This window comes from Liolophura sinensis, chromosome 7 (genome assembly GCF_032854445.1).
Source record: "Liolophura sinensis isolate JHLJ2023 chromosome 7, CUHK_Ljap_v2, whole genome shotgun sequence".
NCBI classification, from domain to species: Eukaryota; Metazoa; Mollusca; class Polyplacophora; order Chitonida; family Chitonidae; genus Liolophura; species Liolophura sinensis.
The window spans coordinates 7,852,884-7,997,062 of record NC_088301.1 but is presented as its reverse complement, the minus strand read 5'-3'; the positions used below and the strand labels follow the sequence as shown (position 1 = coordinate 7,997,062).

General features: G+C 38.0%; 8 protein-coding genes across 9 annotated transcripts in view; 4 read left to right on the top strand and 4 right to left on the bottom strand.

Moving 5' to 3' along the window:
• Nucleotides 1-933: 933 nt before the first annotated feature.
• Nucleotides 934-7,000, bottom strand: LOC135471501 (uncharacterized). The gene is made up of 5 exons (XM_064750761.1): nt 6,780-7,000; nt 3,866-3,963; nt 2,699-2,886; nt 1,506-1,623; nt 934-1,181 (listed from the first exon to the last, which is right to left on the bottom strand). The coding sequence occupies exons 1-5, from the start codon at nt 6,892-6,894 to the stop codon at nt 1,047-1,049; spliced, it is 654 nt and encodes a 217-aa protein (XP_064606831.1). The 5' UTR covers nt 6,895-7,000; the 3' UTR covers nt 934-1,046.
• An 8,174-nt stretch (nt 7,001-15,174) lies between these two features.
• LOC135470604 (uncharacterized) lies at nt 15,175-39,863 on the top strand. Its single transcript, XM_064749641.1, has 10 exons — nt 15,175-15,249; nt 16,066-16,336; nt 22,492-22,680; nt 25,043-25,213; nt 29,855-29,964; nt 30,945-31,048; nt 32,126-32,294; nt 37,364-37,500; nt 38,461-38,919; nt 39,667-39,863. The coding sequence occupies exons 1-10, from the start codon at nt 15,175-15,177 to the stop codon at nt 39,728-39,730; spliced, it is 1,749 nt and encodes a 582-aa protein (XP_064605711.1). The 3' UTR covers nt 39,731-39,863.
• Nucleotides 39,864-49,157: 9,294 nt separating this feature from the next.
• On the bottom strand, nt 49,158-58,342 carry LOC135470105 (uncharacterized). Of its 2 annotated transcripts, none has more exons than XM_064748860.1 (9): nt 58,309-58,342; nt 55,810-56,089; nt 54,598-54,757; nt 53,937-54,049; nt 53,272-53,400; nt 51,471-51,675; nt 50,941-51,085; nt 50,360-50,474; nt 49,158-49,575 (listed from the first exon to the last, which is right to left on the bottom strand). In XM_064748860.1, exons 2-9 carry the CDS (start codon nt 55,981-55,983, stop codon nt 49,420-49,422), a joined length of 1,197 nt encoding a protein of 398 aa, XP_064604930.1. In that variant the 5' UTR covers nt 55,984-56,089; nt 58,309-58,342; the 3' UTR covers nt 49,158-49,419. The 2 variants fall into 2 exon arrangements, with proteins under 2 accessions (XP_064604930.1, XP_064604931.1); XM_064748861.1 differs by lacking the exon at nt 58,309-58,342 and adding an exon at nt 58,207-58,228.
• Nucleotides 58,343-58,631: 289 nt separating this feature from the next.
• Nucleotides 58,632-89,160, top strand: LOC135470363 (nardilysin-like). The gene is made up of 32 exons (XM_064749253.1): nt 58,632-58,950; nt 59,288-59,480; nt 60,974-61,055; nt 62,273-62,373; nt 62,886-63,012; nt 63,444-63,539; nt 64,610-64,717; nt 65,170-65,227; nt 66,292-66,325; nt 66,625-66,664; nt 67,213-67,282; nt 67,410-67,487; nt 69,095-69,215; nt 69,482-69,595; nt 70,535-70,639; nt 71,899-72,028; nt 73,083-73,115; nt 73,620-73,670; nt 74,164-74,213; nt 74,790-74,865; nt 75,094-75,145; nt 76,408-76,491; nt 77,013-77,079; nt 77,283-77,410; nt 78,758-78,917; nt 79,845-79,919; nt 80,863-81,009; nt 81,718-81,854; nt 82,449-82,539; nt 83,526-83,642; nt 84,711-84,806; nt 86,430-89,160. The coding sequence occupies exons 1-32, from the start codon at nt 58,643-58,645 to the stop codon at nt 86,712-86,714; spliced, it is 3,414 nt and encodes a 1,137-aa protein (XP_064605323.1). The 5' UTR covers nt 58,632-58,642; the 3' UTR covers nt 86,715-89,160.
• A 2,728-nt stretch (nt 89,161-91,888) lies between these two features.
• Nucleotides 91,889-112,175, bottom strand: LOC135470603 (glycine dehydrogenase (decarboxylating), mitochondrial-like). The gene is made up of 24 exons (XM_064749639.1): nt 112,160-112,175; nt 111,447-111,582; nt 109,978-110,142; nt 108,813-108,890; nt 108,284-108,428; nt 107,527-107,723; nt 106,950-107,046; nt 104,996-105,101; nt 103,821-103,960; nt 103,217-103,297; nt 102,430-102,530; nt 101,205-101,331; nt 100,221-100,363; nt 99,906-99,981; nt 99,327-99,452; nt 98,826-98,905; nt 98,362-98,431; nt 97,370-97,470; nt 96,405-96,655; nt 95,763-95,858; nt 93,539-93,646; nt 92,821-92,885; nt 92,314-92,394; nt 91,889-92,041 (listed from the first exon to the last, which is right to left on the bottom strand). Exons 1-24 carry the CDS (start codon nt 112,173-112,175, stop codon nt 91,889-91,891), a joined length of 2,739 nt encoding a protein of 912 aa, XP_064605709.1.
• An 8,378-nt stretch (nt 112,176-120,553) lies between these two features.
• Nucleotides 120,554-135,833, top strand: LOC135469604 (histone deacetylase 3-like). Its single transcript, XM_064748102.1, has 14 exons — nt 120,554-120,676; nt 122,417-122,499; nt 123,222-123,364; nt 123,775-123,856; nt 124,292-124,348; nt 125,218-125,273; nt 125,965-126,098; nt 126,907-126,987; nt 127,373-127,446; nt 128,129-128,193; nt 129,020-129,168; nt 129,719-129,798; nt 130,148-130,308; nt 131,641-135,833. The coding sequence occupies exons 1-14, from the start codon at nt 120,613-120,615 to the stop codon at nt 131,711-131,713; spliced, it is 1,302 nt and encodes a 433-aa protein (XP_064604172.1). The 5' UTR covers nt 120,554-120,612; the 3' UTR covers nt 131,714-135,833.
• A 75-nt stretch (nt 135,834-135,908) lies between these two features.
• On the bottom strand, nt 135,909-141,775 carry LOC135471281 (DNA excision repair protein ERCC-8-like). Its single transcript, XM_064750449.1, has 5 exons — nt 141,530-141,775; nt 140,830-141,055; nt 139,987-140,204; nt 138,480-138,580; nt 135,909-137,830 (listed from the first exon to the last, which is right to left on the bottom strand). The coding sequence occupies exons 1-5, from the start codon at nt 141,700-141,702 to the stop codon at nt 137,343-137,345; spliced, it is 1,206 nt and encodes a 401-aa protein (XP_064606519.1). The 5' UTR covers nt 141,703-141,775; the 3' UTR covers nt 135,909-137,342.
• A 136-nt stretch (nt 141,776-141,911) lies between these two features.
• The window catches only part of LOC135471146 (RNA 3'-terminal phosphate cyclase-like protein), an 8,696-nt gene continuing 6,428 nt past the window's right edge, over nt 141,912-144,179 (top strand). The window contains exons 1-2 of the mRNA XM_064750235.1: nt 141,912-142,093; nt 143,117-143,188. Coding sequence (XP_064606305.1) covers nt 141,964-142,093; nt 143,117-143,188 — 202 coding nt within the window. The 5' untranslated portion in view covers nt 141,912-141,963. The remainder of the gene's footprint in view (nt 142,094-143,116; nt 143,189-144,179) is intronic.

The window sequence follows — 144,179 nt, the reverse complement described above, 5'->3', positions numbered from 1 at the left end:
AGAAAAAGCTATATCATGAATCGCATTCCTGAATACCGCACGTTCTTACCGCAGATTCTTCAAACACAAAATAGTGGCCCAAAAAATCAGATAACCCAGATGTAAACATTCACAGATCAATTACCTCCCCTGAACCACTGCGCGTCCTGGCACAGTATAAGGTTTGTATCCTGTAGCACGAAAATCCAACACAGGGTGTGCCAGTATTTATTAAAATACACATTTAACTCAAGAATATTTCACTTATACGACGGCGTAGCATTACAATGAGAAGAAACCGGACAGAACGTGGTGACAATATGCCACTATTTGAAGTTGATTATTTTCAACTAGTCATTTTTCTGAAGAACAGTGAAAATAAAGCTAATGAGAGTTGTATACAAACAAACGACCGAGGTGGTAATGCATGAGTAATTCGCCTATGGTGAAGAAGAAACCAACTAAATCTGGTGTTCAGATAAATGGTCTCGATCATGACATAGCCTTACCTCTCCAGCAGAGTCCAACTGAAGCCGGATTCAAACAGGTTACAGCAGTGATGAATTATGGATAATTCATTGCAACACATTATTCAAACAAACGACTTCAACCATCAGACATCGTATTGTATTTACTGAGGTTAACAGCGTAACATAACTAAAATGACTCTTCGTTATACAGACAGCTTAATCATAGTGATGGAGATTATAGTGGAGATGCTCATGGCGTTATTAATCTAACACGTCTTATAAAACTGTCCGACGTGTATAGTTCCCTCTGGATTTTTTTAACAGTTTTCAGACGAATTACACTTGCTGTATGTGTTATCATTCGTGGAAGTTCAAAAGATTATTCGTAAATTTAGCGACCTTTCTTTGCGTTGCCTAGTAGACGTCCAGATTGGAACTTTCATCTGTAAGTCATGTTCAGTAGAAACACGATAAAACAAAAATCTTACTATTCCAAATGACTTTATTATTAAATCAAAGCAACACTGTACAAAATAAACCACGTGGGCGTCGTCGATCCTCTACATCAGTCTTCTTCCAGACTTCTCAGTAACGTTCTTAAATAGTTGATCCGCGCCATGATTGGCCGTTAGAGTGACCAATCACACAACAAGCTACTCTCCCACCGGAACTTCCGGTCACGCGACTGGATGGGTTGCCACCGAGTCCTAGATCATCCTCCCGAGCTTTTAACTGGATAAGAAAAACAGATAATAAGTGATATGTAAAACAATAACCGATCTAACAGTTCAGTCATCTGTAATGCATGTATATGTGAATTATCTTCCCTGATTGCTACCCCGGCATGACAAGTCATTGGAAAGAAATCACTTGACAAACGGGACCCTCTTATAAATAAGGCTGCTTGTTTCAATCCACTAAAATGGCTGTTGGTTGTAGTTAATGATAAGTGTGGTGGTGTGAGGTGGTTTCCTACATCTACCAGTCTGACCAGCCATTATCTAACCGAAGTATTCATGAGTCAGAAATGTAATAAATGAATAAAAGTCAACTTACAACAATCGATCGGCCGACGATTGAGTAGGGTCCCGTGAGAGAAGCAACACGGTCTAGGAAATATTTAGAAACGCCTCCAGCTCGATTCTTTACCACGTTCCCGAAATCTCCAGCGTGCCTGGAACGAGAAGAAAGCGTTAAATGAGAAGGAAACATAAAAATGATACCAAAATCAGATAAAAGAGCATCAAAACTTAATTGCAAATTTGTTCTTTAATATTTTTTTCAGGAAAAAATGGTATTTGAAAATATTTTTCAAATATTTGGGACCAACTTTTGGTATATATCGTATTTGCATAATAATGTTCTAAATAAGGATGTAATGCGTGCTTAATCAATTTATTTGAATGTAAATTTTTGTTTATATACAGACACATATGTTTAATCTGAATTATGATAATATTTATGAATATATTAAAAATATAAATATGATCGAAATCGAGGTTTAACACGTTTTTCAGCTGAAAAGACCAAATTCTAGTGCAAATATGTGAATCAAATAAGTTTTACATCATCATTTATCACACTATTACAGAAAGACTATGTATACCAAATGGTGGTCCCAAATATCCACCATACAAAAATTATTTTTAAGTGCTTTTTACTTTTTAAAGAAAAATTTAAAAAAATATTGAAGACCACATTTACAAATAACTTTTTGGACTCTTTCATCTAAACTTTATGTAGTTAATGCGTTTTCTCCACCTTTAAATGAAGAATCAAGTGAAAAATGATGTGACTGCTTCTTTCTTGCATGTTACCAGCATTACTTATAATTATATTAAATCTTACATATTCCTTTGGAAACCGTTTTCGGTTGTTTTAGTAATGGATCTTGAGACTATCGACAAGGGATGCCTCTGCATGTTCTACCAGCGTTAAACCAATGTATGATTTGACGCTTTCAGTAGCTTGGTGAGGTTACTTGAAATGTGCGATGCATTCAGTATAACAATACTTGTAGACTCACTTAGCGTTGTGGACTCAGCAATTTTTTAAATTGCAATAGAGCAATAGAGCTGGGATTAAGAGACGTCTGTCTTAATCCCAGAATGTGATTTATTGGAGATAAGTTCTAAGTGTTCTGGTTTGGACTTAAACCGTGTTTGTAATGTACTTTCTTCAATATTGTTTCTTATCAACTACGAATTAAGTTTTGCGTCGTGACCACTCCTGTAAAGCATCTTCTTTACCTGTTTTCAACTGTAGGTCCGCCATGTTCGTTGCCGTACGGATTGTAATGACCCCCTGTGCTCTCGCATCCGTCTCTGAGGTCACCGAACTCGTGCACGTGCAGACCGTAGTTAAGGATGCCGTCATCCAATGGCAACCCCTCAATGTGAACTCTGACCTCCAGCCAGCCCCGGGTGAAGACAGCCAACTGAAAATGGCAAAATTATTCGTGCTGTTCTTGCTGGTAGTAATTACATATTAGCAGGAAATGCATTATCTCAAGAACACTTAAGATTATATAATATGCGAGGAGCAAGTTTCAATTCAGCCATGTCGTCCAAGCGCTTCTTGTCAGTTAACATCCTGAGTAAGTAGGAACTTTAGGAAACACAGAACACAGTTCTTAAGCCTTACGAGAGTTATAATGTCACAAACTATATATGTCACACATAGCATTATTAACATGTTTCAATTGTGTTTCATTTACATCAGTTTATTTATTTATTTGATTATTATTTTACGTCGTACTCAAGAAAACTTCACTTATACGACGGCGGCCAGCATTATGGTGGGAGGAACCTGGACAGATCCTAAAGGAAACACACGACCATCCGCAGGCTGCTGGCAGACCTGTTTCAAGAATTTGACGGCAGTGTTGTGCATTCATGGAAGAAGATGGATTGTGGTACATTTCCCTGCCTAATGTAATTCGGGCCTAAGCTATGCCATGATTTTTTCCGGGATTGATTAATCGATAGGCTGGTGTTTAGCTTTGGAAATCATAACCATGTGAGCCAACGAGGTATCCGTTTTGTGGGAAAATGGTTTTGTAGATGTAAGAGAACAATAGTCAGTTTATCACTGGGGCCTCCTTACCCGATGTGGTTAGCATGCCAAAGCAGCGCAGTGACACAGAGGCCTCTCACCAATGCGGTCGCTGTGAGCTCAAGTCCAGCTCATGCTGGCTTCTTCTCTGGCCGCACATGAGAACATCTGCTAGAAACCTGTGAGTGGTCGTGGGTTGTCCTTGGGCTCTGCCCGGTTTTCTCTCACCATAATGCTGACCGCCGCCATATAAGTGAAATATTCTTGAGTACGTCGTAAAACAACAATTAAACAAAGCAGTTAACCATTTGCCCGTGTCACCATTGCAAGAGAAAGGCTTTCTAGAGAAAAATCTGACTCACCGGCTGTCTGAATTCTATCCTGCCCGTGATCTGTTCAGCCCTGTGATCCACCACCTCTGTCGTGGGCTGCAGTTCACAGTGGGCATACGTGAACGTAGCTGTAACAAAAAAAATCACACGAATGAAATCAAAGACATGAACCATATATTTTTGCAGAAATCGTGTCTTGGTCGAATCATTCAGACGATTGTCCTCTAATCCCTTGGGCACACAAGGTGCGGGTTTTCTTATAACGGCAACAATGCGGATATATTTATTATTCTTATCAACTGCTTATAGCCAACACGTCAGGGTATAACACGTTATCATATGCACTATACGACGCCCGTTACATATTTATTTATTTATTTATTTATTTATTTGATTGGTGTTTTACGCCATACTCAAGAAATATTTCGCGTGTTTTACAGCAGCCAGGATTAGGGCTGGAGGAAAGCGGGCGGAGCCCAGGAGGAACTCACAGCCATGCGCAGGCTGCAGGCCTCCAGATTACATTTAAATGTGAGCTCACTGAGCCATGTGTCATTTTCTCGTTCCGCGTGCAAAGTCTCGTATTCTTTCGCGTTAACCGGCGTCCAGCAGATAGCCCTATAAAGGAGACAGCTTCGGTGACCTTTTTTTTTCAAAGAGGCCGCCTCGAAGTCGGGAGGCCTGGGGACAAACCCGGGTCCAGTCATACCAAGGACTTTAAAAATGGTACTTGTTGCTGTTTCGCTTGACGCTTACACATGCATACATATATAAATACATTCCTATAAAGAAGCAAATTTCTACATACAACACATAACGCCACTAGCTTTTGACTCAACTGATCGGCTCGGCCGCTTCACTGCGCTACGACTTCCTATATTCGAATGTAAACAATCACTCGTGGACAAAATTGTCTCACTGGAAGAATGTGCGTGTGCGCTAGTCATGTTGAGGAAAGTCATGTAATCAGAGCTCAATGGCATCCAGTACGTGCAGGCTCTACTATAGTAGTACTTGGAACTGTGTATCTGTTCCGCTACATGCCAGACCACCGGAGGCCATGCTAATAATGCGAAACAAGCGAGATTCTAAGAGACAAGTTATGTCATGAAACTTCTTAAGTTTATTGTTTAAGTATATAGACCTTTCATGTTAAAAATCTATAATGTGTCACCATTTAGGGGAAAAAAATCCGTATGAAGTTTAGCGAAAGGAAACAGAAGTTCTTTAAAATATAGCAAACTGCAGACAGTAAAACTTTTGTCACAAAATTATTTGAGGGACGAAATAGCGCTACATGGATATATGTATTTCTGCTGCCTGAACCGGTTAAAACCGATTTAGAAACACAACTTGTTTACCAACCAGAGAAAAAAATGAAACCTCTTCTCGATGCCAAAAAATACGTTACGCAGTAACTATGGCCTGCAGAGATCTCATCTAAGACCGTATCTAATTACACGCCTACACCTTCGCAGCCACACTGTGCAAATGTTTGGGGCTACGGTTGATGCCATCAGACGTCATGCGGCGAATGAATGCTGTTAGTGATAGGCTGAATTACGCAGGCAGATTCCATCCTAGGGCTCATCCACTTATCACTTGAAATAAATCTACAAAAAAAAAACAGTCAGAGGTGGATTTGAACTGCTCACTTCATTGGTAGAACTTTTCGTAGATGTATACGTCGTCTATATAAATAGTTTATACATTTTATTTATTTATTTATTTGATTGGTGTTTTTCACCATACTCCAAAATATTTTACTTATACGACGGCGGCCAGCATTATGGTGGGAGAAAACCGGGCAAACCGGTTGGAAACCCAGCACCATCCGCAGGTTTTTATATATTTTCTTTCTTTTTTTTTCGGGGAAGTGGGGCGGGAGTTACCACTACATGGAGCCATTTTCCCCAACTACGGAGTATTATAGTTTCCTTTGCCGATGTAGAAACCATTAATCTCAACAATAGAAGTCGTCAATACAAAAGACCGTGTATACTAATATCGTCGCCGTAGAAGCCATTAGCCCAAACACCAAAGCAATACAACTTCGCCTTGGTAGACATTATATGTTACAACAAGAAAGCAATAAGAAATTATTTGTCCCAGAACCATACAAAGTAATACAACTTCGTCTCACCAGTGTAAAAGACGTTAACCCCATCCACCGAGTAATACAGTCTCGCCTCGCATTGTTAAAACCAATTTGCCCTAACAACAGATTTATACAACTTCATACGAAGAAACCGTTGGGAGCCCAGGGGAAAACCACGACCATCCAAAACTTGCTGCCAGCATTAGCTGGAGTTGAACTCATAGTGATCGCATTTGAAGACCCCATGACGCTAACCATGGGCTATGGTGGCTCCGTTTTGTTTAATAGTATTAATTATTGTTTTTAATAATATAGCCTGTACGGAAACTGCAACAAGAAATCATGACTTAAGAATAAAAATATACTTTAAGTTTCCTCAGCACTATGGTAGGATTATATTTGGAGCAAAAATATTTTGTCATTTTATACTGTTACTTTCTACCAATAAAGATATGTTTGGAAATTTTATCATGTTTTCACATGAATTCCAGTACGTGCATGTCAAGACACGACGTCCCCATGTCATTTCATTTACATCCGAACAAATTATCCTTTCGGAATAGATTAAATTGGTTTTTATTTTCTCCAGAAAGCATAACAAATGTAATACAAGTTATATTTTTCGTAAAAATACAGTTTAGGACTTTAATAAGATAAACTTCATTTCTTCCAAGCACCCGTTAACAAAATACATGTAGGTAAGTGCCATTACTGTAAGTGCCATTACACGACATATGGCAACATCTGTGAAAGAACCACTAACCCTTCACAGTAGCTACCGTACTGAGACATATATAGCTGAACATATAGTTCGGTGCAAGCTGTACGAAGTCAAAGAACACTTACGATCGGTTCTTCCTAGAGACGCGAATCCTCCTCGCCAGTCCCTCGCATTACTTGATGTTGCATAAAGAAAACACAGGAAAACTGGAATGAATTCTGACATAGGACTGGACAGCATATTTTTGAAGCTTATGTCGACACGTCTTTAGATTGCGGACTGACGTGGTTCTTTATGCCCACCGTTCAAGAGAGCTGTGGCTTCTCCAGCTACATTTACTGTATATGCGTAGTTTGGGGCAAAGAAAATTCTGCGGGAGTCAAATTTATATATAGATATTTTAATCAGATTCTTTCATCTAGCGATAAACGTGCACCTGAATCCATAAATATTAAAAGAGTGACAGTCTCAGCTGTGCACCTTATCTGTTGAGTGCCTCCGCTGATACAAGCATCGTCAATCAACTGGCCTAACACCATTAAGCTGCATGGCACACTGACTCCAGAGCGACTAAATATCAAGCGCATAAACTTCATCTCAACATCGAGAAAGAGATAAAGACTTCCGGCATCTTTGATGATTACATTTCATAACTCTTGTTAATTCCGTTTTACTATAAGCTATAGGGATATAGATGTACATTGCCGGTGTGAAGATATTTTATAAGCTGACCTATAAAACAAATATCATACATGTGAGTGTATGAAGAAAGAAAAGCTGAAAAACTCATCCAAGTAACATTTTCATCCAACTAATTTCGCAGTTTACAAAACTGAACTTTATTAAACGTCATATGTCAGACGTTTACATATTAAAACAGGGGTAGAACAGATTTACACATAAATCAGAAACATGGTTAGTCCATGGTTACGTTTGCGCAGATAATATGTACACATGTATACATGCATAAGAAAATATGTGAATGATGCGCAATTACAAGTAACTGATATTAACTTAAATAGAATCTGTAATACATTAATACAGGTACGTGTAGCACTATACGGACCTCTTAATGACAAGAGAACGGTTTACTGTATTCCGCTTTATCGTCAGGACTGAGTTATTATTTTATATCTGGTGCATGCATTGGTAAAAAGTGAAAGGCGGTAGTCTACCTTCCAGTTGAGCGTTTAAGGGTAAACTGAAGTCTTCAACTTGGGGTGGGGGCTGGGGTCGAGTGAGACCAACAGGAGTGCCTTTTCAATTTTTCTGGTGCTTTTTAAAACCTATATATATACTCTATATATATATATATATATATATACGGTCTTAAGTTAGGCACAGAATCATAAAAAACCTATATTTGTTTGTCCCTTTTTGATCATTCTTGCAAACAATATTTTGTCTTTTAAGCATAGACCCCACAATTTCATTGAGCCCTGCTACGCCCATATAAAACCACGTTAAAATACATACAGAAGGATTTTTTCAATGGGTGAAAATGTCCTGCATCGATGTCCTTCATAACAGACACACAAATATGGCACAGACGTTTGTCGGCGTGTTTGGAATTTTTCGAGCTGATGTTGAAGGCGTTGGTTCCCTAAACCCCTAGAGGCTGGCATATTTAACACCGTACGTGGAACGTATACTACTCAAGTTACTTTCATGTTACTTGTCCATATATTGCGCCGCAATACACATCCTTCTATGTGACTGATTTAAGTTCTAACCGCACTATTTGTGCGTTTAACGTATCCTGTGTAATTCCGCTGGGTAACCTCGAGAACGATGACTTATGTGGGCGGTTACCTCCCCTGACCAGATGCAGACCGCAGATCAACATTGAGAACACGTTCTTTCTTCAATACATGTCCTACTGGCGATCGTGTCTGACCACACCCATAAGATAACGCTGTGTTCGGCAATGTAAAACTGCCCAGGATGACTGTCGAAGGACACAATTTAATGGATGTGGCCATTCCCCCCCTCCCCCCCAAGCATTTTGTGGGAAAAGCTCTGTACACACCCAGTCGTAAATTTATTTAAAATGCCGTTGTATAAATGTGAATGAATGAAGAACACAGTCTATTCATGCAAACGATAATTGCCAAAGCATACCAACAGGCTCAACTGGGCTGAATATGCGCTATTTCTAATTAAAGTATAATATATAGGCCTTGCATTTCCCTAGTAACTAGTAAATTAATGGCAAATGTCTGACTCCTCACTCACTCATTCACTCACACACTCCCTCATTTGATCAATTGCCCAATCCTCCAACATTCATTGGCTTGCTCATTTTGTGTATTGTATTGCGCCTAATCGTTAAACCAAAATAGCCATGCAACTCTGATTTATTTAGTAATTTATTTGATTGTTATTTAACAGCAACTTTAGATATGTGATACAGGTACATGTTGTTGGTTATGGACAGCATATAAACAACTAGCATGATACAGGATTTGTAAAGCTTTCACAGTTTCCCGTACAGCACCGCACGGTTTTTGAACTTATTTATACTTCACGACAGCCGCACGGTACCGCACGACAACCGTTCAGTGCTGAGTAACTGCCGCATATTACCTTGTGCCTAATGCAAACTACAGTACAGTTGCTGTATACAGTACGACGACGTCGATGATGACACTGAGCCGCGCGTTCATTTACTATCTCATATCGACCTGAAATAGCCACACAGCACTAAGCATCTGACACACAGTATTGTCCTTATTTTTATCCTTTCTGGACATTGCCGCACTGTTAAGAATTGTTCATACCGTGAGTTCAAGATGCGATAAGTTCCATTTCCCCGAAAACACCTGTTATTACCGCAATCGGAAATGCACCGTGTCCTGACGTCATCGTTATTTTGATTCGTGCTCACAAGTTGTCAAGAGACAATCCTGATAGCAAACGGTGTTCGGCAAACATACCGAACACAACCTGCTCACGGCGTGGATTTTAGCGTGTGCGTGTTGTTGTCTTGTCAAACTCTATATCAAAGGTTTCCTTTGAGCTCTCTGTCCTCTCCCTCCAGAGAAAATAGGACGCATTTGTTAGCCAGTTATGTCATGTCCAACACGTGGCATGTGTAAGATCTAGGGCGTTTTCGTTAAACCATTTGGTTGATGCTCATTATGTCTGCATGGAAAGCAGTACAATGACTCAGGAATCTCTCACCAAAGCGGTTGAGGTGAGTTCAAGTCTAGCTCATGCTCATATCGTTTATTTATTTATTTGATTAGTGTTTTACGCCGTGCTCAAGACTATTTCACTTATACGACGGGATTATGGTGAGTGGAAACCGGGCAGAGCCTGGGGCAAACCCACGACCATCCGCAGGTGGCTGGAAGACCTTCCCACATACGACCGAAGAATAAGCCAGCATGAACTGGACTTGAACTCACAGCGACCGCATTGGTGAGAGACTGCTGGGTCATTACGCTGCGCTAAAGCGCTAACCAACTGAGCCCTGGAGGTCCCATGCTCATTTCGTCTCCGCCCAATTGCAAGCCTGGCAGCAAAATAGAGATATTCGTGGGTTTCTCCCGTGCCATACCCAGTTTCAACCTTATCATAATGCTGGCAGGTGTCGTAAAGTTAATAAAAGAATAAAACTTAACAGGTTTAGTGCGAATCTGTTTTGTCACATTATACACTCTGCTTTTTTCCATCGTGTTTTCTGTTTTGCTTTTGGTAGTTGGCGGCTATTCGATAAGTGTTCGTGAAAACGGAGCGCCAGTCCTGCTTTTAAAATACATGTAGCATATAATCTTCACATATTAAACGAGAAAGGATTGATGTTCCTCCATGGACCAAACCTTGGCCAAGGTTCAGTTCTTTGGCTAGAACATACCTTGCGTCTTCACATTATCATTGAAAACTACTGACCGCTTCTCTTTGCATGATTCCGTCCTAATTTCGTACTTTAAATACTTTCTTCAGTCTTTGATGATTTGTGTTAAACGTTGTTTTAGGAATTGGCCTTGCAATTATTGTCCCGGATCGTCCATTTTGTGTCGGCTGGTATGCGAATGTCTAATTCGAGGCATATAGATGTAGTCGGTTGCAAACGGCTAGAAGACGGTTTACATAAAATGTCCCGATCAACAACTCTCCTCAAAATGAATATAAAAAATGAGGAAAACAAACAGAGCCAACAATCATATTAAGTATCTCATTTGTATGAGCTAGAGTGATATAGAGAAAATCCAATGCAGCCAATGATTCTGATCTGGCTTATATTATTTATACCACTTGCATGTAGGATAAGGGTTAGTCAAAACTTTCATGAGTTCCAGTATTTAGGGAAACTAGGAGGCTGTTATTTAGTCTTTTTCAGCTGGGGAGTTTCGAGTTGGAACTCTTTTGCGGTCAATGCAGTTCTACTGTGTCATGTGACTTGTGAAAACTGTTAGGCAACTTTTGTTGACATTAACTTACTGATCACGTGTCTCACCCTTTTCCAGAGGCACAAATGACACCTCTTTCCTTTAGGAACTTCTCAAGATCATAACTGTTCAGATTCTCAATTTTCTGTATCATTCGTGTCCTCAAAATTACTTTTTATGACACTTTTTCAGATGCCCTTGAATAGTAAATAGCAAAAATAGTTGCCTGGCACTTTTGACCGGTCACACGATACAGTTGGTCTTTTTCTACCCTCATCGATGAAAGAGTTCGATCTCGAAACATTCCTATTGGAAATTCGTATACAAACTCACAGCAAAGTGTCGTTTTTCCTCCATTTCATCTTCAGCCTATACCTCAAATTATCTCCAGTATGTGAAGAAAAATGAATTGGTCATAAAGGACACCGGGACCCGAGGACCACCAGGTTTAAGTAAATGTGTATCTGATGACGTGACATCAGCGCTGTTGACTTTACCTTGTTCTCATAGTTTACTTTAATGGCACACGTATCTCTCATATCAGAAGCAAACAAGTACGTCTCTTGTCCAAGGTCGAGCTACACCACACCATGTCTCGTGGTCCTAAGGAAAAGCCCTGTTACTGCAATGGACACGGCTTACTAATTAACCAAGGTATTGATGATAATTGAACGGTGGTACAGCTGGACCGTGTTTTCTTTTGGTCCCGCCCCTAAATAAGATGAACCAGTTAGCCTAATCCCATGTCACACATAGCGCGAGTTACGGGAACGGGGTTCTCAGCTATCCATCCCCGAACCAGACATACAGTTTGGCCAAGATCCTCGGGAAGTTTCAGGCTTGAGTCAGCACGAAGGGAATCTCTCGGATGTCTATGTTTGCGATTCGAGCAACGATGGATTTATGAAGATCTTCCCGAGATGGCAGTCACTTGCGTTGTGCTCAAAGATAACGTGTAAGGTTCGGAGGTGCTCAGAACATCTCGTCAGGCAGTGATACCTACAACGCTGTGATTCAACCAGTCTTAACCAGTCACGCAATAGTTTACCTTCCTCGTTCTTTGGAGGATTTCTTCGGTTTTCTGTTTTATCATATCTGTATCGCCGACAGTCAGGAAAGATGATGTTTTACAGATTTCCAGTTTGCGTTTTTCTTCTGGCTATAATTGACTTCTCAGGTAAGGCGATTACGGCTATGCGCCAACATTTTGCAAATATTGCCCACAGCAAGGTTTGTACACTGGCAATATTGTAATATTGGCAATCAATTATGTTTCGGTGATAGTCGCTTTAGTTTTTGAATCGCTACTAATTCGATTGTACCTGCTTTTAGAAACACTGTTCAAATATAGGATAAATTTTTAGTTCGGGAAAAATGCTTCACTGGTGTTTATACCATGAAACATGGAATGTCATAAACGGCGCGTGACGCTATGTCCACGTTACTGAACTGCACGAATTGAATCTGGTGCAAACCGTTCATGTGTTTATTAAAAATATATCTACTTACATTTTACGAATTCTTAGATTTCGGCTTTTAGTCAAAATAGATGGAAGAGCTAAATGTAATCAACTTTAAATATAGCAGACAGATTTGTGAAGTTAGATTATTAAGTCATTCAGGCACCCCCTGGTTCAGCTGCGGCTACCTAGCGGGAGGTTTGTGAAATACTTTACTTTCTTAGGTACATGGTTAGCACACACATCAAATGAGATCCAAATAACCGTAAGATATAGTGACAATAGATTTCTTAACTTTATTTGAAGCTGAGAGTTCTGGTTTTAGTATCAATCGCTGGGAAGCTAAATACACGATAAAGACCTAAAGATAAAGGTCTGTCATTTTGTTTGATAAGAGATGGGTAAACACATTGATACTTTGATATGGGATTTACATGGAGAACAGTATGGAGTCGGAAATGTCCTGATGGTAGGGTTTGCTCATTTTGATCTAAATGAGCTTGTTATAGTCTGGTTGTGATGCCAACGATGCACTTATCAAACAGCTTATGAGTACCTATAAGTTCAGACGACCCACGTTCCAAAAATGCAACTCATCATTTCATGAAGATTTGGATGCATCACGTCTTGATAATATTGATGGTTCGATAATAGGGGAGTTCGGATTCCGAACTCTTTGGTCGTTAAAGGTAAAAACAGTCCTTCAGTATCATGTGACTGGTTCAAAATGTTAGGCAACCATTTTGGCATTAATTTGCCGACTACCTGTCTTACCGTGTTCCAGAAGCATAAATGACACCTCTTTACTTTAGGAACTTCTCTGGTTCATAAACGCTCCGCTCGATTTTCTCCGTCGTTCGTCTAGTCTAATTTACTTTTTGTAAAACTATTTTAGACGCCCATGTTATATTTAAATGTGATCAAAAGTAGTTGCCTAATATCTCTGACAGGTCGCATGATACAGTAGGACTCAAAACTATCCTATTAGACTTCGTGTCTTCTTGCATGTGGTTAATTTTTACACAAGAATGCTAGAATTTTGGTTATTTAAAAATGCTTTTAATAAGATATGGAGTACAATCGTTATGTAGCAACATACTAGGGTTTAGAATGTTGCCATCACTGTCGCGAGACAGGCGTCATCATTTAATTTTATCAAGTTTTGCAAACTCGCCACACATTTTCCCACATTGTATCACCTGTGACAGACATGCTGCAGGGCAAATAACAAATATTTAACTTGTGTAAATCTGAAATACACAGAATATATGCCCTGCTAACAGGATGCGCAGTAGACAATGCTTTACATACACACATATATCTAGAAAAAAACTTTTATTCCAGAAATCACATACATATGACGCATATAGGAAAGGTTCGGATGTGTATATAGCCATTCTTTAACCGCCTTGGAGGTATTTCTCAAAACCTATACAGGAAATGGTGTGCCGGAATTCCTCGATGCTTTTCTCTGATGCATCCAACGACAGGTATAGATGTTTCAATGATGGCTGTTAAGCCCATGAAGCTTTGTTGAAGTATCAAAGAAGAAAACGAGAGACTTTGCGATCGAGACGAAACATCCTTTTGGATATCGGCGTCGTCACTGACGTGCAGATCTCTTAGCGATGCGAAACACATCCAAGTTGAGACCGATGCAAAGGAGTTCGGGATTAGCAAGACCTTTCTCAGAAACGAGTATAACTCGAAAGAGAAGGGTCTGTGGGAAAAGCTTTAAGCCCCGGAATTCCGTGGGTAGAGAGCTCTATTAACTTCCGGGATGAAGATGACGAAAAGACACTTGCCCGATTCCAATCACTCGTCAACAAAGATTAAGGAGCCGGAGACAATAATTCTCCTGGGTTAGAACCGTGCCCTCCCATCAAAAATCCTCTCCATGTAGGTTATATGAACTGTAAACGTGGCCAATTTTATTAAAGATCACATGGAAGTTTTTGTCTATGTAGATACACGTAGCCCTATATATTACTTTAAAAAGTACCGGAACTGTCTATAGAAATTGACCCACAGCTATTGGTATTCAGTATATCTTTAAGAAGAAAATCAGTTAATGAAAAACACTAACATACGAATCTGATGATGAAACTATAACAGGGCGAGTCTCCATTAATCCACCGTGAAAAGTTTCTAAAATGCACATTAACCACACCTATCAAAACATGTTCTTTCACAAAATGAAGTAAGTTATAATTACGGTGGAAAATTTCGATATGATATTTGATGAATTCAAATCCTGAATTATCATTGATATTTGTGAACTGGTTCGAAGTTAGGAATAGAATGATTAACTATTGTTTTACGGTATTTTTAGACTTAATATGCACTTCTTATAGCCGGGTTTGTAATAGCAGCTACCGTGAAACCACGCCTTTTAGCCGCGTCAGTTTGAGAGCGCATCCATCTAATCTGGTCTAAACCTGCGTGATCTCGCGAGTTTTATGAATTGCCGATTCTGCTTATTATGTTGAAGTATTGTTTACTTCTATGATTATTTTATAATTTCAGAAATAGACTGGCCATACATGTAAGATACAATGTAGAGAAAACCACGCAAAAATATGTTACATATATATTATGCTTCATGAAATGTTTTCTTTCATCCGTTTACAGTGACGTCAGCACAATCTGACGTGTGCATATTTAACATGACCGAGGCCACTGGCAGAGTGTTCATACCGGAGTCTAATGACGTTATTTTGATGACAGACGACAACGTCACAGTAAGTTGACCTATCTTTGCTTATGTGTTTCACAGCGAACTCAACAAAGATACGATCCTTTTTTGACAGCTACCAAATGGCCTTGTATATATTCAAGCCTGTACTGAACTGGTGACGGTGACTTGGTTGCTGTCTTCCAAATCATTACTTTACTAATGTATCTGTTATACATCTTTCGGACAGCAGAGTTTTAACAGCAAATGTACCAACATTTTCAAGCCTATGCTTGGCTGGTGGCGGTACCTTGACGAACGGTTTTTATTGCCTTCATTACTAATATATCTGCTATGCTCCTTTCTTGTCGAAAAGCACCATTTTGACAGCAAATGCATCAATATTTTCAGGCCTGTGGTTGGCAAGAAATGGTAGCTCGAGATTTTGGTTACTTAACAATATATCCGCTGTATACACCTTATTCTACATTTTCAGGCCTGGGTAACCGCTTGCTTTCTATCATCGGTTCTTGACTATAATATATCCGTATCTGTATATATCTCTGGTCAGGCAGCACCGCTTTAACAGCAAATGCACTCCCTTTTTTCACTCTTTTGTTTGGATGGGTACTTGAGACCTGTTATATGTTTTTGGTCAGGCAGCACCGCTTTAACAGCAAATGCACTCCCTTGTGTCACGCGTGTATTTGGTTGGTTACTTGAGACTTGCTATACACTTTTGGTCAGACAGCACCGCTTTAACAGCAAATGCACCCAAATATTTTCAGATGTGTGCTAGGTTGGTTACTTGAGATCCCCTTTAGGCCTACTTTTTTCGTCGGACAGCCCCGTTTTAACAACAAATGCACTTCTATACTTTCAGGCGTGCTCTTGGCTGGTGACGGGTCCTGCCGACTCGGTCATAGAGTTCGATCTGGAGACGGTCTCCCTCCCAGGTAATGCCAGCCAGCTGGTGTTCGGGGTCGGTGATGAGCCGGGTAATTCCAGCACGAAATACGGCACGGTTCGCCCTGATCACCGACAACCTCTCCCCAAGGTTGTCGTGCCGCACAGTACGGCCTGGATTCAGCTCCAGGGAGTTTTCGACGCGGCCAATATCACGGTCGTCTTCACCTACAAAATCGTACCCCGAGGTAAAGTGATGTATCTGCTCCGGTCACGTTTGAATCCACGCTGTGAATTTTAAAGGTCTACTGTTACCGCATGGCGTCTGGTCCAGCACTGGCAGTTTAGCAAGAGTTACTTCAAGGCTCATAGGTCAAATCCTTGAGCAGTACATTTGAGAGTTCGAATCCTGGTAATGTTTTACTCATGATATGAATGATTTTTCCACCCGCAAGAGTTCGAATATAGCACTTTATGTTTTCCTTCATGTGAAAATTCTGCACGCTCCCGGTAACTTTACACTTAGAGCTCTAAATTGAGATATATAGGGGGTTTTGCTGTAGAAAAAGTAATGTAGTCATATTTTTAATCTCTTGTATTTGAGAGTTAACGAGGGACAGCAAGGGAGGTCATTTGGCTTAGGTGCAAACTGGAAGTTTCATTCAGAATATCTTCCAGACCTGGTTTTTATGAAGCACATTCACATAAAAACGTTTTCAGAATAGATTTAAAATATCGTTTACATTCGGTGTTAGAAAAAAATAGATTTGACGAATTAGATGAAGGGTAACATCGTCTACCCCTGAACTACCCCTAAAATCCATGATAATCTGTCAGTCATACAGCAGATAGATCGACCCTGTTGACCTTATTCCGGATAATTCTCTATACCTGTTCTTAAGTTCAAAGTTAAATCTTGCGACAAATTGCGGATATACACTCGTGTCGTTTCCGTGTAACACGGGCACCTGATTACCCAACTTGTCCTCTTTACCTGCAGCTTGACAAGGACAGAAAACATAAAGAGGTGTGTGTGTGTGTGCGGTATAGCCACAGTCCGCACGTTATGGCAAATCTCTCCCAGCTTAGCAGTTCACGTTGGCTGATGATACGGGCTGTACACAAAGATTAGGCCAAGAGCTGTGCCTCACTCGGCAGGTGATGTGGGTATACACAGCTAAAAATGCCCATGTGCTGATACCGGGACGTGATCCTCGTCGACAAATACATACACAGCCCCCTTCCCACTCACCACCACCCCACGAGTAAGGTTTATAGTACACCTGATCGAGTGCGCTAGGGCCGGGCGCAATCCCTTACACTTTCGCCGGGCAAATCCCCCGTCTTTTGAAGCGATCTAAACCGATCAGCCGATCCAAAAACGTGTGAGATTCCGGGCTCACTGGCAGATTTAACTTCACATTTCTAGCTATAAAGCCTGTATTGTGCGCTTACATATGATGTTATGCTGTCCTAACTTCGAAGCCGATTTCTCGACCTTGTGGTCCGTTGATATTCCCAGATGTAACCCCCAGAACTGAAGAGTAGCTTCATAACACATGGATAATCGCAAAGATTGGTACATATAACCCCCAAAATACAAGACAACCTCAAAACACACGGCTAACACTAAAACACCCGGGTAGTTATTTCAAAGACAGTTGCAGATTCAAAACATGTGGATTATCTACAAAACATACGGATAGCCCCCGAAAATATGGGTAACCCCAAAACACAGGGTAGTTATCTCAAACAAAGTGGTTCAAAATACGTTGGTTATCCCCAAAATACACGAGAAGCCTCTAAACACATGGGTAACCCTAAAAGACCCGGATAGTTATCTCAAGCACAGTGTCAGATTCAAAACACGAGGGTTGTCCGCAAAACACACGAAACACAAAACAACTTCCAAACATATGGGTAACCCTAAAACACCCAAGTAGTTATCTCAAACCGTCTAAGTTAGTAGATTCAAACCACTCAAGTGACCCTAAAACACACAGGTGACCCCAAGACACACGGGTAGCCCCCAAACACATGGGTAGCCCTAAAACACACGGATAATTATCTCAGAATATACACATGACCTCAAGACACACGAGTGACCTTAAAACACACAGGTGAACACCCGGCTAACTTCAAGACACACGGGGAACTCAAGCACACACGGAAAACTCCAAAGCTCCCGAAGGACCTCAAAACACATATGTATAGCCTTAAAAGACATACGAATAACCCAAAAGAGCACTAGTAGCATGGTGATACAAAAAGTAATCGCAAAACAAAAGTGGAACCTTAATAGAAAAGAGAATAGTCACACGAATGTGTATGCAGCTAACCTCGGTGCTTGTCCAAGTACACTGACTAGTAGGCCTAGGAGTATTTGGACACGCCATAATCATGGCTGCTCAACCTTTAGCCACAGACCCCGCCGCTCGCAGAAGAGATGAATAACTTCTTCACGGGAAGCGAATACTTTATTGTATTATTAATACAGGACTGTATGTGGTGACTGGAAGGGGAGATGTTAGGATGTGGATTTGACCAGCTAGTGGTAAATGGAGTGATTGTTCGAACCGCAGTCTATTCCTCAGCATTAGGACGGCGGGATCTCTGACTAGAAGTTCAGCAGTAGGGATTATGGCATATCCAAATATTTCTCTTCATATTAGACAGTGTATTCGGACACCGTCGTATAAAGAGGCTACACGGAGGATTTTTTTTAGCAAAAACCCCTCTTTGCTGATCAAATCACATTTTTTGTATTTATCTAGAATATATTAAATTATTGCCTTTCAGTAAATATCATAATAATTCTAAAGTTTAAAAAAGTTATAATGCAGTCCGCTTTATAATTTTGGGGGCCTTTATTACTCATTTTGAATGGTAAAACATGCACAGACGAGGCTGATATTTTGTTATTTTGTAACAGATGAGTATTTGGTCTGTTTTAAAATTAAAGGAAAATTCTATAGGATTTGCGATGATTGATTTTTTTTTCAAAAAATTCTGGTATAATGAATTATTCTTGAATACGGAACAAACCCCCAACAAAATAAATATATAAATTCTTCATGTTAAACTATAATAAATATCCAAATGATATCGCACAAAGCCACTCTTACAGACACTTACCACGGTACTCAGTAAAAGAAATCTGGCTCTGCACAGTTTAGTGGCATCCTGGTCTGAGTCGACCGTTGGTGCTGACATACTGACCGAGAAAATCGACGTGAGCACGCGAAATGGCCGGTGTCTGCCTGTCCCTAACACCTCGATTTGCAAATACGTTTATTTATCATTGGCTTTTCCAATAATCCATGCACAGGCAATAAAACCTTATTATCAAATGTTGAATCGGAGCTGTGAACTTCCTGATTAACTTGATCACGTAAAATCTCGCGCGGATAGGCGATGAGGTTATGAAATTTGACGGGCTGTTGAGGCACATGCAGGTTACCGTCGACACAGTGCTTTGTTACTGATTGCAAATATTTACCTCCTTATCCCAAAAGGTGTGACTTCCTCTAATCAGGCAGATATCAGTATATAGCACGTGGCGGATTTTAAATGTAGCCAGCAGGGTCGACGTTTAACACAGGCTCATACCTTGTGTTTACAACGCCCTTATTTGCCAGTTGTCAACGTCAGTCAGTTTAACCTTTTTCATACGTATCGGTAATTTAATTTCACAGGATAATTAGCATTTAAATATTCAATTATATAACGCGTCTATATATACATAAATGCCTTTAGCAGTTTATGGAAGTATTCAGTAATCTTGTGAAATTGATAAAAATGATTACATGCAGGTGTACGTTGATGAAGGCGGGAAAAGCCCAATTAAAAGTTGTATTTCGTACTGTCTAGTACGCATGACAAATGGCTGAGCTCTTGGGAGAAAGGTTTAGGTATGTGTACGTCTATAGCGAGTGAGATTTAGGCATAGCTTGGTTGGCGTTGTTTTGATGGTGTTTTCGGTGAGATATTCCACAAGTTATTGGTGCTAGAAATATTTCAGTATTATTCAAACAGTGCCTCAGCACTCTTCAGTTCAAAGGCCCTTTTGTACGAATTGCGCATCCACAACCTGAGAGATTGAGGTTTTTATATTGGGGAATAAGACGACAGTGGGAAATGTTTATTTTATAATCTCAACTGAGAGTCAAAATGACCTCTGACAGTTTCGATCTTCATATTAACAGCTTATACCATTTTTAGAAATAAAGGTAAAATGCACATTCCCCTAAGACTTTCATCCTGTATTTAAACTGCTCAAAAATCTCATTATTCCTGTGTGACTTTGCTCTTGTACGGTACAATCAATTCCTTCAGCTGTTAAAAAAAGACAAGTATCATTCAACTGGCTTGATGAATCCATTAAATGATTACGTAAGCCAGTTTGTTCAATGTTCCCGTGTATTCAGTGCAGTGTGTACATGTATCTTGCTTTCTGTACCTACATTTTGTGTCAACACACAAAGGAAAAACCACTGGGAATTTTGCACAGGAATTTACAAAAATGGAGAAAATAACGCAATGTTTTTGCGATCGATTCGGTTTTTCTGTAAGGTCACTTCGACATTGAGATATCCTATAAAGAAAAAGCAAAAAATGCACTTTGGGCATTTTATTTTTCATTGTTCTGAAAAATGAAAACATTTTTACAAAGACAATATTTGATAGGAATTCTGGACATAGCCAAATTACATCCCCCAAATGTGTGTCTTGGGATATGAGGGAGACAATTCTGAAACAGCGCTGCTGTTTGTCTTGTGGACGTTAAAACAATCACGGCTTCTGTATCTTTATATGCTGTCAGATCGTCATTTGATATGAAAGACCACAGACATCCATCTCTCTAAGCCAAACAAATCCTAGCGGCGTTTAACACAATGATCAAGACGCACGTGATTTTGGTTATAACACGTGGTCAAAACAAAGGCGTCGCGCGCACTTGACCGTTTAACACAAAGTTGTCTCTCTATTTCCATGGATTACACAAGTCATTTTTACAGTCTTGAGAGTCATTGCCACGTGGTCTATTATAATGCAACGCCAAAATTTTGCAAACGTTTGCAGTTCATTTAATAGCACTTGCCACGCGCTGCAAATATGTTACATGAAAAGCATTAGCCTTGTGCATATTTATTTATCTATTTACATACCTCCCATGATAATGTTCGCCCGCGTCGCAAAAGTGAAATATTTTTAATACGGCGTGAAAGTCGAATGAAATAAATGAATTTATTTATTCACATGTTTACTCATTTATATATATTTATGCATTGATTTCCGTATTTGGAAACATATATGCGCCCTATCTACAAGACAATTTCACATATAGAGAACAATTGATGGAAACTAGGCTGTACCCTTTTAGACAACATTGATGAAACTGGAGTTTTGGTCAGCGACTGCTATCAGTGATGTAGACAGTGTTTTGTACAAGCATATATGAGTGCGTGGGCTTGACAAAAGAGTGCATCGCTGTGGTGGCTCTTGGCCAAGGAGGTCGCGGGATCAAATCCACCTTTGCTGTATGGTTTTGTTCAGGATGTTTGTCGGGTGCATCTACATCTATTAACCTGACAGCCCTCATATAAGTTAAATATAGGTGTTATTTAGTTATCATTTTCAAACTGAACGGTAAAAATGAAAGCTTATACGATGACACTATTTTAGCGTAGTCTCCCGCCGTACGTGGGACGGTCTGTCTATGAAATGGTGGGACTTGCCTATCGTAGTGGGTTTCCCCCGGGCTCTGTCCGGTTTCCCACCATTATTCAGGCCACCGTCGTATGATTGAAATATTCTTGAGTACGGTGTAAAACACTAATCAGGTAAATAAATAAATAGATGTAAAACACCAATCAAACATGTTAATAATGTAATGTGTGAAATATATAGTTTGTGACATTACAACTCTCGAAAGGCTGAAGAACTGTGTTCTGTGTTTACTAAAGTTGACAAGAAGCGTTTGTACGGTATGACTGACTCTATTGTAGCACAGATATACAGAAAAAACCTAACTGCCAAAATTTCCCAATATCATTCATCAGACATGAACCAGCATACGTGTGAGTTTCTTGCTGAAGGGGAGACAATCCTGCAAAGCACCTGAAACTGACAATAGGATTTTGGTTTTGTAATGTTTAAGTACTCAGTGTTATGGACTACTTCACGTTATCTGGTTTTTGTTTCTGTAAAACACCCCCAGATGGTTTCAATATTTTGTTTAGACGTAAGCGAAAAAGGCAAACATCAGTTCCGATGTATACGAATTCTCTACGTTCAAGTGGAATATACACGCACTTTTCAAAAAATGTAGAGATATTTTATTTAAATGATCTACTGGTCAATCGACCTGAGCAATATTTGTCATGTCTATTTCTTCTTGCAGTGGTATGCGAGACGCCGGTTTTGCAAACAGCCCTGACCGGAGAACTGACATCGATAAACTACCCTGGAGAATACCCAATAAACGGAGAGTGCACCTGGAAGTTCGACATACCGGAAGGATATCTGATTCAACTGATCTTTCACGATTTCGATCTGCAAGACGACAGCGACTTTCTTCTCATTGGAGACGGTACGTTTGTCCCATTAACTCTTAGTCTGATTGCTACAAAGCCTTTATAATAAAGTTTTGCTATTTAGACTGTACCTCATTACTAGATCTATGGTCACAGATGTTTAAATTCTGTTGGATTTGTACTAATGTACAACACTTTCAAGATTCTGACTTATAGTATCTAAACATAAGAGATTAAATCACATCCAAAGTTTCTTTAAAAATTCTTAACTTTATTGAGTCCCTCTAAACGCGTGGTACTATTTATATTCATGTTAGGGGTGATCCACTCATGGGTTCTACTGTCAAAAAAATAATCCGTTAAATTTAACAGAAAGTATGTTAACAATGAAGTCAAGGCATAACCACGTAAATGTGTAGAGGGTATTACGCAGTGACGGTTGAATACAATAAATATTGATTGAGTGAGAAGTGGAAATAAAAACCCACGAGACGCTTATCATTTTTACCTTTCACGAGAACAATATTTATGGTATTCAACCTTCACTGTGCAATATTCTATTTATTATTTATATTCTGACATTTTCTCTACATGTACATAAGTGCGTATCAGTTTATCTGTTGCATCCGTGAAAAAAATAAGCAACGGGCCATCTTCGTCGTATTTCTGATTCTATTCATACGCGCTGTAATTTCTTTCACGTCCGCGCACACAAAACCTCTTTACAGTTTCTGTCAGAAAGTAATTATACATTGTACCAAGGTGCTTATTGCTAATGCAATAGAGGTATTTAAATTAAGCACAGGAAGAATTTCTACCTCTTTTTCTTTTTTTTCTTTTTTTTTTTTTTGACGAGCTATATATTGCGCGGAAGTGCACGGCCTTGTGATGCGGTCCACAAAGTTCAAGGTCTCCAGCAGTGTAATAGCAGAATGTAATAACAAAAGTGATATCTAACTAGTGAAGATATCATTTTTATCAGTGAAGGAAATACAGGGATTTCACTGATGTATAAATAATAAAAAGGGTTTCACAAGCTTTCGGTCAACATGACGGGGTCATTATCAAGTGACTAACCACTTTATTTTTAAAAATATGAATGGTGTATGGTGGAATGTTTATAAATACAAGAGCAAATCATTGGCTGTGTTTACCCGTATAACCACGCCATTACCTCACATTATAATTAGAACGTCATAAACCGTTATGGAGAAAATTAGAGTGAGTGAGGACTGTAAGTAGGGTGGGGTTTAACGTTGTACTTAAAAAAAATTTCAGTCATATGACGACGAAGGAGCCCTTAGATTGCCTATCCACCCCTCTTTTATTTAGTGCTGAGACGACTCACGAAGGCAAGTAAGCTGCCCCACCGGGACCATTATACTGATACGGGTCAACCAGTCGTTGCACTGCCCTCTTAATGCTGAAGGCCAAGCGAGGAAGGTAGTTCCTCTTTTAAGGCCTTGTATGTGACCCGACCCATGTTTGACTCTGGATCTACCGCTTCCGAAGCGGACTTTCTATCTGGACCGGTAAAAAAATGAGATATGCATGAAGTCTATCATAACGTCACAATGCACTGTATTGTGGGACAACGTCACGCGGTTTACAATACGTCTAACATATGTGGAAAACATCAATACCAAATTATCAGTATGCAGAATGTTTTATAAGCGTAAATATTCTATAAAATAATACTTAACCATATCATATACCTTTAAAGACTATAATCTGCTGTGATCGTGAGATTATGCAACAACTATTACAAACAGATTGTAGTTGTCAAATGTAAAATTATTATAAGGTCAGGAAATACGTCTGAAATGGAGTTAGATCTTTGTAATAAACTTTTCCCATACATTGTTGATTTATACGGTCTTGATTTGTATGAAAAAAACAATATAAGGGATAAGTTTTTTTAACATTTATAATGCCGAACCTAACACCGAAAATTGTCGATTTGACGTAAAATAGTGTTAGATTACAACAATTTCTATGCATTTTGTACAAAGTATTAAAATTTTTAACACTTTAGAAAGCTATCAGTATAAATTGATATTTCAATATCACGGTAAAAAGGGTAAATAAAATTTATATTTATGGCTGTATCTCTTTTGATGTGGTCGCGTATATAGGCCTATATACCAAAATTTATCGAATAAGTATACCTCTCCTAATATTTCTATTTTCCACTATATTCACGAAGTAGGGTAGTGTGGCAACATCAATAAACGACTATTTTTTGTTTTTCTTGGTTTGTTTTTGGGGGGGGGGGGTTTGTTTTGGGGTTTTTTTTTCAATAAAAACATTTTCAGTGAAAGAAAAATACTGAATCATGTGTTTAATTGCGTCATTTGTTGGAGTTGTTACATTAGTATACATGTCCTACTTAATTACATTAGCTAATTCTGTCCTCAGGCACACAAGTCCTTCAAGGCGTGTTCACCCCGTATACTGGTCGCTTGCAGACTTCCCCCTACATCGTTACATTCGGTTACCGTCACGTCTGGCTGCTGTTTATATCCAACCACCTGCGCGATGACGGCGGCCATAAGGGCTTCAATGTCACCTATGCGATTTTACCTAAACGTAAGTACATGACCTGGAAAGTGGGTCAAACATGCTATTTTCACATGGCTATGTTGGTGTGAATATTTTAGGGGCCTGAGTCGGTAGAAAAAGCGTTACTGTTAGCCAGCGTATGTCTTCAATTAGAGAGTGCCTTATTGACAACTGGAGTTAGCACTTAAGTGTATGAGAGTTGTAACTTTGTCCAAAATATTGAACCTTCTGTGGTAGTATGCACGATAGCTAAAGCCACCCTCCTTATACCTACAGAGTTTCAGGATCAGTTCCATTTAAATCCACAATGAAAATTTCACTGACCTTTACAACTCGTCCATATATTTTGATATACCCAAAGTCATCCAAAGTGTAAACATATCCAAGTCTGGGTCGTTTAACCATGTGTTAAAACTTTTGAATCGAACATGTCAAACTAACGAACGCCATATTTTGAAATCTAACCGTCGGCAAAATGAGAGCAAACAGTTTGAAAGATACACAATATTCAATGAGCAGAATGCCCTTATATTGGAAGGCAAAAAAAATATATATTTATTAAACAAATTTTCATTGGGAAGTCCCATAGGAAGAAACTCTTTAACCACCAACACGTACCTCACGTGCCGGAACTTGGCGGTTGTGCAGATTCAAAACACGGTGCACGTTGATACTTTATAGTTTATTGGGTCTTACTGTCAATCAGTTGTCTACGATGCTCGTGTGGCTGTTTGTGCACTAACACATTTGTTGAAGACCAATATTTCATCACCATTATAGCTTACAAGTGTACAGAAACACTTGGGAATGGTCGTCATTAATGTGCTATGCTGTGGTTTATGCTGGCGGCTTCGTACGAGTGAACAATTCTTGGGTATGAAGTTAAACAACAATGAAATAAACAAAATGAACACAGCGAAAGTATGATTGAACGATGTACGTTTAATCCTACGTCCTAAGGGACACTCGGGCGGTATATTCATCTTGCTGAATTAGATTGCCACGCTGGATTTATGAACAGTTGCAATCAAAGCCCAAGTGAGATACATATTTTGTCATCGACAATTTATATTCTAGCATGGTACACGATTTGAATACTGATTTCACTCAGCCGCCTAGAACATAACTTGCGCCCTTCCAACATCACTGAAAACTGTTGACTGCTTCTCTTTGATTCTGTCCTATTTCGTACTTTATATACCATCTTAATTCTTTGATGGTTTGTGCCATACGTCGTTTTGGGAACTGGCCTTGCGATTATTGACCTGGAACGTCCTTATTGGTTGACGGCTGGTATACGAATGTCTGTTTCGACGCGTAGATTCTCCATGCTGATATGTTTTGTATTGTTTACCCGCGTAAACCAGGATTTTGTTGGTAGGCTAAATCTCCGAGACCTGGCAACTTTGCATTGTATTCTTGTAAACTTTATTAAATATAATCCCGAAGATTCGCCAGTAACTTTTTAAAAAAACTGCAGTTAACCCATTACTGGATGTTCTTCGTTCTACTTAATTCTTCTTAAGCCATGGTGCCTGGGATGGAGTGGGGGATGTAAGCTACTTTTTAATCATTTACATGAATATTTGGGTAAGACCCTAGACCTTGTAACTCAAGAAATAGGATTTTGAGGAATCAGGATAAAAACTGAATTTTCCTTCTTAATATCAGCCTACATGTGTCTTAGAGTAAAATCCTAACTAAGGTCAATGGACAAGATATGATAAAAGACTTACAGCATAGACAGCAAAACCAGAACAGCGACGACCGTGTGATAATTGGATCATTGTCACACGTAACCACTGAAATATGTCTTATCAGTTTACCTCACTTAGCGTTTTATTCTAACTGTTTATGTAAATGCTTATATACCAGCAAATTACACGCCACTAGCATTACGGCTTAAGCAGACCTAGATCAAAAAAGCAGTGATGTAAGTGACAATTTATTAGACTTTACTAGCATATATATCATTACTAGAAGTGCTGTGTTGTCAACACATTTAATATACAATAACGTTAAAACAAAGCAAAGGGACCCGGCCTCGGGGATGCTTTGTCCACGAAAAGAATCCCGAGGCCGTATTCCACGGGTTACGTGTTACCATTCGCCAATTATTGTCCTCGCTGCTCTGGTTTTCATCTTTATACTGTAAGCTTTTTATTATATTGCGTTTATTGTAGTTATGAAGGGATCTTATGATTGAAATCGCGCATTGTAAAGTTAATGCGTATTCTAAAGCACAAACATGACAAAAAATTAATTAACAAATGGTCATCTGGAGGATTGCCGTGAATCTGTAAATATTTCTGACATATTATCATGTCAAGCTGAGTTGAAAAAGGTGTTTAAAATTCTAGTTACGAATATTTGAGAACGAAGAATTTCTTTTATTTTGGGGGATGCATTACTGTTATTGTATGTATACTACCACGTCATGTTTATGTCTTTGGTAAAAAAATTACTAATTGCCTACATATACGCTTCTGGAAATAGAGAATGTTTGTTTGATCCCGGAAATCGTCTGCTTAGTGACGTCACGGATGTCTGAGTCATGTGATGAGATCAGAATTACCGTTGAGCTGGAAGATACTGAGTACATATTCAAGGAATTACGAAACGAGCTGGGAAGATGCAGAATGGCTTTTTCTCATGCAGACCAAACCGTTACATTCTGGAAAGACGTTTAGCATCTGGTATCTTAGATAATGTGCCCCTGTGTCTTAGTGTGCTGAAAAATAGGCTTTGTAGACAGTTGATATTGTCATTTGCAATATGAACTGTTATGTATAACAAAGTTTATTTATTTATTTGATTGGTGTTTTACGCCGTACTCAAGAATATTTCACTAATACGACGGCGGCCAGCATTATGGTGGGAGGAAACCGGGCACAGCTCGGAGGAAACCCACGACCATCCGCAGGTTGCTGGCAGACCTTCCCACTTACGGCCGGAGGGGAAGCCAGCATGAGCTGGACTTGAACTCACAGCGACCGCATTGGTGACAGGCATGTATAACAAAGATAGTGGTTACAGGCACTTCCCTTTCAACCGTTATATAGGACACACGAGGTGCAGTTTCAAACCCGGCCCTGGGATTCCCTTCCTCTTACCATTTATAGGGCTTTAAGCTGTCTATGACGCCTTTTCCCCAGTCTAACGATCGTTGAAGATCACTTATCATCCACTAATATGGTGTGCATATCTATACTTCACGTGTGGTATTGAGGTCTGTGGTTTACTCATCGCACTCCGTTTCCCTCCACCCATAAAACTGATGACCATCGTATAAATGAAGAATTCTTGAGTGTGGCGTCAAGTAACAATTGAATAAATATATTTATATAAATATATTTATTGTAATTTATTTCGTCTTCCTCGGAGCATTCTAAGTGAAATTTTAACAATGGATACAACAAGAGTTCTTACCTAACCCCTCGGGTTTAACATTGTTAAAGAGTTTGTTGAACCGATGGGTTTATGTTTAACTGTATCAATACATCACCTGTTTCACTGCAAACTGTTCAAAATCAACTAGAGACCTTTGCCAAAAGAGAATTCCGTCTTCAACTATGCAGCGTGTGAGAGAAAAAATCTCAAAACAAATGAATCCGTGTTGCGCTGACATTCACGGACGGAGATGTAATTCAAACTGCAATCTACAGACAGTGACAATCCAGTGACTAAGCCTTAATTTTTTATTCAAACAACTACACTTGTTGCTAACAAGGCTCAGCATGATCATGAAATGTATATTTTTTTCCTTTCGTTTTGCGAATGCCAAGAATGCTTTAAACGGACTAGGATATAGGGTTTAGTGGCATCACAGCCAATAATTGATGCAATGTTAAATAATAAAAGAGCCTAAGCATACTTCGTTGACGTGACTTAATCTACAATTAGCAGTTCTCTGCAAATTGCCGAAAAGGTTCGAATTCCCCTTTCTGTACTGCCTGGAATACTCCGAGCAGGGATCCTCTGTTTGCTTTTCTTAACCCCTCAAGGCTTAATCGATGGCATCTGAGCTCTAACGGTTTATTTGGATATCCATCCAGCAGAATGTATTGAACATTCCCGTCATGATGAGTTGTGCTGAAAAGGATTTTTGGCATTCTTCGTTTTTTATCAGGGGAATATTTGATATCGTCTTCTGAAGGCTGTCTACCACCGCGTGCACTAAGTTGCTACCCACGAAAGAAATTATGCACTCAAATGCTTTAAAGGACGTCGTGATTCGAATCTGTTGTGATACACTGTTGTGATACACTGTTGTGCAATTACTTGTGTAAAAATGCTATAAAGTTCTAGGGGACCAGTCGTTCAAAACTGTATCTTGATTTGTTGCATTTCTTTGATTATAGGAATCAAGAGTTTTCCCTTAGATAATGTTGGTCATTGTAATCTGTACTACGAGTTCCGCAAGGTTTATGATCCCAGTGTTCGTCCTACTGAGACTTATGGCAGACACAAAAAAACCAAAATAACCTGCACTTACAATTTTTACCCAGTGCACATTTAGATTCCATTTTGTCTCATCCCTGATGATTCCGCAAAAACGTGGGTTACGCCTAACATTTCTCGTCTAACTTGGTTTTCATTCTGGATCACCAAACGACGTTTGCACTTTATGTTCTTTAGTCCAAGGTTTGTTTATATTTGAATTGACAGACACGGAGAATGACCTTCCTCCAATCCAGACGATAGCTATCCCCAAACCTACCGGTCAACCCTGGCTAGAGAAGATACAATTGACCATATCCGGCCTGAGCGAAGACGAGGTAGGGCATCTGCTACCAATTTCTACAATACTGGCTTTGACTTATGTCTGAAATATTATTCCAAAAATGAATTTTGAAATTTATGATTTAAAATTGCAAATGCCTGCAAGTGAAATGTGTAGACGAGGATCTCAAATTTATAACTTCTGGAGCAGTAATCTAAAACGAAATATTGAGGTTTTAAATTCTCTCTTCAAAAGTCAAAAATAGCTGTGTTTTATCAACTCAGAATAATAATAAACATTTCTTCGTTTGTGCATTTATAGTAATTAACATGCGAAAAACACTTAGGAAACGAACGCGAACAGCATAAAACCTCCACCAAAATGATTTGTTCATGTTAGCTGGAGCAGTCTCGCTTTTACGCTAAAGCTTGCATAATTGTTCCATAGCTCTGTCGTACAAGTGCGTTGGTTTTATTAGAGCCCTGAAAATATATGTAAACTGAACCTAAGTGAAATATTTTAAATATTCTAACAATCGATTAATGTTGCACTGGTTTTTTACGTTGTGATAAGTATTCAGGAATTTGCCAGAAGAATGGTTTGCTGTGTTTATAGTTCATAATGTTGTGAACTCTGACAGATTTTAGACAAATTGCAAATTTTGTACATATGCCATGCCAGTTTTGAGACTTTTCAGAAGAATGCTGTGTTATGTTTGTATATTTTTTTTCGTAGAATGTGTTGTTCTGGTGGTTTCAGTTCGCACGTGTAGTAAATAGTTTCTTAGACAAACAAGCAAAGCGCGGATTCTTTGTCCGGATGGGTTTGGACCATTATCTGTTGGTCATCGTCCTCAGACACGGGTTTACCCTGTCCCCCCACCCTCAGCCCTCCTTGTGGTTAAGACAATTGATAAACATCACTTTATGACAGTATCAGATCAATGAATGACATGCTGACTCTTCCAATCCAGAAGGCAACCCAGCGAGACTTAAGACTTCAGTCTCCTTATTCTCCCGCATTCTCTGTTTGCAGATAGAAGGTGACATTGAGCTGTTTAAGGCGACCATAGCCGGTTTCGTCAGGGTTTACTGTAAGCACGCCAAGTCCGCCTGTGGCACGCAGTCCAAACACATCAGGTAAGTTGTGTGTGTGAGACGGACGACCTGGACGGTCAATCGATGGCAGGGTTCAGAAGCACGGCATACCTGGACGCCTTTAGATCTGCCCTCCCTCCAGCTGCGACCCTTGCCGATTACATCACGTTCTGCTCCTCTTGTGTTTAGCCAGACTACTGGAGTTTTTTTTTTGGCTAAGTAGTTCACTAAATCAAGACGAGAAGACATTTATCCCTCTGTTGTGGATCAGAATAGGTCTGTCCGTAGGGTTGTCTACGTAAGTTGCCATCGTGCCCCAGGTTGCAATCATCAAACCGAGCTCCCAGGTATCACAAGTCCGGGTCACATAGCTTAAAGGCGAGCGAAGAGAATGCCGTGTCCAAGTAGGTGACGTATAGAAGGAACAAATCCTTAATGATACGGTTATGTAGGACAGGCTATCGGCCAAAATATTTGAGTGAGTATTGCATCAATAGGGAGGTTTTCACGCTTTGGCCGGATTTGATTTGAGGCCCGTGGCCCGGTGCGGGAAACGTTTTAAGCTGTGTCAAAACAAATGGCTGGCGCTGACCCCATGACATTTTTGTCATTTCTTCACCACATGGAAGCTTCGTTGAAGTTTTGCCTTCGAGCCGTCTTTTGCAATCCTTTAAAGCATCTAGCATGGCTTTTCTATCTTCCTCTATAGCCAAGTAAAACAAACCGTAGCCTCAATTCGCTTTTAAGATAGCCAGTCATCGCAATGATGGATAGTGGACCTAAGATTTATCCCTGGTTCTCAGATTCGCTCATTACATCAACAGGTTTAACGTCTTAAAGCTAGCGAATTGAGACCAGACAATGCCAGGTCTGGCAAACGGTATTTAGCGCGTTTTGGGGTATAAACTGTGCCATTTTACATCAAACTCTTATAATGCCTTACCCGTCTCTCGCAAGGAAGTTCTGTGTGGTGTTTAATTGTCGTTTCACAGCTAACTAGACAGGAAGGGTGTTTACCGGTCCAAAACGGAAACAGTTAGCAGATTAACGATTTCTATCGATCATTTTCTTTCTCCTACCTTGAAACTGAGATGGTGTAACCCGCGTGTTCTCTTCCAGCTCGGACGACGTTAAGATATCGGAGGTAAAGGACGGCAGCAGGAGTGTGGAGGTTGAACTCGCTTTGGGCCCTGATTTCCCGGCGAACATGGCCGCAATGTCATCGTTACATCTCGACGAACTGACGGATGCTGAAACTTTGAGTCAAGACTCCGATCCCGTCAAACCGGTAAGTCGCGTAAATATGACGGAGACTTAGACAATAAAACCACAGTAACGACGACAATCAGTCAGGGTTTTATTCTAACTGTTCATGCATATGCCCAAAATGCAACTTATACCCCCTCTAGCATGATGGTTTAAGAATAAGTTTAAAAAATGCGGTGATGTTACTTGTCATTTACTTGACGTCACTGGTCTATAATTGTTCAGAATGCAAAGGACCAGGTATCAGAGATGTTTAGTCTATCAGTACAATCCTGGTTTAGACAGAAATAAAGTATAAACTTTATAGTAAGTATAGACTTACACCATAGTAAAACCAGAGCAGCGACGACAATGTGATAATTGTAACCAACATGCAGTGTCCGCACAGTTCAAAGCACGGACTCAAAGGACACTTGAAAGTAGAAAAAAAATTAAATTTTATATTGATATTACTTCTCGTTTGACGACCACAAACTGGGCAATAGCAAAGGGCAATGTTTTGAATAAATTTTACTGGTTTTGAATCCAGTCGTGAAGCATTTTACGGGCAACGATATGTGTAGCATCAATAACTTTTGATGAAGAACATTTATATTTAATCATAAAATGATGACGATGGAAACGGTGAGGTATCAGTGGTAGCTTTGTGTCCGCTTAAACTCGCTTATATCACGGATGAAAAGACAGCTATTAATCCAAGCTCCCGAATCAAGTGGTAGGATAACGTTTGGCTTAAGTTCTCAAGACCGAAGAAGATATACACTGGAGTTTTCCCGTGCCTTTAGCGTTGATATTTGTGATTGATGCTCTCTGGTGGGGTTTAGTTTCATGTTTCATAGGTAGTCTTCAAGAAAATTGACGTAGGCTTTTGGCTATTGTTTTCACCGTTCACGTTACTGAATAATGACATTTGCAACGTTTAACTCAAGGTTTAAATAGGCACATGGGCGAAGAAGATTTACTTTGGATTTTTGCAGTACCTTAACCAATGACATTATTGACCAATTTTCTAAAAACACGTTTAACTTAAGGTTTGGTCAGGTTTTCTTTACTTGAACAAATAAAACTTTGGTTTGAATTTTTCTGCCTTGACATTTCCAAACTGACAACTGACATTTTCAAATAATTCTGTCCGCAAAGGCTTAGCTTAAGGTTTCGTCGGACATTCACTAGACTAGAACCAAGAGGATTTGTGTTGGATTAGTTCAGTGCCCTCAGGAACTTCTGATATTTCTAATCATGTAGTAGTATAGACTACAACCACATAGACTTATGATTCTTTTTCTTAGGATTCAGAAAACATTGTTTCTAGTTACCTTTGACTTGACCAAGTTTCACTTTTGTTCTCAGTGCCTTTACTTTATACTCACATGATTAAATTGAGTGGAGCAAATCTTCGTGATAGGATTAACTAATTGCACGTTAAACTCTGAAAGTCTCTATAAACCTTTGTGTTTTGGAATTCAGGAAATAACTTTGTTAACACCTGTAACATGCTGAAGTAACAAGAAAACTCTTCTAACCCTTACCTGAAGTTTTTTTTTAAATGAATTGAACACATGATATCTAATATTTATTAATATGTAAAACGAGAGAAACTGGCTGATATTACAGGTCTTCTTTTAGAGTTAAGGAAATTAACGATTTGCGGGGGTTTCACTGAACATTTGGGACTATTCCTCCTTTAATATGGTGAAGTAGATCAACGAGTAAATAAATATGCATAATACTGACAAAGTTCAAATTTCTTTGCCGCTTAGTTCTTCTGCACTTTGTTTCTATGAGGTTAACCGCGGAGTAATTTCCTTCATTCGTTACCGTTACACTTTAGTAAGGACATTCGTCGTACTTCCCGCCAGAGACCAGGCTAGCGTTCCGAACAGCATTTTCACATTTCACCTCGACAAACGTGTTGCGGTCGACTGCTAAGTCGTTTTCAACCTCCCAGCGTCAGTGGGAGGAAGCAGAGCCGAGTAAACTATGTCTAACACGCCTGGGACGCAAGTTTCTTCCCCCTATGTGATAAGTTATATGTAAATGTCACATGCCCCAGGACACCCTATTTAAGGGATTTCACCGTCTTCTGTTATACCCTGGATGCTTGCTAAAGACTTGCCCAACATTCTCGTGGTCAAAAGGAGTTACCCAAAGAAGAAAAAAAGTCACTTTTAATGTCGCTCGCTTTTATCAAACGTTTAAGTCCCTCCCCCACCCTCCACCCGCGAGAAAGCTAGAGAACTGCTGTTTACTTATGCTACATTTGCTACAGGAACAAATCTGCGTCATATAATTACCTTAGTTGTCAGTGAGGGGCCTCCGTGGCCGAGGTCGTTAACGTATCAGCGCCGCGCAATGACCCAGAAGCCTCTCACCAATGTGGTCGCTGTGAGTTCAAATCCAGCTCATGCTGGCTTCCTCTCCGGCCATACATGGGAAGGTCTGTCAGCAACCTGCGGATGGTTGTGAGTTTAGCACAGGGCTCAGTCCGGTTTCCTACAACCACAATGCTGACCGACGTCGTTTAAGTGAAACATTCTTTCGGAGTTTGGCGTAAAACTCCAATCAAATAAATAAATAAATAAATATTTATCACTGTAAGTTGTTGTTCTCCAGATATAGGCCTGGACGTCGTTGAACGCAATTAGACATTCGGATACGATAAACAGATTAAAATAAACATAGACCTAACCACAGAGGCTTGACTTCAAACACTGGCATGTAAAGAATGGATGCATCTATTGTAACCAAATGATTGGCACGTGACGTTTCAAGATATTTATACTGCGCAGAAAATAGTTTGTAATATGTGGAAACTACCTCGTGAAAAACTTGCATGATAAAAACATATATATACATACAAGAAAGGAAACGAAATAAAATCTGGATCAGCACCACCTTGTAATGTTTTTATTACACTACCTTTGCATCATCGCAGTAGAATGCAACCTTTCAAAAGGCAAAATGCCAAGTTTTAACAACAGCTGATTTGAAAGAATCATTATAGTTTGAGCAAAACCAATATAAAGACAAAGAAACAAATGTACTAAACAAACTTGATTTGCTTGATTTTTGCTGACACCGGAAAGGTCTACAGTTTTCCTCCTTACATAGCTACAAGGTGTTAGCCTATTTGGGTTTGCATGAAGAGTCAACTTTTTAACACAGGCTTTAACAATCGCCATTGATGACATAAATCACTGACTGAGTATGGCTGTAAACAACGTCATCGATCTGTATGCAGCAAAGCGAAGGGATTATAATAACAGACAATATTGGTTTAGCCACATAATTAGTATTTCCAAAAACGTAAACCCGTAAATAAAAAAGATGTTAGCTATTGGCAATGTATTTGTTGTGGGAAATATCCCTCTGTTTTTGTAGACATTATATAACGCTAAATGTATTTGTTGTAGGAAATATCCATCTGTTTGTATAGACATTATATAACGCTAAATGTATTTGTCTGCATGGCATGTTGAGAAACAAATGTATGCCATGTCTCAACGTTTGAGCTATGAACGATTTCACATGTTCTGGGAACCACTTGTATATACATATAGGCCTGTTCTTCGAACATAACATATGTCGTAACTCCTTAAGTAAAATGGCATCTGCATGTATTCGGATTATAACTTTTGTTGATGGATTTTTTGAACAGATGTAGTTTACATGCATCGAACATGGTAAAGATTCTCTCCCGGTCTCAGGCAACACTTTAAGTGTTCAAACCCGCATCCGAGAGAGTAGAACAAAAGGGAAGTCAGTCAAAGGCGTGGCTATTCACAAGCCGGCACTGTAACGTAACATCATTCTATCGTTTCCTGTTTCCGTGCGGGTGACCAGGTGTTACAAGACTATTTATACATTCCGGAGTCTGCCTAGTGTATAAATCCATTCACACGTGCTTGCGTACGATTGCCACACGCTTGGCCTGCAGGCTTGCTGAGCAAATCCCACATATTGATTTTGTCCAGTGAGAGCAGACGTAGAAATTTGTCGCGGAGATACTGTCTAACGGGAAATACACATATTTCGAATTCCAGAGAAAGCGAATCATGCCCTCAAGTCAATAATGTGTGAATATATGGACACTGTCAACAAGATATCCTGGTATATGGGCATGAACATGTAGCGTTTTAAAACGTCCGTTGACCGTACTTTGTGTAAACTAAAATGCACAACAAAAATTTTGGGGTGTTTTACGCCGTACTCACGAATATTTCACTTATACGACGGCGGTCAGCATTGTGGTGAGAAGAAACCGGGTCATCAGCAGGTTACTGTCACACCTTCCAACGTACTCCGGAGAGGAAACCAGCATGAGCTAGACTTGAACTCACAGCGACCGCATTGGTGAGAAACTCTTGAGTCATGTCTGGTATTTAATTATAGAGAACTGTAACTACGTCGTTGTATATTGTAGTACGTGACCATGATTTTTTATTTATTTACACGTTTGGTTGTTGACTGAGAGCATTATGGAATGTGAAACAAAGAAGAATAGCGCTTGTAACGTCATTGGTTCCCATCACTATAAGAATATTGTCTATAAATCCCACCTCAAAATTTAAATATTTCAATGCATTTGTTTTCAGTTCAGTATAGTATGGAGGGTAACTATAGAATATAGCATGGAGGGTAAAACCGGATCAGCGGGATGGCGATGTTCGCGGTTTAATTATAACCTCGCGGCACTCGTGCCCCCCGGAACACGCAGAACCGCGCCCTCCGCGACATTCGTGCCTTAGCGATGAGCACGTGAGGCGCGGAGAACGCAGATCCACGCTCTTCGCGACCTGTTGACCTGCTCACAAGCACAGGTAGATTTCACATGTATGTAAACCGCTGTGCAATGTTGTGCAGCTTTCCTCAGCAAATCAGAAACTCAAACGATAGCACGGACAAAACTATGATAATGGCGACACTGAATGCAAACCGATGCGCAGCGATCTTATACTGCAGAAAATACAGTGTCCACTTAGGTTCGCTAACGCGAGGGAATGTGAGATTTTGCATGGCATCTGTTATTCAGTCCTATAAAAAAAAACAATATGTAAGGCAATCTGTTTTTCATTTTTTTTTTTATTCCAGATGCATTCAACGTCAGACGGGTCCACTGAAGGGATTCCCCTTCCCAAATGGCTCATTGGTGTCATTGCAGTCGTTGCCTTCTTAGTTGTCGTCTTTTTCGTTTTAATCGTCTACTCGTTATTGAAGGATCGAAAAAGGTAAGTCTAATAATGTCCACAAAAGCCGGTTTGCTTTGTTGAATAGTTGTTGCATATAAAAACCATCTGCCTTGACTTTACAACAAGAGGGGTAGTTTCAACTTTGATATTGCAAATTATCCTTGCTTAGACAGCAATATACTGAACGGTTCCGCATACGGCGTGTACATATCTCGTCTTGTAGTTTTGTTAGATCATGCGTGTTGTGTGACGATTTCAATCAACGTCACAAGTTGTTACTGCAAAACTAGTTTGTCAAGATTATTTCATCAAATTCCTTCACTCCAAGTTTCTTAAGTTTTACAATGAGTATAATTCTCTGATAAATGTATATGGACAGAGCGTCCAGAATCTCCGGCGCTCTGCTTCATGATTGTGTCTAATTCCGCTTAATCTGGGGCGAGGGGCTGTATATTTATCGTGTTGAATTAGAGCGCCACGTTGGATATGTGAACAGTTACAATCAAAATGCAACTGAGATACACATTTTGTTATCGACAACGTATATTCTAGCATGGTACACAATTTGAATACTGATATCACTCAGTCGCTTAGAACAGACTTTGCGTCTTTCCAGTATCACTGAAAACTGTTGGCAGCTTCTCTTTGCAGTTTGTGTTTGAGTTCAATGTCAAGAGATTTGACTGACATTGTGATGGCCGCAGTTTTAGAATTTCTCAGGGGTCAATTCTTCAAAAGTGTACTAAGCATTAGGGCAGGATTAAATCTTAATACTGGTTTTATCCTGATACAAAATACATGTAAATAGCAACTTTCGTTTGGACCAAAGTTAATACCAGGCTTAAGAGCAATACCCTTTAGGACAACTGAACTCCGTTAAATATTTGGAAGATGTCCTTGGATGTGTCAGTTGTTACAGGAAATTCTGTCGTGATAGCAATAGCTCTTCTATAAGGACACACGTGGAAAACTTCATGCGAATCTCTTCCCTCTTTCCAGGTCGGAAAAAGCTCAAGAAGATGGCCGATCCGAATCTCCGTCCGACGACACAGAGACTGGCAAAGATGGTCAAAGCGCGGGAAACTCCAACGCTAAAGGAGCCTCCCAAGACAAAGTAGAAACAGTAACAGAAATTGCAACATCAGCTGCCATTCCGAATGGCACCACCCCAACGGTTTCCAAGAAAAGCCCTCAAAACGACGCCAAAAAAACAGAAACCAGCGAAAAAGTGGTCGATGAAACACAGCAGCGAGCGGATCCCGAAGGAAAGTCAGACGTTCACGTGATTGAACCGCTTCAGAGTGCGCCTGCTCAAACGGAGCCGGAAATGAATCCCAGTCCCTCAACATCCACTTCCCATCCAGATCAAGCAACCAGTAAGGCTGCCTGTCCTGAAAACAACCCCGATGCCTCAACTGAGAACAATACCGAGGCTAAGAATCAAGAAGGCGAAGACAGGTACATAATAATGGAATAGTTATAAAATATATAGCTTCTGACATTTGTTTTTCTCCCCCAAGAAATATCCTGAACCAGAGATTTCATTTGTTTAGTCGATAGTTAGCTTACATAGGGCTTGTAGATATATTCTGTTCGATGAAATTAACACGTTGGAATGCATTCAAGTTAAGAGCAACTAAGATACATAGATCCGATTAATGGCACCATGTAAACTAGCATTGTACACGAATTGGATATCAACTATATCTGTGATCCTTGGATGTTACTGGAGTCGTTCAGGCATCATCGGAACCTGGTAAATGCTTTTCTTTGTAAGACTCCAACCTAATTTCTTGCGTTATATACTTTCTTATATAGTCCCTGATGATATGTGTTGAGTGTTGGTTTTGAAATTGGGCTTACGATTTTTGAGCTGGAATAGCCATTATAGCTAAAGATTGGTATACGCATGTCTGTTGTGGCACGTACATTCTATAGTGTAATTATCGATTACATAAGGCTGAGAAAAACAAATCTGCATTTTTAAGGAACAAGTGCCTTTTGGATCAATTTTACAGTTATTATACTGTTTAATAATCACCGATCTAAAAAAAATAAATCCGCTATTTTATACCTCCATAGACAGTGTGTCGGCTATTGTGTTATGTTTATGCATGCTCATCACGTGACGTATAATGTGTAGTCTTCTGAATGGGGCTATTGTTTTGTATTATGTTGTTTTTTATTTTATTTTATTTTTAACAGTGCCACGACGGACTCTGCGGATGACGTCACCACGCCAGAACATGACCTGAGCACAGATTTGTGAAGACAGTACATTTGGGACCTTGTAGCCTATATGCCGGATACTCTACATAATTGTACAAAGCTCACACTATTTGTACATAGGAGCGTACCCATGCGTGACACAGATCAGTGTATCACAAGAATCGTCGAAACGCTGCGGGATTGTTTCGTGATTTAATCGTGGGATTATTTCGTGGGATTATGTTTCTTTTTTTTTTTTTTCGTTTTGGCTGACTTTTTATTTTGCTGTGTCGAATGTGTCTTCCACGATCTTGCGAATTTTTTCACCCAAATTCCTGAATGGAGATAATTATTCTGTCCCATACCATGAAGACTTGATGACACGGATGAATGAGTTTCCAGCTTCGATATACCTATATGCCATTGTGGATGTGGGCTTCAAATCCAGAATCATTAATGTACAGCTGCTACTCTTTGACAACCGACATCATCCCATGATATAAAGTCCATGTGCTTTATCTGTGCGTATGTATGTACATTACTGCTACAAGTCCTCGTATATGCGTTGTTTGTCTCACAAGACATAAACATTCCTATGCAACTATATACATTTTGAAGTTGAACAACATTTGTGTGCATAAAGTTCAAGATGGACGCGCCCGCCTTCTCGTTCTATCGTTGTGATTGGCTAGTTGTCTCCAGTGACATTATTGGGTGAACTTTAAACCATTCCCGTCTCCCGTACGGGTGTATGGCGATCGATTACACATATGAACTAGGTCACTTGACTGGAATAAATTTGTGAGGGACTATTTTCTGGAAGCACATGCACAATGAGTGAAAGGTTTCCGGCCAGTTGAACTCACTATTGAGCGCTTAATCTTATTTTTGTACTTTTCTAGGTACCTACCAATAAGGTATGGCGATTTTGGTGCCATGAGTGGTATTTTGACAGCCTGCGGAAGAAAGAAATCGACATGTTTATATATTTACCAGTATATTGTTATTATCAATACATGTATTATAATTTCTATTAAAATATTAACCAAGCTTTATCCCAAAACAGAACGCACTGTTTGTAGAAAGGATATAAATTGAATTCTGTGAAACATTTTCTATATACACCATTCAATTGTTTACCAAAAACAAACCAAATTGTACGGTTTAAGTCATTAAAAGGTCCGTTCCTTCACAAGAAGCCAGACATGAGCTGGTCCTATACATTGACAAATCAAAAGTTATATTCATCGCTTGAGATTCTTCACTTCTTCACTACTTGTGTTTGTTCTGTAGCCTACAACAGGTGTATAATTTCATCATGAATTTATTAAGAAGGTGAACATCAATATAGCGTTGATATTTTAGGAATGATGGCCTTAATCCACACCCTGGTTTCCTCCAGCTGTAATCCCTGCCGCTGTCCTATATAAGTCAAACAGTGTTCAGTTAAAATATGGAAGTATTGATAAGAACATTCTGCTTTATTCCTATCGAAAAAGATTGTCAGTAAATTAATTAATTAATAGATTAAAGTAATTAATCTTCAAGTTTCAAGTCCATTTTCGTTCACAGAACATCATTACGCATGAGTATCAGTTGTATAAGCTATAGAACAGGAATACATTCACCGAGTAAATAATCTTCAATATTTAATTCAGCAACTAACAGATATATTTTGCTCCACAAAGGATAAATCCTGTAATTTTAAAGTTGAATGCCAATAAAGCAAGAATGACATCTGATGGTACGCACTTTTTCGTATGTTCTTTTCGTTTTCTATCAAAATATCTTGGTCTTATATGCCTTTATTGACAGATGGTGTATATACAAAAGTTTACATGTGCGTTACTTACATACAAGCCACATGAAGCGCTTTCCAATGACTTCATCTTCCATTAACTTGTCTGTTCATCTAGCTTTATGTACCAAACAACATCATTAAACAAATATGATCATTATCTAATAATCAAAATCATTCCATTATCTCGTCCAACAAGTTTTAATCCAAACTTTCAACATTCCGTTCGACAGGTTCTGGGTGTTAATTCTCATGATGTGAGAACTCTTTCTTAAACCCGCATATTCTGGGGAGCACATCTTTTCAACACAGAGAGAAAAACCAGAGCAGTGACGACCGTGTGATATTCGGCAAATGGTCGAAGGTAACCGGTGGAATACAGCCTCTTGTACATTTACCTCAATTAAGGCTTTATTCTAACTGTTCAACACATGCAAAGTCTTAAATAATAACAAATTTCACGCCCCCAGATAGCACCAATGGCTTACACGGAGTTGTCATATATGAAATATGCAATTACATGTAAGACGTCACGTTTCTACAATTACCCACAATTCTGCGCTGCCATCACATTTAGTATATCGACATTTTCTGACCCAACACACCTCCGAAACCAGATTTACCTTAATCTGCATTTCTACAATTACCCACAATTCTGCGCTGCCATCACATTTAGTATATCGACATTTTCTGACCAACACACCTCCGAAACCAGATTTACCTTAATCTGCATTTCTACAATTAGGCTACCCACAATTCTGCGCTGTCATCACATTAGTATATCGACATTTTCTGACCAACACACCTCCGAAACCAGATTTACCTTAATCTGCATTTCTACAATTACCCACAATTCTGCGCTGTCATCACATTTAGTATATCGACATTTTCTGACCAACACACCTCCGAAACCAGATTAACGTTAATCTGCATTTCTACAATTACCCACAATTCTGCGCTGTCATCACATTTAGTACATCGACATTTTCTGACTAACACACCTCCGAAACCAGATTTACCTTACTCTGCATTTCTTCACCAGAGCGTTTACTGGCCAAAATTTCTCGTAAACTTGAGCGACATTTCAATCAAAATCCGCGCAAATAATTCAGCTATATACTTCCTCGGGAGACAGCTTCACAGAAACCCTCCATAAACCCGACCGTCTGTTAACCCTACACATATTTCCTCCAAGCGTGCATTCGGGTTAATCTGGTTGTGGGATTCTGTGTGACATGAAAGTTAGATTTGTGTTGTCAAAGTCTGACAACATTTCTGGTTGAGCAGTTTAGAGCACTATGAATTTCCTAGTTTGTCTGCTGCATTATACCGTACTCAAGGCCACTGGAACCACACCATGTGTCTCTTCTCTTCCAAACCGGGGTTTAGGAACGAAACATTCCAGAAGTTGGCCAATTTAAAAGGCCTGCAAAGATGCACAGCTATGTCCAAAAAGAATAGTTCTTGAGTCCCCATAAGATGATCCGACCACTGAAGAAACGATTGTAGATATACTTAAAATGTTGACCAGCTCCTGAAGCTCCAACAGATGATCAAACCACAGGACAAACAAATGCACAGATATACGCCAAAAGTTGACCAGCTCCTGAAACTTCAAAAGATGATCAGACCACAGGATAAACAAATGCACAGATATACTCCAAAAGTTGATCAGCTCTAAATTAAAGATGATCAGACCATAGGACAAATAAATGCACAGATATACTTCAAAAGTTGACCAGCTCCTGAAGCTCCAAAAGATGATCAAATCACAACAAATAAATGCACAGATATACTCCAAAAGTCGACCAGCTCTTGAAGCTCCAAAGGATGATCAGACCACAGGACAAACAAATACACAGATATACTCCAAAATCGTCAATATACTTGACCACATCATAAAGCCCCAGAAGATGACTAGGATGCATAGATATACTCCACATGGCTTTTAAAGAAGATTGTAAATGGACAAACGAGTGCAGAGATATACTTCAAAGGCTTACCAGTTTTTAAGGCTCTAAAAGATGATCAGACCACTGAACAAACGAATGCGCATTTACCAGTTTTTAAGGCTCCAGAAAAAGATCAGCACTTGACAAACAAATGCACAGATGAATTCCTCATGTTGACCAGATTTTAAGGTTAGATCGGATACACCACGCGGACAGAGAAAAATCCGTCTAGTGTATCCCCTGCTTCAGTTAATTCTGAAGAGGAAGGAAAACAGATGTAAACGGTTACAGGCATTTCAATCTGACGTGCTCGACAACTCTATGAATCAACTCTGTGTATCAACTGATAACTTGGAATTCTTACTGGGATGGGATAAGCCATGTCAGAGAAACCGGAAACACGATGTCACATCACCCGTACCCCACGCTCATATGTTAAAAAGAACAATGAATTGAATAACTGATGGCATTGTCACGATAGACGCCGGACGCCGACGACGTCCAACGACAGCACCAACACAGCATATCTGTTGGATAGTTAGAGGTTTGGCTATATTTTGTTCAGCCAAGCATGGCCCCAAACCAACGTCAGAGAGCGCTCCATTTAAGAACCTCATGCAGTTGCTGTGGTAGTTGGGCAAGGTACTACTTACAGACATCTCGATCAGTGAAAGCAAACTGGAAGCACTAACGCTAAATGCTACAATCGAACAACTTATCATTGGGACCCACTTTAGCAAAACTTCGAAATCAAAAATTCTCGTGTTTTTCATTAATGACGTTGTCTGGGTTACATCGCCGTAAAAAGACATGGTTTGCGAGAAAACTTACAAAACATTGATCTAAAACGTTTATAAAAGTGCATGGGCCCAGACCTCATTTATGTAGAGAATATACTTAGATCGCATTAACAACTTAACAATGCATGTAAGTTGTTGGCATACATATTACGAAGGCATCGAAAGTAAACCCAAGATAGTCTTCAAATTTATATTAAATTTAGTTATTCTTTGTCCGTTGCCACTATACTCCGCAGTGTCTGGTGTCTTCTATGGAAGGCAAACAACGTCAACAATACATCTGCCAAAAATCATCTCCCAAACGGAACAAGCATCTCCAAAAGTGAATAAGCATCCCCCGGATAAAGGTAAGTGAAAGAAGCAAACTGTCGCCAATGAACAGAGGGCGATTTTTGCCAACTAAAACATTGGAGGTAATTAACAGAGCTGGGAAAATAATAATAAATGAAAATTGACAATATTAACCGGGCGGTCATGCAACCTTCTTCAAAAAGCTGGTGGTGTGCTTGGTGGAGGAGTCGCTAGTTTAAAAATAGACATATTAAGAAGGCCTCTCTGTACAGTCTCTGGGCTCGTTGTTACTTCCAAAATTCTTCCACATAACCTTGTTCGGGAGACGCTTATTTGGTTTATGTTTGTTTGCAACACATTTATTCGGTTTGGGAAATGCTTATTCGGTTTGGGAAATGCTTGGTAATGGTGATCGGTATTCAGTTTATGAGATGCTTAAATGTTTGGTTTGGGAAATGCATATTCAAATCAGAATATGCTTGTTTGGTTGGCAATAGATAATTATTCAAATTGTTAAATGTTTGGTTTCGGAGGTGCTTACTTTGGGAGATGTATTTTTGGCGTAAGTGTTCGCTTTCCATATAGCCTTTGGCATGGCAGCACTACATGAGTGGGTATTGAGGCGCACGAACATGAAAAAAAAAAGTTGAAGTGACGCCATCTATGCTCAATAATATATATTTGACTGCATTGCTGCTGTATGCCTTACTAAATATTTCACGACGGCGGTCAGCATTATGGTGGGAACAACCCGGGCAGAGCAAGGCAGAAACCCACGACCATCCGCAGGTTGCTGAAAGACCTCCACACGGCCGGAGAGGAAGACAGCACGAGCTGCACTTGAACTCACAGCTACCGCATTGGTGAGGACTCCTGGGTTATTTGCTCAACATCAGTATTGCCCATCAAGCCCATCTTAGAATTTCAATACATTTAAATGCGTTTAATTCTATTCAAGAAAGTTTACAAGGTAAGTGACAAAAAGTATTCACTGTCGTGTCTGATTGTATGTAATTATTTTTGTTCCAAATACACGTATGCACCATTTAAAACATGCAATAAAATGTGAAAGAGCATCGTCTTAACTTGGCTGTATTTTTATTTATTATACATGTATTTACAGCAACACAACCTACTCCAGGTATATGGATAATCTCGCTTTGGCCTAGTCTTTGTCATCTGTACACAGAATCAGCTTGCTAGTTAAGTACAATTCAAATATAATCGAAATCGTCCATTCACACGTCTTTGTCTCAATCAAAGGGGAATAATTTTGACTAGATCACAGCATAAGTGGCAATGCTTGATCTCGAGTTCTTGAGTTTTTTTTTTTTCGAACTTCCCTGATTTCCGTGTCTTCCTCACGGCAAACTACATAAAAGAATGCCATTTCACACCAAAAACTGGAACGATCAAACACAGAGGCACGTGAATTTCCACCCTGAACTGATGGAATGAGTGATATTTGTAAAAAAATGAAATAAATTCTACTTAATCATTTCATTTTACCAACCTGCAAACAATTGCAAACCTGCATGTTGGTACCATGGAAAAAAACAAGCATCATATAGGTACCATACCCTTTCATTCTACTATATACATGCAGATCAAAGTCTTGACTGATTGATTCGCTGATTAAACATGTAAGAGATGTGTCACTCTTAGTTCTGATGAATTTGTCAGGTGCAGCACAAAAAATACTGCAGCCATTTTAAAAGAAAACAAACAAATGAAACAAGCGTCAGTAGAAAAACTATCAGAGAACTATATCTAAAACTACATTTTCTTGTTCTTTGCTCAATTTTTTTTTTTCATTCAAAGAAATGTTGGAATTCTAACGTGATGGATTATTTATGTTGACAATGGCATCAGAAACTATACTTTGTTTTTCCCTCTTACAGTGAGCAAAATTCTGGGGGAAAAAATACTTAAAAATAGTTTCCAATGCTCAGTTCATCTATCATTTTCTTTCACTGTAATAATGATTCTGGAAAAATGGCATACAGTTGACAAACAAAATCACCTGTCTATAGTGAAATATACTTTCAGCCTGCAACAATCAGAGTTGTACTTCAAAAGTATCACAGAATCTTAAGTACAGCTCAAAAAGACATAACACTTAGGTCTTAGGTACAAGGGAAAATAATAGCGTACCAAAACTACTGGAATTCTGGTACATGTATTATACAATACCGCAGAGATTTAAAATCATCATACACATATGCATGGGTAAAGAGACTGGATCATACACACGATTAAAACATTTTATTGATGCATAGTCTATATACCCACGTATATGATCCATCTGACATAATTCAGACATGTCCCAAGTCCCTGTGTACAATACCAATCAAAATTTCAATTTTCAAATATGATGAAAAACAAATGCCAATACTTTATGATCAAGAATAATTTATACAAATATAAAGCACTAAATTTTATACACATACATATAAATGTGACACATTTTTAAGATCTGTGTTAAATAATACTTCAGTGTGTATGACAGCTTCTCCGATAAATTAGAAAAATCATACACGAATTGAGAATTTGACACGAACTTTACAACTAAGCTAATCATACATGGTAGGCTGTATGAAAATCACATTTAAGTTACATTTCAAGAGCAAAAACAAATGAAATTAATGCAAATCATCAAATTGGAAATAATATATGTAGCATTATTTAGGATATATTTAGGGAATTGGCATCAAAATGAAGTTAATTTCAAACAATTAAAATATTGGTGCAAAAGGTTTTAATAATAAAATTCTGAATAACCAAATAATAGAATCAACCATAACACAGTGCAATTCACAATGGATACAGTGTACTTATGCTATGAACTGTTTACATGTTTGCATGGTATGCTTTGATAACTTGTGTGATACACTGATACGCTCAGAGCACTCAACGGCATGGATATACTGGTGTTTTGTACACTTTTAACATGTCTGTACCCTATGTCTTGATACTTTCATTGTTACATATATTCACTCCCAAGAAGAGTACACTCAAAAAAGCTCAGCTTTACTGACAAATGTGATAATAAACTGAATTAAATACTCTTTTTAAAATCTAAAAAAGCCAAAGTAAGAATTAAATATTTCCAGGCATAATTATAAACAATGTCTTACTTCCAATCCTTTTTACTTAGTTGTTTTCCTGCAGATTTTCCGTGTTGTCCACAGTTATAGAGATAACTTTCTGCTATTTCCTATGAAAAGGGGCAAGATCTAGGATATTACAGAAAATTAATTCTTTGAAAATTACTTTTGCTTGAAAACAATCTAGCATTTTAAATTTTGAAACAGTTTCAGACCCCATTTCATCAGCTTGAACGTACTGACAAAGTGCAAACTTAAATGCACCAAATAATAAAATCATTATTACATCTGACCAGTCCACATTCTACATCTTAACAGTATGCAATACATTTGTTCAGCTTCTTTATTACTACCTGTGGTATTCCATATTTTTATAATGCATAGATTACTTCCTTTTCTGAATTAACCTCCCTTGACAGCAAGAACCACTATTTGTCCTTTATTTCAGTACTAAAGCATATGGGACGATGGAAAATATTACCGTTTACTTTGTCAGTTTTTCTACACACAGAAGCAAGCAACTGCAATGATTCAAAAGTACTTAACCTTACAAGACATTTCACAGGTGGATAAGTCAACAATGATCACAGTGGCTGTTTAAATTCCGCCACACCAGCACTTCCAAACAGCACTGGATAGTTGAACTGATACCTGCCGTCAAGGGCGGATAATCCACGAAAAGAGAAGCAATCTATGTATTAAGAAAACATGGAATACTTACATGAATTCCCAATTGTAACTGTACAGTTTAAGTTTTAAAAATACAGAGGGGGACAACATCTTACTACATACAAGAAACAATTCTGAGGTCATATAAAGACAAAATGAGGTAGAGGAAGATCTAAAATCCAAAAGAGTATTGGGAGAATTTGTGAGCAATGAAGAAAAATAGTGATTTGCTGCGACACATGCAATAAACTTATTACTTCGTCACAAAGATTCTTTCTGTATCCAGCAATAGACTCCTCAATAATGTCTTGCTGAAGGATACAAAAGCACTGTTTTAGTACTGTTATATGGGACATTGTCATATTTTTAATGGGGCCTGTGAGAGACAAGTTCTTGGGAGTTCCACGTGGGGGGGAGTGGGCTGGGGCACTCGTGCATATACCAGAAGTTGGGGATTCAACCCAGGCAGTACATGACCTTCGCGCATGAGCATTGGGCGAATGGAGCATTCTCTAACTTCAGCATCCAGTATATGCGCGAGCGCCCCCAAGGAAAACTCCTGAGTACTTGTATCTCTCATAAGCCAAAATGTAGATGACTGTCAAGGTGTTAAACTATAAAAAGGCTAAAGTCTGGAAGTTTATCAGGTTCATGTAGCTGGCAAAGGGCGGTGGGTGACTAAATGATCTCTCCTCGTATCCTCCATACCTAACACCTTAACCCTGTTGCACACATGAAAAACTCTTCAACACATTAAATCCCAATCAAGCAAAATAAATAAATAAATAAAGTTTAAACAGAGTGACCATAATTGTAAAAAAATATCTTCTACAAAGAACTTGAACGTTCCATACTTCTTTTATTGCTGAGCTTTGACCTGAACTCTTTCACACCTGTATATATACATATTCATCAGACCTCAGAAGCTAGATTATTTACAAGTTCACTCAGCCATGGTATTCAAGCCAATTTACATATTCACAATTTATGCCTGAGGACAGTTGCCTTACATTTTTGAAAACACCCCAACATATACAAAATGGCTTTTAACACTTCTTCCAAAGGGGTATTTTTCAAACCTGTAGGGTACTTATTTAGAGGCGTACACATCACCCTAAGATTATTGTACATATTTAAATGACCTGGCTGGCAGCGCTCTGGCTCAGGTAAATGATGGCCCCAACAAAGTTGACCCCAGCGGCGATGATGAACACAGGGAACCACCTGCCATGGGACTGCGTGACCAACTCTGCCGTCAGGGGACCACAGGTAATGCCAGGTATCGTAGCCTGCAAAACAGCAGAATGGTTATTAGAAAAATCACAGTATACATGAATATTAGAACTGGAGAATTGGCCAGCACCGCTAGCGACTAGTATGGTTGAGAATGTAAATCCAGATCTCACTGCTATGACAACCATCCAACTAATTAACAAAGGAAAGTTTATGGCCATTATTTTTCTCCATTTCTTCACACTTTTAGACAGGTAAGATTCACATCCAACATGTTAACGAAGGAATCTTCACTAACCTCCATTTCTTCACACTTTTAGTCAGGTAAGATTCACATCCAACATGTTAACGAAGGAATCTTCACTGACCTCCATTTCTTCACACTTTAACTCAGTAAGATTCACATCCAACATGTTAACGAGGAATCTTCACTGACCTCCATTTCTTCACACTTTTAGTCAGGTAAGATTCACATCCAACATGTTAACAAAGGAATCTTCACTAAATTTCATTTCTTCAAACGCTATGTTTATATCGAAGTAAAGATATTACATGTATTATGCTATCCCTTGAGGAGATGATTTAAGTGCACCATGATCTTGATAATGTATGACACAAAACTGCAAAATATGTCGATACAATTTTCCTCCAATTTCAACATGAAAGATAAAATCATAAATCAAGTCGATCTGAGAGCAACAGAGACCCATTCAAAACATGTGCAAGTTGTAAAGATTTTCACACATAGCATTTCGGTTCTTGTACCCATATAACCAACTGCCATCCATTAAGGATGAATGACGTAACAACAGAACAAATAAATGGAGCATGCCACCTTACCAACGTGTTTGATATGGCAAAGGTGATTCCTGCATGATTGGGGGCGACCTCAGCATGATTGCTCAGGTGACCTGAGGAACTGCAGGCACTCAGTCCCATGGATATTGACACACATCTGGAACGCAATCAGCACAAACCATTACCTGCAAGCTGGATTAAGTATATCTGACTTCCGTCATCAGTTTATGAATGGTGTAAGGTAAACTGCAATGGTTTCCACATTCGCAAAAAACATCTGTCAGCAGGCTGTTTCTGTTACTGTACATTTCAGTTTCAGTTATAAAAATGTTGCAGTTCACATTTAAAATGTGGATGTTAAATTCTAAAGCTATATATTGAGCATCTGAGCCTCTATAACAGCTAATGGCAGACTATGAACACCTGCGCCAATAGATAGATCATGAACACATTAACTTCTAAACACATTAGCTACTAAAGACAGATTAACAACACCGGGATTTACATCAGAGCTAAAGGTAGGTTATCGACGCCTAAACTTACATTAGATCTAAAGGTAGGTTATAGACGCCTGAACTTACATCACAGCCAAAGTGCGTTATGAATAGGACACCTTAACTTACATCATAGCTAAGGGTAGATTATGAAGAGCACTGAAGACCAGAATGAAGACACCTGGCCCCAATAAACCTAACGAGGTCATCAACCGCCTCACAGACAACACTGTCCACTTGTTGGCAATTAGCCTGTCTGCAAAGTGACCGGCAGCTGAAATAAAAAAATTAATCAGGTTTCTGTATGTTTGCTTTAGCATGCGATAATACCAACAACATCCCAATGTTACAAGTGGACTGTCCCAAATAATGAGTATATGGTGGACGGGCTGTTGTCAGAAAAGTTGTCCGTTTCCAACAAGGTATAAGCATCACACAAACAACGGTCAAAATGTATCACATTATACTAAAGTCTCCTGACCAAAAGCTCGAGAGAAACCGATGAGAGTTGGATTTGAACCTGCAACCTCACTGGACAGGAGCCAATTAGCAATAGTGAGCAAAATACTTTCGCTTATTGATTAAAAGGTTAAAACAAATACACACAACCATAATTGGACATGTACGAACAGGTATTTAAAATAGCGCTATGTCCTTACCTACTCCTACTAATGAATTCATGATGTAAGGCACAGCCGTAAACATGATGTGACTCTTATCGGCCCCCAGCGTCCGCGTCATGTAGGTTGGAAGCCATTGCATAATGATATAGTTGGACCAGTTCATACTAAAATGTGCTATATACATAGACCACAGGGGCCAGTGACTGATAAACTCCTGCCATCCAACATTGCTACTGTTTACCTGAAGCATATAAGGCAGAAACAATTCAGGATGACGCAGAATATTACAACATCTTCAAGAATATGTTTGATTTATTCATTTGATTGGTATTTTTACTTCGTACTTAGGAATATTTCATTTATTAGAAAGCAACCAGCATTATGATAGGAGAAAAATGAGCAAAGCCCAGGGGAAACCTTCCGCAGGTTGCCGACAGATCTTCCTACACATGTTCATGAATATGCAATTTATTTATACATTTAATGTGTGTGTCCTGCATCAAATCTGTAGATGCATTGAAAATAAAAGCAAAAAAATAATTAATGGTTACATATGTGTCATGAAACACTTTGAAAACACAAAACATAGGAGTTTTATACAATCACGGTAATATTCACATCAAGTCAAACATAACAACTGTGACATTCAGAAATGTTATCTGGTTAGAAAAAATTGCAGATCAATCTAACTGCCCTTCCATAGTAAACACCATTCAGTTCCACAGTTTGATTATCACATTACCATAACTAAATCCATCTCAGTGTTTCTCAACTCATTTCAACAAAACTGATATGATTTAAATTCAGAATATTACATGTAATAGTTTGAATAGTCAAATTTCTGTCCTTGGAGATTACTTCTGAGTCTGAATGTTAATTGTAAAGTTTTCTTTCGGTGTGAGCTCAGCCTTAAAGGAGAACTTATTGGCAAGTATGATTTATATTTTTTTTTTCCCCATTTGTCTGTCGGGAGGAAAGTATGTTTGACAATATTTTTGTATGGTGGGTATTTGTGACCAACTCTTGGTAAATGTAGTCTTGGCATAAGGATGTTTTAAATAAGGATGTGATGCATGTGTAATAAATTTATTCAAATGCAAATTTGTTCTTTATTTCCAAACACATGCATGTAACCTGAAATATGATAATATTTATACATATGTTAAAAATATAAATATAATCAAAACTCTAGGTTGAACAACTTTGTTAGATGAAAATACCAAATTGTAATCCAAATATATTCATTAAACAAGTGTTACATCCTCATTTATAAAATAACCATCATAAAAAAATTATTTTCAAGTGTCTTTTTCTCTTTAAAAGAAAATTGAGAAAAAAAAAAAGACCACATTTACAACTAACTATCCGCACTTTTATCTGAACTTCATGTAATTTTTATGTTTTCTCCAACTTTAAGCTTCAGTTAACACACATTTGTTCAAAGAAAGACTACTCTCAGAGTTAGCTCAATTTTAACTTTGATCAATCTCAGAGTTAGCTCAATTTTAACTTTGATCAAAGGCATACATTTACATCTAAGTGTTCTCAAAATCTCCAAAGACAAATCAGCAAATTCTGTATTTCGACATTAATGATCACTCACCCTGTCCTCAACAAATTCCATGTGTAAAGTATACCTTCCGATATAATTTCAAAACAAAATTTATCAGATTCTGAAGAATAAAAGGAATGTGCACATGTATGAACTTGCATAAAATGTCAAAAAAAAAAAAATATGTTCAGGCTCCTTTAATGTGCCAAATATGCACTATGCGATGATGTCTATTGTCAACTCTGATGAGGATTTAGGGTAAATTGGGTAACAAGTAAACAATACCTTTGGGGGCTGGACAAATTCCTCTTCCCCCCGGTTCTCCGAGTACATGAAAAACCATAGTAACACCCATAAAAACCCCAGAATACCAAATAAATAGAACATCCAGGGCCAGGCCAGATGCGGACAGACCTAAAAACAACCCAATATAAATATTTTATTTCAATTAAATAATAAGAGAACAATTTCACAATTAAGTTTCTGTCAGTGTACAAAGACGGCTTTTGCATAAATCTAATATCATGAAATGTGGAGAATCTTTGTATTCATATAATTGTTGTTTCAACTACATACTCAAGAATTTTACATTTACATAACAAGAGCTAGTTTTATTGGAGGGGAAAACTGGAGTGCTTGGAGCAAACCCCAAGACATTAGCAAATTATTGGCAAACTGCCCTTTGTGTGACATATTGGTCTTATATATGGGTGAAAAACAAGTCAACTTCAACAAAATTCATGCAAAACCACACGAAAACAGCACCATCTAGCATTTACAGTTATTTCATAACTTTTCTGACAGCATTAAATGCAGTCACTACATTCTTTGTCAGAGAATGGGTTATACCCACATCTTGTGTGACCTATGAAAACAACATGAAGGCAAACACTTTATTTGAATCCCTCAGAAATGGTCCTTTTCTGAAGTGAAAATAGTAACCAACTCACCAGAGCTGCCACAGTTTGACCTATTGAACCCAAAGCGACCAGGTAACCAAATGCCCTTGACCTCTCCTCCACGGGGATGGTGTGGGAAAAAATGTGAAAGACAGTCGGCAACCCTGTGGAAATAAACACAACACGTAATTAATTGAATTTTATACATTTTTTTAACAGTTTTTACTTATATACATGAGTTTTGTACAAACGCCTGAAAACATTTGCACACAAACATCCTATATTCACATCCAAACACATTCAGAATGAGATACATTTTTGAGTCTCCTATCCATTCTACACAGGTCATTCATTTAAGAGGAATTACAGCAAGATGACACCAATTCCTACACAGCGGATGTTGCAGCTATTGTGAATTTACACTGCTTGTAATGGAACATATACGTAGATAATGCAATTTTCTCATAACATCAACATGTACTTCGTCACAACGTCTCATAAAGTCAGAAACAAAATAACAGCTGTAAGAAACTGTCAACACTTATGTCGTGGTATCAATATTGCCACGGAATATACATTATCATAAAATGTCGAAACAAAAGTTGGTAAATCATAAACAATTCATACCATTATACCAAAATATCGGTGAAACACTTGACATTAATAGTTTGATATGTTAAAATGAAAGAAAATGATTAGCTCCTGAACTGACCTAATCCTTCGCCAAGGCCTAAGAAGACTCTAGATATCATGAGAGCATTGAGGGAATGAGCAAACACTGGGACCAGACATGTGGAGAGAGACCAGAGCAACACAGCCACAGTTAGCACAGCCTTTCCACCGTACTTCTTGGCAGCACTGCCTCCTATCACCTGTCAAACAAGAGCAGTATTCTTTACCTATATGGAATTAAAATATGAAGACCTTAATATTGAATATACACATCTATTAACATTGTTTTTATCTGCACTTTCCAAATTCAGTGAACTACAATCAGCACAGTACACACTGTAATTTGGTGACAGGGTTGTATTCTACTTACTCTCTTTGAATTCCTTTTTTTTTGGAATTTATTTATTTATTCATTTTTATTTATTTATATATTTTTTTTGGCTAAAGTGAGCAATATTAGACAAGTTCATAGGTGAAGAAACAACCATTATATTTCCGTAACTTGCTGAGGTGAAGCTTGGGAATAACGGTTTACAAATCTGATAGTTTACAAATTCTCATATTCAAAATTTCTTCACGATAAGTTTACCGGCAGAGGAAATCGGAGTCTGGAGTGCCAGAGGTAAACCACCTGTTCCTCCATAAAGGCATACCTGTACCACCAGGCAATATGCATATAATATATGCAAGCTGTGTTGCCACACATACATGTACGTCAAAACAAAAAATTCACCACTTGTAATTACTTTCCATGACAAAATATGACAAAAAATTACACTTTTCTACTGCATGAACTGACGAAATCAGTAGTGCACCATTGAGCGATGAAAATATGGTGAGAATAATATAGAAAACATAAATCCGACAATGACTTTATGTGGTGAATAGGACTGATTTATTGACTGACTGATTGGTGTTTGAGGCCACACTGCAGTCAGGTATTTGAGGCCATACTACAGTCAGGTGTTTGAGGCCATACTAGGGTCAGGTGTTTGAGGTCAGGTGTTCGGGTGGAGGAAACTAGAGTGCCCTGAGTAAACCAATGACCTTCGCTAGGTACAACACTAACCTCTTGATTTAAAGTTGTAAATGAAACAGCAAGAGCTCACAAGTGAGTCTTAACACTAACATTAGTACATCCAGCATACACATGAAGATGCATAAAGAACAAAAGACTCATGAATATCTCCAAAATTTTCATAATTTATGATGTGCGCACAACTCTGTACAAGGTACAGGTATACTCCATTACCTGACTGCTCATGTAACCCACAGCGAAGGAGCTGAGAATCCATCCTTGACCATGCATATCCCATTTGAACTGATCCGTCATCGGCACTATGGCAATGGGCATTATCACCCGATCTGCTGAGTTGATGAAATTTGCCAGCGAGCATAGTGCTATTGTTCGAGATGGTTTCATCATACTGTCACTCTACAAAAGTGTCACTTTCACTGTAGAATAACCATGGCCGTCCTCCTTCTTGTTGCAACTCTTCATGAACAATGGTTCAAACTGGACAGCATCGCAACTGCAAACAGTAGCATTCCGAGGTCAATTACTTGTTTGTTCATTTCATTAAATCATCAAATATAAAAAAACATATAAATATATATTCTCAAATTTAAAGTTATCTGCTGGGAATAACATCCCTGTAAGTTTATTAGTATTTTATAAACATAATATTTATAAACTTAGAACAGAATTTATAATAAAACCAGAACTTTCAAATATCTTGCATGATTATCAATTAGATCATGAAAGATAAGTTTAGAGAAATGAATGCTGGGCACATAAGCACAACATCAAACACATGTACATAAACTCCATATGTTTAGACAATGGTTAATGTTTCCTGTCACGTTATAATTATGTACTTTAACAATATATAAACTGGGGGAAATGTGTATGTTTAAAAGAAAAAAGTGGCAAGTCATGTAACCTTAATTATTTTGGAAGAGAGGTGACAGCCACTGTGTTCTGATGTGCTTGTAGCTATAAATAAACTTTTAATCTGTAATTTTTACTAGACCATGGGATACGTCATGTTAGAAAAATGGGAACTTAATGTCCCATGACTCATACCCCATGCTAATATGGCTAACAGACATCCGCATGATGTCAGGTGTATTCTCTGGTTATAATATTGAAAATATGGCGGTGCTTTTGATTTTCTTCTTGCAAGTTTTTTTGTTTACTTTGAACTGCTATATCTTCGTTATGCAACATCATAAAACCAAATTTTTATGTGGGATACTTTGTCTAAGAATATACATACATTTGGTCTGCCATGTCTTCTCTTTTTAAGAAAGCACTGCACCAGAACATGTAACAAAATGTTGCAGAACCGATATGCAGCTGAACAGGTATTGACCGTGTTAACTGATATCTCATCTAACAATATGAATGCTCACAGACTCCTATATGGCTCAACGCCCAGTTTCACTAAGCTCTCTTAACGTTACGAGCTCGGAATTACCATGACAACGTAATGTCCACAGTACTGGTTGATGTGGTAGCTAAGTGAACACAATGTTAAGAGCGCTTCGTGAAACCGAGCCCTTGCTCCTCGGCTCTTCAATCATTACTTCTTCATTACTTAATCAGCTCTTACTTCATCATTAATGCTGGTTTTTCCTCAGTTTGAAGAATTCTGTTCTTCAGAAATATCTAATATTACCTACAGAATTCCGTTAATTGCATCTCCTACCTACACCCTGTTCCTCCAAGCTATCGAACATAGTTTATTGCAACTACCAACTGGTACCATGGCAATACATGTTTAAGACATGTTGCCATCACCGTCACAATTAATGTGGCCTACAATTATTTGTAGAGGCTGATTCTGGGTCAGACTGGATACTGACGAAACTCTGATGGTATGGTACAATCACGTCTTGTGAGGTTTTATAATGAAATTATAATTAAATCACAACAGTTATGTTGAAACTACTGTATGTTAACCTAATATGAAGACATTTCATATACTGCAAAGAGCTTTTGGTACCATAATTGTGGATGCTTGTTAAACATACATATGTACGCCTATTTCCTCCATTAGAAAATGCAGACATCCAGGTACTTGAAGTTTTACTTAATACAACTAACACTGGGGTAAAACTATTGTATACATAACATGGAAGTAATGCTTGAAGAGCTGATTGCACTGTTTTCTAATGACAGTCTATTATCGTTCTGGTTACTATCACTTTCAGGCATAGTTCTCAGAATATCACATGTGTTTATATCCCTATACCTTTCAATTTTATCTTTCACCTCATCATCTGTTAGCCACTGCTGCAAGCAAATGAAGTGCCTAAATGTGCACAGACTTGAATTGTTCAACTAAACTTTAAAGATATATACATATAAAATTTAAAAGTTAACTACAATACAATGTATGTCAAGCATTAACTGATTGAATTTAGAAAAAGACTTGTGACATTATGTCCAAAATGTCCCATTTTCGAATAATAACAGTGACACCTTTATAGTGATTTCAATGTGATAAGCTCCATTCGCGAGTAAACCGAATGCTACAACTACAATACAATGCGACGTCTGTCTGTCACCGTGTCAGCTGGGTAGCCCACGCGACACTCGGAGAAAACGCGATCGCTCGCCACATTAAGTTAGCTGGGAGCTTACACTAACACCACGTGCAGTGATTTCATTGATCGCTGGCCATTTTGTGTAGTTGCAATGGATTTGGAAGTAGCCAGCTACGTCTGTATGACTACATATACCTACACCAAAGCGACGTGGCATGTTTACGATTCCATGCGAATCCCACTTCTGATCCTGTACGGCCTCTAACAACATTTTAAATACATATAAATACATTTATCCCTAACCATATTTACTAAATGAAATTTCATGTGTTAAACTTTAAACTTGGTTGTATCATAAAAGCGTACTATTGGTTTATTTTGCTCTCAGATCCATCTGTTTTGATATTTTTAATGATATTAGGGGTTAGAAACTGCAAGTCTCAAATAGCATTGTTTTGATTGGCTAACAAGATCTTCATCAGCCAATCAAACGATTTTGCATGCCATCTGGATTGGAAAGGCCAAACGCGTGAATGGTCTTCCGAAGTTTTTGTAGTTTTATTTCCCGTTCCCATTGTTTAGATGCTGTCAAAATCCATATGAGTAAACAAGGCAAAAAGCAAAGGTTGTCGCCAAATGCTTCACCGAGAGATATTGGGTGCTCTGGTGTAGAAAGGTGGAATTCATCATTATCCGGCAATGGACAGCCGCGTAGAAAAGTCCCGTTTCGAACTGTCAATGATCTGTCACCCAGCACAAGTTCAGCAAGTTTTAAACTTGACAACGTCATTTCCAGAACAGAAGACATCGATAAATCTCCCAATGACCTGAAAAAATATAGGTTTGTTAATTTAAAATTACCTGCAATGAAATGAAAGTGTTGCTTCGTTTAACTAACACTTCTCTTTAAGCTTCACTTTTATCATACCGGTATCTTTGAATGTCAAAGTTGTTCAAGTGATATATCACTTTTAAACACTATATAATATATATATATAATAAGAATAATAACATAAGTTATACATGTATTTGTAAAGTATGCAGCAAACAAGATAGCTTAACGGTTTAAGAACAATGCTGCCTTAAGTTTAAATGGTGCCTTTTGCAACCTGTAAACTGCACATCTTAGACAACATTTGTTTTATGTTTTACATAATACATGAAGTTTTATATTTCAGACATATCAAACTTCGAAATGGGCTCAGAGCCCTGTTAATATCTGACCCTAGTGAAGTAGGCTCCAGTATAACAGTTACAGAGAGCGACAATTCAAAGGAGAAAGAGGTTGCTGGACTTTCAGAGCTTTCGTTTGGTTCTTCTGAAAGTGAAAGTGAAGAAGATGCAGAAGATGATAAATCCACTGTTAAATTGGTAAGAACAAAATCCCTTGTGTCTGTTGTTGGAGAAAATCAGTTTGTAGGTGTATGATTTTAGGAGTTAGAAAACTCCTTAATAGGTTGTCATAGTATAGAAATTAACTCTCATGTCAACTTCGTAAAAAGCCCAGCACTATAGTGTACGTATTCATTGAAGTTCTGAGTAGAGGTTGGGATTGTTTACTTGGCAGTAAAGGTATAATACAGCCATAAAAAAGGGTAGCTTATGGATAAAATCCAATATTTACAGTCATAACATAATTGCTACACAAAAAATAGCAGAAAGATAAAGTACCATATAATGTTATACAGTGATAAGATATTTGTTTGCTATTCCTAAATAAGTGCTATAGGTACATGTATAGCTTTCTGATGCAGCAGTTGGTCCATACATATTTTATTCAACTTGAACCAAACAGCACATAAACACAATAAGACAGCTGGCTCTTCCTTTGTCTGTTTGAATATCAGGGGGTAAAAATAGTGAATTTATTTCTGGCATACATAAACAAACTCAAAACATCTACATACACATGTCTGATACACATGTATTGCATCTGTTTTGCTTTCTTCCCACTTCTAATATTCAGAAAGCCACATTGTGGTGGCAATATTGCCGAAGTGGCATTAAACCATAACTATACATTCGTAATCTTCGGCATGGGTAAAACAAAGGAATATGTGTTTGGAAGAAAATCAGCTTTCCTGAATTTTCTCCGTCAACAGCTTGTGGAAGAAAAAATCAGATTTCAGAGTACATGTATATGTTTATTCTTCTCATTGTGCTGTAAAACTAGGACCATATCTCATATCGCAATTTTCATACGTTTATTCAAGCACTTTGTGAGAGCATTAATTATTCTAAGTAGACTGATTAAATTATACTTGTTGTGAAGCCTTGCAAAGGCTAATCCAACCAATGGAGTTTTGTCTCCAAAGTCAAATTAAAATGTGCATAAATTACCCTGAAAGTTGCTCTTTTTTATGCGAAAAGGCTGCCGAATTAGGGTAGATATGTTACACAGCAAATTTTAACCCAGGGCAGACATGGGCAAAAGAGTTCACACTCCCGGTACATAAGAAAGGATTGGCAAGCCCATTTTAAGTTAAAGCACCTCTTTTGCCCACTGGAGAGTTTCATACCCTGGTTAAGATTTGTTCTATGTGAACTCAAAACTAGGGGCAGTTTCCCAGATAGGGTGCACATTTATGGTGATAAACGATCTTTAGTAGAAGAGGGATGATTAAACTCTTTCTGGACATCATGATGCCACTTAGTGCTCGTGTTATAAACACGCCATCTATTGGGGAGTCCGTGTGAATGCTATATCGTGTGCAATAATTATGCATGTATCATATATCAGAACAAACTGACCATTATATAATGGAACATATTGATTTTTACATTTTTAGCGAGATAAAAATTATAGCAATGAACCTAGTACTACACCAGTAATTTGCAAGGGTACTCTTTTCTCATTTTTCCAGTCAGCAGCTGGTTTGTGTATTGGGGCAGGAAGTTTCTGTGACCCCGCTGAGGCACCAGGGCTGGCCCACTTTCTTGAACACAGTATGTACATGTATGCTAAGGGAAATCACCCGTTCTCCAGCTGACTGATAATGCCAGCATAAATATGTAAATATTTTATTGATTTTTTTCTTTGAAATTTTATTCCATCATTAAAAATTTCATCGTTATTATTTTTATTTTCTCAAGATTCGATACGTTAAAAGAAATATTTTTATGACAGTTAAAACACAGTTTAGTATTCTTTTGTATGATCAGGTGAACCATCCTTAAAAATTCAACATTTGGCGTAACATGACCCTATCAGAAAAAATATGATTGGTCAGTCAATAAGGATTTCTTTTTATGCTGGTTTTGAAGGAATTTCGAAGAAATTAAAGGGACATACCATCAAAAAAACTTAAGAATTTTTGAGTTGGTTTGGCTAAAAACAAATGTGAATGACATTTCACTCCTGACTAAACCTCCTGGGCCTATATTTTCCATAAAATGTCAATTAAGAGAAGTATAAGATGAAATCCATGACTGGTCTAAACTGTCCACCCAATGAGATAACATGCAAATGAGGCAGCGCAAAGATTCCCGCAGTGTAGCGTTTGCTTGTGGATCACACATATAAACAATACGATAGATGGAAAGCAAATTAGAAGTCTTCCTTTCTATTGATAATATTTTATAAAGTAATGGTAATTGCCAATGGCAGAACTGAAGTTACACAGTAGACTGCATAATTACAACACAGTGCTGTGTCTGACATTTCAAGTTCATTGAACATCTCCTGTCATCTAGACATAAAAGGGACGTAACTGACTAAAAAAAATCAGACTTTCTAAATACAGTGATCTGAGTGAGTTGATGGTCGAAGGGAAACCCCAAATAAAACTAAGCATTCAATCTTTCGCTCAGATTCAGATACGTGTCAGTAGACATCTGGAAATCTCAACTTTATGTAGATGACATATAAAATAACAGCACAGTTTTTTTCGACATCAGTGGTATGTCCATTTAACATGGAAAGAAAAAGAAACTTCTATCAAATCCCAATGAAACCTTAACTATAGGTCCTTTTTTGGAATCTCACATATTTTTTAAAACATTTTTAATGATGGCCAAGGCACTATTTATGAGATTTATGTTTATTTTATGTGTAAAATAAAAGGTAAATTGTTTGCGTTGTCAGAATTGACAGTGATATGAAATGAATTGCTGTGCTTGGTCCTGGTGTGCATGATGGCATGGTGGATCTCTGGCTTTTTCAGTGGTGTTCATGGGGAGTGACAAGTACCCGGAAGAAAACGCATATGATTCATTCATCAAAAAACATGGTGGAGATGACAACGCATCTACAGACTGTGAAAGGGTTAGTGCATGTTTTGAAAACATTGTAGCAACATTTTTTGGTCATGTGACAGAAAATCTGCGATCACTCAGTAGTATCAGCTCAACAGTATGTTCAATTCAAATGTACGGCGCAGATAACAAATCAATTAGCAAACTGTACCAATGGCTTTCGCTCTGCAAGGGGAGATAACTCTTTTTCAAGCTGCTTAATTATTCCCTCAACTCCAGTACCTAGTTCCCGGAAGAAGCATTTGAACTATGGAAACATATATCCAGTACATAGTTTAGAATTCAAGTAACATTGCCATTTTAAATATTATCCACTTTATTAGATTTTGTCCTGGTCTCCCTTGAAACCCTCACTCTCATTCATGCCAGTATGGATAACTGTCACTTAAAGTTAGAGTTCATCCGTAAGTGTGATGTGAAAATTGTCCATGTAATTTCATAAACAGATATGTGAACTCTCATAATAGGTGTTAATTCCCTACTCAGCATCCTTTGAATTTGTGTGTCTTTTCACAATTACAGACACTGTTTTATTTTGACATTCAACAAGAGCACTTCAGACAAGCCTTGGACATGTTTGCACAGTTCTTCATACACCCACTGTTAAAAAAGAGCAGTATTTACCGTGAGAGACAAGCTGTAGATAGTGGTGAGTTGTCTAATATTTATTTATTTGTTTATATATTTGATTGGTGTTTTACGCCGTACTCAAGAATATTTCACTTATACGACGGCGGCCAGCATTATGGTGGGAGGAAACCGGGCAGAGCCCGGGGAAAACCCCTGACCATCCGCAGGTTGCTGCTGGACCGAGTTGTCTAATATACTTCTTCTGTAATCTGACACAAATCGGTTTTCAGGACTTTTTTTTCCAGATGGTCCTTAGCTTTATATTGATTGAATTTGAGTTTCATAAAGTTTTGTTTATGTTCGAGAAAACTATGGTGAGTTTGGGATCCATTTTGAATTGTGAAATTCAGTGGTTTTGTGTTGGCATTGTTTGAGATTTTATGAGATTTTCAGACATGCAGTTTAAGTATATGTATATGTATATATATATATATTTTTTTTTTTTTTCAGAATTTGAGCAAAGTTTAACATCTGATTATGTAAGAAAGCAACAGTTAAAAGCTCTCATGGCACACAAGGATCACCCAATGGGGAACTTTATGTGGGGTAAGGTATCAAAATTTTTTCTTGTTGTTGATTTTGGATATTTTTTTTTTAATTTGAGCAAAGTTTAACGTCTGGTTATGTAAGAAAGCAACAGTTGAAAGGTCTCATGGCACATGAGGATCACCCAATGGGGAACTTTATGTGGGGTAAGGTATCAAAATTTTTTCTTGTTGTTGATTTTGGATATTTTTTTGGGAATTTGAGCAAAGTTTAACGTCTGATTATGTAAGAAAGCAACTGTTGAAAGCTTTCATGGTACATGAGGCTCACCCAGAAAAAAAGGTGAGATGAGGCTAAGCAAAAAGGTAATCCAAAAAATAAACATAGACAAGTAGTTGTTTGCATTGACATACAGGGTGACAGTGATTTTAAGCAGGCAAAAGGACCAGATGGTTTAAATACTGGCTTGTGGAGATTATCAGGCCTTTGGTCAATGAAGCCTCATGCTCATGTGGTTTACTCTGAGGACCAGGTGATCTCCTCTTAGGACCAGGTGGTTTACTCTGAGGACCAGGTGATCTCCTCTTAGGACTAGGTGATCTCCTCTTAGGACCAGGTGGTTTACTCTGAGGACCAGGTGACCTCCTCTTAGGACCAGGTGGTTTACTCTTAGGACTAGGTGATCTCCTCTTAGGACCAGGTGATTTACTCTTAGGACTAGGTGATCTGCTCTTAGGACCAGGTGGTTTACTCTTAGGACTAGGTGATCTCCTCTTAGGACTAGGTGATCTCCTCTTAGGACCAGGTGGTTTACTCTGAGGACCAGGTGATCTCCTCTTAGGACTAGGTGATCTCCTCTTAGGACCAGGTGGTTTACTCTGAGGACTAGGTGATCTCCTCTTAGGACCAGGTGGTTTACTCTGAGGACTCTGGTTTCTTCCATCCATAAATCTGACTGCCATCACATAAGAATAAAATTTTGTTAAACACCAATCAAGTATAAATAAATCAGGCACGAAAAGCTGTAAAATTATTATATGAATACGCTCTTGAAGGGGAAGCCAATTTCAAGATACAAAATGGATAAAACCAGATAATGAGCCGGCACTTGATCAAATCTGTCCTTGCAGGGAACATGGAATCCCTGAAGGAAGGCAGCGAGCTTCACGAGCGTTTACAGACATTCCACAGGGAGATGTACTCAGCTCAGTACATGACACTGGCTGTCCAGGCTGAAGGTGAGGCTTGTTCAATATAATAGGCACGCTTTGATAATACCATAATTAAATAATTGAGTGGCCACCCTTGGGCACTTCGATTTTCTCTACCCATCAAAAATGAAATAAAGAAATAAATCACTAAAAATGATCTAATGAAGTTACCCATTCATACTACCCTTTTGCTTAAACCTTTTCGCAGATGAAAGAGCAGCTTTCAGCACCATTTATGGACATTTCAAATTTGATTTTGGAGACAAAACTATGCCTATTGGGTTGGCTAATTTTCGGGCTTCACAAAAAGTATTACTTTATTGTTCTACACAGAGTAGTGCCCTCAGAATATGCTTAAACAAACATCTTGCAAACATACAAAAAGGTTGAAGAATTACAGTACTGTTCATTTCAACTAATTTATGCATGCACTATTGGCAAATTGAACTACATGCATTTTATGGACTTTTTTTTTTCAGAATCATTGGATACTTTAGAAAAATGGGTATCAGAAACTTTTTCTGATATTCCTAACAAGTAAGTATGAATACTAGAAAATTAAGGTCAATTTTGAATCAAGGACCCATTTTATTTTGATGCTTAAATCCTAGAAGTTTTTTTGTTTTCACATTATCAGCTCCTAGATCAGTAAACATTTGTTACAGTAACAGTTTAAATCATGAATTGAGCCAAAATAAGGATTATGGAAATCAGTCCCCAGTTTTTTTTTTTTAGAATTTAGTTCCTGTTTATAAAGATAATTGTTACTTTTATGTTGACATTTAACGTTTCATGTATATGTACTTTCAGTATTGTAACCTCTTCCTGTATATTGAAATGTTGCTGTTTCAGTCAGTTGTATTTAAATATGACATCATAATGAGTTTAGATGTACATTACATGAGTATCACATTATTGACTTTTCATTAGCCTCATCCACACCCATTGTAGTGTCAACTTTGAATTTGCCAGAGAAAAATTTAATTTATGGATTTTTGATTTCAACCAGTTTTGTTTTATTTCCCAACCTTTTTGCATGTTACTGACATACAGTACATTTATATGTAATCTACTCACCCCAAGGCATTTTCCTCCACTTAATTATTCAGGAGAACATTGTTTTCTTATTTCATCATACTAACATAACCTTGAAGGCAGAATGATGTTACAATAGAAACATATACATTGCAACAATGTAGAAGTTCTGTTATAGTCAGTTTTTGACTCAGGGCCATACTTCACACTAGTGCAACAATGTAGAGGTTCTGTTATAGTCAGTTTTTGACTCAGGGCCATACTTCACACTAGTGCCACAATGTAGAGGTTTTGTTACAGTCAGTTTTTGACTCAGGGCCATACTTCACACTAGTGCCACAATGTAGAGGTTTTGTTACAGTCAGTTTTTGACTCAGGGCCATACTTCACACTAGTGCCACAATGTAGAGGTTTTGTTACAGTCAGTTTTTGACTCAGGGCCATACTTCACACTAGTGCCACAGGATTAAAACAATATGCTGTATCCACATTGGTTGATGATTTAAGAAAATTTAGTTTACAAGTGAATATATGTGTGTACATGTGTCATCTTTTGTGTATTTTAGTGGTAAACCACCAAAGACCTTTAAGCACAGAGGGGTAAGTAGTTGGTAGAGTAGAATGGTGTTTTAATGCGAATAATACAATATGAATGTTATTGTAAGGTCTCTTGTTATCTTGTGGTGAACTGCTATATCCTCATATTTTTAGAAATTTGATGATCAAACCAGCATTAATAGTACTGTTTCCAGGAAATATCTTCATCTTTAGATGAATGAGCGAGCAAAGATCTTTAACCCCATCTGAATTTCTTCATTTAAAAAATCTCACACCTGTACATATTGTGTTGCCTTTTGTGTCGTTTGGTTTGAAATCATTTTAACTGGTTGTTGTTTCAGGAGGTGTTTGATAAGTCTCGATTCTGTAAACTTTACAAAGGTAAGGAATGTTTTGTTTGTTAGTATGCAGAGGAGGAAGTTGCGTGGTGGTTGAGTACTATACCCTAACTATCTTTATTACATGATGGAAATTCCAGTGTGATAAGACATATGATATGCTGATTGCTTTTCATTAGGGATGTATTTTAATTTTTTTTCTGGTTTTCACTGCTAGCTATCATTTTTTATGTTGCATATCTATAAATATATTTGTACATATCTCCTTTGTTTGTGGCTATTAAAGATCATAAGTTAACAAATTTCAGTTTTCAGTTACAAAGTTCTTTCACTAGATCTTTGTTTCTGTCTCCCCATATAACATATTAGCTACATGTGTAACCTGTGTTCTTTTTATTTCGAGAATACATGTTTTTCAGTGTACTATTTTCAGCAGCTTTATAAATTGATAATGTAAAGCATGATCATAGTTATTTTTTTCTTCATGTATCTGTTTTAGTGTATGAAAGCCGCTAGGAAATAAAATTTCATCATAAATCATATTGAGTTACCTGTGATAAATGAAATACTTTTGTTGTTTTGTTTTCTCAGTTATTCCAGTGAAGAGTATAAATCAGATAGAAATTACATGGTCGCTGCCTTCACAACTCGACAATTTTAGGTAAGTTTTCAGTCAAGAACGTATATATTTGTATATATACATTTATATATTTTTGATTTATAAGTACCTTGCCATAAATCATACCATGTGTCAGGAATATATTATGACAGGTTTTCCTGTTTTTCAGGACAAAACCGCTTGGGTATTTATCGTTTTTAATTGGACATGAAGGAGAAGGAAGTATTCTGTCTTTCTTGAAGAAAAAGTAAGATATATATGTATCTGTTTTTTTATTTACAGCTATTGTTTTGAAACTCTTATGACTCACCTGGAGAAAACTTTGTTAAATTGGTTAAGTGAATTTCATTGGTTGATTGTTGTGGCATACTTATGAATATTTAGCATATTAGATTGTGGTCATTTTCATGGGTGGAGGAAACTCAAGTGGCCTGAGATATACCACCAGCTTAACTAACTTTGTTACGTGTGACGTACAGAGATATGTGTCCTATTGATAGAAGGACTGGTTGTCCTTGTACAGACGTACAGAGATATGTGTCCTATTGATGGAAGGACTAGTGGTCCTTGTACAGACTTACAGACGTATGTGTCCAATTGATTGAAGGACAAATGGTCCTCGTACAGATGTACAGAGATATGTTTCCTATTGATGGAAGAACAAGTGGTCCTCGTTCAACGTATAGAGATATGTTTCCTATTGATGGTAGGACTAGTGGTCCTCGTACAGACGTACAGAGATATGTGTCCTATTGATGAAAGGACTAGTGGTCCTCGTACAGACTTACAGACGTATGTGTCCTATTGATGGAAGGACAAGTGGTCCTCGTACAGACGTACAGAGATATGTGTCCTATTGATGAAAGGAATAGTGGTCCTTGTTCAAACGTACAGAGATATGTGTCCTATTGATGGAAGGACAAGTGGTCCTCGTTCAAACGTACAGAGATATGTGTCCTATTGATGGAAGGACAAGTGGTCCTCGTTCAAACGTACAGAGATATGTTTCCTATTTATGGAAGGACAAGTGGTCCTCGTTCAAACGTACAGAGATATGTGTCCTATTGATGGAAGGACAAGTGGTCCTCGTTCAAACGTACAGAGATATGTTTCCTATTGATGGAAGGACAAGTGGTCCTTGTACAGACGTACAGAGATATGTGTCCTATTGATGGAAGGACAAGTGGTCCTCGTTCAAACGTACAGAGATATGTGTCCTATTGATGGAAGGACAAGTGGTCCTCGTTCAAACGTACAGAGATATGTTTCCTATTGATGGAAGGAATAGTGGTCCTTGTTCAAACGTACAGAGATATGTGTCCTGTTGATGGAAGGACAAGTGGTCTTCATTAAAGGTACATATAAGACTACACAAGTGCTAGGGGGCCTCTGTGGAGCAGTGGTTAGCGTGCTAGTGCAGTTCATTGACCCATTAGCCTCTCACCAATGCAGTTGCTGTGAGTTCAAGTCCAGGTCATGCTGGCTTCTTCTTCAGTCATACCTGAGAAGGTCTGGCAGCAACCTGCAGATAGACTTGTGTTCCCCCTGGGTTCTGCCAGGTTTCTTCCCACCATAAAATGACAATGCTGGCCACATGTCATATAAGTGAAATATTGTTGAGTATGGCATAAATCTTTAAACACCAATCAAATAAATAAAAAAAGAAATAGCCACAGGAGTTTTGTTTGTGACTTGTTGTCACCAAGGCAGCTATAAACAGTGAGACTGGCCGTTGGATCTATGTGTCCATGGCCAGGATTGAACCTGTACCTTCCATTACACAAGAACGCCCTGAAAGGGAAGCAACCATTGCAATTCATTGTTACATTACTCAACACTTTGGTATTTTTGCAGGTGTTGGGCATTAGGTCTGTATGCCGGGACAGGGGAGTATGGGTTTGAGCACAACACTGCCACTGCCATGTTTTCTGTCACCATATCCCTAACAGATGAGGGGTTAGCTAACTATTATGAGGTATATGAACAGATATACATATGTGTTTTATTGTTTAAATGCTTTTAATTATTTAAAAAATAATTTTAAGTATTTTAGCTCACAGTTCTCTATTGCCTTTCATTTGAGGTGCCCATTACTCTTTACTTCATGTACACTTTTAAGTTTCAAAAGTCTTGGACCTGACTGAACTGTTGAATGAACTCTATGAATTCCCATGTTCATATTACATTTGAGTCATGATATTACATTTGAGTCATGATATTACATTGCTCATCTTGCTCCAGGTTTTAACCTGTATATTCCAATATGTGGCCATGTTGAAAAGAGAAGGACCCCAGAAGCAAATATTTGACGAAATCAAAAGGGTGGATGAAATTGATTTCATATGGCAGGAAGAAGTAAGTTACTATAAAGCAGTATAGCACAAGGCAAGACAGTGGCTGACTACAGGCAAACCAGTAGCGAGCCACTATCATGCTAGTGCTCTATGTGTGGTGGTCCAGAAGAATAAATCCACATGTACACCCATAACAGACAAGAACAGTCGTCAATAAAAATATTTCTTCACAGAGTACAAAAAATAAGATGCTTTTTTTCCATGTCAAAGATGTTTGATCAGTAGAGAACATTTTTTCAGAATGTTCAGAATGCACGTCTCACTTTAAACCACACTGAAATGAATTAAGTGTCGGATAACCAGTCCACAGAGTGACATACCTCAGACACACATCTGGCAGACTAATTGCTGACAGCTAGGATGTGCATACAGGATATTTTAGTTTGGCTTGTGTCGTACCCTAGTTCTTCAACCTTTTCACATATTAACGAGCGACTTTCAGTGCAATTTATGTGCATTTATAAGTTGATATTGGAGACAAAACTCCATTGGTTAAATTAGCCAATTTCAGGGTGTCACAAAAGTGTAATTTTATCAATCTACACAGATGAATGCCTTCAGAATATGCTTGAATGGACATCTTGCCAACGTGCAGAAAGGTTGGAGAATTACAGTATGCTCTGAAGAGTAGTATAGTCATGTTTTATTTTTATAATCTGATCAAATTTTCATTGTTACATGTTCTAAAACTGTACTGCAACTAAACATGTATTGTAAAAGTCAAAGGCAGAAAGATTTTTTTAATGTTGTTATAAATTGTTATTTTACTAATTATTCAATGTGAATCTACATGTGGTAGAATGTGATAATGCGTTGTATTTTATTATAACCTTTGACCTGAGATTGTTTTGTCACAAGCAACAGTTTTTAGCCCAAGCCTACATTATATAATATTCATGGTTAGTTAGTGTGTTTTTGATGTGATCTCATCTTATTTCAGTGTGACCCCACTGATAATGTGGAAGACCTGTGTGCAGAAATGCAGCTCTATCCACCTAAACTGTACCTCTGTGGGAGTCACTTACTACTGAACTATGAACCTTGGGTAAGTACACCTGGTCCTCCCCTAAACACAGGAAGAGTCAATTACTACTGAACTATGAACCTTGGGTAAGCACACTTGTTGAAACTCATACACACAGTAAGAGTCACTTACTACTGAAGTATGAACCTTGGGTAAGTACACCTGTTGTACCCCTAAACATTGTGAGAGTCACTTTCTACTGAACATGAACCTTGGGTAAGCACATCTGTTGAACCACTAAACACTGTGAGAGTCACTTACTACTGAACTGTGAACTTGGGTAAGCACAACTGTTGAGCCCTTAACTTAGTAAGCGTCAGTTACTACTGAACTATGAACCTTGGGTAAGCACACTTGTTGAAACCCATACACACAGTAAGAGTCACTTACTACTGAAGTATGAACCTTGGGTAAGTACACCTGTTGTACCCCTAAACATTGTGAGAGTCACTTTCTACTGAATATGAACCTTGGGTAAGCACATCTGTTGAACCACTAAACACTGTGAGAGTCACTTACTACTGAACTGTGAACTTGGGTAAGCACAACTGTTGAACCCTTAACTTAGTAAGCGTCAGTTACTACTGAACCATGAACCTTGGGTAAGCACAACTGTTGAAACCCATAAACACAGTAAGGGTCACTTACTACTGAACTATGAACCTTGGGTAAGGACACCAGTTGAACCCCTAAACACAACAAGAGTCACTTTCTTCTGAACCGTGAACCTTGGGTAAGCACACTGTTTGAACCTCTAAACACGGTAAGAGTCACTTACTAATGAACTGTGAGTCTTGGGTAAGTATACCTGTTGAACCCCCTAAACACAGTAAGAGTCACTTACTACTGTATGCAAACTATGGGCTTGTGCACCTCTATTTCACCACTGACCTGTACCTGACTCATTTACTGCTGGACTGTGGGCTTCATGTAAATGTACTTGCATTATTTCTGTCAATAGTATTTAGCTAGGGATGGTTCCTTATTTTTCGTTTTTTATACACCATGCTCAAGAATATTTCACTTATACAATGGCAACCAGCATTATAGTGGGAGGAAACCTGGGCAGAACCCAGGGAAAACCCACAACCATCCGCAGCGCTTCACCCCTATGACTGGAAAGTATATTTCTTTTTAAATGATTTTTATTTATGTATTTGTTTTATGTACTATTTATTTATGTATTTATTTAATTTTTTGATTATTTAAATTTCTCATATGATGCCTATTGTTTGATATTTTACCCTAACCTAAAATCATTGATGATTATTGTATAACAGACCATAACAGAGTGCCTTGAAGAAATGACGCCACGCAATGCAAATATCATGATTCTGTCGAAATCCTTTGAGGACAAGGACATTTGTAACAAGACAGAGAAGTGGTACAAAACAAAGTACAGTGTTAGCGGTAAGACACCTATTTGACCTGCAAACAGTTGGGTGGAAAACGCTTTTGGTACATGCCAACTAATCTGACATGCATGTATAAAAAAGCGCATTAAGTTCATTAAACCCTGCTGGTTTTGTTCATGTAAAGCCTTTGTGCTTTGAGGATTGAGGGGAAGTAGTACTCAGTAATTATGTTAATTGATGCTTCAAGGTATTTTTCCACCAAATGTGTGTTGAGGTATAAAGCCACAAATGACACTTCGCTCTCTAATGCTTTTGATGTCATTCTAGCTAAATTTCCTTAGCTGACATCATATCTGCATCATTTAATGTCACATCAGGAATATGTGTAAGTTACAGCAGGGAAATTATACAAAAGAATTCTTTGAAGTACACATCAGTTTAGTAGAGTTAAATGTTCTGGTTTGTTTGGGTTCGTTTTGAACCATCCTAGTAGTCTACATCATAAAAAAATAGGCCTTCAGCCCTCCAGGTATGCAGGCTTGGGGTAAAGGATGAATACACTACGGCTCTCAGCTCTCCCATGTGGGCACAGTGAACAAAATAGGTCCACATCATTAAAAACATACTTTTGTTCTCAGTGGGGGGAGGGGAGTATACGTCCTCAAATGTGACATTTGTATTTCAGTTGTTTGAGAGCAATGCTGGTGATGTTGTGGTTAAATATTTGAAGTCATTCTTAAATGTTGTATAAACAACTCTATTTAACATGATTTTGGATCTAAGCTCTTTTAGTTTTGAATATTATCAGACTTCAGTACTTTCTGGTGCTAAGATGCCAATTATTCATTCATTCTGTCCCATAATGATTCCTTCATACATGTGCATGTGCCTAGTTCATTCAAAAATCCAGTCAAGTTTCTCTCAGAAGCAGAGTAACTTTTAAACATTTAAATCTTTGTACTGTCATGATTTTTGCAAGATTATGCATTAAATGTTCATATTTAATTAATGCTTATAAATGGAATAAAAAGCAACTTTTTATCTGAAATAAAAGCCGTTCTGTATGCAGTAAAATACATGTATCTCAGTGTGTTTGATTTATTTTTCAGACATCAACCCTTATTGGCTCAAATCCTGGAACAGTAAGTTACAGTGTATTTGTCTTCTTTGAGGGGACCACATGTACATGTATATTTTACAAAGATTTTGTCTTCAAAGAAAGCAAATCTAAGCCAATTTTCCTAAAAACTGCAAGTATAATTGAATAGTGAACCAAACCCTTCTCAGTGGTTGGGATGGTACTGTATGTATTTGTTCTTTAGGGTAATGCTCCAGGTAAATCAAATATGGGATGAGCCCAAATAGTTAAAACAGGAAACGGCCAACTCAGGCTAGCATTCAAAAAGTTTGAAATTGAGAAATATGAGGCAGTCTATGCACATACATACAGTCTGTTGTATCTAGTATATGTCTAAGCTTATTATTTTATCAAATTATTTTGACTTTTATCACTTGTTTCCACTTTCCAGACCCCTCAAACAATATGTTCTTTATGCCTACTATGTAGATGAAATATAGATGTATTTTCCTTTAAGGACTAAATTAAGTCTTCGCTCTTTTCAGCATATTTCTGATTGTGTTTACAGATCCAGAGAACAATCCAAACCTACACTTACCTGGGAGAAATGAGTTCATAGGTAAAATAGAATTATTATAACTATGATTGTCAACTTAAAAGCAACATGTACATGGTAGTTCAGTGATTTACATAGAGGTGATTTACATGGCAGAAATATTTTCAGTGCACACTGACATTTAAAGTTTTCATGAAATATTTCTGCAGTTTATACTGTACCATATACATCTGTTATTGTGTATATTGAAACAATGATTTAATTTCCATGCGAGTACATTTGTAAAACCACCAAAATCCGGGAATATCATGTGTAAGATGATCTGTAAAGAGTAGTCAGTTACACATACAACAACGTGCAGTATTTGGATGTGATGGGGCAGGCCATGTGACAATAATTACTGTCATCGTGGAAAGCATAATATGTTGTATATTAACCTGAGTAGTTCCGCAACCAGATTTTCTGCTAAGTGTCCCATAATGCAAGACATTTTGAGGTGTAGAATGTTCTGTACATATACTACATGCATTATAAACTGAGCCTTCTCATTTTTCAGCTACTGATTTTCAGCTATTGAAATTGAACCCGGATGTGCAAATGACAAAGGTAAATATGAGTGTCATATCATAAAGAGATAAAATGTGGGGGCTGTTCTACACCTTCTTTAATAGGCCATCCATAAAAAATTCTTTCTTGTGCATAACCCGGTTGTATCAGAAAAAAAGCCAAAGTTGGTGGAAAAAGTTTTTCCATTATTTCTGTGAATGAAAGAGACAGTACTTTAAGGGGAAAAACATTGAGAGTCAACTTAAAAAATATCTTTTATCAAAACCTCAATAAAAACTTTAGGGTGAGGTCCTCTTTGGAGGATCATCGCAGTGATACCTGCCAGACATGTTTTTAACAATATACTTTACGACATACCTGTCTCCACGTAAAAACTATCCACCTCCAATATATATGTGTATATATATAATATATTAAGTAAATAACTGCTCAGTTTCCTCCCACTATAATGGTGGCTGCCATCATATAAATGAAATATTCTAGTACAAATGAGTCATACAGTTTTGTTTTGTGATGTATTTGTGTAAACAGGTGTGGTATTAAAGCACATGTAGTAACATAGACTAGCTGGATTGATATACAAGTGTGTTATGTTTTCCTTTTTTTCTTTTTCAGAAACCTGCTTTGATCCTTGACAATGATCAAGGTCGCCTATGGTATAAGCCAAACAATAAATTCAGTGTACCAAAAGGTAAAGTACTGTAGTATGGTATTAAACAACAGTCAAATAAATTAAATCAAATTGTAAAGTGGAGCTGAGAAGAAATAATTTCATCTTCGCTGTAAGAGATACAGAATTTTATTGATACTTCTGTGGTTTGAGGAAATAAGGCTTTTTTTTCTTCCTTTTACTATGTGATGAATGTTTTTATTACTTTATTTTTCCTCATGTTGAAATTTCCACTGTTGTCATTTTCAGCATACATATTCTTCCATTTGATCACACCCCTGGCCAACCAAACTCCTCAAACGTATGTTGTTTTTATTTCTCCACTGCATACTTGAAATATATTGTGTATATGACAGGCAAAGCTTGATATTAAGTACGGCGGTATTATTTACATACACTTGATGTTTTGGGCAGATGTTAAGTATTGCATTATGAGTTGTAGAATTATTTTTGATATGAAAGAGCAAATAATGTGTTTATGATGTTAAGGAGTCCCCTGTTTTAGGATCGTGTTTGACAGGAGGGTGTGTACAATGCATGATGTGAATCTGCCCCCTGTTGTAGGATGGTGTTTGATAGGAGGGAGTGTATAATGTGTGCATGTTGTGAACAAGCCCCTTGTTTTAGGATGGTGTTTGATAGGAGGGAGTATACAATGTGGTTATGATGTGAACATGTCCCTTGTTGTAGGATGGTGTTTGATAGGAGGAAGTGTACAATGTGTGCCTGATGTGAACATGTTCCTTGTTTTAAGATCATGTTTGATCAAAGGGAGTGTACAATATGTTTATGATGTGAACGTGTCCCTTTTTGTAGGATCATATTTGATAGGAGGGAGTGTACAATGTGTTTATGATGTTAACATGTTTCCTGTTGTAGGATGGTGTTTGATAGGAGGGAGTGTACAATGTGTTTATGATGTGAACATGTCCCTGTTGTAGGATGCCGTTTGATAGGAGGGAGTGTACAATGCATTTATGATGTGATTATGTCCCATATTGTATGATGGTGTTGATTGGAGGTAGTGTACAGTGTGTTTATGATGTGAACATATCCCCTGTTGCACGGTCGTGTTTGATGGGAGGGAGTGTACAGTGTGTTTATGATGTGAACATGCCCCCTTTTGTAGGATAATGTTTGATAGGCGGGAGTGTACAGTGTGTTTATGATGTGATTGTGTTCCCAGTTGTAGGATCGAGTTTGAAAGGAGGAAGTGTACAGTGTGTTGATTATGTAAACATGACCCCTTTTGTAGAATGGTTTTTGTTAAATGTTATGACATCTGCTATGTTTTAAGGTACATAGTAAATGCCGGATTTCATAGTTAATACGTCTTACCATTTGTCGTCACTGCTCTAATCTTACTCTCTATGTTGTAATTATTATATTTGACAGGAAGGAGTGTGCAATGTGTTTATGATGTGAAAGTGTCCTCAAGGATGTGCTGATGATATGAATGTATCTACTGTTGTAGGATGGTATTTGATAGGAGGGAATGTGCAATGTGTGTATGATATGAAAGTGTCCCCTATGATGTGCTTATTAATGTATCCCCTGTTGTAGGATGGTGCTGTTTGATTTGTTCCTGAGGCTGTTGAAGCAGAATCTGACAGAACTTGCTTATCCAGCTGACTTGGCACAACTCTGGTGAGCAAACACTTTACCAATGGGGAACTTGTAAAACTCCGGTTGTATCAAGAAAGTGTAAAGATGTGAACTCATGTTCTTTCCTTTATTATGTCACAATGGATGAACATGTGCTCATAAAACATATATGAAGTACACACGCACTGCAACATCACAGAAGAAAACGATGCATTCTGCTGTCATTTGGATCTTCTGTGTAGCTCCTCCTCGAGTTTCCCTTTGACTGGCAGAACATTTCACACAATTGTAGCATGTACATTTTGGAGATAAACGAATGAATTATTTAGCTTTATGCCACCTCAGCAGTACGTGTAGTACTTGATGGCAAGCTGGTAATATGAGAAAGAGTACAGGGCCCAGTTGTTTGAAAGTGTATAAGCAATTAAGCATATATCAACCTTGACCCTTTTCTTCCTTACTTATTATTTACTTTTAATTTTATAGAACATTATAGAAAATGATTTTTTTTTCATACAATGTCCAAACAACAATAAAAATTTAAACTGTAAATCATAACACAGGTACGAGCTAAAAGACTTGGAAACAGGAATGTCCATCAGGGTGGGAGGCTTCAACCACAAGTTAGCGGTGAGCAATTTTTAACTTCTCATTTCTTCTCTTACATCTTATAAGGTGCTATGTTTCAGCCTAACTGTGGAATTGTAATTTCTACCATGTCTGACCATGCTTAAGATTTCAGAATTGCCTATCTGTGTTTTGATGGGGTCAGTCTACAGTTTCATATCTCAAATGGCACAATAAAACATTGGTAGATTCTGTTGATTTTTCAGAGGTTGTTTGAACTGATTGTTGACCACATGGTGGAGTTCAGTGTCAGTCAGGAAATGTTTGATGCCGTCAAAGACAAGGCCAGCAGAGATTATTACAATCATTTCATCAAACCAGCCAAGCTCGTCACGTGAGTACCAATACACTACATCAGGCAGATTGGGGAATTTTGTCCCCAGTTGGCCTCCAGAGATCACAGACAAACAAAGAGTTGCCAGCCTTTCTGGGTTAACATTGGTAGCTTTAGATTTGTACCCTAGAGATTGTAAATACTGATGTGGATCTTAGTTTTATACAGAATTTTTTAGCTTTATAGTGTGTTCACTTTTTGTCTGTATTACAGAATGACCATCCCGTGACTCCTCTAAACTCATTGACCTGCTGCAGGGTTGGCTGGGATCTTAATGTTTCATCAGGGTTCAGTGACTCAAAAGTGTATTTGCAATTAAGTCTGGTATTCTTTAGTCAGGACTTTCCGGGTGTCCTCCTGGCATAATGCTGATATTATGACGGGAAATATTCTTGAGTATGGCATAAAACTCCAATCAAATAAATGAATAAATAAATCAAAGGGATCATGTCATAATATTCGTCCATATGAAGGAAATGGTCGCAATATAAGTCCATGTTTAACTGCTGGGGATAAAGATTTCATATTTGGTGTGCAGGTTCATATTTGGGTGAACTAGTGTCCTATGTAAACTGGACATTTTTGAATCAAATTATTTTTGGTTTCCATGGCAACTGACTGGAAATGGCAAGTTTCAGCGAGGTGTTTGCAGTAGTAGTCAAATTGCTTCGTACAGTGATATCACATTTGGTATGTCTGTAGGTTCATGTTTAGGTCGTTAAGGTCCTATTTAAACTGAGGCTGTTTTGATAAAAAGTCTCGTTTCCTTGGTAACTGACTAGAAAAGAAAGTTTGAATGATGTGAACATAATAGTTGACTGAATCCAATAGAAATTTTACGGTTTCACACAAGGACTCCAAATTTGATTATACAGGCTCATAATGGGAACATGATATGGGGAATGTTCTCCTGAAGGGTATTTAACTTGACTTTGTTTACTTCTATTTAGATTTTTGTAAACAGTTATATGTGTGTAACTCCTATTTAGAATTTGGTGAAGAGTTACATATGTGTAACCAGTGTTCGCCAGCTCAGATTGTTAAGGGGCCTGCAGCAACCCTGTGGATGGTCATGGTTTCCCCTGTTAAGGTGCTTGCTCACTGCAGATGTGGACCAGTGAGGTTGCATATTCAAATCCCGCTTTTGCTGGTTTAGCTGCAGCTTAAAGTCATGAAGTTTTTCAAGTACCTGGCTGGCGGACATTGGTTTACACCGGGTACTCCAATTTCCTCCACCCAAAAAAGTGATAAATTCTTCAGCACAGCATTCAGCATTAATCAGTCAATCAATCTTATGTAACCAGAATAAATAAACAGCAAGTCATACTCTTTGTTATTATATTTCAGAGACTTGCGAGTTTCCATCATTCAGCAGACGCATTGGTCAGCGGTGGACAAGCGGTCATTTGTCAATCAAATCACTCGTGACATGCTCATGTCCTTTGTGGAAGAGTTCAAAACCAAACTGTTCATTGAGGGACTTGTCATCGGCAATATGACCTCTGAGGTTTGTGATTCAGAACTCATAAAATGTATAAAGAAGTTAATAATGTTGTTTGGGAAAGCACTTGTACCACATTTGTAACAATGACTGAAGTAATGAACAAAAATATCCTTTTAAAGTGTTCAGTTACTTGTCGAAAGCCAATGGTTTGCTCTGGACATGAAACTTCCGTGAAATATTCCCTGGTACATCATTGGACACCAGTTGGTATGGGAAGTTTGAATTTCAACAGCATGGTTACCTCCTTCTGTGCTGTGATGTCATCACTTTTATGTTTATTTATTTATTTGATTGGTGTTTTACGCCGCACTCAAGAATATTCCACTTATACAACGGCAGCCAACATATGGTGGGAGGAAACCACGACCATCCACACATTGCTGACACAGCTTCACACCTACGGCCAGAGAGGAAGCCACATAAGCTGGACTGGAACTCACAGCAACCGCATTGGTGAGATGGTGCAAGCCAGTGCATTTTAACACTGGGGGTGTATACAGTAATGAAAATTATCCAGCAAAGATGACCTTAACTACAGGACACCTTACAGTTTCTCTGATACAAACATTTTAGGAAATAAAACTGGATAATTCCCTCATTGTATAGACTGCATATACCTACCCATGTTAATGTGTGCTGATGGGCCATCGCCTCATGTAAAACAACGACATGACAGCGCACAGAGAAAACACTGGCTCAGTCAGCTGTGGGGTTGCAGACTGGATTCCAGCACTTTCATGTTGGAGGTTTGTCATATATCTGGGGGAAAGGCAGTGCTTTTCTCCACACACCCTAGTTACTTCCAGTCATAAACTTGAATACATGTAAATGTATGTACTGATGTACAAAAAATTCTTGAATATGGTGCTAAACACTAGTGAAGTAGTCAAAGGAACACATTTCTTATCTGTACTGGAATCTCATTTTCAGGAAGCACTGAGGATAGAGAAGTACTTGTGTAGCAAACTACAGTGTGCGGTCTTACCCAGGAATGCCAGACCTGAGGTAAGGGGAGATATTTCGGTTGAGCTTGAATTGTTGCAGTTGAAAGGAAAAGAAAACATAGAAATGAAAGTCTTTGTTTAGCTTCTTTTTTTAATTTTCATTAAATGCAGTGAAATATGTGGATTGAAAGGTGGGCTTCATATGGACCATTCTGGTAATATATGCTATCAGTGACATTAAACAACTTTTCTGTATCGTTATTTTAAGGCATGAATAAAATTCTCATAAACCTTTTTTCAGGTAATGTGTGTACAGGAATAGTGAATCTGACATTGAATACCTGCTTTAGGGCCAAGTAAAAGTGGTTGTGACCTCATTGGTGACATTATCAGCATGGCTCTGTCTTACAGTCCACACATTTGACTGCATTTAATTCAGTGTAAATAAATCAAGTTATTTTCAGATACACGTTTTAATTGTCTTTCCAGGTGTTTACTGTTACAAGTATTTTTTACTATTACTTTTATTTATTTCTCTTAAAAAATGCCTCAAAATCAAGGATAACTGGAAATTAAAGCTTTTGTAAACAGCATTTCCGGGATTCAAGCTGTTCTTCCAATAGCAATGATCTCATTTCTGGTTAAAATCAGTTTTGTCTCCATGCAGCAGGATATTTTAATTAAAATCCCATACGGCTTACAAGTTTCATGACCATATAGGCCTAAAAGTTATGGGCACAACTTTAACCTCTACCCTAAACCACATTAAAGTTTCAGGAATTTCAGATTGATCGTTTTCTTTAGAAACATGACACAGTTTTGCCAAGAATAATAATCCTAACGATTTCAATAGACTTGAATACCTAATTATCATTTTTAAAAAAACCCACTTTTTTCATCAGTGCATTTCTGAACATTTCTGGTGGACTTTTGTTTTACATCAATGCATAAGGACAATTCTCGCTGTGATTTTGTTTACTCATTGATGTTTTTTGTGTTTTCAGATTCGATGTGTCCAGTTACCTCGTGGAAAGTTCTATTACTGTCGTGTTGAGAACTTCAACAAGGAAGATGTGAACTCATCTGTCACCCACTATTATCAGCTTGAACCCACATCCATTAAAGCCTCCTGCATATGTGATTTAATCAGTGTAAGTCAGTGTAAGAAAAAAACATTTGTCGAGTATATTTCAGATGAAATACCATTAACCACTGTCCCAAAAAATAGTTGGATTTATTTTGAAATCATTTGAAACAAAGGGTGGCCTTTTGTGACCAGAGACGTCACATCAGGTTTTATCCACTTAAAACACAAAGACTGCTAGTTTTCATCATTCTAAATGCATGACACATATAGATCTATGAATCCATTTGCCGAATGCACCTTGAAACAATTATTTCAAGCAAGCAATGTTGATATGACCTCACTTTTGGGGCTCTACTGACCACTGTAGAATGCGATGTTTTACAACCGTTTTACTCTGTCAGAAAAATCGTAAAAAAATAAATAAAATTTATTTATTTGATTGGTGTTTTATGTTGTACTCAAAAATATTTCACTTATACGACGACGGCCAGCATTATGATGGTAGAAGCTGTACCATTTCAGACATTTTCCAGTATGCAGGCAGTTGTCCAACTCAGAAGTTTCACCAGTTTTGTGTTATCAAACTGTTACAGTATCTGAGAAGTACATGTACAGAACTTCAGTCGTCCACGACCACATATTTTTATGAAACACATTAATATGGTAAATGTACTTGGTATCCCCTGGAATGTCAGACTACATTGCATAAAATCCATAGAGACCAAGAGTGTAGTTATTGAAGTGTGATGGAAATGATTTCTTTTTTGTGCAGTCTTGCATGGAGGAGCCATGTTTTGACATCCTGAGGACTAGAGAGCAGCTGGGATACTCAGTCTGGTGTGCTTCACACTTGACCAATGGCATTCTAGGATTTTCCCTCAATGTGGAAACACAAAGTTCTAAGTTTAGGTAATTATGTTTTCAGATAACTCAATTGTCACTGGTCTGGTTGCCTTTATGTGCCCATAGAAGAAAATTATTCAGTGTTGTTGACCATCATATTAGACTGAATATTACTGCCACAAATATGAATATCTGTTATTATTACTGTTTTAGATTAGTAATAACTAATTTTCTTTGATTCATCATTTCACACTTTTGTGAAAATCGAGAGATATTAGTTTGGGTTTGGTTCAAGTTTTTGCATATCTGATAAATTCTGAAATGTTCAGCTGTCGTTTGTTTCTGTTTATTTACTGCTCCAAATATTGTCCAGTTTTGTGCGCAGGGTCAATTTGTGACCCTCAGATTTTGTTCCAAAACCTTGCTTAGGTCATGGATAAGCTTTGTTCATTTAGCATAAGATATAAATTGTCTGAACTTTAATTGTGACCAAATTTACTGATATACATTTTGTGTGTGTGTGTGTGTGTGTGTGTGTGTGGGGTGGTGGGGGGCGGGGGGGAGTGTATGAAACACTATGGTATGGTAAATGGTATGGTAAATAAATATCTAGCCTATCACAAAGACAAATAGTATGTGCATTTTTATGTTTTTGTTTAGCTTGAATGAAGTTGATGAGAAAATGATCAGTTTTGTCCAGGAGTACGGCCGCACACTGAACAGCATGACCCAGAAAGAGTTCAAGGCTCAGGTGGGTGCATGTATGGAGAGACAATAGTGTTTGTGTTCTTGAGAGCAAGGGTCAATTCCATAAAGCCATTTCTTAAGTCAAAATTCGAATCACTATAATAATCACTTTGGAAACTGATACATTGTAGCATTGTGGACATCGTGTTACAATCACTGCTTGAGGTAACAGGCTCGGGGACGAGGTGGTTGAGGAACCTCTCACCAATGTGGTCTCTGTGGTGTCAAGTCCAACTCAAGCTCGAGTGTGGGAAGGTCAGCAACCTGTAGATGGTCATGGGTATCCCCCCCCTCCCCCCCAGGCCCTGCCTGTTCTCCTCCCACCATAATGCTGACCACCATCAAATATTTATTTCATTTGTTTATTTGATTGGTGTTTTACGTGGTACTCAAGAATATTTCACTTATACGATGGCAGCCAGCATTATGGTGGGAGGAAATCGGGCAGAGCCCGGAGGAAACCCATGACCATCTGCAGGTTGCTGCAGATCTCCCCACTTACGGCCGGAAAGGAAGCCAGGATGAGCTGTATTTGAACTCACAGGGCACCCTCAAATAAGTTAAATATTCTTGACTACAGTGTAAAACACCAATCAAATAAATAAATAAACAAACAATGGCTCAAGGTCCTACCTCTCATCACTGCCAGCTCGTGGGCTAGGTAATACGTTGCCTGACCATTGACATAACATGCAGTACTGCTTAGATGTTGTTACATGTTACAGTGCGTGTTGAGATCACTTACCGTCTACCTGATATGCCATACACCATCAGTCTACTCTGTAGGGGGAAATCTGTGTGTTGCATCAACAAAAGTCTGTCAGTTTCTTCCCAAAGCCAGTTGTTTTCTCGACTTTTTTCTGCCTAAAAGAAAAATTCTAGATTTTAATGAAAAACACCAATCAAGTAATGAATATGGTACCATGTACTAAGAACTGAGATTTTTTTATAATGAATATGACTTTCAAACGTCATTGTATTTTCTTACAGGTAACAGCCTTGGTGGGCCTCAAGAAGAAAGAAGAGACAAATCTGTTGGAAGAGGCAGATAAGTACTGGAATGAGATTATCACCCAAAATTATGTGTTTGATCGAATGGAGAAAGAGGTGAGTAACTGGGATTGTGCAAGTGTGAAGTTTCTCTGAAAACACTTTATTCGAATTGACATGTCTTCCTTATTACTACCCCTATGGTAGCAGAGGGTGCTGTGGGTTGACACCTAGTTTGTCAATTCATCAATCCATGAGAAATTGGTGTTGAAGACTTTTTTCAGAGATTATGGTTTAATTCTTTATAACCATTTCGATATCAAGCTCAGTTTTTGGGCTGTTTCTTCCATTTTCAACAAAATTATTGTTGTCTTGAATCTTAGCTTCACCATGATGAGTTACAGATCAAGGGCAAGATTTGGTCTGTGTCATTCATGTTCTACACAGTTATGACCATTTTGTGTTCTTTTGAGGATTTTGACTGCTAATATTCTCACTGTTCAAACTAATAAGTGTCATGCATTACAAATGCAATGCTTCCAGAATGCTTATTCATTGAAGTTTTGTCAGAGTGTGTGTTTGTCACAATTGCCTAAAATAACACAGCAATCTCTTAGATTGAATCTGCATGTGTTCCACATCTCTAAGCCTTCTGCACATAATACTTAACAACCTTTTGTGTGTCTTGATTGACCAACCTATTGAAGTTGTCGCCAAGATTTGACAACCTGAGATGTATAACAATTTATGTGACAGTAGGTCATAAATGCCTACATAAGAATGCTTTTATGTCTTTCCCTTAAAATTTAAGCAGTGCTCCTGTGATCTGTTTCTCAAAGTTGTCATAACATTACACCGGTCCCAAATACCTGTGCAGCCAGTATGCGACCTCATGGTGATTAGGTCAGTGTAACGTTTCAACTCCGGGCCCAGACCTCAGAGCCTTTATATGTTTGTAACAATATATGTGACAGGTATCCTACACAACATCTCATCACTTTAATGCCCTCAGATTGAAGCTTTGCCAAGGATGTTAAAGTCTGAGGTGTGTAACTGTGTACGGGACCATGGTACCCTGCACAGCATCTCATCATTTTTTATGTCCCTGTCCCATATTGATGTCATTTAACAGTTTAGATGGTGATAAGATGGACAGTTTATCATTTGTATTTGTTATCCCCACAGATTGAAGCTGTGTCCAAGATCTCAAAGTCTGAGTTGTATACCTGGTACAAGGCAAACCTCCTCAATCCGGAGCGCTATAAGAAACTCAGTATTCAGGTAAGATTACTGTTAGCTAATAGCAAGCTACACTGTACTGGCAGTACGATGTTAAACCCCAAGCACCCACTCACTCACACTGTACTGGCACAGCTGTACACTGTGCTAGACTTATTGTGTTCAAATATTCTCACTGCTAGTGTATTTGAAATATTAAAGCTATGTCCAATAGATGTAAGCAACCATAAATGTGACTGTGAACTAGTATGCCAAAACTGTTTGTCAGCCATTAACTTGAAACTGGATATCTCACACATTACAGATGAAGTTTGAGTTTTCAGGTATCTCATCCATTTTCACAGTCATTTTTTTTTTTTTTTTTTTTGCGTTTGTGGACTTCACGTACAAATCTGTAATCTGTGGGCTCAAATGAACAGTGGCAATAAGTGGCTTTTAAGTGTCTAAGGCCACTTTATATGTGTAGGAGGTTCCCCATGAAGTTTGTTGACCAGCCCCGATGGCTCAGTTGGTAGCGTGTCCACTTTGGGGGTGGTAGATCCAGTGTCATGCAGTCGTGGGTAGGGTTGTAGTTGTGACTTCCTTGCCCTTCGTTTAGCATTAAAGGGATAGTGCTATGACTGGTTGACCCGTATCAGTATAATGGCTCAGGTGGGGCGGCTTACTTGCCTTTGGTAAGTTGACTCATTGAAGCAGCACGAGAAAAAAGAGCAGTGGAAATCTGTCCTGCAACAAGGAGGCACATTACATGCACTGTAAAGACTCCTTTGTCGCCATATGATTGAAAAAAAAAATTGTTGAGTACGACATTAAACCCTAGGCACTCATTCACCACTCACTCACTCACTGAAGTTCATTGTAGAAACTGGTATTTCCACCAATATGGCACGGACACCAAGTTACACCGTCAGGTGAAAATATGGGGATGGCTTAAGGGAGGGTTAAACAGTTGCTTGATGAGGGTTTACTCCAGGCACTCCAGTTTTTGCAACCGATAAAGCCAGTTTCTGTTGTAGCATTAAACACCAAATAGTTAAACCAAATAGAAATAGGATCCTATCCTGAGAATACATGGATGTATTTTTGTACATCTGTATCATAAGTTATGCAAGTGTTACTGTATGGCATTGTGTTTCTGTCTGTCTCTCTGTAAACAGTTTTACATTACCACTGTATGTACAGAACTGCAGCATAGATGTATAAAATTTCTTAACTTCTTTGCCCCTTTCGCCACCAGAGCAGATGCCTATTAAAAACAAGAGTTATGTCCCTTTTTGCAATGTTGGTTTAATTTTGATGTCAACACAATTTGTAGAACTGCTTCACTCAAGAGAAATATGACGATGATTGCATGTATTTTGATCATGACCACCAATCCTGATGACTATTCACTCACATGTATTTTGATCATGAACACCAATCCTGATGGCTATTCACTCACATGTATTTTGATCATGAACACCAATCCTGATGGCATTGCCTGTTATTCACATTGCCATGGCTAGTGTGTCTTGACATTGTAGTTCCCAAACTCCTGCAAACAGTCTAGAGGTTGGACACCTATGTGTATCTAGTTGACATTCTGCCGCGTCTTTGTTCGAAACCAACAACTAGTCACTCACTCACTCGGCCACTCAGCGCTTTATGTTATTCTGTGAATTACAGGTTCAGGGATGTACGACAAAAACAGACGCCGGGTCCACCTCTGAGCTCCAGCCTTGCGCTCGTCCTCCGCTTCGCCGCCATTCGTCGTCATGTAACGGAATCAAAATCAGTGACCACATGGTCGCCATGAACCAGCAGAGGCAGCAGGACATAGACTGGGGGGGCATGTGTGAGCTGGTCTACCTGCCAGTGGGCAAAGTCCCAATGAAGTACTGTATCATGGACATCCCAGGGTTTAAACGACTTTTACCTGTATATCCTGTACACAAAGCTAACACATGGTAACCAGGAATCAGGAATTACAACTGTGGATAATCCAACATCCATGTGTATGACGCATCTCCCTGTTTGATATTCAGTGCTGTTTTTGTAAGGTCAACAGATGAACATATTTATGGAAAAAATGCTATATTTATTTATTTTACTCGCTGTGTGTCTCATAAGAATTTGTTTTTAATCCTGATGAGCATTTCAAAAAACGTTTCCAGCTTTGTATAACACAAAATTTGTTTTGACTCCTTGGGAATATATTAAGAGTGTTTCCATATGTGTGTCTCGCAAAATTTGTTTTGACCCCCTGATGAACATTTGATAAGTGTTCCAACTGTGTGTGTCACAAAATTTCTGAAAGCTTACAAATATTTTTCCGTTGTTTTCATCTGTATGTCTGATTTTTGAAGTTTGCTTCAGTTTCTTGCTTGCTTGCATATGTATTGTAATATTTCACTCAAGTGGCATAATGTCATAATCATTCATTCAATATTTGATTTGGCTCTGTGTGAATTTTTTCAAATTGTTTCAAACAGTGTACAATTTTTGTTTTACTTCCGTTGAACTCTTCAGAAAACTTTCCAAATGTGTGTCGCACAATATTTTACTTGACTCCTGATGAATATTTTCCAATTGTTTTTAACATTTGCTTGATGCATGTAGTGTAGATCTTCAGATGGGTTTTCTATCTTCAGGTGAAAACATTTCTAATAATATGTCAGAAAAATATTTTGTCCTGTAGTTTTATCAGAAATATCCCATTTGTCTGACATAATGGATGTGTACGTGACCGCCATAGTTTTACATTGGTCTGCAAGATTGGGACAAGCCCAAGTATGTTTAACAGTTCTGTATATGCAAGCTCCTCACAAATGATCTCAGTAGTTGGGTGATACCGCAGAGAACATGTATGTCAGCATATCAGCACATTTCAACTGTACACATGTGACTGTTTGTGTTCAGGGATATTTTTTAGGTAAAAACAAAGCTACAGTTATAGTTCAGATGCAGTGGGTGTTTTTTTTGCCATGTTGAAAAGCATTTTCGTGAAAATTTAGATGCAATAATCATATAGGCAATAAAACTATATTTCATTGAAAGCCTTACACCCGTAATATCAGTGGCCTATCTCGTCATTCTTTATTCGATCACCCAATGATAAACATTCATGTAGATTCATTCTCTGTTATAGGTCAACTTGGGGACTTCCCCATGACATGAATCTTTAAAAGTTGTGTCAACCAATGAAACACAGCTACACATCACCTGTCATTTGAAGGATGTATACCCAGACTGCGGCAGTAATGTCCCTGACTAAAATACCTTTCACACTCACTGCTGGAAACTCAGTGGCAGTGAGTTTATCCACTTTCTGAATGGAGGGAATTTTATAACAAAAGTATAATACTCTTTTAACAGTCAACACAAAAACACAGTGACTTTCCACTCTAAGTCAACGAATATACACCCCTAAAAAACTTCCGTTTCAGTTCAATATTACAATGTTGACATTTCTGTATTAATATCCTTGATTATTGATAATTCATTTAGTTGCCCCGCACTCACATCTGTCAACTTTCAGTTGGATCACATGATGTGAACCATCTGATAATAACTTGTGTATGGATTTACCCTCTCCCCCAGGCATTTCTGACATTTGATTGGCTCTTTGATAACTGGGTCACGAAGCTGTTTTAATGGAGAATGGATCTATATTTATCATTGGGTGAAAGAATGATGAGATAGGCCACTAATATTATGAGTGTCTGATTAAGGCTATCTGTTCCAACAAGTTAATAGTTGGCCATACGCAAAAAAGTAATGCATTAGAGAAGTTTCGAGATCCAGCTCTGTTGTCAGTAAAGGTAAATACAGTCCCACTGTATCAAAAATCAAAAATGTTAATCCACTTTTGTTGGCATGAATTTATCCATCACCCATTTCGTGAATGCATAAATGATGCCCCTCTCCATTGATGTATTTTTGTGCAGATACCCAAAATAACTACTTGTGAAACCATTTTCACAGGTCATGGTAAACATAACCGAACATGGTGGCCTAACATTTTGACAGGTCAGATGGTACAATAGAATGGTTTTACCTTAAGCCAGAAAAGAGCATGAACTGAAAACTTCCTATTAAGTTAAGATTAATGAACCAGTGACAGACTTTCATGACATGAATAGTACGTCAAGACATACATATAGGCTGGCTATAAATATATTTGACCTATATTTTTGTCCATGACCAAGTTGCTCATTTTCCCTCATTCTGAGAGTTCTGTCTGTCTTGGGTGTTTTTGATGTTTGTATGGAAGGTAGTGTGACACCTTACTGGCAAAATATAATTTAAAAGAATATAAGTTTCAACAACAAAAGTAATATACTTTTAAGACTTAATACTGTTGTAGTGTATTTATCATGTTCACTCAGGTTTAGAATTTGAAACGTGTCAAGAATGAAAGCAGTTCTTAGGGATAAAAGTTGATGAGGAAAATGTTTTGGGTATGTTTTTGTTAGTGGTTTATACATCTGAAGTCTAGTCGTAAATATTTTAGAGTGTTTGCATTTGAGTTAACATTTATGAGTGAATGGCCTCACTTGATCAATCCACATGTGATACTCTCAGTTGTTCAATGAGCAAATCATCTAACTGTAGGACCATTTAAAACCACCTCAAGTGTTTCTAGAAAATATCTACAGACTGAGATTTGTGAATGGTTAAGCTGTGATCTACCATTACAATATGTCAACTGTTATCTTTGCAGATTGGTTTGTCTCGCCATTAGAATATATGTACATGTTTATATATTAGAACAGCATGTTTGAGGCTGAGTTATATGAGAAGTAAATTGATGCCAGTTTCTTTTAAAGCGATTTGTGACTGTGTTGTCTATTGCCGGTTGAAATATAAAGTGGTCTGTATTCAGCAATGTCCAGGCCAGAATAATTCCACCACGCCAGTTGAGGTAAAACCCTGAGCAAATCATACATGTAGGTATAATGTTAAAAAGAGCCCTGCGCAATTTGAGTATTTTCCTCTATAAACTTAAATAAGACTTAAATAGTAGTGTTAAATGGAAATATCGTTCTGCTAGCGATTGGTTGTTCAGAGGTATATTAAAACATAAGGTTGGCATTAACACTTCTTCACACTAGTCTCGTCCTATGCTTCTTTTGCAGTGTTTATGATCTATATAGTTCTCCCAGACCTTCATAGATAATAACTGCCTTAAAAGGGGCGTATTTTCATCCCAATACATTACAACTGGAACTTCAGTCGAACTTAAGTTAGTACCTGTACAAGCATTTTCTACTTCTTTCTACACTTTGAAATGATTAGGTCGAAAAGATTATTCAGTATTTTCTCACATTGGCTTTGTTCTGGGTCCAATTGTTCAAAAGTGTAAAAAGGTGAAGTCACACCAGTGTTATACAGATGATCCAGGACCACCCTGGAGCTCGGTTCATGGCAATCTGTGAAGAACCATACTCAGTTCGTAGCCAGACCGCAGTGATAACGTGAGGAACCAGCATGGTGAGTAAGCCCTGAAAGTTTTGAACTGTTCCTTGGTCCTCTGTGGTACCACAGGGCACCGGCGATCCATACTACAAGTGGAGTATGGAGAAACAACAATCAGTTCTATCATTAAAGAACAGCTCACCATACAATACATACTCGTTACCAGGAAAGGCCTAGCTATCTGACATACTTCCAAATCCAAAGCATGTAAAACTAAACTCAGGCCTGTGGCCTGGCCTTTGGAAAGAACACCTATTTTCAATGACAAAAAAAAAAAAAAAAACAACATACTTACATGCATTTTAAAGCTCAAACTATATTGTGTGACGGTCAACCCGCCCATGACATACAAATTTAGAGCACCCTGAGCTGGAATTAAGCTGTTGAGAAATTATTAGCAGCTAAAGCGTACAACGGATATATATAAAAAAAAAAATATTTCAGACATTTGGTGTTGTTGAGTATATTTTGCACATCACATGCATATAAACAAGACTGTCCACAGAAATTTGAATACAGGTGCTGTGAACACAACCTCAATGAAACATTTCACTAATACCTCAAAACTTGCCAAGTTGCTAAAAATCATAAAATAGTATGGTGTATATAATGGATTGGTTGATATTGGTTTAAAATCCAGATTCATAAAATATATGCACTGGTGTAAATGTTCATATCACAATCAAATCTATTTTTGATGTGTAATTCTAGTTTCACAAATTCATAATGAACAAGAAGTTAAAAGATGCAGGTTATCATGAGTCCGATGAGAAAAAATATTCAATGACAATGAAAAAAATAACATGATGCGTAGCGTTGATAATGTTGCATAAAATACATTGTCTATACATATTTACATTTTTTTGCATTGAGCATTTTAAAAATGAGAAAATTCAATTTCTCATACCATAATGTACATGTATAGCTATATGAATATTATCATATCATAAATATGTACATGTAAACAGTCAATGTTTACTGAGTGAGGTAGAAAACATGCATGTTCACTAAAAACTGTGTAAAAACACATTATGGATATGATAAAAGTTTGCATTTAAACTAATAATTTTTTTTAATACCTGCTTATTCAATACCTGATGTGATTAAAGAGTCAATAAATTTGAGCTAATCAGGCAAAAATTATTATAGCATTATGACACATTTAAAAAATATTCACTTTTTAAAACAAAAATGTATGGAGGGTAATTCAAAAATAAATTTTCTTTAGTCCAGTAACTTACAAACTACAATTAACAGTTCATTTTCCCATCGATTAAATGAATTTCTGTTGACTGCAATTGAAGTTATTCCTCCACTCCCCGCCCCCCGAACCTGATTCATGCGTCTCCCGAGGGGAAAGTGAAAAAGTTTAACAAAAGGTACTCAAACAGAACAACCACCCCATATTTGCATAAATTATACAACACAGGATTTGAGGCTCTTCTTTTCTTTTACGTCATGATTTCGTAAATTGTACGAAACATAAATTCACTTTTGAAGACATGTCCCTCCAATGTGTTCAATAAAAGACAAAATGCCACCAAATGACAGTTTGTCTGTCCTGTCTGACAGTACACCAAGCTACCTTTTAACAACGACTTCTCAAAAACTTTGCACGGAAAAAATCATACAGCTATTCATAGACTTTTTCGGAGTTTTGGGTAAACCTAGCTGGCTGCAGCAGCCTCTTCTGAGCTTTCTCCATATGAGTTCGTGTAGGAGTCCATAGGTGGGCAGGTGCAAACCAGGTTCTGGTCACCATAGATATCATCAATACGACTCACAGTTGGCCAAAATTTTGTGTCCGGACTTACAAAAGTCTGAAAGGAAAATGGTCCTCATTTATTTGGTATGAATCATATGCAATGTTTATACTTGTATGCAAGAGCTAAGCAGATCAAAAGCAATCATGTCAAATCACAATGAAGGAGCATAGCACGCATTGCCAGCTTTGATTGACCAATCATGCAATGAATATGAAGTAAAATCTCTAAGGGTTGTCAGGCAAGTGTGGCAGAAACTTTGAAACTTTTTTTAAAGCAGCCAAAGAGTAAGGAAATTAAAAAAACATAAAAAAAAAGAAATAACTTACAGCAGGAAAAGCTCCAAGCTCTCTGGGGTACGGTCTATCCCAGTTTGACGCCATGATGACAGCCTGTGTGTGTGGTGCCATCTGTAGAATGGAGACAAGACATCTTTTATATAATCTGTGTGCCTGGACAGTATTAATTTCATTCAAACTATGTGTACTGATTGCACATACTCTCTTGTAATATCTATCAATATTATTGTAATGATGTGCACACTGTATGCCACATGTGGGAATGTTCATCAGTGAAAACTGAAAAAATGGAAATTGCGTCCATCAAGAAAAGTGACTGCCATCATAGAAGTGAAAAAGCCTTGAGTACATGTGTGGTAAATTTATAAGAATCAATCCGGGCAGGTTTCTGAGATGGCTATAGGCAGTAGCTTACCTAGGGGATTAATCCATCCCACCTATTCATAAGACCTTTAATACAAGGAGCATTACATAGTTAAGATGTCCTTCTTGGCGTACAGCACAGAAATCAACACTGCTGCACAACAATATGCCTACCTTCAGTGGATTCACTTTTTTATCCAGTTTTCCATTTTCAATATCCTGAATTTCTTGTCTGATCACTGAAACACAAAAAAAACTTTTATGCTCAAAAGCAATATTATCTAAAATGCATTTTGTACAACTTTCAAGAGTGCTTTCCAAGTACACTGTAAGAATGGTAAATATTAAGCCTAGCTCAATACTGCTGTAAACTGTTTGAAATTAATCAAAAGAATGAATATTTATTTTAGATTATCCTACAATACTGACTTCAAACTAGAAAGAAAAACAGGGATGAGTCATTCATATGAAAAATGTGCTGCTTTCACACTTTTTTTTTTATTATTATAAATTAAAACTAGAGTTAGTCAAACAGACCAAACAATTCCTATCTCTTCTTGTGGGATAGAGTTCATGTAATGTGAAATCCCGCTTCAAATTTAATTCAAAATGACTGACACGTGAACACCAGTCTGTCAGATAACTTGCAAATCTCGCTCTAAAGTGTCGTTTTGCCTTCCATGGCCAATACACAATTCTCGCTCTGATGCTGCAAACACTTTCTAACAACATTTGTCATTACTTTGGGGCTAATTTCATTCATAACTGCCATGTATTACATGAAATGAGCTTTTCTCTGAACATTTCCCTGTCTTGAAGAAACATTTCTTTCTTTTAGAAAAAAAAAAAAAAAAGAAAATGATTATTTTATGCCAAAATCTTACAAACTTACATATCATGGCCTCACAGAACCTGTCAAGTTCCATCTTGTCTTCTGATTCTGTGGGTTCCACCATCAAAGTGCCAGTCACGGGCCAGGACATTGTAGGAGCATGGAAACCTGGACAGGTGTAGGGTACAAGTGAGTCACTTAATGGAAGGATTTACTTGAGAGTCATGTCAGAATTTGAGCTCGAACATTCATATCTGAAATCTAGAACTCAATGCTGAATTCCAACTGGCTACTACATACAGCCACACATACACACAACCTAATGCCATCGGAAAGGGACACACATACAGACACACATACACACAACCTAATGCCACTGGAAAGAGACACACATACAGACATGTTAATGCCACTAGAAAGAGCCACACATACAGATAACCTAATGCCACTGGAAAGAGACACACATACAGACAACCTAATGCCACTGGAAAGAGCCACACATACAGATACACATACAGACAACCTAATGCCACTGGAAAGAGACACACATACAGGCATGTTAATGCCACTGGAAAGAGCCACACATACAGATAACCTAATGCCACTGGAAAGAGACACACATACAGACAACCTAATGCCACTGGAAAGAGACACACATACAGACACACATACACACAACCTAATGCCACTGGAAAGAGAGACACATACAGGCATCTTAATGCCACTGGAAAAGAGACACACATACAGATAACCTAATGCCACTGGAAAGAGACACACATACAGACATCTTAATGCCACTGGAAAGAGCCACGCATACAGATAACCTAATGCCACTGGAAAAGAGACACACATACAGATAACCTAATGCCACTGGAAAGAGACACACATACAGGCATCTTAATGCCACTGGAAAGAGACACACATACAGACAACCTAATGCCACTGGAAAGAGCCACACATACAGATACACATACAGACAACCTAATGCCACTGGAAAGAGACACACATACAGGCATCTTAATGCCACTGGAAAGAGCCACACATACAGATAACCTAATGCCACTGGAAAGAGACACACATACAGACAACCTATTGCCACTGGAAAGAGACACACATACAGACACACATACACACAACCTAATGCCACTGGAAAGAGAGACACATACAGGCATCTTAATGCCACTGGAAAAGAGACACACATACAGATAACCTAATGCCACTGGAAAGAGACACACATACAGACAACCTAATGCCACTGGAAAGAGCCACACATACAGATAACCTAATGCCACTGGAAAGAGACACACATACAGACAACCTAATGCCACTGGAAAGAGCCACACATACAGATAACCTTATGCCACTGGAAAGAGACACACATACAGACAACCTAATGCCAGTTTCATGTATTATTCACTTGTTCAAAGTTTTACAAGAGAAGGAAAACTGAGCGCCCTGGATAAACCACTCGCATTTAGCATGTCACTGATCATCCTAAAATCCCCCATACAGGTACAGGTAGAAGACAAGTAGCCTTCAGTGCATTAGGCTTATCGTTTTAATTTAATTCTTTATTTATTTACTGAGGATAACCCACAGCCATTTGGCCACTTGGAGATCTCCTCGTTATTGTCACCAAAGACCACAAATTTTAAGAGAGTGGGAATCCAGAAATTCTCTGTCTAAGATTTGACTTAGTCTGGTACCATCGGCATGGCATTAGAGTGAGGCAGCACTGTAGATATGTCAGCTTTCTGTTAACAGAGACACTCATGTGATGACAGAACAAGATGTTAGCATCACCATTAAACCCCAAGAAAACATTAACAGGTGGTGAAAAGTTTGGATATTTGCTTTAGTTGTTCCCTTCAGGTGTTGGCTGGTCCCTGTTCTGTCATATCCAAAAGAGTCGCCTCACTCAAAGATGACAACACACCTTCACTCTGTAAGCCTACTTTTTGCACTTTTTTTAATCTGTGATACTCAATGCTCGTAGGCTGATTCCACAAAGACAGCTCTGACTTAAGTCAAAATCTGAAATACTATATTTGAGTTCCAGTCATCTGTCTCAAATCTGTAAAATTCTAAAACACCCAGTACCAAAAACTATAAAGCTCTGTGCAAATGTTTAAAATTTTTGCTTCAGTCAGAAACTGTTTTGTGGGAAAATCCTAACTTCTTGTGTCGTTGAAGGACACCCTAATGACAAGGTCATCATGACTGGGTTAATTAATCAGACAATCCTCTCTAGCATAAATTTCCTGAACTCCTCCACTGAGCTTACCGTAATCCTGAAGACGCTTGGCAATATCCACCACCTCCACGTTTGCTGTCTTCTTGAATTCTCGACAGTCAATAATAAACTCGTGGGCCACAAACCCTGGAAATTGGTGAAGTAAAGGCTAAATTATTTACCTGTAGGAAACCCAGAGGAATTGAACCCATCAAAATAATAATTGGTGCAAACTGTTCAGTGTTCACAAAAAAGTCAGACTTTGTAAATACATGAATAACAAAACATCTCTTACTAAGGCTGAGAATGTACAAGTAATCCACGGCACACCCCAAACCACCCCAGCCAACCTACCCACCCCTACCTCAATAGCACAGCTGCCTTCAACTGCATGAGGAGTTCCAAAAAAAACAGATAATACTCTACTATAGGCATTATTAGTCACATCTGGCAACGATGCAGGGCAGCTTAAACATTTACCTGTACGTGGATCTTGATTTGGACAGGGACCAAAATGACACAGTCAAGCTGTGTACCAAATTTTGTCCATATCAGCGCCTAACTTTTTCTATAAAGTTCCGGACAGACAGATATATAAACACTGGCCAACATAACCTTCTTGACAGATAAAAATACACACAGCAGCAAGAAACAGCAAACAAACATAATGTGACATATTCTATCAATACGCACCATGGGTATTCTTGTAGAGGGTTTTATAGTAGCCCTTCAGCCTGTGACTCATGTAGTTAGCGTTGAGGATGGCCACCTGGGAAGCCTGCCTTAGCCCCTTAGCCCCCATCATCTTGATGTAGGCCCAGGAGATGGGCAGGATTGAGCTGGAGCCGTAAGGGGCGGCACACACCGTCCCCAAGGACTGAGATTCTGACTGGCTGATGGACACCAAGGGGTGGCTGGGCAAGTACGGGGCCAGGTGCTTCTTACTGGGCAAATGATGAACAGTGCAGAGTCAGTATACATAAAGACTTAATATCAAAGCTTGATAAATCAATTTTTTTTATTGAACTTTTGAATTCCATATGGCCAACTCAAGGAATTATGTTTAGATGAAAAACATAATGCTATAGGAGTACATTATCAACAAACTTTCTGGAAGTACTGCATGAAACTCGAAAAATAATCTGTAACTTAATTGTTTTGATGAAGATATATACATGCATGCAGCAATATTTCAGTTCAATAAAGGTCTGTCAGCAACCTACGTATGGTCATGGGTTTTGCCCCCGGTTTCCTCCCATAGTCGTGCCAGTGAACATTCTTGAGAACCGCATAAAACACCAATCAAATAAAAAATCAATCAATCAATTCAATGTAGTTCAGCAGATTATGTCAACATTCTCGACAATCGATCACTCGATGATACAAGCTCCAAACTTGCAGTGGGAAAAAATGGACGCCATATTGGATTTTTAGAGGGCTGATGGGATTTTTCAACTTTGAAGTATTTATGTAGTTTCTCATGCCAAATTTTCTATTGAACTCCAGTTGAACGATTGTTTCAGTAATCTGCTGCACTAACATGATTATGAGGGAGGCAAAAATGTTTTTATGTTTTTTTTTATGATGTCCAACTCTTTGGCAAGGTTTTGACATACTATATTCAATGCTGATAAATGTTCATATTTATTGCTACTTACACTCCAATGGGTCCCATGCCTGGCCCCCCACCCCCATGGGGAATACAGATGGTCTTGTGGAGGTTCAGATGTGAAAGATCACCCGGTCGACATATCCCCACCTGAAATAAGAACCAGTAAGAGTGAGAGACAGGAAAGACTGTGTGAAAATCAGATTTTAAGTGATCAATGAACTGAATGCTACACTTCGTATATATAAATTGATCTGTTGTTTAACACCATTGTCAAGAATTTCTCACTTATATAACAGCGGTCAGCTCTACTAGCGGAGGAAAATGGGGTACTGGTATTATAAAGTTAAGACTTTGGAATTGCATGAACCAGGAGCTGGCAAAAAAAAACCCAATCTTTTCATATAAACAATTCAATTATTCTCACTGATTAAGTGAATACAACCCTCCATCACACATAAGAATGTACTATAACAGGGGAGTTTCGAGTTCACACTCTTTTATCGTCGAAGGTAGGAAAAGTCCAACTGTATCATGTAACCTGTCAAAAATGTTAGGCAACTATTTTTGATCACACTCGCAATAACATTGGTGTCTGATAAAAGTGTCATAAAAAGTAATTTAGAGTGAAGGAATGATAGAGAAGATTGAGAAGCTGAATGTTTGTGAACTTGAGAAGTTCCTAAAGGAAAGACATGTCATTTGTGCCTCTGGAAAAGGGTGAGACAGGTGATCATAAATTAATGTTAACAAAGCTTGCCTAACATTTTTCACCATTCACTTGACACAGTAGGACTGTTTTTAAATTTGATGACAAGAGTTCCCACCTGAAACTCCCCTATTCCTCAGAGCGGTTGAAATAAACTGAATTCTTTTTCTCATAAATATTAGATTACATGTACTTTCATTCTAAATTTAGGGAAATTGTTGAAGATTGCGGGACACCATTCTTACCTATTATGCCAAAATAATCACAATGTTATAAAATAGATTTTGTGCAAGTGTCTTGTGAACTTAACAAATGGGATAAAAACTATCTACCTGAGCATTCATGTTGGCTCCATCCAGGTACACCTGACCGCCAAAATGGTGGATCAGATCACAAATATCTCTGAGGAGGATTCACAGAAACAAGGAATTCACAAAGTTAAAGAAACAGGACCAATACATGTATACAACTCACACAGATGTCAGCAACATCTACTTTTGCACAGTTATACTTTGGAAAATTATTAGAAAAAATAGAATGTAAATCTTACACAAATTTTGAAGGAATGATTTAACTGAACACTGCAATTTAATGGTCGGTACAGGTAGTTCAAGTATACACACAAATGGTTTGTAGGAGCTTGCAGCTGGGTGACAATTAAAGGCGTTTTTATTTTTAAACAATTCACTAGATTTCAATACCACCTGAGGCAGTACAATCACCTATCAAAGCTTATCACAAATACACTTCCATTAAAACATTTCGTTTTGTTTTTTTTGTTTTTTTCTCCACTCACCTGACATCATGGTCAAACACTCCGTGGGTTGATGGGTAAGTTATCATAAAAGCAGCCAGGTTATCTTTATGCTTCTCAGCCTAGAAAAAAATATTATTTTCAATGATACTGATATAAAACCAAAAATTTCAATTTCTTGAAGAGATCAATATTTTCACAGGTTTATAAGTCCATCAAAACAAACAATCACTTAAATAGTATGTGCCACCTTGACATAAAAATAATTTATTTATTTATTAAATTGGGGATTAATTAAAGTTGTACCGAAGAGCATTTTGCTCATTCAACATGGCCAGGCTTGTGGGTGCAGGAAACTGGACAGAGTCCAGGATAAACCACCGTCCTTCACCAAGCATCTCACAAGCCTGTTGACTTGCAGCTGCAGACTGAGAACCAAGAGACGGATTTGATCATGCAAACTCAGAGAGAAAGCTGGTGGTTTAAACATCGGAGCAAGAGACCCCACACCTCCTCCTCAAATAGTGATGGACTATTCCTTACCATGTCCTTCAGATGTACAAGATCTACAGCTCCTCCCCTGTCAACATTAATGGGCGTGACCTTCATGCCTGCCATCATAGCACTGGCAGGGTTTGTGCCATGGGCTGACACAGGGATTAAACAAATCTGTGCAGGAAGAAATAGAGGACAACAATGTTGCATGTAAATAGTTCTTAAAAGATAAAATGTAGCAGAATTTCAACCAGCTCAAATTTGCAATCAGCTCCAACAGCCCACATACAGTCATTGCTGTCTTGCACTTAGGCCTCTCACTAAATGAATGACCCAAGCTAAAAGATAGGATGTCTAAACCCTGGCAATGTTAAAAACAAGGATACAGAAATTCTGACTACCTACATAACTTCTGACTGCATAACAAACCAAATACACAACAGATAGGCAAAGTGATTTACAGATCTGCCTGTAGCAGCCAAAACATTTCTTTCTGAAATCTTAGTGTTGGCATGATATTATTAAGGGGATGTTTCTACCAGGAAGTTTGTTAGATCAAAATCTATGAGCAAACCATATTTAATACAAGACAAAATCTGGATGTTAATGAAGTGACCGTTCACTTACATTTCTCTGTCCCTCTCCTTTCGCCTGTAAGTAGGACTTGATTGCCATCAAGCCTGCATACTCCCCTTGAGCTCCACTACAACAGATTTAATCATAAATTTTCCTGATACAAGGCAGTGGCACTTGGATGGCAGCAATAGTCACCCGCTTTAAACCAAGAGTTACTTCCCTTGATGCACACGAAGGTTTGTTTTGGAATTTTATAAAAAACATCAACAAATTTTTCTTTTTCTTTTAAAAAAACCCACAGTCTGTGATTGATTTTTTCACTCTTTCTCTCTCTATATATAGCACCAGAAGGTTGGAGAAGAATACCTGTTTGGTTGTAAAGAGATCTTATCATAACCAGTGATTTCACACAGATCGTTTTCTAGCTCCTCAAACATCTGACGATACCCCATCACTTGATCAGATGGCACGAATGGGTGGACACCCGCAAACTCAGGCCACGAACACGGCTGTAACAGCGAGACAAAGGTAAACATGGAGATAGTGAGCCGGTAACTAGGCGCCAGTTTCACGAAGCTCTCTTAACATTACAAACTCGCAACTACCATGACAACGCAACGCCTATACTACTGGTTGCTGCGGTATGTTAAGTGAACGTAACGTTAACAGTGCTTCATGAAGTCAGGCCCTGGTACAAAATTGTGGGACACAAGTGAAAACATGCATGGATAGATAAAGTGTGAGAAAAAATTTTAACAATGATGAGGAAGTCTTAAATCGTTGCGAGACAAAGAAAAAAGCATGTTGAGACATAAATGAGAAAATTGTGAGGACAAAAACCGAAACAAAGATGAGACAACACAAACACAGAAGTGAAGCCAAGGAAAGACTAAAAAGTGACAATTGTGGGGCAGAGAAAGGATGATGGTGAGACAATGTTGAGGTCAAATCTGTAACAAGGCTAAGAGAATAGTGAGAAAGTGGTGAGACAAAAGATGACCCTATTGACAGGAGACAGAAGAAATGCTAACTATAGGAATCAGTAAAATCAAGATGAAAGAAAGGTGAGACATTACAGCAAGTGACTTATTTCATTGGAGTTTTATGACGTACTCAAGAACATTTCACTTATACAATGGCAGCCATCATTAAGATGCTAGGAAACCTAGGGCCATCCGCAAGTTGTACAGAAAGGGAGACAAAGGCAAATATATGTACAGGAGTGTATTTTGGTGAGACAAACATGACAACAACAACATTAAGACAAAAATAAAAGAGCACACTCGTCAGTTATACACTGAGCTGCACTGAAGCCAAGCGAATGTCATGGTTATTGCTTATAGTACATACCATCATTTCTGTAGTGGAGTTAAGCTTCATTGTACAGGAGCCCAGCGATATCATGGAATGGACGAGTGACAGGTCTTTGTTCTCCAGCTGCTTCATGTAACGGACGATACTGGTTTCTGACTGGTATCTGTAGGCAAGGACAAATCAGTACGTCTAATGAAGCACTTGTAAATAGCCAAATCACCATGAGACATCCCAGTGGCAGCTTATCATTTAACATATATAGAGGAGACTGCAGGTCACAATGGTGAAGTTTTAACACCATAATTTTTTTCAACTGAAAGGTGGAAAGGATGAGACAACAAACATCATATGGGAAATCATTTCCACTTATAATGAGAAAAATATTTATGATATTCAATCTTCAATATGCAATATTTTCGTTATTATTTGTATTTAGACGATATCGTGATTTTGTGCATCAGGACAAGTTATGGTTTCAGCTGAAGGCCTATCCTGGGCACACAGACTTGTATATAGTGTGATGTCTTACGTGACGTGTTTTGCCTGACATAGGAACTAAAACTCGACTAAACGTGTATTATGACATCATTTCGCTGAGCTCAGCTTTGAAACAGAATATCCAAAAACAAAGTATTTCTTTTCCCATGTTGTAGTTTGGGTGTGAAATATCAATATGTATTAACAATCTACCTGCTTGAAATATCACTGTTATCAATGAAGGAAATCCTGACATGTCACTTTTATATAAATAATAAATATGTACATATATTGCAGTAAATGGCTACAGGAAAGAAAAATCACACGTTTAATGGAGTCTGGGTTTATAACTAACATCTGTAAGCAGGGATAAAACCACATGTCATTAACAGTCACATAATGATGTTACAGAGACATTCTAACATCTGAAGTAATCAGTAGCATATATCACCAAACACATCTGTAAAAGTGAAACCCAGTGTTTTAGTGGAGTCTAGGATGTCAGGTGAAGAAAAAAAAAAACATTTACCTTACAGAATTATATCTTCCTACCTCCAAACACATAGATGTTTCTACCTAAATTGGGATTTACAAAATATAGTCTCTTTTTCCATCACTATTCCATGATTCCACCTTTATTTTGAAAAGGTCACATTGTGCATAAAGATCACGCATGCAGAAAAAAAAAGTCCAGATCACAAAAGTTTTTACATCACATTTTAAAGTGAAACTGGGTTGCTTGCAGATACAATGTTTGTCTATTTTTCTTTCCTCCTTTTCTTACCTGTTGAATACTGGATGTGTGAGGTAATCAGATGTCCTCCGGAAAGCTGTGTTTTCTATACTTGATAAAGGTTCTGTTCCCAACATATCAGCCAATGTATTCTGTAGTAATTAAATAAAAACCCAGACAACTAAATGAATGCTGTCATGAAGACATCAAAATTTTATGCCAATAATACGCACAGACACAAAATTTTACTTTCAGTTAATTCCAATAACTATGCACCTTTCCCTGTTATAAGTAGGTCAGTTTGTTAATAGTAGACCTTCATAACTGGTACCAATGTCTTGAACCAGATGGAAAGATTGAATATGGATCCAGGCCTTAAAATATATAATCTACTTAGCGTAGCCAAATGCGTAGCTAGGTGCTGACGATCATTTGCTATTTATTCTGATGATACACATTGTAGAATTTCATGAACATTCTTATAACAGCTCTGGAAAGCTTCCTTGGGAATTAATTCACATTTAGTGGCTGCTTTGTAAATTACATGTAACTTCTCTACTTTCTGGAAAAACATACAAAACTTTTGAGCAGTAGTTTCACGGACAACTAGGTTGAAAAAATACCACTCAAGATTTATTAACAAGTTTTGGAGTAGGTAAAAAAAAGACAAATATTCCATTTTCACTGATAAGCTTCAAAAAGTTGACTGCTGTTTCAACTCCCACAGTGACTCAAGGCAATACATCATTCAACATTTCAACTTCATTTAAACCATTTTCAAGAATGTTTGAAAATGGATTAAAGTAGTGAAAAGAGATAAAGCTATACATGTACTTACTGCATCACTAGGTGAGTCAACAATCTCTAATAGGTCATTAAGATCTGGCTTCAGGACAGTCTCATCGATAGATATACCTACCTGGATAAGAACAACAAAAACATATATTTTATTTGATGAAACAAACACTTTCATTTTCATCACTTCAATGACTCACAACATTTAACAGTTTTCCGACGAGATTGGACCTGCCTTATCAATGTTGAAATAACTGTATTACCCATAATGCAGCAATAACCCAGTGGATAATTTATCATGTTTTGGTTATTATTTATTTGATTTCAATTTTATTTGTGGTCAGTTTTATGGATGGAAGAAACCAGAATGTCCCACGTAAACTATCGGCCTTTGGCAAGTTACTGACAAAATTTGCTGCGATGTGAGGATGTGCATCTTAGTGGAAGACACAGGTGTTGTCAGCCTTCTATTGGCACCATGCCTCCAATAGCAGTGAGAATGTGCGAATCTACAAAATTCCCTAACCAAGGTCAGGTATGAGTTTGTGACCTGACATGTCCTAGCGAATGAATGGCAAGCACCTCTAACGAGAAGACCATGGCTTGCTACTATGTATATACTGAAGATTTCAGCAGCTCTAACTCACACAGCCGTCTGGGTAATATCTCAGGTTAATCTGTTTCTCTTGAGCCTTCTGCCTAATGGCATCCACGCCACATGTGGGTCGGAACTTGACAGTATCATAGAAAAGCTCAGAAATCAACTCATGGCCTCCTCTCTTTACACCTAAGACACAAAATTAAATAGCCATTAATTTACTTATCAAAGGATACACTGAAAGGAACCATAAATCAAAGAAGACAAATGGAAGTTGTCAAAAGACGTAGCATATTTAGTGTCTAATGACAACTTTTCTATTTTATACATATTTTCGATGTATGATAGAAAATGCCATACAGGCTTAGTTCCAGACAGCTCGCTGGAGCCTTACGAACGATTTAGGCTATTAAGAGATTAAATCCATTTTTACACAAAATAAAAATAAAAACTGTACATCTGTGATGTTTTTTACTTCTAAAACTTATAACTGGGATAAAATCATTATTAAGCCCTTATTAAATTACTAACATTGTGATTTTTTTTAAGAGATACCTTTTGCTCGATTCTGATAGCTTCACTCCACTTATAGGACCACTTAAGAATATCTTGTGCAGCCTGATTAATTTCTTATAAAGAAAAATTAACTGTTGACATCAAAAGTGTCAAATTGCGGACTTAATTTGCTTCTGAAGTGCATTTTTACAGGCCAAGTGGAATTACAGTGATAACCATTTCTTATACAAAAAAAAAAATTAACTGTTGACATCAAAAGTGTCAAATTGCGGACTTAATGTGCTTCTGAAGTGCATTTTTACAGGCCAAGCCTTAGGTGAATTACTGTAACCATGATGAGGACCGATATTCACCAAGAACATCCAGAAATGATACACATGTACTTCACATTTTGACTGTATTTACACTGTATCAGTGTGAACATTTCTACTGTGTTTTAATACAAGTGTTTGAGAGGTGTACTAACTTCAATAGAAGACTAATCACTAGAGAATTAATCAATTGATAATGATCCCGGCATCACAACCTTTTACATTTACATGGTGATGCCTCAACTTCATTATTATTATTATTATTTTAATTACAAAAATATTTAGGTCTACTTATTCATAGTGGTCATCCCAATACAGATTCCAACATCAATGTTTACCAACATTGAGTCTGAAGTCATTAATGGAGTCATTAGTATGGTCAAGTGTAAATCCTCACCTTCTGCCACAATTAATGCCCCATGATGCACTCTTCTCCCAATGTCACGGAGTCCTTGAGGACCATGATACACTGCATACATAGCGGACATGTTCGCAAGCAGGGCCTGAGAGGTAAAACAAGCAAATTCAAACAATTTACATGTACATGTCACATTAAGTATGCAAAGCTTTCCTCTGGATTAAGCTGGTTTTCAAACTTCATCTGCACACAACATTTAAAGCAGCTATCACTGCACAGAAATCAGTGACCAATCAGAATCAAGAGAATTATTAAATATGCAAAACATGCACAGATCCAGCCTTTTTTAAACATCTGAGAATAATATTCCAATACAGGGCTATATTTCAGAGAAATATTCCAGGAAAACAAAAGTGTGACAGGTGAACATCCCTCACTAACATCTCTCGTTGTTCAGAAAAGTGTCATGTAAATTTAAGGTAAATCCAAACTCTACACAAAGACTGCAGTGTTATGAACAATTAATACACTGTAGCTCATCTGGTTCTGGTGTCTGTAAGGCCATGTTACACTACAGATCAGAGTTGTCTCCTGTAACGCGCTGTTCTGGTGTCTGTAAAGCCATGTTACACTACAGATCACAGTTGTCTCCTGTGATGTGCTGTTCTGGTGTCTGTAAGGCCATTTGTTACACTACAGATCAGAGTTGTCTCCTGTGGCGTGCTGTTCTGGTGTCTATAAAGCCATGTTACACTACAGATCAGAGTTGTTTCCTGTGACGTGCTGTTCTGGTGTCTGTAGGGCAATATGTTACACTACAGATCTGAGTTGTCTCCTGTGACGTGCTGTTCTGGTGTCTGTAAGGCCATGTTACACTACAGATCAGAGTTGTCTCCTGTGACGCGCTGTTCTGGTGTCTGTAAGGCCATGTTACACTGCAGATCAGAGTTGTCTCCTGTGACGCGTTGTTCTGGTGTCTGTAAGGCCATGTTACACTACAGATCAGATGTTGTCTCCTGTGACGCGCTGTTTCTGGTGTCTGTAAGGGCCATGTTACACTACAGATCAGAGTTGTCTCCTGTGACGTGCTTGTCTGGTGTCTGTAAGGCCATGAGTTACACTATATATCAGAGTTGTCTCCTGTGTCGTGCTGTCCTGGTGTCTTTAGGGCCATGTGTTACACTATATATCAGACTTGTCTCCTGTGATGCGCTGTTCTGGTGTCTGTAAGGCCATGTGTTACACTACAGATCAGAGTTGTCTCCTGTGACGTGCTGTTCTGGTGTCTTTAGAGCCATGTGTTACACTATATATCAGACTTGTCTCCTGTGATGTGCTGTTCTGGTGGCTGTCTCCTCTGATGTGCTTTTCTTGCATCTGTAAGGCCAGGCATTACACTACAGATCCAAGCTGTCCCCCCTTACCTGCACTGTTCATATGTTACTCATGGCTCAGATGAGCTATTCTGTTAAACTATATATATATATATATATATATATATATATATATATATCAGAGTTGTCTACCCTTACTTGTGCTGTTACTGGTGGCTGTGTCTCCTCTGTCGTGCTGTTCTGGTGTATGTAAGGCCAGATGTTACACTACATATCAGAGTTATTCCCCCTTATCTGGGCTGTACAGATGATACTGGTGGCTGTGATGAGCTGTTCTTGAATCTTCAATGCCACTACAGATCAGAGTTGTCTCCCTTTACCTGTGCTGTTACTGGTAGCTGTGTTTCTTCAGATTATTTCTCGTGTTTGTAAGGCCAGACGTTACACTACAGATCCAAGTTACCGCCCCCCCCCCCCCCTTCCTTACTGGCACTCTACAGATGTTACTGGTGGTTCTGATAAGCTGTTCTTCCACTTTGCACTATATATCAGAGTTGTCCCCCCTTACAGGCACTGTACAGATGTTAATGGTGGCTGTGATAATCTGTTCTCGCATCTTTAAGGCCACTACACCATATGTCAGAGTTGTCCCCCCTTACCTGTGCTGTACAGATATTACTGGTGGCCCTGTCACGTCTGATGTGCTGTTCTCTTGTCTGCAAGGCCAGGCGTAACGCTTCCTCACCACTGGCATCTCTGAAAACAGAACAACTCAGGTGATGAAATATACTTCTCTGTATACTATTTGGTCATCTAATATCCAGAAGCTTCTCTAAACAATGCTGTCAGTCTAATGACTGTTCACTGTTGCAAAAAGTAACCAACGTAATCTACTATTCTGAGCAGCCATCATAAGTGGTTTTCAATGAACACCAGACTGGGTAAACGGTTAAACGATAGTCATCAGCCTGTTATCGTTACCAAGACCCCACCACAAGTGGGAGCTGGGGAAACTCGAAATTGAAATCATGGCTCAATGGTCCATAAAACTTTCAGCTTTTTTCAGTGAAATTTATGCATATAATTATCACGAAAATGACACCAAAAATGATTTTGTCTTTATCCCTAAGAAAACAGAGCAGATTATTTCTATACACCCCAAAAGTTCTCTCAGAATGTTTCAAAATCACAGTGTAGGTGGAAAAATTTAAGATTTCAGCAAATCTTAACTCTTACCTGGTTACTCCAACCACACGGCCTGGCATCAGTCTCATGAAGGCACCCTTTGTAGCAAAGAAAGCAGCGTGTGGACCCCCATACCCCAGGGGTATCCCAAACCTCTGAGCCGTTCCCACGGCGATGTCCACCCCAAATTCCCCCGGGGGCTTCATAATAGTCAGGGCTAAAAGGTCTGTGGCACACACCACCAGGGACTGAAATAAAAACAAAACAAGCATTTGGATGTTCTGAATCTCCAATCAGTTTATTTTTTACATTTCTCAGATTTCATGATTGGGCACCCATAAACCTTCCCGTCTTTGTGTAGGCATGGTAAATACAAAATTCAAACAAAATAAGAAATACAATACTGTACAGTTTTAATCCAGGTATGTACCAAATCTTACTGAAATGAGTAAATTGACTGTCTCAAAATAAACCCATACCACTTGACTACAGATGCTTTTAACCACGCATGTGCTGAGCAGCATCCTATTGCCCACAAATCCCTCAGTCAAGCCTCCACTGCTAAAGATCACTTTTTTGCTACAAAGCCCACCATATCGGGAAACTACATAGAGTTTTCTCCTGATTTTGAGTTCACACCGTACAAATCTGGCGCATGGGAGAATGCAACGTGGGTTAAAATTTAATGTTAATAAACATCCTTAAGTTGGTCTACATAGGATATGTGAAGATATAAATATCAACTTTTGTGTCCAAAATTTTGTTCCAGTGAGCATTATAGGGGTATATTAATGAATTTTAATTTCACCTTATTACTATGAGCATTTTGAACAAGTCGCGAAAAGTCATCAACATTTCCATCAGTATCAGGGTACTGGATCAAAATTCCAGACACATCTGCACTGAAGTCCACTCGTCTCCAGTTCACAATCTCAGTCACATAGCCAAGCCCCCTAAAACATGCAGACATCAATATTAGTGGAGATGTTATCAATGGCATATTCTTGATAAAATATACAGCAGACACAGACTTCGGAAGATAAAAAGGGCAGAAAAAAGGTGATCCACACCACTTGCATCAAAACCATAATCAGTTTCATTTTTATTCCATTTTTGTGTGATTTTATAGCGTAGGTTTGCCTGTAAAACACAGAATAAAACTGGTGTTACTGGATTAAGTGAAGCCGAAACTTGTTTGGTAAAAGCTGGCCAGAAGCCAAAAATGGGAAGATAAAAAAGGCAGAAAAAAAGGTGATCAACACCAGTTGCATCAAAACCACAAATGGTTATGACAATACATGTATGTTAAACATCTGACAAGCACCATCAAATTGTACCTTGCTCTCGTTTCTACGACAGCAATCGTTTGAGGGTGGCATCTTTGGTCAATGTAGAACTTGTTTCTTTTATTGTGCCTGTGAAAAAGAAAGAAAAAAAAAACAAAAAGAGGCATTTATAAAGATACAAAGTTCTGCATGCAGCTGAAGAATACATATGATGACCAGCTGAACAGACAGACAAACAGATCTAGTAATCAAGATAAGATACTGGAAAAATTTAAACATGTACAGTAATTCTTTTAATTTTTATTCCTTTGAAAGCAAAAAAATACATTTCTATCTCAATTTTTGTTTGTTTGTTTTTTCAGAGAAACAAAGCAAAAAAAATGTAGTTCATTTGTTGAACTGAAAATGTGAGAAAAGAGAAACTCTGCATTTTATGTTAATAGATACATGTTATGATGTATACTGGCTAAAAAGAACATACCAAATGTCCCCAAAATTAGAAGAATTACATGGTGTACAAAACTATGTCAATGTATGACTTCCTGCAGAAACTAAATTATTCGACATAGCCAAAGATTTTAAGAAAAGTAAATTCCCAATAGCTGTGCCATCCCCCAGCGAGTCAACTGTTGATCTATAGGCTGAGCAAAATACAGGATTCATTGATTGATTGATTTCACTGGTGTTTTACATTGGACTCAAGAATATTTTACTTCTATGACAGCGGCCAGCATTATGGTGGGAGGAAGCTGAGCAGAGCCTGAAGACAGCAACGCACAAACTGGACCTCCTACACCAATAGCTGCCACTCATGTATGTTACCCTGTTACAAACCAGGGCCCAGTTTCACAAAATGGCGTATAACATTTTTTTATTGTACATCTGACATACCATATATTACATGTGCGCTTATCGTACATATGACATCTTTGTGAAAATGGGCCCCTAGGTAGTCATTAATTTAAGACAATCAGCTCTGTGAGCCCATCACCTTGTTCAGACAAGTGTAGGACTTTGTGTCATTTTGCACTCACACCTCACGTTAAGAGGCAGAATATCATAATCTGACTGACCAACCATTACCCGCTCAACTTATAAATCTTCAACTTGAAACATTACTGCTGATATTCGTTTGATGTGTACAGTTTGAAATAAAATCTATGTTATCCTGTCATACTGTGGGGGAAGGCCTAGTTTTATCTATCTTTGAACTCACCTAATGCACAATGCCATGGCTTCAGCCGCAGCCGTTCCCTCGTCCAAAAGGGAAGCATTGGACACCTCCATACCTGTGAAGTCGCAAACCATGGTCTGGAAATTTAACAGACTCTCTAGTCTACCTTGTGCCATTTCTGCCTGGTACGGGGTGTACTGGGTGGTCCTGAAGAGAAAATGAATGAATGAATAATTGAACAAATAAAATCTTTAAAGTAAAAGAAAACCAAAAAATGAACCAAGAGTCTCAAAATAATCCACCTTTAGAAACAATGTAACAATGTTCAATATATTTTCATCAACTGCAAATACTATGTTAGCTTTTCAGCTATTACACTCTTTGGAAACAATGTTTCATAATTTGAGTAAATGTAGCAGTTCAGAGATAAACTGTAATTACAGGTATAAACTATTCCTAAATGGAACTCTGATTTACATGTATTTACTCTATAAAATTAATGTTACTCACACAAAAGATGCCTAAAATTGACAGGTACTTCCTGTTACAAAATAATATCAACATGAATGAAAAAGGAACTTAATATTTGTGAAGATCACAACAAATAGTTTTTGCATTGAAATAAAGGATTCTCAACTTAATAAAATACTATTTGTATTTGTACACGGGAATACTACTTGTAGTCTGTAAAATGCATAACCAGGAAGAATTGCATTTTCACCAATACCTTAGTTACACTTTCATAGGTTGATAAATTTACTCTATAGGTTTATGCCCATAGGGTCACGCTCCTGTTCTTACATGACAAACCATGTGAATAAACAAAACAGTGACGAAGTTTTATAACAGCCTATATAGTCAGTGAATGACAGTCGAACACTGACACTTCAGCACAGCAGGAACAATTAAAGATACCAAAACAGACATGAACTGACAACTTCCCAAGGCTCAAAACAAACTTGGTGTTGGATAAAACTGTAGAAGAATTAACAGCGATTTTATCTGACAGATCGAGATTTTGTCTGACATACATGCAACTGGGATGCTTGTCAGGCGATTTATAGTTCGTGTGCCGACAGTAATCTTGACATCAGCACCGTGAAGGTTTATAAATTTGGTTGTTAAAAGTGTCAAGTTTTAATAATAAGGGTTTATTTTTTTATTTACTTATTTGATTGGTGTTTCACGCCATACTCAAGAATATTTCACTTTTATGACGGCGGTCAACATTATGGCAAGAGGAAATCACACAGAGCCCGAAAATTCAGATGTACGACTAGAGAGGAAGCTAGCATAAGCTGGACTTGAACTCATAGCAACCGCATTGGAGAGAGGGTCCTGGGTCACTGAGCAGCGCTGGCGTGCTAACCACCTCGGCCAGCCACGGAGACCCCCAGTCAGGGTTTATTAACCACATCTTACTCGTATTTCAGCCACAGCATGACAACACAGAATTAAGGGCACTATTAATAATCATGTCAGAAACTGATGTCGATTTAAAGGACTCTTACCATCCTGGGTTTTCAAAGATGTTCCGCAGGATGGTTGGGGGACAGTGGGTGTTGTAATAACCTGTTCCAATGTAACTTCTCCAAACATCATTTTTCTTAGCCATTTTGCTCAGTCTATCCAGTAACTCATGTTCTCCTGGAAACAAAACAACAGATAAAAAATGTCATAGGTTTGCAATAACTGATTTTTGATTGGATGTTTTATGTTTAATTATAATGTAATTCAACAATAATTTAATATCAAAATTTCAAATTTAATTCTTCTGAAGTGCAACTTGGACAGGTTAAAGGTATAATAATTTCATTCATAACTACATATGTTTTCAGCTGGAATTTTTCTTTTCACTCATAATTCATCTTTAACGCTACAATGGGAGAGCACAACATCTGAGCTCATGAGTAAGTTCAACTAACAGATCATTTATGAAAGTATGAAAACACACAACTCCACTTCATAAATTAACTTATCTATTTATTTATTTGATTGTTGGTTAATATCACCATCAAGAATCTTTCACTTATATGATGGTAACTGGAATGGTCATGGAAAACCACTGACCAGATGATTTATTTATTTATTTATTTTTTTGATTGGTGTTTTATGCCGTACTCAATAATATTTCACTTGCATGACAGCAGCCAGCATATTATGGTGGGAGGAAACCGAGTCCACGGGAAACACCCGACCAACCGCAGGTTGCTGGCAGACTGACCAGATGAACTTGCCATAGGGCCCAAGCACTCCCTTGCCCCAACCCCCCCCCCCCCACAACCCCCTCTCCCGCCCTCACACACAAGTAGTGAGAGCAGGGGTATCCGGTTTTGAACCCACTACCATCATTCAGTACATGCCCTTATTTACCCATCTATTTGTGGAAGTAAAGCATCCTGTGCCCTCAAACCTAATTTGTTCCCCACCCCCACCCTATCCTACACACTTTTCCCCTCCTGATGTGTTGATTTATACCCAGCTGGGTTGGGGTGACACAGCCCTTGTAAACAGTCTGGTCTGGGGTGGCACAACCCTGGACTCCATCTTCAGGTCAACAGCCTAAGCCCTATAGCAGAGCTTTATGCACCAGCTGGACAGTTATCTAGGTCATCTGATACCTCAACCATAAACTAAGGTCAGGAGAGGTCGGCTTGAGTGACTGAACATCAGGTTAACCTTATATCGGTGTGCTGTACATATACATGTTTAAGATGTATATTATAGTTTTATCAGTTATATCCAGATGGTCAACTCATACGAATATATTATAACTAGCATACCAAATCAGCATTTCTCATATCAGAGTTTTTATATATGAGCGGTAATTACCTATAACTTCATGGACAATTTTTCACCAGCTTATCACCCTGGTATAAAAACTTGGTGAAAATATTATGTCATTTATGGTCAATCACACAAAACTTCACATAATTTTTTCAACTTTTATACAGGAAGGTGTCAGATAAACTGGTGAAAAATTCCATGACATCAAAGGTTATCTATGGCAAAAATAGGTGCTGGAGTACAGAAATCAAGATATTTATAAGGCCACAGAAGAATAAATTCTATTATTTATGTTGGTGGAAGACACAAAAATACAAATAAATCTTGAAAATCACCTTCTTGAAGTCAGGCTTACATGATCAAAACGCCTTGAAAACCATGACAATCATAAAAACATCACAATTTGGCAAAAATGAAAATGTAGATTTTCAGTTTTATTTTTATTCCATTTTTTAAATATTTTAGTAAAACTTAAACATAAAATAAAATCGATGTGGCCAAAGAGTGGATTAAAACCAGAGTAAGGCATCTGCAAGATTGCAGATGATGCAGCCCCATGTTTCTGTAGGGAGTTAACTCACCCAGAGGTTCAGATATGTCCAACAGGTCCGTCATCCTGATGTCTGAGGGTACAGTGTGACCAATTAGGTCTTCCATTGTCTATATGGAAAAGGAAATGAAACAAAACTTCACAAATAACAATACCATTTTTCAGAACATAATCCTTCCACCCTAAAACCTGACAACCATTATACAAGTACAAAAGTATGGATTGACTTAATTACTTGTTTGATCTGTCGTTTAAGCCCCGAGTTTTCACTTACAACAGAAGCTAGCATAATTGTGGGCGGAAACAGAAACTGAGAAAGCTGAGGAAACCCAAGACCATGTGCAGGATGCTACCACACCTTCTCATGTATATCCACATGAGCTGGGCTTGATCTCACAACCACTGTATTGGTTGAGATTCCTAGGTCTTTGTGCGCTAATATGCTAAACCATCAGGCCACAAATTTTGCATTAAAAAGTTCAAAATCAACAACATATGCATACAAAATATATCCTTTCTACTATTTTTTTTTCAGAATCTTGCAAGATCTTTTTGCCACAATTAAGCAATCCATGAAATGTAAGGCAACATGAATTTCTATTAAACCCTCTTAACTTTATGAAATACGAAAAAGTAACATACATGTGGGTTGGATCACAGTTGAATTCTTAGTAAGTGTTTTATTAGGAAACATCTGTGTCATTATGACAGTCAGCACTGCATGAGTTGCTATCTGTGTGTTTTCCCTTCACAGGATCATAAACTCCCTAGCAGAGCCCCCCACAGCCTTGACTTGCTGACACCTAGTGTCCTACAGCAGCAAAAATAGCACAAAGCCCACTTGGGCCAAACCCTAGCTATAATCAGCTGGTCCAGCTGGCCAGGACTCCAGCTTCCTAATAAGGGGCAAGCCTCCCTAATAAGGCCGCCATCTTCCAAATATGGGGCCCCCCTTCCCTAATATGGGGAACAATCATGCTGGTTAGAAATGATCCAGAGGCCAAAAGTGCAGCAAAGTTCTAGGTTGTTTTAGAACCAGATTGAACTGAACTGAAAAGAAATTCAACACTCCCTCCAGAATACTGGGAATTTTCCCCCCACAGATCAATCCATGCGAGTGAGCGATTATGGATCAAAATAGTTTCATACGTGACATTACAGCATACCTTACATGATATCACTTGCCCAGCATCGTTTTATAAAGTATAATGCCAACAGGGCTGTAAGCTGACAATGAAGTTACAGCTCTGAAAAGGTATCTCAAAGGCTATAAGTTTAAGATTTCGATTTAAACCTTCAACAGCTGTTACATCTGTAATTTTTTGAAATGATTCAATAATACAAGTAATTTAACAAATTCATGTGTAGCATAACACATGTAATCAAATCAAATCTTTAGGTACAGAAAACAATAAATGTTACATGTACTTGCATGGTATAATCCAGGTATTTCCCTTGTTCCTCAACCTTTTCGCATATGCAAGTGCACTTTTCAGCACAACTTATGAACATTTTTAATGTTCTTTGCCTGGATTCACCAATTTCAGGGCTTCAGAAATATTAACAGTCTACAAAGCATAATGCCTTCAGAATATGCTTGAATAAACATCTTGAAAACATGTGAAAAGATTGAAGTATATTACCTCAGCTAAATTCTTATGGGTTTTACTTGTGTGTGCAAGTATGTATGTATGTATGTATGTATGTATGTATGTATGTGTGTATGCATTTTTATGTATATGTGTGTGTATGTATACAAATGCCCTTTCTATCCACATATAGACACAGAACAGCACAGCCAGCCAGTTTGTATTTCAAGATGTTTGGTGATAAACACAAGTAGGTATGTCAGTTGTGGTCAGCGATACAGTAAAACAGAACATATTCACTGTACTTTAGTTGATGCGTGACCGCACTACATAGACAGCCTCATGAAGAATTTACATTAGTTTACGGATGTTTACATGGGACAGAGGTCACATAAAAACACACAAGTATATATAAGTAAACAAATCTATTCGTATATGGTAGGTAAATAAATATATATGGTTACTATACAATCATGAAGAAAGCAAAATGTTCACCTGTACTTTTATTTTGATGGACAGTGTATTTTGTGCTTTATCTACAGCTAAGAAAAGTAAAAGCCAGAGTGGTGAATACCAACACATCATATTCCTTGCTGCTTTTCCATACATCTGTAACCTGTACATATATCACATCTAACATGCAAGTGAGCAGAGATCGTGAAAACACTTTCATGTTTACGAACAAAACACAAAATAAGTTAAACACATCCATGTCACAAAGTGAAAGAGTTTCTTTTTCTTTCATATGTTTTTTTTTATATATTTATTATTATTTATTTGTTATTTATTAAATAATACATACATCCTCCTCATTCAAATAGTTCGATGTTGTACATAAAATATAGACCTACCTTCGTGCAATACAATTAAGAGAATATAAATATAATATTTTTAGTAATCTATACATACTTCACAACCAAGATATTCCAGCATCTCTTTTCGTTCAGCTGGACCGGGGCCAACGTGTCGATCAGCGAAATTATCATGTCGTGGATAGAGTCGATCGAACGTGGAAGATTTATCTGACAACGAAACTGTCGCGGTCTGCAAGAATCGGAAACAGGGCTTCTTGCAGATAACTGGACGTAAGCCTGGAAAAAATCCACTCCGCAAAGTCGACGGTGGCTTTCGTGAACAGAGAAGTCGCCAAGACCGACTAGCACGCTGCATGTTTGTTGATCGCTGATAGCTTGTACCGTGGTCGAGCTGTAACTGACGTGCCGTTTACACCCGCCTGGTGTTTTCTGTGTGTTATTAAACCGCCAACTCTCCCCATTGGCTAGCGGATTCAGTGTCACCTCATTCTTAGCTAATCAAATCTGTTCTGGGGACAACGCCCACCTTTGTACCAAGTTCCATTAGTTTGAGACTTGAGGCACCGCGAATGAACTGACTGTTACGTGACTGTATCCTCACTCACCCGAACGAGAGGCGTAATTACATACGGCCTAAAACAAGAAGCTTGAAAATAAAAACAAAATTCATATGATCCTTACTTTCCAGTGTAACTGAAGTAGACTACAATCAAATGGACAGCACACGCATGTTTTAATTTTTTTCAACTCCCAAAAACATTGAAAACCGCCTTTTACCCCCTCCTGTACATTCTGCTTGTGGCAGGGAAATTTAGCAGCTTTCTATAACTGCTAATCGACACTCTGATTTTAATTTTTAAAAGTAAGCAGATCCGGATTCCGGATGTTGTTCTCTCTTTTTTTTAATTCCATACATAATATCTGAGTCAAGAAACTGGGTTGAGTGACATATGACACAACGGTACATGTAGGCGAATCGAGCATCAGAATGAAAGCCCCACTTACTTGCCAAAGGTGAAATGTGTACGTGCGTGACAATATATACTGGATATATATATATATATATATATATATATATATATATATATATATATATATATATATAATATATATATATATATATATATATATACGTGTATAGAAAAATCTTATGGACATTTTGGACCACTGAAATGTTATTTGGAATATAAATTGTTTGGCGTTCTAATGAACGATCACATAAAGTAAAAACCTTAAACTCAAGTGCATGCCGATGATGCATTTTCGGTTTCAAGTTCAGCGCCTTAATCACATTCTTGCATGGCGGGTTTGAGTCCAGCTCTCGGTGAGTCTATGGTGGCTTTAAGTCGAGAGATTTGCTACTGCATGTTATCCGATGAAATGCAATATATAGTTTACTATGCATACAAGCACAGCGATTCCATTCACTCATAATCACGACCGCCGCCATATAAGTGGGGGAAAAAATAGCATACACCAAAGAAATTAATTTTTAAAAACTTGCTAAGAGCAACAAATATAAAAAACAAATCAGATACAATGTTCGCATATATTCTTTTTATTTAACAGCTACGGGTAAAAAAAAAGTTAATGACATAAGGCCCATATATCGGTGTCATGCAATATGTCCACTGATTATTTTGTATTTGATTGTTGGTTTAATGCCATATAATGAAAGAATTTTCCAATTATACAATGGCGGCGTTCAATTTTAAGGGTTGGGGAAACCGCAATAAACCACCGACCTTTGGCAAGGTATGTAAGTGGCTGACGCCAGTCAGCATTAACACATATATACACAACCTTGTTATTGACAGAATCATGGTAATGCGCAAACTGGTCAAAACCGGTTCAGGTATAAGCCACTGACTCTAAAACCCGCTGAGCATTGTTCGGCATTACTTGTTCCAGTTGCACAAACAGTTGTTTAAGTACTGTGACCCGCCCCCACCCCCCACCTTTGGCAATTCCCCACCAGGGGATTCCCCTCTGTATGAACAATTCCTGCAATATACGGACATTTTCCCCACCAGACTTTACCCTTATATATATATATATATATATATATATATATATATATATATATATTATATATATATATATATATATATATATATATATATATATATACACACACACACACACATGCATGTATAAAGCATGTATTTCTTCAAAATTTGATACCGTTTATTGAAGCTCATCACTATAATGCCGAATAGATATACCTTGTAGGACGTTTTTGCACAACAGCTTGAAATTCATGGTAAGAAAGAGAGGGAAAATCATTGACACATTTTCACTTTCCATTAGGGTATATATTTTATTAAGTTTGACCAATTAAGTGGTGTATAACTAGAGGATATTTCACTTATTTCATGGTATGTATATACCATAACATCTGTTCATAGTTTTATTCCTTTTTTTTAAAATATATATCGTATCTTTCCGTATATATTTGGATGTCCATGCATGAAACTGTAATAAAAATACCGGTCGTTCACCTTAAGTAAAACTTAGAGAGGACGTCCTAATAACTCGTCCAGTGACAAGGAATATATTATAGACGTCTTGTTCTTCAACATGTATATAAGTCAACGACAAAAATGGTACTTCCATGTATATATGTATGAAGACCGCGTGCTGTTGTAATCATACAAAGTATTTGCGCCCCCCCCCCCCAGAATATATATTAATGGATGCAAACATACTACATACAACAGTATGTCGACAAATTTACACAGCCCGCCTGAAGGTTTTTTAAATCTAAATTACCCGCGAAGCACCTTCTGTTTAAACGTATACATTTGTCCCCATGTGGTCATCATGTCAAATAAAGAGTGCAAAAATGGTGTTGAAAGGGGGCGGGGTGTATGGGATCAGAGATGACATGCATCTTTTCACCGGACAACCCCTGTGGAGTACTGGCATTCTGTTGCGTACTGGAGACTATTGGGGCTTACTTCGTTCACATTGAACTTCTGGGGAGCGTCTATCGTCTGGGCATAGGATTATCATTTTACAAGCACTTACATAAAGTCAAAAGCCTTCGTTTACACTTGCATGTCTACTCAAAATGTTGATCAAAGACAAACCTCCAACGCACAAGCTGTGTCCTTTCAGGTCATTAAAAAAACACGCCAATCTTTTTTTTTTTTAATTTATTTCTATATATACCTCCACTGTAGGAATAATTAACCATACACAACTGGTCATTCAGATCTCAATAAACAAAAATTTCTAAATGAGAAAACCCAAACTCACTAAAAAAGGAACAACGTGAAACGCGATATGTGTAAGATTCCTTGTACTTCCTTCACTGAATTTTTTTCATATTTGGCCATGATAAATTATGACGTAACTTTGATTAAGCTAATTAAAACTAACACAGCATGATCCAGTAGAAGAGAAATTACCACAGAGAAAGATAATCATACGCCCATGATACTTGAAAACGATAATATAGGATTATTACGAAGCAACCAGAAAGACATAGCTAATATTTTCCCAATACTTCACTGATTTCTTAAATGAACTAGTGCCGTCAGTTTAAGATGGGTCAGAAAGCAAAAACAATTTGCTCCCTTTTGTATTAGAACTGTACCAGATACTAAATTTTCTATTCTCACTATATGACGGAAACTTTTTTCATCAATTCAGACATCAGCTGGTAGGACTGAAATATTTAAAAACCGTATTTAACAATGGGAGTACAGAATAGCCCCACCAGTTGCATCTTCTTTGTGTTCAAGTAAAATTTTGTGGAAAAATATAAGCGTGTATCCCATGTGCACTTGAATACATGTAGGCCGACTTCATTTGGCTATATTTGCATACGTTAATTGAGGGCAATTCAATTGCAGGAGGGGTCCTCCGTGGCCGAGGTGATTGGCACGCCAGCGCGGCGCAATGACCCAAGAGCTTTTACCAATGCGGTCGCCGTGTGTTCTAGTTCAGCTCATGTTGGCTTCCTCTCTGGGTGCACGTGGGAGTGAGTGAGTGAATGCTTGGGGTTTAACGTCGTACTCAACAATTTTTCAGTCATATGACGACGAAGGAGTCCTTATGGTGTATGTCATGTGCCTTCTTGTCGAAGGACGGATTTCCACCGCTCTTTGTCTAGTGCTGCTTCACTGAGACGACTTACCGAAGTCATGTAAACCGCCCCGCCCGAGCCATTATACTGATACGAGTCAACCAGTCGTTTCACCCCTTCATGCTGAACACCAAGCGAGGAAGTTACAACTTCCTCTTTTAAAGTCTTAGGTGTGACTCGACCCAGGATTGATCCTGGATCTACCTCTCCCGTCGTATGAGTGAAATATTCTTGAGTAAACACCATTCTTGCAGACAAGAAAAAAAAATATTAGCGTAATTGAGCTGCATTTGCAAAAAAAAAAATCACAAAATTTACTGAAAAAATACAGTACATTTATTTTGTAGCATTCATTCATTTTACATGGAGATGAAACAGACAAAATATATGTTATGTTCTTGTATGTAGGTCAGTATACTGATCCGCCGTGACAAAGGTGAAATAATCTTGAACACGACGACATTTAAAAAAAAAAAAAATGCAAACCCTCCTTGGTCACAGGAGAAGGTATAGTTTGCGCAGGTGAACAGAGCGCCTCTCTCCCACCCGAGAGGTCCGAGGTTCAATCCCACCTGGTTCAATGGGAGTGGGGCCGCTTACCAGTCGGTACCTGACGGCTTTACAGAGAAAATAGCCGACGCAGTATCACGATGCCATGACAACGATATCAAGGGCAATGAGAGAAAAGCTGTAAAATATAAAATAAAATAAAAAATAATTACACGTCAAGTATATTGTTTGTAGTCAACTCCATAGTTATTTCCCTTTGTTAGAGGGCGCCAAATGATAGGAATGGAAACTCGAAAATATTAAAGCTTGAGAAAACAATTGCGTAGAGCAGAAATGGCTAGGAACAATCCATCTGTTGCCTATTTCTACGATCCCGACGTGGGTAACTTTCATTATGGTATGTACAATTTCAACCTATGTCGTTTATGAATCCCATATAAAGCACAGAAAGTGTGACAGACGCACTGGCTGTTGTTGTTGTAATACCGCATTCAGTTCATATTTTCCCACATGTACTACAGGGATACAAATGTAACAGCACAGGGAGTTGTAAAGTTGACGCTACTGCATATAGTTTGTCTTTGACCCCCTTCACAGACATTTACTGTGTAAAACATTTTTCACTGAACTGACGAGATATCTGTTGCCACATTAGTTCAATTAAAATTAAACGTTGAGGTCCTATGTTCAACCATTTCTGATATTTACTACCTCTGATGGGTCGTCTCTTCGTCCTAAAGGATAATAGCCCTATATGCCAACAATGCTACCTGTCATATAACCGTACCTGCTTTACATGCTGTCTGTCACACATTGATATTGGGGCGGATAAAAAAGTGTCTGTCCCCTCTTCCGATCATTATTAAATCCAACAGAGGCGAAAACTCATGGCCATCATTGCTAGGCACATAACATAACTGCCATGTTGATCATGCAAGTTATTGGTAACCAGCATTACCTCGGCCAGAAAATTATTCAGCAGTTGTGTTAAATGTGCCTAGCAGCGATGGCCATGTAGTTTTCAGCTGTGTTGGATTTACTAGGAATCGGAAGGGGGACAGGACACTTTTTATCTGTCCCAACATCAATGTGTGATAGACAGCACGTAAAGCAGGTACGGTTATATGACAGGTAGCATTGTCAGAGCTACATATTTACCTGCCTTAATGTTTAATCGTTGAACCGAAAAATCCATGCGGACCATTTTTGCAAAGCACTTTGCAGAACAATGTGGTCCACTAAATCTACTCTAAAGCAGGTGATGTGTCAATCACTGGTGTGGATGGAGGAAAAAAGGGTCTTTTCAGTCACTCATACACGTTAAAACCCATTTCAGACTAGTTATATTCAGAATATCTGAACAAGTGTTGACTTTTCTCTTTTCAACATGGCGGTGTGCAATCTCGACCTATTAGGTGCATCTAGAATCCACATTGTATCTGAAATCACGGGTGAAAAACGTGGATAACCAAACTGCTATGTAGACCCCAGTCACAAGCCTAGACCTGAAACCTTTATAGTTGCCTTTTTTCATTTAACTGACTATGCAAATTGTTTCCTCTATTCTATCTCCATGATGACTGTCTGATGAAACTATTGCTAAACTTGTAATTTAGTACTGGCTTGTTGGGCTGATTTCCATACCTTTAACATGTGGGTCCATGATTTTCTGTACACCCGACTTGCCAAGACAGCACAAAGTTTATTTTGAGTGAGTGAGTGCTTGGGGTTTTAACGTCGTACTCAAGTTATTTGATGAGGGAAGGAAATATTTATGTAGGATTTCAACAACATTTTTACTTGAAAATGGATCAATACTTGCTGGAGTTGTAATAGAGGGTCTGTTTTCTTGAAATAAAATTGTATATAAAGGAAATGTTACCAACTGGTTTTAGAATTGTTACATTGTGAAAAAACACGCCAGCAGATGCGAGTGTAGTAAGTGACAATCTACCAACATTGTATGAAGTGATAAGACTGCAGTTCTCAGTTAAGGTTCCTCTCCATGTGATGGGTTGACTGGACAAGTGCATTCTTGTATTGTAGTGAACACAGTGCCATTTCATAGGTGAAAAAAACAGTATGCATTTTCTTGTGAAATTAAGGTTAAGGTTTTTTTTCTTTGTTCTCATTTCAGGCCCTGGACATCCAATGAAACCACATCGAATTAGTCTGACACACTGTTTAGTTCTGCATTATGGGCTATACAAAAAGATGAAGGTATGGTGGATGTATGACAGGTTTTGTGATAGTTTTTTTGCTAAGGTTCATGGCTAACAAGCTGCATATCCTCTGCCTGGGTTTCTCACACTAATATGCTGGCTGTCATCGTTTAAATGAAATATTCTTTAGTACGGCATGAAACACCAATCTTATGAAAGAATAAGTTAACAGTTAGATTGTCTTTTTTTATTTTGGTATCTTTTATGGAGCTTGCTAGAATTAAAATGTCTTTCCAAAATTAGCAGTGTGCACCAATTATATACATGTACAATTCAGGCTCGTACATTGCAGTCAAGTGCGTTTCCATTGATTTGTGATTATTACTAAGTTTACATGTGGTGAGTGAGTAAGTTGACCACATGATGAAGTGTATTTTCTTGTAGTGACAGGTGTACATGCCATACAGAACCTCTGCTTATGACATGTATTTTCTTGTAGTGGACAGGTGTACATGCCATACAGAACCTCTGCTTATGACATGTATTTTCTTGTAGTGACAGGTGTACATTGCCATACAGAACCTCTGCTTATGACATGTATTTTCTTGTATTGTCAGGTGTACAAGCTATACAGAACCTCTGCTTATGACATATTTTCTTGTGTTGTCAGGTGTACAAGCCATACAGAACCTCTGCTCATGACATATATTGTCTTATATTGTCAGGTGTACAAGCCATACAAAGCCTCTGCTCATGACATGTATTGTTTTGTATTGTCAGGTGTACAAACCGTACAAAGCCTCTGCTCATGACATGTGTAGATTTCATGCAGAGGATTACATCGACTTCCTCTCAAGGGTCACACCCCGAAATGTCCAGGGCTTTACCAAATACCTCAGTATGTTTAATGTGGGCGATGACTGGTAAGTCATAACTATCAGGGATTCAGACATGGGCCATATCATGGAAACTAAATTAATGGCATTATTACATTTTCAAAAGTAGCTAGGTGACAGTATTTTGAATTTGGTATTTAATGTTTCTTTTTTTACTTTTATGAATATTGATACAAAAATATTTCCCAGTGTTTCTGTGTGTTCAGAAATTGATGGTGTAAGTTCATATATTTGAGAAATCCATGGCTCAAAGGTTACTTCTTTCTCTTGTTTGATACGCATTGTTATATAATTGTTATGTTTTAAAAATCCTTCTCTGTCTCATTAGCCAGTAAATGAAAGAAAAAAATCTCTACAGACCTACCCTATTTTCTCTCACGGGTGGGTAAGGCTTAATTTATGTATTACATCATGTGCTTGTGTATCTTGTGTTTCAGCCCTGTGTTTGAAGGGATGTATGACTTCTGTTCAATGTACACAGGAGCCTCATTAGAAAGTGCTGTCAAGTTGAATCATAATGTATGTACTGTGAATAATTCTGTTAATGCCTTATAACCCTGTTGTAATACAGCATAATTGGTAAAGTTTTTATATGAAACTTCAGAATTTTATTCTTTGTTTGTAAACAATGTGTATCAGCAATATGTATCTGTTCATAGGATGTTTTTGTTCCTTTGTGCATTTTGTCAGATTACGGACAGCTCTGACAGTATTGTATTTTCCATCTGAGCACATAAAAAAAATGTTGCATTGTTTTAAGATTTACAATTGATCACGAATTTGACTGATTATTTACAAGGAAATCTAATGACATCTGTCCTCCTAATTTTTAAACTCTGTTGTAAAACTGATTCTCACATAAATTTTTTAAATCCTCAACAAATTCAGTCAGTAAAATTTTGTCTAAATTATACATAAATTTTCTGTATTAACTTTTAATTTTTTTTTACCAAGCTGTGTGACATTGCTGTGAACTGGTCAGGAGGTCTCCATCATGCCAAGAAATTTGAGGTAAAAAAGGCAATAGTTGGACATGTATGGTTCAAAGACTCAATCTGTTGAGCCTTCAGCTTTATTCCTGCTTTCTTATGAATTAAGATTCTTTAACAACTCATATAATTTATTTATCTGATAAGTGTTTTACCCCATACTCAAGAATGTTTCTCCTTTATGATGGCGGCCAGTATTATGGTGTGAGGAATTTTGCAGAGCCTGGGGGAACTCTTGACCATGTGTGACTTGTAATATAATGGTGTGTTATGGTGGTAGTATTTGTCCTCAACTGTAATCTGTACATCTATATGCCTATAATATATATGAGAAGGTAGATGTGGTTGTTTTTGAAGGTGAACTGCGATTAATTAAAATTCGGCTTGAATGGTTGGCAAGAATTTTCTCCAGTTATCGTACATGAAAGTGTTTTCTTTGTGAAAATAATTCATTACATGTTGTAAATATAATGCACGGGTAGCATTGTACAGAAAATGGCTATTGCTAATCTTGCCTTGTTTTTAAAATATCCTGATGTCATTGGTGGCATCAGTCAGTTTAGAAAATGATCCAGCTCTGTGACATTGTTGGTGGTCAGATGAATGAACAGGGCCACACTGACTTCACAGCAGTCTAAAATCTAAGGGGAAAAAAGCCCTGGCATTCTGAGCAAGTTATGGACTGTCTGGATTTATTTTTGGCCAAACATTTTCTACAAATTGCATACCTCTTTGCAGAATAGTAGAAAAATGTAACCCAGTCATCCCATTGTATTTACTTTTGATAATTTTCACATCAATAACCCGTGCCGTTCTTCTTTCTTCTATAGAATAATTGACACACTGCCCAAACAATGTACTATTTCTGTCTGTCTCTTTTTTTTTTTTCAGGCTTCTGGCTTTTGCTATGTGAATGACATAGTCATTGGAATTTTAGAACTGCTCAAGTAAGTGATGCCTTCAGATTCTTCTGAAGTTACATTCAATCTGTCAGTAAAAGATTATTGTGGCTGTTTTGCAGCCTTACTCAGGTCAGGAGTAATTTAGTTTGATCTGTTTTTAACTGAAGATGCGGGAACAGTTTGTGGTGTAGTGCTCAGAAGCACTTGCCTTTCATAGTTATGTTGTATATACCCTAAATGACTGAAAATTTTGTTCATGACTAACTTGCTCAATTAATCATGTTAGAGAATTCTAATGATTCTAGCAAAGTGCATTCAGGCTGGTTCGGATGGTATTATGATATCCTGCTGAAGAAATGTATGTTTCTACACCCAAAAAGATATTTTATGGCATTTATTTGCCTCTAAAAATGCAATTTTGTGGGCAAAAATTGAGGTCATTATTGTTACCTTTATGTCATATGTTGAAATGGTTGTTATAAACTTGCCAAAGATCTGTGTTTTACCTTGGACACTCCAATTTTCGTCATCCATGAAACTGACAGCCATTGAACAAGCGAATAATTCTTGAGTATGGCATGAAACAACAATCAAATAAGTAACCGAAGGTGATTGATGTAACTAGAATTGCCAATTACAACTGTAGTCTTCCTGCCTTGAATGAGAAAGAGATCTGCAGGTAATATCCACTTTTGTGCGTGTCATTTTTTGTGTCAGACTTGGTTTTCTGTTTTAGATATCACCCACGAGTTTTGTACATAGACATAGATATTCACCATGGAGATGGAGTACAGGAAGCCTTCTATCTCACTGATAGGGTCATGACTGTATCCTTCCACAAATATGGGAACTACTTTTTCCCTGGAACAGGTAAGAGCATATTTACCAGATCTTTATGCCTTATGCTGAAAACAGAGGAGAAAAAAAATTATTTCATTTTATTATACAAGATGTTTTTACATGTAAATATAATATATAGCGTGATTTGTTAGGGTATAAAGTGTAGAACAATATACTATGAAGACAGTGGAAGAAAGATTTCTATGCCCCATAATAACCTCTGTAAAATGTTTTATCTTGGTAAAGAAACATCATTCCTCAAAGTATGTTGTGTTTTTTTAGACAGTTTTTGTAGAGTTAAGAAAATTATTCATATCGTCAGTATTGTCATATGTTATATTTGTGCTGGTACATGTTAAAATGTAGATCTGATCTGTTCTATTTTACCAATATGTATTTACTTTCATTTGTGTTACAACTACTAGCTCTACATGTTCATGGTTTTACATGGATTTTAAATTTTTCTTAGATTTTTTACCAGAATCTGAAAGGTTTTGATTGTGATTTTTGTTTTACTTATAAAAAAGGGTCTTGTTTGTGATTTATGTTTTACTTACACCAACGGTTTTGGTTGTGAGTTTTTACATTTGCATTTTACCTACTCTAAAAGCTTTGCTTGTGATTTATGTTTTTCCTACACATTTTTATTTTGTGATTTAGGTTTTACCTACACACTTTTGGTCATTTATGTTTTACCTACATAAACAGCTTTGGTTGTGATTTATTGTTTACCTACACAACAGTTTTTTGTGATTTAGGTTTTACCTACACAAACTGTTTTGTTTGTGATTTAGGTTTTACCTGCACTGGGTGAAATGCTTTGTTTTTGCTTCTCCAGGGGATATGTATGAGATCGGTGCTGAAAGTGGTAGATACTACTCAGTGAACGTTCCCCTAAAGGAAGGCATTGATGATCAGAGTAAGTTTCATTGCAGAATAATGAATGGTGTAAAATTTTTATCCTGTTATAGAAAGGTCTCTCTGTGTTTGTTTTTTTCTTACTTCACCTGAAAACTGTTTATCTTTAGACTATTATCCCTGTTGGATGGAGAAAATTGATTTATCAGGCTTTCTTACTCAGTGTTTCATTATGTTACGTAATTTAAATGTAAGATGCACTCAAAATCTACCCATTGGATATGAAAGTCATAACAAGTTTGTTCTAGATAGCAGACAGCAGAATAAAATGTGTACATGAAACTCTGCGTTTTCAGACACTGATTGTGAAGGTTTCTCCATCATATTTACTCTGTCAAGTCTGTTCTGTGTTCAGGTGTGTCAGTGTGTCACATTTTGTTTTTCAGCATACATGCAGGTGTTTAAACCAGTCATTCAGTCTGTGATGGAGTTTTACCAGCCCACCTGTGTGGTATTACAGGTAAGTTGTTCAAGCCTTATGATTTTAAAATTTTGCTTGAATTGTCTACCATTCCTGTAAATTCTGTCTGTGTAACTCATTCAGTTAAGCATAGAATGTTTGTGATGACCCTCTGTTTCATGAAAAGATCGCATACAAAATTCTCCAAAAAGTATGAACAATATGCATTTGCAGTGGTTCATATGCATTTGCAGTGTCACAGTTACTAAAGAAAATGTTTTTTTTAGTTGATAGACACCAAATACAGTAGCATGAATAAGCCAGACTGCACTTTGTAATACATAACTCCATCATTTTCATGCCTGCGGTAGTTTTGGTTATCATCTTCATATCTGAATAATTATTCTCTTCAAAAATGAAGGCTTGGCTACATACGGCAATAAATGGACCAACCTTAACATATGAACATTTTGACAATGTAGGAATTCATCACCAAAATATATATGTCTACACAGCCCGGTTAATTTTACAAGAAGAAAATTTAAGAAGAAATATATATCAATTTCGCCCGCAGCCAAAGTGTTACATAAGAAGTGAAACCCTAGAAATATTCCAGCTTCTGGCAAGCATCATTGGTTTTTGACAGCTTTTCGCAGTCATAATGTGCATGTGTCACATCAAAACAGTAAAAACAAGACAATAAGGGTAAGATGTGAACATATTATTTGCTGATATGTTGCAGTGTGGAGCCGATTCATTAGGAAGCGACAGGCTAGGATGTTTTAATCTCAGTATAAGAGGTCATGGGTAAGTCACATGACAAGGTGATTCCAGCAGCAGTTACATTTATTCAGTCACTTGTCTATGAAACATAGACAAACAGACACAGCAATTTATAGAGCTGCAAGTGGCTGAGGGGGTTAGCTTGCCAGCGCGTGCAGTGACCCCAAGAGCCTTTCATCAGTGCACTGACTGTGATTCCATCTCATGTTGGTGGCTTCTCTGGTCTTACATGGGAAGGTCTGCCGATAGCCTGCGGAGGGTGGTGGGTTTCCCACGGGCTCTATCCAAATTCCACTCACCATAATGCTGGCCACCGTGGTATAAGTGAAATATTCTTTGGTATTACGTAAAACACCAATCAAATAAACTAACTAAATAAATAAATATAGAGCTGTAGCTAAAGTCATGATAAATTTAAAAGGATAGCAACATGAACACAAATTTTATGTTTTTAGAGCACATTGCAGTTAGGGTGGCTCTTTGTATCATTTGTTCAGTAGGTTGGGGCCTGAGGTCATTTGCCAGGCATCATAAGGTGCTTTTGGGACATTGTAAATGTCGACAGTAACTGCTGGCAACGCTCCCCTGACCATTTCACAGTTCAATAAACATTACTTGTCTGCCACCAATAGATGTGTATATCAGGACATCACAAAGGTTGTCAGTGGGTTGCCAAAGGTCGGTTTATCACCCGAGGCGCTCTGTGTTTTCTTCAACCATAAAATTGATCAAATATATATATATCTATCTATCTCTAAACCTGCATGCTATTATTTACGTGAAGTATTCTTGCCTCATATGGCATAAAACATGGATCAAGTGAACAATATATGTGTTGATGCTGTTGCAGTGAGTGCGTAAAGGTAGTGAAGGACTATAACTTGCCCATGCTGGTCCTGGGTGGGGGAGGTTATACAAAGAGGAATGTAGCACGATGCTGGACATATGAGACTGCTGTACTGCTAGACGATGAGATCAGTAATGACCTGCCCCTCAATGGTTAGTAATTATACAGAGGCATTGGAATATTTACATGTGCCTTATGTTTGTCGCGGAGGCTTCAGGTTCAATCCCAAGCTGTGCCATTTTAAGAATTTATTACTAACTGATTTACTGTATTTCATCTAAAGTTTGGTATGAAAAATGCATTTTCAGAAGCACATAAAGGCCTTAAAATGATAGTTTTGATGACAACTAAAGTTTTCTGGAAAGAAGTTAATAGCTTTAAAAAAAATCTTCCAATGGCACTATGAGGTGGATGAATCAATCAGAATCAAACAAAATGTGTCGCTTGATAAATGGTAAGCTTTCGATGAAATACCATATTACTATTTTTATGTATGAGTTGTTAGTTTTGAGCTAACATGGTGTTGGTAGATGAAACATTCTTTTCGGTAATATTCACCAACAATCAAATAAATAAATAAGTAAATTAAGGTTATGTCTGTTTTCATAAAGCAAACCTACATGGTATGAAATTCTTGAGTATGGGTGTCTTATTTTATATAAACCAGTCAGTTATCAGTGATGATTTTTTTTTTGTTGTCAGAATACCTAGAGTACTTTGCTCCTGATTTCCTTCTACACCCTGACATTTCAACAAAGCGTGAAAATCTTAACTCAAAACAGGTGAGTGTCTTAAAACTGAGCTGTATGTCTCAGGCACAAAATTTTTGTCATTAACTTATGAAATGTTTGTGGTTTATCTATGTAACTCTGGATTGCTGCACCCATAAAAATGGCTGCCGTCTTGTAATTGAAAAAAAATTGAAAATTGAGTCTGCAGTCTTCATGCATGCCCCTTGTTCAATGAATAACCCATGTTGACGGGTAGCATGTCCAAACTTTTATGTACCGTGGGACTTAGACTTTTTAGAATTGCTGGTCACAGCTTAATTGTTAAGTATGGTATTATAAATCAATCTAATAAATAATAAATAAATGTAGCCCTGATGAGCTGTACCCTGACTGTTGGCAGTACCTGGACAGCATTCGGCAGACTGTCCACGAGAGTCTTAAGAACCTGAACCATGCGCCCAGCGTACAGATGCAGGACGTGCCCCCGGATCTGCTGACCGTCGATAATACGGAGGAATCTGACCCTGACGTGAGGAACCATCAGAATGAGGTGGACAGGAGGTATGGACTCGGGGAATGACCTGTACAGCAACCTGTACATCAACCTTACATCACAAGGCTGTGGCACACTCATGTCAGACTTAGTCTTAAGTTCAAAACAGTAATACTGTCCTAAAATTATGGATCACTTTAAGGAGTTTTATTTCAGTACTTAGTGTTGTCTTAGATCTTCATGACAGAAGTTGAAATTTGGGTTTTTGTGCAAATCTAAGCCCAGGAATCGTGTCAGAAGTTAAGACTTAGTTTGACTAAAGACAGCCTTGTGACTCAGAGGACAAACTTCATATTCTAATAAGAAAAATGAAACTGAAACTTCAACACATGCTTAAAAGAAACATTATTATACCTCATGTAAGATTTTCTTTCCCTGGTGGGATATCATTGCAAGCTCAGCAAAAAATGTGCCACAAATGTAAATGCATCACTATGCTGCAACATATTGAATTGTTCCTTTTGTATTCTGTTACACTCTTCATCTTCCTCTGTACATGTGTATATTCTTTCTGGTGTATAAGGCACAAAGGAAATGGACAAGCTGTCTGGTCTAAGAGTAGAAAGTGTTAATTGTCAGTCTAATTAAAGAACCATTGCATGTTGGAGAGTGAAGCAATGTGTTTTGTCAGCTCTTGACGAATACGAATACTTGTACAACTATGCTTGCTGTGCATCAGCTGCCTTGAGTCGACAAAGCGTGAGCTTCCACTCTACAACATCCAATGATTGTATAAATAAGGATTAAAGGTTCACACTAGCTCAACAACATGAGTTAGTTGGTAAGTTCTGAACGGATAAGTCACAGTCATTTGCTCCTTTGACAATTTCCAAGTGGGGGACACATATTTATTATTCCCTCGCATGAAACATAAAACAAGATATATGCAACTCTGAATATTGAAGTAAGGGTATGAAAGATAGCCATATGGGGTAAGATATATGCAACTCTGAATATTGAAGTAAGGGTATGAAACATAGCCATATGTGGCAAGATATATGCAACTCTGAATATTGAAATATGGGCATGAAACATAACCATATGTGGTAAAATATATGCAATTCTGAATATTGAAATATGGGTATGAAACATAGCCATATGTCGCAAGATATATGCAATTCTGAATATTGAAATATGGGTATGAAACATAGCCATGTGGTAATTTTCCCAATAGTTGTATCAAAGTGTCCTGTTAAAATGTGCAGTATATAATTATCAGGAGATACCCGAAGACAATATTTTCATAATTCCAAGCTTCTCCAGCTTGAGAGCTGTGTCATCTTTTTAAATTGGCAAGTCTATAAATTTATCCTGTTTTTTTCTTTTTGCCTTCTACTCAGAGTGGAGCCAGCAAACGAGTTTTATGATGGAGACAAAGATAACGATAAAGACGATTCGTTGCTGGATGTCTAGTGACGACAGTAAACAAGATCATGAAATCATCATTTCTATGTATGTGCAAGTGTGAAATGTGTGTTGAGCTCTCTGTGTGATGGATTTTCTCAATGAATGACTGTCATAAATTCAACAGCCATCAATGCCGCACCAGTCCAGGGACTGATTTCTCAACCATCTTGTGTGCAAGATCGCAACAAAGTTACAGTCTCTATTCTGGATCGATTCCTGTTCAGTCTTAAATGTGCACTGTTTCATACTGGATATCTGCATTTTGCCCAACAAGATAAATTTGTTTGAGTCAACTAGATTAGCTTTACAGTGATTATGGTCCATATAGTTTGTTGAAATTGAAATTAAATTGAGGACCACTGGTTTGGTGTATATGGTAAATGACCTAAAATATTGCGGCAAAAAATTGAGGTAAATGCTATAAAATTAGAATCAGACAGAATGTACTACTTAATCATTTGTGAAATTTGAGGGGTCATTTACTGTGATACCAAGCCAGAGAATAATTCTTTTAAAATCATTCAAGATTAAAGTGAGCACCTGCAGCCCACCTTCCTTGTAATCATTCATATTGGCACCGTTATGTGTTACCATCCTCATTGAGGATTGATGAAATACTAAATTTTCAGAAACTCGACAAAACTTGTGAATACGTTGTGCAATCAGTCGGTCATTGGAAGACTACCCAAATTCCCCAACCTTTTCACATGTGAAAGAGCAGCTTTCAGTGCAATTTATGCACACTAATTATTTGATTTTGGAGAGAAAACTACTTTGATTGGATTGGCCAATTTCCCAAAAAGTATGATTTTATCAGTCTACACAGAATAATGCCTTGAAACATGCTTGTAAACACCTTGCAAACATGTGAAAAGGTTGAAGAATTACAGTATTTGTCTTGCCCAAGTATATTGTGCATATCTGTATGTCACATGTGGGAAATTTTGTCAGTAACTTGTCAAAGGTCGTGTTTTATGCTGGCCACTCTGGTTTCCTTCTCCTATAAAACTTACCACCATCAGTAACTGGAAAATTCATGAGTACGGGGTTTGACAAGTTACTGACAAAATTCATGAGTATGGGGTTTGACAAGTTACTGACAAAATTCATGAGTATGGGGTTTGACAAGTTACTGACAAAATTCATGAGTATGGGGTTTGACAAGTTACTGACAAAATTCATGAGTATGGGGTTTGACAAGTTACTGACAAAATTCATGAGTATGGGGTTTGACAAGTTACTGACAAAATTCATGAGTATGGGGTTAAGCAACAATCAAGTAAATAGAGTGGAATGTCATAAGAAGAGAAATTTACTTAGTGGCAACCGTAATCTCCATGACTTCTTTCAAGTAAAGACTTTTCATGATGAAAATAGCCTATGTGTAACCATAGAAAGAAAGATCATAGAAAAATATACTAAACTGTTTCATTAGACCGCAGCATTATGTAAGTGAATTGTTAAGATGGATTTTTCGAAATATCTCTCTGATATCTATCAGTGTACATTTGATATGTGTTCCTATGTTGTTATTTTTCTGTTGTTCAGTGCATTTACTTAGGTGTATGTTTGCTTTAATTACAAGGATGTGTTCATGCTGTAGAGTTAAAGGTTGTACCTGTTAACCAGCCATTCTAGTGAAGAAAAGGGGAATATCCATCATTGTATTTTTAAAAAATGAAATGGAAATGAACATATATGTACATGTATGTTTTAGACTCATAAGGCATTTTCATTTCTTCAGAGGCATTTATTTTTTGTGTCAGATGTACTGTGTGAAACTAAATGTATTTCTTATACATTATGTAACATTGCCTGCTACTAAATAGCGTTAGGATGAGTCTGTGTTTTCATTTGGTATGAGGGTCACATGAAATGGTGTGTCTTTTTATTTGAATGACATCAGTTATCAGCCAATCAAATATCTTTTTATGACCAGTCGGATCTTGCAGGCTGTAATTCTGCATTAAGTTGTTTCAATGGACTGATTATGTGGAGAACACATACATTATGCGCAGCCTAACTACCTGCATTTAGTGACACACCTGTATTTGGCTTCCTTTTTATATTATTCAAACCCAAACGACCACACATACAGCTTTTAACTTATCTTGTTTCAGGATTTATTGGTGCTGTTAGAGATTTAAAAGTTGGTTTATTGCAAGGGAGTTCAGAGAGGACATTGTGTATACTTCAACTTATCATATTTCACAGCACTTCATTGTCCTCAACTTATACTTCCTTAGGAGGGAAGAGGTGAAAAAGGTGCAGTGTTTTGTAAGTTGTTTACTTCTGTAAGTGGCAATTCTCTAGAGTTGTATCCATTATCACGTATAATTGCATATACATATATATTTATTGAAACATTTTGTTCATATTCCAATTGTTATTGGAAGGTTTTTCCATCTGTATATACATCATAATACATGTACATCAGTTAACATGGCCAATAGCCATCATATCATCATTCCATCATGTCACAGTAAACATTGTACTAGTCTGAAGCAATTTGTTTTTCTCGTCATAAAACTGCTGAGCCTAATTCAATCTCAGTCGTGCCAAAGTTGAGTCTCACTGAAGCTGAGAGGGTCTAAGCTGGCTGGGAAGAGTAAAGCAATGGCTCAAAGAATATCTTGGGCCCTTGACCGGTGAGTTCCATATTCAAATCCAGCACTCGCATGTTCCACTATGACTTGAAGTCAAGCGGTTGGTCAGGTACCTGGTAAAGGGTGGTTTACCCTATTTGTTCAGATATTTGGGACACTTGGTCTCCTCATTTTAGACAATACATATGTATATGTAAATGTAGCAGGAATATTGAGGTTCTTTTTTCTCACATGGTTAGACCATCTAATGAACAACATACTTATATCTTTACGCTTCCGAAAATGTAATATTCTACTTTCAACACTACTAATATCTATCCCAAAAATTAGAAGCTTTAGAGTACTCCAGGCCCTTGGGTTTCTTCCACCAATAAACCTGACTGCTGTCCAGTAGATGTTAGTGAGTCATGCTTGAAACAACCCTATTAAAGCTGACTTGTCACTTGGTACATTTGAAGCTAAAACTGTTCTGAGCTCATCTGCTCTTTGTATAGTTGAAATCTCGCTTCTTTTCTGAGGGAAGTGAAGTTGTCTCTTTATAGCATTTTGCATCACACAATTGTGTCTTAAAACAAATTCTGACTGGTACTCAAGATTGATCATCCCAGTGAATAAGCTGCCATTGGATATGCTTGAAGAGAGGATCGCTTCAGTGACAAGTCAGTATACGTGGCAGCTACTATACCTGACTGTTGGAAGATTGGTGTTACTCCAGATCTAGTGAGCATAGGGAGTAGCTACTAGATCAAGCCGTAGGAAGATTGGTGTTACTCCAGATCTACAGTATATTTAGCGACAAGTCAGTAACGGTAGTAGCTACCAGATTGACTGCAAGAAAATTGTTGTTACTCCAGATCTGGTTAGCCACCAGTCAGTATTAAGAGCAGTTACTAGATCTGAGTGTAGGGAACTGGGACCATGATATAAACTCAGGTTACAGTTACAAATGAGGTCAACACTATCACATTTAAAAAGACAAGTGGACCATCATCAGTTGCGTAGTGTGGTAGATCCAGAGCTCCGAAACTCAATCCTCAGTTTAGTAATACTGAACACTTAAAAATCTTTTGCCTGGGTACTGTATGTTCCTTGCTTGGCAGTAGAAGAGCAACAGGCCAAGATGTGGTTGGCCCGGCGTCTATATTATGAAACTGGGTGGGGAGTATCGTCTGGTGTCTTCGGTCTGGTGATCCACTAAGCACTATAAATATGTCAGGGTGGTGTCATATTTCATACAAACAAAATATTGTTCACAGCAAAACCTGTACAAAGAAACAAGCAAATGACAATGGGAGCAGCCTTTAGGCTGAGGGGCTTAGAACGCCTGCATGGCGCAATTACCCAGGAGACTCCAACCAATGCAGTCGCTGTGAGTTCGTCCAGCTCACGCTGGCAACCTTTCTGGCCATATGTGGGAAGGTCTGCTAGCAACCTGTGGATAGTCAGGGGTTTGTGTAAGTAAAGTATTCTTGAGAACAGCATAAAACACCAATGAAATAAATAAATAAAATAAACAAACAATGGGGAACTCCTAAAATCCTTTCAAGCCTGTAATAAAACTGTCCAAAACCTATGAACTCTTGTTCTTTCCTTTATTACGTCACAATTATCGTTGTATATGTGAACATAAATCACCTATGTAGTACACAATGATGTATTCTGCTGCAATTCGGACCTTTTTGTGTGGCTCATCCTCTTGTTGTGCTTCCAAGCTTTAGAATGCAGAATCTACTGGTTTGATGAATATTTTTCATATGGAAAGATGTATACATAAAGCATATAACAAATTACCTACAATATCATGGGATTTTGTTCTAACTTTTTTTACTAACTAACACGAATTGTAAATGTTGTACAAAAGGCTGATTAGTTTGTGAAAAATCAAGAGAAGTTACATGTGCAGGGGCTGCAGAACCACAAGGGCTTCACCCCCAGCTTTCTCTAGATCATGTTCCTTTTTGCATTTTACACATTATTAGTGCAAATAAAAAATATCCTTGCATTTCACGTTCTGATACCATCTTCATAAATCTCCATCAGACTTGTTTGTCTTATTATTAGAAGCACAATTCTGAGAGATTCACAAATTCAACAAGACTTCAGTCAAAAATCTTTGAACTCATCTTTTCACCAGAAATGAATCCTTGTGAAACTTGCCACCCTCTGTTCATTCATTTAGAACGTTCCTTTTCTTCACTGCAGGCCAAAACAGCTCTCAGCAGTCATAACACAGCATTGCTCATTACCCTGATGCCATATTTGAGCTTCATGGCCATGCGTATGTCCCTCACATCCTGAATACCACTCCCGATTCAATCCTGAAATCCTTGGTCAGGTGACTATTAAACCAGCCCCACTATTCATACATGCAGATCTGGATGCATATTTACTTATTTGCTTGGTGTTTTATGCAGTATTCAAGAATATTTCACTTATAAGATGGTGGCCAGCATTATGGTGGAAGGAAACCGGGCAGAGCCCAGGGAAAACCCACAACCATCCGCAGGTTGCAGTAGACCTTCCCACGTACCGGGGTGCATATTGGCCCTCAACATTCAAATCCACTCTTCGACATCATAGTGCTTGTGTCTTGACCTTGACATCCTTGTTCCGAGCATCTGTTCCTCAATCTTCATTGCTACTCTGTCTTTGCCAGTCTAAAACAGTCTCTCTCTTTGACATTGTGGTGCCTGTGTCTTGACCTTCATGTCCTTGTGCCAGGCATCTACCCCACAATCTTCATCACTGCTTTGTCTTTGACTAGTAAAACCTGTTCCTCTTTGACACTGTGGTGCCTGTGTCTTGACCTTGACGTCCTTGTTCCTGACGTCTGTTCCTCAATCTTCATTGCTACACTTGACGTGCATTTGCCAGCAGACTACCGAAACAGCCCATCCCTTTGTACATTTTGGTACCTGTGCCTCTCTATATTTCAGGCCTCTGTCCCTCAACCTTCATTGCCCCGCCAGACTTCCCTCTCATTGTAAAATTTGGTACCTTGACCATAACATGTTCCTGGAGTATGTGCCTTAATCTTCATCGCTACTCCAGGCATCTGCAGTTGCAGGGTGACTAATAGCTCCTCTCTTTGCACCCAGCTGCCCTTTTTGTTCCCGAAGGTGGTCATCATAAGCCGTGTCAGTTTCGGGCAGCCACACGAGAATGTTACGGTCATTTCCCCCACTGTACAGCTCCTGGACATCCGGGTTGAACACACAGCAGTTGACCTGGTTATAATGTCCACGTAAAACATTCAGTCTGACCCCTGTAAAAAGGTCAAACACGTCAATGTTTGAGTCGCTGGGCACAAATAGAACGTCGGGTTTACAATTATGTGACACACACATTGTGATGCCCTTCCGTGTCTCATTAGTGACTTTCCCGTAATGCACCATTGTGTTTCGACCACTGGTAGTATTCCATAAATGAATGCGATCGTCTGTGCCAAAGGACACTAAATGCAATCCGTCCGAGCTGAAACACAAACTGTTCACATGCCCACTGTGAGAACTTGCACCTGAAGAAAAAAAAGCAACCTAATTTAGAGAATGGTATGCATACAACCACATGGTTTTCAAAGGGGAGCAGAAAATGGATCTAACACAACATTTTATCAAAACTGGACACAGTTATTGCTCTGAAGCCAATAAACATTCAGCATCAAGGAAATCATGAGATAAACAAAACTTAGGAAGGGATATGTCTGTGTTCTGAACTTGATCTAAGACTGCACAAAATGAGCCTGCACACACACTTTCATCAATTTGGGATAATATTTAGAAACTTTTTTTATTTTCGAATACCAAACGAAATCATGGAATTCATTAAATATACACTAAAATCCGAATTTTGTATAAGAACGATTTAACTGATTGTATGTGGTAACGTTTCTTTATATCCCAAACCTGTTCGCATGTTTATACGACAAAACATAAGACAACGTTTGACCATTTCATAATTTCTGAAGTTGCTACATGTTTGTAAGTGGGTTTTTTTTGGTTGTTGTCAGTTATTGTGGGATAGTAATGCAAAGAAGCACTGACATAACCTGCTAAAGAGCTCCAGAAATGACAATGACATGTAACACGAATCTATCTGATAACATTCAAATTTTGTTCTAATGCATGATTTTGCCATGGGCGAATTTGACTTGGATTGATGCAAACCTTTTCTTGTATCTGACTTGGCCTCTCCATTATGCTGATCTAGGCTCATAAGATAGCTCTTTGCTGAGCGAACATCCCACAGCAGAACATTGTTGTCTTCACTGAAGGCATTAAGAATATAGCACATAACACAACTACAACAACATGCACTGTTCATCGTCCAGTAGTCAATAATGATTTGGCTATATAAATATTAAATCAATATTTATTTGTAGCTTTAGCATTTTAGTCATTACAAACCATATGAACAAAGGCAATAAATGTAAAAAAAAATATTTCTACCCATTAACTGAATGGAAGTCAGGCAAAATATAGCAGAGAGCTCACAAACAACACATTTCAAAAACACTGTAGCAGTTTTTGAGAGGGCTGTAACTTGACGGGGCTACACATATGACTCTACAAATTACATGCATATGTAAGACATATTATTTGATGTCATCACACACTGAGTTTATTTCTGATCTTTTTTATTGCCAAAAACAAAAGTGCATGTCACAGAATCCTGTAAGTACTACATGCCCTGACCACAACAATCACAAATGTCCTAATCAATTTCAATAACATCAGGACCATTTATCCACTGTGATCAATTTGAATTTGATTTATTTCTTGTTGGCCACATCTTTCATAGTACATTTTTTGGACTGGCTGTTATGCAGAATTTATATTAAATAGTGACAAATTTTCAAAACGGGACAGCTGGACTTCATCTAAGCAATTAGAAGCTTAAGAACAGAGACAAAAAAAGGAAGTATGAGGCCAGCTTGTTACTTGCATGCACTGAGATCAAAGAGAGAGAGAGTTGGAGATGATTAATTTGATTTATTTATTTATTAGCTTGGTGTTTTACGCTGAACTCAAGAACAATTCACTTACATGATGGTATCCAGCATTATGGCTGAAGAAAACCAGGCAGAGCCTGGGCAAAACCCACAACCATCCGCAGGTTGCTGTCACATAAACTCACACCAACCACACTGGTAAGAGGCTTGTGGGTCATTCCGAAGAACTTGCACTCTAACCATCTTGGCCATGGAAATTATTGACAAATTTAATTTAAAATTCCTGTCATATTATAAAGTTCACCTATTAGGGCATTCAATACAGGAGTTTCAAGATTTCAACGTTACTTCATCATGGTGACTTAGTTCCATGAATTGCCATTGCTTTGCAGCATATGAGGGCTAATCAATGCATTTTAACACGGGTGAGTTAATACAATATTCAAAATTATCCACAAAGATGACATTCACTTACTGATTTACCTAAACAATCTTCTAAACTAAATATTTTAGGAAACAGAAGTCCATTTTAGATAATATCAATTATTGTATATTCATGTCCATATTAAAATTTAATAATCACCCCTCTCGTGTTGTAAAAGGAAGTCACCATGATGCTATTGCGTTAAATCTTAACAGTCCCATATTCACCTGCTCCTGTAAGTTAAAGTGTGTGAAGCAGAATGTATACCAATGTTAAACTAGCTACAGTGTGTACTAACCTTCCTGTGGCTAAAATGAACTCATCTCTTGTTGACCAGCGGACAGCAAACACCGTCTTCTTGTGGCCCTTGAGCCTGTGAATGGCTGAGCCAGATTTGAGATCCACCAGTTTCACCGTGGCCCCTAAACACCCGACAGCCAGCAGACTGTGCTGGGAGGCTACTGGGGACATGTGGTGACTGTAAACAATACCACTGAACTCAAATGTATCTGCAGGCTACAAAAGAGAACACATGTAAATTGTGTAACGCTACACTTAAGAATTTTTCACTATCAAGAGGAGGGTTAATGAGTGGAGAAATGAGAGCAAGCTACAGGCTTTTGGCAAATTACTCAGGTACAGATCATGATGTGAGCAAACCACATTGGCAAAAGACAAGTGGTCTTCAATGAATGTTGTACTGTACAATTTCTATACATGGTTCTTGTGCAGTTGCATCTATGTATGACGAGAGAAAGAATTATGATGGCTACCACTAAGTATGTATGTATGAGGGCCCAGTTTCATAAAGCGGTGTAGGTCATTTTTTATTGTACATCTGTTGCACGATATTTTGTACGCCACTATTACTGTGCCATTGTCCTATATGTGTGATTATCATACATGTATGACGGCTTTGTGAAACTGGGCCCACATCTGCTCAATACACAAGTTTACAGTGTTACCTTAAACGGTCAAGTTGGAACGTAAGCAGACTCTGACCATAGTGAAAAGAGCTACAACTGGCCAAGCCACTGCCCATGTGGCTTTATTTACATTATAAATGCAAAATCGGGAACTCGTGTAGTTTAACAACTATCGACACAATTCAATCTGAAGTTTGTCATAGTTTAATACGTACAATAAGTGTATTGGTGTCCCAGACTTTGAGGAGTTTGTCTGTGCCACTGGACGTGAAGAGTCCTGTGTCCAGCGGGTACCACTGGACGGTCAACAGACTGTGTTTGTGGACATGACGATGAGACTTGCCCACTGTACACACACTTGGACAGGTAAACTTGATATCCCCGCTGGTATTGTGAAGGTCGTATAAGGCAATGACACCTTCAGATCCCCCGGACAGCATACTGCAGAAAAAGTAATGACAATGGATTAACAACATTATTCATGTTATTTACATTTACCTGGGAAGATCTGTCAGCAACATGCTGATGGTCATGGGTTTCTCCAGTTTGCCCCATCATAACTTTGGCTGCTGTTAAATAAGCCAAAAAGTTTGGCATACACAGCAATCAAATAAAAAAATATTTATATACTGTGAGAAAACTGAACTTTGTAGGGACTGCCCTTCCTCTTTCAGGTTTGTAATGTCACCAAATGGTATAATGAAGCCCTGACAATAGAAAACCTGACTCCCTCTCCCCCAACACACACACACACGCATGCACAATTAAACGCATTTATCTTTAAATTGAACGTTCTTTTCAAGTTTTTTTTTTTTAACTACAGTGTTGCATTGTGTTAATCATTTTAAAAACTAACTATTACGCTCTCATTTTTGCTGCCTATATTTTGAACAAGCCTATGATCACGGGACTTACTATCGCCTTTCCACACAATCAATGTCCAGGGTATTAATCCCACCAGAGTGGATTTGCTGAACATCGCGGTGGCGACTTAATCCAAGACAAAAGGCCCTTCTCGTCGACTCAGCCCATTTGATCAGCAATGGATCGTCTATGCCAGACTGTCTACACTGTAAAAAATTCAGCATTTTACTTATTTTCTCCAATATCGTCGCTTAAACTTCCCATTACTTTGTGCCACTCTCGTTTCATGCTGTTGTGACAGCCCCGCTCTCTAGTTAAAAAAGTGCACAAAAGGTGAATTGTCTCCGCACAGATAATATGCTGTTCTCTATCAGTTAAGTCTAAAACCTCTGCGTAGAGAATGCTATTCTAGAATAACACACAACAACAACAACTACACGTGGGTTAGTTGACCAAAGGCAGAGTCTACGCAACTGTCAACTGAAATGGCAGCAGATATCTTAATTTACGAAGGCTGTAACTTTTTTAGACAAAGACTCATATTGGCTACGTTAAGTGGCAAAACAGTGAAGATCAAGAAAATAAGGGCCAAGGATGATAATCCAGGACTGAGAGGTAATACTCAGTGCAGACTCGGAGTTGTACAACTACAAGTACACGCTGGTAACTTACAGGATTAGTGTCCAGATTTATTATTTATTCTCACTTAGCTACCCCTGTATACTTTGTTAAATTTATTTAAAAAAAATATTGAAAAAAGGTACATTATCTGAGCAGAAGTCCATTACCAAGGAAGCGTGCAACTTTCCTATTCTGTAAGACGGGTCAGAAGTTGGAGGTCACATGACCATCTTTTCGTGTCTAAAAACAATGGAAAAAGCCACTTTTGGCCTCTTTGCTAGCGACCAGTAAGGCCTCGTTGTACAAAATAACGTCACGAAAGCTCTGCAGAAATACTCTGACTATCTGGAAAGCTAAAAATTATACAAATCCTATGCATACAAGATCACTGACAGCGATTCCAAAATAGGCATTTTCCTATGCAAAAACATTGGGAGGACCGTAACACAGGATAAAGCTGTATATATCTTACCAGTAAGTATTGCCAGTATGCATGGAAATACCTGGATAAAAATTAAATGCAAAGTTTGATAACTTGCAATCTGGCCGGAGATGTTAGTGTCATAAATCGGAACTTCAGCGACTTCCACTATGGGCTCATATTGATCAGGTGTTATATTTACTTCTCTGTACCTAGAATCCATCTCAAAAATGACATCGTTACAAATTCCCTGGTAATTTAGGCCAGTTAAACTATCATCACCTGCTGAGCCGCACAGTTGTGCTGGGCGGTCGGCTCGAGATCGGCTAGAGCAGTAAATCTGTTGTTTTTAGTGGATTTAAAGTTATTGTTACATTTCTCAGAAGCTATCCCAGTAGTATTCTGTTTGAACAGGTTATAATCTGTATAATCAGAACCATTAGGTAAATGTGGACACTAATCCTTTAATTGACCATCACAATAATTGTTACCTTGAACTGTCAAACGGTATTGTAGAATTCTCTTTTCGCTTTTATCTTAAATCAGTTAAGTCTTGTATGAATTTTGAAATAGCACCCCGATTTCATCTTCTGCAGACTTTGAAGCAAGCTTCATTCGACTGCTGGATAAGGTGACCAATGGATCAAAGATCGTTGTGAGTGAAACAGGTAAAGGACCGGTAATTAACTATTCTGCTATATATTCAAACAAGTGTGAAATAGGACACACATTTCAGTGGCATTGGAAGGAAATTAGAAGTGTTGAGGGGTGGGGGGAAGGTGGAGTGAGGCACAACTATCATAGCAAATTAGCCAAGGATTCAGAGGGTTCGAAAGCTTCATGACTCTAGATTGCTCTTGATGAGATCTCTGCCTTTTTGAGGCATAGATGTGAAGGGTAAAGGGCCTTAAAAGTGACATACTCAGCTGAAAATGAAAGAGTTTTAAAAGCCTTCCCTAGCATATTAGGAGAGAATCCAGGGGCTACTCTGTCTTTGATTGCCATAGACATATTTTTCAGCAAACATTGAAAGTTGAGGTGCCGAAACATGGGGTCTAAAGAGTATACAGAGCCGAGAAAGTGACATGCCCGGTGTTGGGGAAAGTGGATAGTTCAGATGTCTATAAGAGCACATTAGACAAGGGTACAGGGGCTGCTTAGGCCTCAGAAGCTATGTGACCTTAAATTATCATATAGATGAGTTTTCTGCTCTTCAAAGTTAATGTGTGCCCCGAGGTGTGGGTCCAAAAACTAACAAAACCTTTAAAGATAAGATGTTAGTGCCCTGTGTTTAGGAGTCATGGTTCCCAGTTTAAAATTCAGGGCCTCAACTTATATACGACAGCCACACATGAGCAACTGTGGCAAAATTTTTTCACTGTGTAAAAGGCTTTGTAAAAGAGCCTTATCTGGCTGACTGAAAATAAAGAATTTCAGAATTTTTAATACAATTTTGAATACATCATGTTAATTGTGAAGATGAAAGAGAATCTAGCTTTAAATTGCTTGGTTGTGTATTTAGCTTAATCTTTTTGATTAAGCAATAATGATTATTATTAAGTCTAAGTTGTTCTTTAGTACAGTAAATGTGTAAGAATTGAAAATTCAGAACGAGGTGCTACAGTGCTAGGTCAGATTCTTCTTGGTATGTAAAACGTA

What these genes read in the sequence shown, in the direction of transcription:
- LOC135471501 (XM_064750761.1), bottom strand. Translation starts at nt 6,894, where the DNA reads ATGCTGTCCAGTCCTATGTCAGAATTCATTCCAGTTTTCCTGTGTTTT. An exon ending in GGATAGAATTCAGACAGCCG is followed by an intron (nt 2,887 to 3,865) that starts GTGAGTCAGATT and finishes TGCCATTTTCAG; the next exon opens with TTGGCTGTCTTCACCCGGGG. An exon ending in TCGTCGGCCGATCGATTGTT is followed by an intron (nt 1,182 to 1,505) that starts GTAAGTTGACTT and finishes TTTCTTATCCAG; the next exon opens with TTAAAAGCTCGGGAGGATGA.
- LOC135471281 (XM_064750449.1), bottom strand. Translation starts at nt 141,702, where the DNA reads ATGCTGAATTTTTTACAGTGTAGACAGTCTGGCATAGACGATCCATTG. An exon ending in TTCATTTTAGCCACAGGAAG is followed by an intron (nt 138,581 to 139,986) that starts GTTAGTACACAC and finishes TAATGCCTTCAG; the next exon opens with TGAAGACAACAATGTTCTGC. An exon ending in CAAGTCAGATACAAGAAAAG is followed by an intron (nt 137,831 to 138,479) that starts GTTTGCATCAAT and finishes TTTTTTCTTCAG; the next exon opens with GTGCAAGTTCTCACAGTGGG.
- LOC135470603 (XM_064749639.1), bottom strand. An exon ending in GTCGTAGAAACGAGAGCAAG is followed by an intron (nt 108,429 to 108,812) that starts GTACAATTTGAT and finishes TGCATGTTTTAG; the next exon opens with GGGGCTTGGCTATGTGACTG. An exon ending in TTGTACATCTGAAGGACATG is followed by an intron (nt 98,906 to 99,326) that starts GTAAGGAATAGT and finishes ATTTTTTTCTAG; the next exon opens with GCTGAGAAGCATAAAGATAA.
- LOC135470105 (XM_064748860.1), bottom strand. Translation starts at nt 55,983, where the DNA reads ATGATGAAACCATCTCGAACAATAGCACTATGCTCGCTGGCAAATTTC. An exon ending in AATTTGTCCAGCCCCCAAAG is followed by an intron (nt 51,676 to 53,271) that starts GTATTGTTTACT and finishes TATATGCTTCAG; the next exon opens with GTAAACAGTAGCAATGTTGG. An exon ending in AATCTACCCTTAGCTATGAT is followed by an intron (nt 50,475 to 50,940) that starts GTAAGTTAAGGT and finishes ATTGCGTTCCAG; the next exon opens with ATGTGTGTCAATATCCATGG.
- LOC135469604 (XM_064748102.1), top strand. Translation starts at nt 120,613, where the DNA reads ATGGCTAGGAACAATCCATCTGTTGCCTATTTCTACGATCCCGACGTG. An exon ending in TTTAATGTGGGCGATGACTG is followed by an intron (nt 123,365 to 123,774) that starts GTAAGTCATAAC and finishes CTTGTGTTTCAG; the next exon opens with CCCTGTGTTTGAAGGGATGT. An exon ending in CTCAGTATAAGAGGTCATGG is followed by an intron (nt 128,194 to 129,019) that starts GTAAGTCACATG and finishes ATGCTGTTGCAG; the next exon opens with TGAGTGCGTAAAGGTAGTGA.
- LOC135470363 (XM_064749253.1), top strand. Translation starts at nt 58,643, where the DNA reads ATGGTCTTCCGAAGTTTTTGTAGTTTTATTTCCCGTTCCCATTGTTTA. An exon ending in GAGACAAGCTGTAGATAGTG is followed by an intron (nt 63,013 to 63,443) that starts GTGAGTTGTCTA and finishes TTTTTTTTTCAG; the next exon opens with AATTTGAGCAAAGTTTAACA. An exon ending in ACACAAAGTTCTAAGTTTAG is followed by an intron (nt 81,855 to 82,448) that starts GTAATTATGTTT and finishes GTTTTTGTTTAG; the next exon opens with CTTGAATGAAGTTGATGAGA.
- LOC135470604 (XM_064749641.1), top strand. Translation starts at nt 15,175, where the DNA reads ATGACCGAGGCCACTGGCAGAGTGTTCATACCGGAGTCTAATGACGTT. An exon ending in TGACAGACGACAACGTCACA is followed by an intron (nt 15,250 to 16,065) that starts GTAAGTTGACCT and finishes CTATACTTTCAG; the next exon opens with GCGTGCTCTTGGCTGGTGAC. An exon ending in AATCAAGAAGGCGAAGACAG is followed by an intron (nt 38,920 to 39,666) that starts GTACATAATAAT and finishes TATTTTTAACAG; the next exon opens with TGCCACGACGGACTCTGCGG.